The sequence below is a fragment of the Falco peregrinus genome, chromosome W (genome assembly GCF_023634155.1).
Source record: "Falco peregrinus isolate bFalPer1 chromosome W, bFalPer1.pri, whole genome shotgun sequence".
NCBI classification, from domain to species: Eukaryota; Metazoa; Chordata; class Aves; order Falconiformes; family Falconidae; genus Falco; species Falco peregrinus.
The window spans coordinates 1,675,337-1,819,515 of NC_073743.1; the positions used below are offsets into that span (position 1 = coordinate 1,675,337).

Sequence of the window (144,179 nt, forward strand, 5' to 3'; positions counted from 1 at the left end):
AAATGACATTCAGGGTGCCCCAATTTGGCTGGGACTCCTCATGTGCATGAATAAATAATTACCCTTGTAATTCTATACTTTGCATCTTAGTCTCTCTCCTTGGTCAGCACAGGCCAGTTGTGAATTTTTGTAACACCACCTCTTCTCCAAGATGAACAATCTCAGTTCCCTCAGTTCTTCCCCACAGAGAAAGTACTCCAGCCACCTTACCATAATGGTGGCCCTCCACTGAACTCACTCCAGTTTATCAATGTTTATCTTTTACTGGAGGACCCAACACTGGATGCAGTATTTTAGATGTGGTATAACAAGCACTGAGTAGAGAGGGATAATCCCTTCCCTCAGTCTGATGTTTGTATTCAGGTTAATCCAGCCCAGGATGCTGTTGGCCTTCTTTCTCCCATCCCGTGTTCCCCATCTCTATGTTTCCACATCTGTGTGTTTGTTCTCAATTGTTTCCCTCTGTATTGTCCCTCCTTGTTTTTTCCTCACTGTTGTCACCCCATGTATCCCCCCACAATGATCACTGTAATAAGTAACTAAGGGTAATTTGCTGATCAAATGGGCTTTTAACAAAAGGAATGATCTTGCTGCAACAAATTTGAGAACATTCTGTCTGTCGACAAAAGAGTTAACCATGAGGTTTTGAGATGTACTTTCTCAAGGCCAATGTTAAACCATAATCTCATGTTACTATGACAACCTTTGTCTTTGTCCAGACCTTAGTGTAAAAATAGATTAGTTTTGTAATATACAGCTTCTTGCTATGGGACTGAGAGCATAACTGTTTGCTTAAATCGGCCCTGAAGCTGAGGATAAAAGGGCTGTGTTACTTGTTGGAATTTGTGAGCCTGGATGGAACTACGACTCCCTGGCCGCCCAGCGCGCTGTTTTTGCTTTCCTGCCTTAATAAATACTTAGTGAATTTATTTTGGACTCTATTTGTTTAAATTCAACTATAACAGATTTGGTGCCGTGACTCGGATCCAGACAGCTGACTCTGAATTCAACTCTGGGAGGGCGCCCCATCTTTGGATGGTCCCGGAGAAGATTCCGACTTAGCTCACCTGGATTTTCCGAACTGAGATAGGAAAGCAAAAAGAAAGAGAAAGGAGATACTGCAGTTCCCCATAATTTTTGTGCATGAAGAGCCAGATGAAGACTTGGGAGTGAGTGAGTATATTGTGGTTCCGTTTGGTCGGGGATTGGGTACCCGGGGTGCGAGTGACTGAGACATCTACCAGACTTAGTAGTCCACCAGGCGAAGTGAGTGTGGACCTCCTAATAGTGCAGTTCCCATTGTCTGCGAGGGCGTGGGCCATGAACGGAATGAACGGAGGGAAGCGAGTGAATTTTGAGTGAAAGAAGGCACTCTTGGAAGATGGGCCAGAAGAAGAGTAAGGCTTCTGGTTCCATGCAGGAGATATGGGGTGGGTGTGGGCTCCCCGATATACCCCAGGATAGCCTGTTAGGCCTAATGATCCAATATTGGGGTACTTCCCCTTCTGGAAAGGGGAAGTCCAAGGAGAAAATGGTCCATTATTGTATGGAAGTATGGGGAGGAAAACAAATAAGAAAGGATTTATATTGGCCTATTTTTGGATCCCTTGAGGATTGGATATGTCAACAACTGAATATATGTGTTAACAATAAACAGCCATTTAATAAGGAGGAGAGTGAATATGCCTTTTTATGGATCCTGGGTACAGCCCAGACCGCTAATTTGTTCCCATTAAAAGAAAAGAAAAAGGATAGAAAGAAAAGGCGAACTTCCAGTATCTCCCCCACCCTATATTCCCCCTCCTCCATCACCACAGGGTCCTGATCCTCCAACAGCACCCCCCCAATCTGAGGAAGAGGCCCCTCCTAATCGAATAATGACTAGAAGTCAAACTAGAGAAAGGAGGGAGGAAAATCTATTATATCCATTAAGGGAGACTGCTATGGGGGGACCACAACCCAGAGTTGGATATGTATCTGTACCCCCTCAGATCCAGGGATGTGAGGGAATTTAAGAAAGAAATGGGACACTTGTTAGAAGACCCATTAGGGGTAGCAGAATGTTTTGATCAATTCCTCGGCCCCAACATTTATACTTGGGATGAGATGGAGGCTATTTTAAAGATCTTGTTTACAAATGAAGAACGAGGGATAATCAGAATGGCAGGCATGAGACACTGGGATCAGAGACACCAACATGGCCCAGCCAGAGATTTAAAATGGCCCTTACAGTGGCCCAATTGGGACAATCAAGATCCCACACATAGAAATAATATGGTCGATCCCTGGGATATGATAATTCAGGGAATTAAGGATTCTGTACCCAGAGGACAAAATATTAACAAAGCCTTCAATGAACAACAGAAAAAGGATGAAACCCCCACCGAATGGCTAGAAAGGCTGAGAAAGAGTTTCCAGCTATATTCTGGACTAGACCCTGATAGTCAAGTGGGTCAAGCCCTGCTGAAAACTCAGTTTGTGGCTAAATCTTGGATCGATATAAGGAAAATGTTAGAGAGTCAGAAGAGACAGGCTAGAATCTTGGTGGCAGCTGTAAGAGAAGGACAAAGTCAGGACAGGAGAGGAGAAAGGCCCCAGAAGGGCCCAGAAGACCCTAAAGGAAAGGGATTTGGCTCACAAGATTTAGAGTGGGTTTATTGCTACAAGAGGCGGGCATTTCCAAAGAAATTGTTGAAAAAGGATAATGGATGAAAAAGTTTTAAAAGAAGATTAGGGGGGTCAGGGGCTCTATTTGCTGGGGACCCCTAAGGTTACCGAGCCCTTGATAAAATTAAAATTGGGTCCTCAGCATGAAGTGTTCGAGTTCCTTGAGGACTCGGGTGCCAAAAAATCAACCATCCAAAAGTTACCCTCTGTGTGTGTGGAATCAAAGGATAAACTCCAAGTAATCGGTGCAAAAGGGGAACCTTTCAAAGTGCCCCTGATAAGGAATGTAACAATAGAAGCTCCAAATAAATATGGAGTAGGAACATTTTTATTGGTCCCAGAAGCTGAATATAATCTTTTGGGGCAAGATCTGATGGTGGAATTAGGAATCAATTTAGAAGTAGATCAAGAAAAATTAAAAATAAGATTATGCTTATTAACTATGGAAGATGAAGCTAAGATTAATCCAGAGACCTGGTATAGCCCGGGGTCGGTGGGAAAATCAAATATCAAACCAATCACGGTCTCCATAAAAGACCCAGATCAGCCAATTAGGATAAAACAGTATCCCATCTCTAGAGAAGGGAGAGAAGGGTTGCAGCCAGTAATTGAGAGACTTTTAACTGGTATCTCTCCCTTTGAAACGTTATATGGGATGCCTTATGACTTTGGATTATTAGTGGAACACCCGAAGGTCGAGGATAAAATTTTAACAGAATATATTTTGGAACTTACAAAAAGGAGACAGGAATTAAGAAAGAAGGGTTTGGTAGTACAAAGACCTCCCTTGGACATTTCCATATACCAAATTCAGCCTGGAGACCAGGTATTAATCAAAACCTGGAAAGAAACCTCCCTAACACCCCGTTGGGAAGGACCCTTTGTTGTTTTACTTACCACAGATACAGCTGTACGGACAGCGGAAATAGGATGGACTCACGCCAGCAGAATTAAGGGACCTATCTTCCCAGAGACGTGGACTGTGACGTCGGAACCAGGGGACCTCCGAATGAAGATAAGGAAAAACGAGGCCGGTAAATGAACCACTCCAGAAGGGAAGTAAGAAATAGTTTATATCAATGGTTCCAAATACCACCTGGAATTACCCTACGAAAGGTATATTTTGCACCCTGGAGTGAAGAACAAATACCTGACCAAATGGGGGGGAGCTGGATTATACAAACTGACAGGAACTCCTCAGATTTTTCCCTTTTGCTGTGAGACAGAGACAGATATACCCTAATCACCCGGTATAGGAGACATCTGTGGAATACCCTATTTAAAACACCCTACTGCCGGACACTTATGCTGGGTTGTTTGCCAATGTTTAAATTGTGATAAAAAGTGGTCTTGTGTTTCAATTAAGAGACAACCTTATTGTAAGAAATGTCACAATAATCTGACACCTACCAGGGAACAACGGGCTCAAGCAGAAATTTGTAAATTATTTTGTGGATGGGAACTGTCAGTACCTGAACTTTGGGAAGTATATGAAACAGACTGGTATAGAGTTTTAGGACAGTGTACTATAAGATCCGCCTGGAAACGGGCACAACAACCAAACAGGTGGAAATATATTTGAGAGATAACTAAATCTTTAAACCTTGAAATTATTGACAGGATAACAGCAAAATTCCCCTGAAGACTACCTGCTGCTGCCAAGAAGATATTGATATCCTGTTGCTCTCTGCAAAAGAGTAGACGAGGAAGGCAGAGAGGTACTAACAGTGGGGAAATGAAGGCTGTTATCCTGATAATAATATTAATTACCACAATTTTAGGAAATGAACATCAACCCTTCAATTGGACCTTAGGTCGATGGGAAGGTCCTGTTATATTGAAAACTAATGTTATGGCCGGTGCTCCAAGTTTCTTAGTATATCTCTGTGATTCAGTGCCCACACAACCATGTCTTAACCAGAGGGCTCATTACTTTTGTCCAAACTCAAACCCAGGAAAAAGTTATTGTAATTTTCCAAATAATGTTGTTATTGACTCTGACTTTTGGACCCTGTATCATCAATAAATTTGTAATTTTTGTTAAAAGCAGGTTGGAAAAAGTGCAGCTAATGGTAATGAAACAATCAGAAATGGAAATTAAAATTATACCAAATGAAAGTCCTGAATTAGTTGTGGCTTGTGAGGTATTATCTAGATTTAATCAGCAAATCACTTATAAATAAAAGAAGGGGGGAATTGTAATAAGTAACTAAGGGTAATTTGCTGATCAAATGGGCTTTTAACAAAAGGAATGATCTTGCTGCAACAGATTTGAGAACATTCTGTCTGTCGACAAAAGAGTTAACCATGAGGTTTTGAGATGTACTTTCTCAAGGCCAATGTTAAACCATAATCTCATGTTACTATGACAACCTTTGTCTTTGTCCAGACCTTAGTGTAAAAATAGATTAGTTTTGTAATATACAGCTTCTTGCTATGGGACTGAGAGCATAACTGTTTGCTTAAACCAGCCTTGAAGCTGAGGATAAAAGGGCTGTGTTACTTGTTGGAATTTGTGAGCCTGGATGGAACTACGACTCCCTGGCCGCCCAGCGCGCTGTTTTTGCTTTCCTGCCTTAATAAATACTTAGTGAATTTATTTTGGACTCTAGTTATTTCAATTCAACTATAACAATCACCACCCTTGTTTTCCCATCTGCAGCCCCGCTGTTGCTCCTCCCTCTGTGGTTTCCCCCCCATATTTCCCCATTCTGCCCCCCATTTCCCCCATTTTCCCCCTCTATTGTTCCTCCCTCTATTGTTCCCCCTCTATATTCCCCTCTCTATTGTTCCCCACTTTATGTTCCTCCCTCTATTGTTCCATCCATAATGTTCCTCCCATCTATTGTTCCCTCCTGTTTCTTCTCTATATTCTTCCTTGTTCCCTTGTGTAGTTTCATTCTCTGTTTCCTCCCTCTGCATTCCCTCTCTTTATGTTTCCCTGTCTATGGTTTTGTCCTCTACTTTTTTCTTCTGCATTGTTTCTCCCAGCTTTTTCTTCCCTCCCTCTTTGTTCCTCATTCTGGTGTTCCCCCCCTAAGTTGTGTCATATCCCATCCCCCCTCATATTGTTTACCCCTCTATTATTCCTCTGTGAAACAGTTCTTCTTTCAGGTCACTTATAGACAGGGCTCTCAAGCTCACTGTAACCCAGAATATGCATTCTCTAGTGTCATGGTTTAATCTCATCCAGCAACTGGAGTACCATGCAGCCTCTTGCTCACTCCCCCCCTCTTCCCCAGTAGGATGGGGAGGAGAATCAGAAAAAGGTAAAACCTGTGAGTTAATAACAGTTTAATAATTGAAATAAAATAAAAATAATAATAACAATAGTAATTGTAATCAGAGAGAGGGGGAGGGAGGAATAAAACCCAATGGAAAAAAACCCAAATTATGCACAATGCAATTACCACCTGCTGACCAACGCCCAGCAGTGGTCTGCTGCTCCTGGCCAACTCCCCTCAGTTTATATACTGAGCATGACATCATATTGAAAAGGGGCTGCTAAATCTTGTAAATAATATGACCTCTTAACAATCGACTTTTTTTATACCTTAATTGTTTGCAATTAATCTTTGTATACTTGTAAGCAATAAATCCAGGTTCTAACAAAGAGGTAGCCCTGGAGGATGAAGGAAAACCAGCCCAAGGCCAGTGATTCCAGGCCAAGAAAGAGACTGAGATGACCTGGTTTAAGACCATATATGGGGACTACAAAGGAGAACTCTGGCCAACTGATTAGAGAGTGGGTGGATTTGCAGACCCTCGAGACCACCAAAGACCCCCACTCTGGACAACTGGGTATGTGTGAAGGGAAGGGCAAATATTATAATTAGTATTGGGGTATTCTCATGAATATGTATGTCTTTTCCAGGAAATTTGTTGAATATGTATACACATACTGCATAAAAGAGCTACCTGAGAGAAGGAAGCTATGCACGTTAGGTGGAGCTATCATACCCTGTGCATCCAGCGCTGTTAATAAAGAATACTGCTTAACAGTAATAAACTTCCTGTTGAGTGATTTTTCTTTGTTTCAATACGTTATGGAATATCCCTTTGACTAGTTCAGGTCATCTGTCCTGGCTATGGTCCCTCCCAGCTTCTTGTGCACCTACTCACTGGCAGAGCATAGGAATCTAAAAAGTCCTTGTGTCACCAAAATCAGGAATAAGAAAACTCCTTAACACCAATGTAGCATTAAGAAGCAGGCATTCTTTATTGCAGCGCTGGATGCATGGGGGATCGATCCACCTAACATGCATGCCATATGTTTCATTCAAACAAAATTATATAGTCCACACATGCTTATGCATTACATTTCTCAGAAAAATCATACATATTCATTCAATAGGAGGTACTATGCTAATTAATCATCACGTATGCTCCTTACGGGTATCTCTGAGTCTTTTAAGGGGTCTCAAACAATAGTTGACCCTATTGTTACCGAAATCTCGGAATGAAGAACTTATCGACACCAATGTGATGTAGATAAGCAGACACTTCTTTATTGACGGCCGGGTGCGTGAGCGAGTCCTCTCACGATCAACGCACACCAGGTCTCAAAATCAGACACCATATATAGAACTTATTCATACATATTCATTAAATATTCATGCATAATCATAATATTCCCCGTAAATCATTAACATACTCTCCTCCTATATCCGATTCTGTGCAGTAGAGCTTAGAAAGGTCTAGAAATGGGTCTGGGGTACGATTTGGGTAGGTGGTGTATGAGTCGGTGGTCGCGATCTCCCCCTGCTGGAATTACCTTTTACTAAAGTTCACGGTTTCTTGGCAGGTAACTACAAGCTGTTCCAGTCGACTCTCCCCAGTTCCCATTCATCTCATATTCTGACATTTCAGTACACTTCTACATACAGAAGACTGGTTAAATACAAAGAAACCTTTCAACCCTAAAGTTATTACTTAAGTTTTAACAATGGTTCCAGCCCCTTCTTCTAGCCTTGGTACAGGATGTACAGAAGATCTCATAGCAGCTTTTACTGTGCAGCTATAAGTTTCATTTAAAATATTTCTTATCCTTCTATATTTTAATTTTATAAAATGATTTTATAAAATCAATTAATCAAATAAAGTCAATCAATCTTAACTTATTAACAAATCGATAACACTATAGTTACAGCTGATGGATCACTGAACCTTAATTTAGTTCCCTTATATGGAGACCCCCTCTCTCTGTGTTCCCTGCCCTCTGTGGGTCCCCCTATACTTCCCCACCCCATACTTACCTCCCAGTATATCCCACTCCCATAAGTATATCCCCACCCTCCAGGATTCTTCTTTCCCCAGATGCTTCCCTGCACTGATGTGCTCTCCCCTGTCCTGATGATGCTTCCCTCATCTCTGATGTTCCCATTGCTGCTCAGGGAGTGGCCAGACATGGGTCAACAGGCAGTAAGCAATTGTATTGTGCATCACTTGGGATTTGGGGGTTTTATTTCTCTCTCTCTTTTTGTTATCTCCCTTTCCGTTACAATTATTATATTATTTTTATAATATTTTATTGTATTTAAATTATGAAACTGTTCTTATCTCAACCCACAGAGTTTACCTTTTTCCAATTCTCCTCCCAATCCCACTGGGGGAGGTGTAAGGGTGTGTTGGGGCTCTTGCTGTATTGAATGATTATACTGAACTCTGAAGCAAGTGGAAAAATACTGAAGAAATAAGACGAGGTTGCGACCAGAACAGTGGAATGAAGAAAGAGGAACAAATTGCAGATGTTGGCACAAAACCAAGGCCAACGGGACGTGTTAAGAGGAGCTGGGAAACCGCAGAAAGGAGCCTACATGCCAGAACAAGCAGAAACAGAAATCTTCCCAGTAAACAATTGTTAACCAATCATATTATTATACGCTTGTAAAATAGCCAATCACATTATTGCACGCTTATAGAATGCCTTATAAAAGTCTACCTGGTTTGTACAATAAACGGATCAGATCTTGAACTCCGTGAGTATTTGAATCTGACTCCCGCTCGCCCGAAATGCCCGCAGCACAGGTTATCCACGAATGTGAAATATGCACTGCAAATAAGCAAGCAAGCAGTTAAAGCATCTCTGGTATGGAGGATAACGGCTACAATACAAATATGGGGAGGTCTGGCAGATTGACTATAATCACACTCCCACAGACCCGCCAAGACAAGTGCCATGTGCTTACAATGGTGGAAGCAACCACCGGATGGCTGGAAACATACCCTGTGCCCCACGCAACTGCCCGGATCACTATCCTGGGCAAGCAGCAAGTCTTATGGTGACATGGCACTGCAGAAAGAATTGAATCAGACAATGGGTCTCATTTCCAAAACAACCTCATAGACACCTGGGCCAAAGAGTGTGACATTGAGTGGGTATATCACATCCCCTATCATGTACCAACCTCTGGAAAAATCAAATGATACAATAGACTGTTAAAGACTACACTGAGAACAATGGGTGGTGGGATTTAGCAAAAAAAAAGTATTACGATACAGTTCAATAACAATACCTATTTGATCCCCATTTACCAATCTCTATAGTACATTCACCATCATGACTCTCGGCATCTGCAGTCGCTGGGAAGGAATATGTTGATTGAAGCTAGCTCAAGCCCATTGCTCTCTTTGAAATTCTTTTGTTAGGTTTTCAGTTTGTATAATCTATGTTGAGCTGGTTAACTCAGGGGGACATTCATGCTCTTTTAATAAGAATTTATAGTCATAATGTTGTTAAATTCTGCATTCTATAAGTATTCCAAATACTTTAGTAACTGAATTGCAAAAGGTATAAATGAAGCCCTGATATAAGCAGGGGGTCACAATGACTGTTCTGTTTATGATAGGGGTAAGCATAGCCTAAAGCTATTTATCTACTATTTATAAATACAGTGCAATAATTCCTGTGTTTAGCAATTATGCTTGCTTCTTCTATTAATCATTATAGTATGACCACATTTGTGTTTCTTCATTAGGTACCTAATTACACCGCAAGGGAAAAACAAGATTGGGAAGAAAAATCTTTCTGTACTATTAACTCATCTAAATTCTAAATTATGTTCTAATTATGATTCTGTTAACCATCATGAATGCATTTAGCTTAAAACAGGAACAACAAAGCACAAGGGGTGACAAATAGTGTGGTGGGTTGACCATGGCTGGATGCAAGGTGCCCACCAAGCTGCTCTATCACTCCATCTCCTCAGCTGGATGACAGGAGAAAAAATATGACAAAAGGTTCATGGGTTGAGATAAGGACAGGGAGATCACTCAGCAATTACCGTTTCAGCCAAAACAGACTTGACTTGGGAAAATTAATTTACTTTATTATCAACCAAATCAGAGTAGGGTAATGAGAAATAAAACCAAATCTTAAAACACCTTCCCCCCACCCCTCCCTTCTCCCCAGGCCCAGCTTCACTCCTGTTTTCTCTACCTCCTCCCCTCGAGCAGTACAGGGGGACAGAGAATAGAGATTGCAGTCAGTTCATCACACATTGTCTCTGCTGCTCCTTCCTCCTCACACTCTTCCCCTGTTCCAACATGGGTCCTTTCCACAGGCTGCAGTTCTTCATGAACTGCTCCAGCATGGGTCCTTTCTACAGGGTGCAGTACTTCAGGAACAGGCTAATCCAGCATGGGTCCCCAAGAGGTCCACTGGTCCTGCTAGGAGCCTGCTCCAGTGCAGACTTCCCACAGGGTCACAGCCTCCTTTGGGACCATCCACCTGTTCTGGCATAGGGTCCTCCATGGGCTGCAGATGGATATCTGCTCCACTGTGGACCTCCATGTGTTGCAAGGGGACAACTTGCCTCACCATTGTCTTTACCATGGACTGCAGGGGGATCTCTGCTCCGGTGCCTGGAGCACCTCCTCCCCCTTCTTCTTCACTGACCTTGGTGTCTACAGAGTTGTTGCTCTCATATAGTCTCACTCCTCACTTCCGGCTGCTGCTCACAGTTTTTTCCCCCCTTCTTAAATATGTTATCACAGAGACACTACCCCTGTTGCTGATTGGCTCAGCCTTGGCCAGCAGCAGGTTCATTTTGGAGCTGGCTGGCATTGGCTCTTTTGGACATAGGAGAAGTTTCTAGCAGCTTCTCACAGAAGCCGCCTCTGTAGCCCCCCCTGCTACCAAAACCTTGCCATGCAAATCCAATATATGTGGTTATGAAATTAATTTCATAACTAAACTCCCTTGATTCTGCAAGCAAAGATGCAAAGAGAAGAATCCATAGTGCAAATCATCCCAATTCACATTACATAATGTGGTTTAACTCATATTAGAAACCCCTAATTTATAAATATGTTCAACAAAGATGTTTTCCTGGAGCACCAAAGTTGTTTGCTTTTCCACCCTAAAGGAATCTCAGTGAACTCTAGTTTTCAAGGAATCTAAGGCTTCATATTAAGCAGAAAACATCTCTTATCATCATATTTCATATCAGTATTTTTCCAGGACAACTCTTGTCATACTTTCTTGCATGAGACAGAGAGAAGAGGTACTTCTGTTTACCTAAACATTCATTTCTCATCACCACTGCTAGGATGACCTTTACATGAAATTAAACTATTAAATGTGATGAAAAAACACTCATAGCAATCTGATCGAACTAGTAGCATTTATCTTTAGCCAAGAAAAGACTCCAGTGGTAGTTGCCTATAATGTTTTCGAAGACTAGCTAAACATATACAATATTTAAAATTGCCTAGATAGCTTAGTTTAATTTTCACTTTAAGAGGAATTACCTTTCTATGAAATACTGTAGGATATAGTAATGATATACAAAAGTCAAGCTAATTATTAATAATTAATTGGTTTTGTAGTTTCTTTTTTTTTCTCTAAAGAGAGTCAGGAATAGGATATCTATGAGTTTGCTGAGTTTAGCCTTCATTACATAAGCAGTATCCTACTGAATCTGATTTGGATGCAGAAGGATTTTAGGGTTAAGCTTTTTATGAAACACTCAAGTCCTATATGGTTTTGAAACGATTGCCTTTCCTTGATGGATACCATGCAGGAACAAATATAGACTGATGACCAATCATCAAACCCCAACCATGGAAGAAAGCTTGGGAAAGAATATAGGGACTGATCATAGAATCATAGAATCATTTAGGTTGGAAAAGACCTTTAAGATCATCAAGTCTAAACGTAAAGCTAACACTGCCAATTACACCACTAAACTATGTCCATAAGGACCACATCTACACGTCTTTTAAAATACCTCCAGGGATGGTGGGTGACTCAATCACTTCCCTGGGCAGCCTGTTCCAATGCTTGATAGCGCTGTCAGTGAATAATTTTTTCCTAAAATTCAATTTAAATCTCCCCTGGCACAACTTGAGGCAGTTTCCTCTCATCCTATCACTTGCTACTTGGGTGAAGAGACCGACACTCATGTCACTACAACCTCCTTTCAGGTAGTTTTTGAGAGCGATAAATTTTCCCCTCAGCCTCCTTTTCTCCAGACTAAACCCCAGTTCCCTCAGCCACTCCTCATAAGACCCTTCACCAGCTTCTCTGCCGTTCTCTGGACACACTCCAACACCTCTACATCCCTCTTGAAGTCAGGGGCCCAAAACCGAATGCAGCATTTGAGGTGCAGCCTCACCAGTGCCAAGTATAGGGGGAGAATCACTTCCCTTGTCCTGCTGGCCACGCTATTTCTGATACAAGCCAAGATACTATTGGCCTTCTTGGCCACCTGGGCACACTGCTGGCTCATGTTCAGTCAGTTGTTGACCAGCACCCTCAGGTCCTTTTCCAATAGGCAGTTTTCCAGCCTCTCCTTCCCAAGCCTGTAGCATTGCGTGGGGTTATTGTGACCCAAGTGCAAGACCTGGCACTTAGCCTTGTTGAATATCCTACAGTTGGCCTAGTGTCATGGTTCAACCCCAACCAGAAACTAAGTACCATGCAGCCACTCACTCACTCTGCCCCACCCCCAGAGGGATGGGGAAGAGAATCAGGAAGGAATGTAAAATTCAAGGTTTGAGATAAGAACAATTTAATACTTGAAATAAAATAGGAAGAAAAATCACAAAACACTGATATTAATAACAACAACAACAATAATAATAATAATAATAACAATTATAATTAAAAGAAGGGAGAAAGGGAGAGGAACAAAGTCCAAAGGGAAGGGAGAAAAAAGAAGTGATGCACAATACAATTGCTCATCACCTGCTGACCGATGCCCAACCAGTCCCCAAGCAGCAATCAACAGGCCTGGGCCAACTCCTGCCAGTTCATGTACTCAGCATGATGTCCTAAGTTACAGAATGACCCTTTGGCTAGTTCAGGTCAGCTGTCCTGGCTGTGACCCCTCCCAATTTCTTGTGCCCCTCCAGCATTCTCCCTAGAATGGTCTGAAAAAATGAAAAGTCCTTGGCTTAGTATAAACATTACTTAGGAACTAAAAACATCAGTGTGTTATCAGTATTATTCTTACACCAAATCCAAAACACAGCACTGCACCAGCTACTAAGAAGAAAATTAACTCTATCCCAGCTGAAACCAGGACAGTATTCACCCCTTATTCCATATCATTTACGTCAGGCTACATTTTCCAATACACCTTTTGATGGTGCAGAAGGTTTGGACACAACTTGTACAACCAATGTGATCAAGTTAGTGCCACTTTATTAAAGGATACACAGCAATTTACACACTAGCACAAAGCACACACATTGCTTCTAGTTTGCTAATAGGCTAAAGCTGCTTGTCTATTCACTCTCCTGCAGTCTATGATTGGTCACGGCGTGGTATCCATGCTCCTCGCCTACATTCTGTTTTGACATTCTATTTTCTTATTTTTCAGTCCAACTCCTTTATCTCTTTCCCACGTACAGTTCCTTAATAGTCCAACTTTCTTATCTCTCTGCCAGTACACAGTTTCTTTGTCTCTCTTGGCCTTGCATATGCCCTTCACAACAGCTGCAACTTGCTACAACTTCGGCCTGCTCGGCCTGCTATTACAACAAAGTTACTCGGTCTGGATTGCTCATAATATGTCCATTGTCTTCCAGCCACTCCACAACCTTTCCTATCTGTCACGGATGGAGTGATGCAGTTCACTCATAAGAGAGATGTAGCACTATGTTTATTGCTATAAAACAGCGATTTAACAAATTTAGTAGTAAATGTGACAGTGTATTAACAAGATTCAATGGCAAGGTATACTTGATTATTTATTGCACAGAGTACAGAGTGGAGGGAATGTATACATGGGTCATCCAGCATCCTGTAGAGTGAGCATATTATAGACACTGGCAATGGGAATCACATTGGTATCACAATTGAACTGTATATTGTGATTACCATATTATACTAAATATAACTTACACTTGTATTGTGATTTCAGTATATTGCTGGATCAGTCTGCTAAATCCGAATACTGTGTAACATCAACTCTCTCTAAATAAGAAATTTGATATTAAGCATTACACCCTCCATGCATAGAATATCTAAAGGAAGCTAGTCAGAGAGCATTGGACTCTGGGAGCTTTACAGCAAAAATAACAAGGCCTGCTTTACAAATGGATTGTCTAGAGAATGCATTTTGACCTTGGCTCCATATTTACATTTCCATGACAAAGTATTATTCATTACAAATAAAGCATGGGGGCTGGCATAGCTGGTAAGTAGACTTAAATCCTCTCACCTGAACAAAGCCTGATTAAATAGCCTCTGAAGAAAGGAGTTCTGCAGGGTTGCAATGAACAGTATCCTACTCTGAAGGTCCTGGTGTGCAGCAGTTTTTCCTTGACTATTGCTGATGTAGTCCAATCAAGCATATGTGACAGCTGAACATACATAGTTACTTACTTCTACACTAGAAAGGACAATCAGCTACCCTGTTATAAGTCAGATACCACCAGATACCAGGGAGAAGCGATCAGCACCTCCCTTTCTATTTCCCTTCCCACACACACCCAACAAGACATGTCTATAGTCATCAAAATACAACTTAAAAAATTTCTTGGTACCTCTTCTCTGGATCTATCAAAAATCACAGGAGCTGTTACACTTTTCGATTCCATTCTGGGAGATGCTTGAGATGAGTCCTGCTGTAACATCTACTAGCTCCTTCAGAACTCTGGGATGAATCTCATCAGGCCCCATGGACTTGTGAACATTCAGCTGAAACAGCTCATCCCTTACAAATTCTGTGTCCACAAATGGAAAGTCACTGTTCCCACAGTCACGGTGCTCTAACTCTGGACTGAGCAGCCCAAGGTCTATCAGTATTATTAAAGATTGAGGCAGAAAAAAGCACTGAACGCTTCCACCTTTTCTTCATCCCTATTTGTCAAATTATCATCTTCAAGTATTGGTCCAATATTTTCCTTAGACCTCCTCTTGCTATTAACATACTTTAAAAAGCCTTTTTTTGTCATCTAACACAACACTGGACAGTTTCAAGTCCAATTGAGCTTTGTCCTTTTGTTTCTTCTCCCTGCATATGCAAACCACAGCTCTGTACTCTTCTTGCAAAGACTGACCTTGCTTCCAGAGACCATATAATTTCTTATTCTGCCTGAGTTCCAAGAGGAGTTCCCTGTTCAGCCAAGCTGTTCTTCTTCCCCGCTTGCTTGAATTAGGACACAATGGCATTGCCTGCTCCTGTGCTTTTCAAAGGTGGTTCTTAAAAACTGACCAGCACTCATTGACCCCTAAGCCCTCAAAAGCAGATTCCCAGGAGACAGTGCTAACTAGTTCTCGGAGTAGCTTAAAGTTTTCTCTCTTGAAGTCTAGGATAACAACTTTGCTGACCTTTTTTCTCATTACACCAAAAATTTTAACTCAACCATTTCACGATCACTGTGGCCAAGACAGCCACCTACCATCAAATCCCCCAACAAGTCCATCTCTGTTCACAAATAGCAAGACTAGGAGAGCATTTTTCCTAGTTGTCTCCCTGAGTACTTGTGACAAGAAATTTTCTTCCACAAACTTCAGGAATTTCCCAGACGTGCTTGTCACAGCAGTATGATATTCCCAGGTGATGTCTGGGAAGTTGAAATCTCCCATAAGGACAAGAACTACTGATCCAGAAATTTCTCCTAATTGCCTATAGAATAACTCATCAGTGCTTACATCCTGGCTTGGTGATCGGTAGTAGACACCCACAACACATGCTTTGTTTTCCATCCCCCTAATCTTCACCCAGAGGCTCTCAATCACATCGTCCCTAACTGTAAGGGCTGTACAGTGAAACCTGTCCCTTACATACAATGCAAATTTGAGGAAAATTTGAGGAATAAGCATTGTCTCTTTGTTCTGTGTTTATGCAGTACCTAGAACAATAGGGTCTTGGTCAATAAAGAAAGATCTTAGGTGATACTCTGCAATGCACATAAATAACCATTATAATAGTACTGTAATAGGCTGTTCCAATTTAATTGTTAAGGAAAAAAACCACATGCTAACTAATATATATTTGTTCTAAACCAACACATTATGGACCAGACCTTAAGGGGATCTAATAATCCCATTAAGCCATTTTTTTTCTCTTCCTGCTTTTTCTGGTGTTTTTCTTTCCATATTCAGGATACTTTTTTCTCAGTCTAATAATTAGTATACAATGAGAAGTTAACTTTCTCTACAGTAGCTGAGGTTAAGAATTGCATCTTATCTGAACAGTGGCATTCAATTGGGTCACTGAATCTATAAGTAGTTTAGATTGGAAGGGATTTCTGAAGATCATTTGGTCCACCATGACCCATGCCTTCAAAGCATGGAAAGCTTGAATTAGGTTGATCAGGCCCTTGTCCATCTGTTTTCAATATCTCCAAAGACTATATCACAGTCATTTGACATTCATTTCTAGGTTTCATTTGTTAGGAACTATTGTTTGCTTTAAATTTGTATTGTTGATGACTTAAAGCTTAACAAGGTAATATTGCCATCTTTCTTGATAGTGACCTGCAAACAGAGGGAACCTGGATTAGATATTTTGTTTTATCTTATGCTGTATAAAATACTGAAAAAAATGGAAAATAATCTTAACATTTAATGCCAATGTAATTTCAAATAATACTTTCTGATTTTTTTCTTTGCAATGACACTTTGAAATAAGCTTATCTTTACTTTTTAGAGAATAAAATTCTCAGCATGAAATAAAATAATTTACAGTATTTATCTGACAAGAAATGCATTTAAAATATTTCTGAGGGTATGTTTTAGGGAATTAGCATATTAAATAAATGGATAGCTTGTTCCCTTCTCTTAAGATGTTAAAAGTCATAATAAACATGTCTTATATCTCTTAAACTTGATCATGTGAACTTTAACACTTTAGAAAAGCTATATGCTTTGTCAACATAAAGACACTGTCCTCCAAGGGCAATTTATATGGACATTTCCACTTATATTCTCTGATATATTTTAAAACATACATTTTAAACTTTCTTTTTAATGATTTAATTTGATGTTTTATAAATTAAGATTTGGTATTGCTGTGTAGCAGTTATTCCATTTCTTCTATGTACTAATGTCTGTTTTTCATTATTATCTTTTAATTTGAAAAATGTTTTTAATTCTTTTGAAACAGATTATTTTATAATCTTTTATACAAATTTCTTTACGGTCTTCTTAAATCTACTTTATCTGGACTGGGATATAGTGGTCCCAAATTGGTAGCAGTCTCCTGGTAATCCAGATCTTCTGAAAATATCATGCTCTGACACAATATTTCTTGTTTCAAGCCTTGACAAAGACTTTCCGCCATCAAAGTATGCAAAGTGTACCCATTTTGTATATTTGGAGATATAGCCCAAGATGCTGAAAAGTGGATGAGAAACTCAATGGTAAGAATTATTTCTTTAGTGATATTGGAACAAACAAAGTATAGAATTAAGACTTACCACCTCTTCAGAAAAGGAAAAGAAACTTCTACTGATAGCATTATAAACATGATATAATTTCTGCAATATTTTTCTCATCTTCATCTAATGCTAGACTTATTTCTCTTCATTTAATAATTGTGTTAGTTTAATTAATTCTAGAAACTGTTGGAATCAGAAGTTACTTCATTCTTTTCAGGTTGGGCCATGCTTTTACTGCAGTTCAACAAATGATATACATGTTTGGAGACTTAACTGATGAAAATACATACTGTAGTGATATGTATGCATTGAATTTAGGTACCTTTCCATATCACAAATTATTTCCTCCTTAACATATTTAATGTACTTATAAACCATTGGATAAAAAAGTTTTTTGAAGACTGCTACCAGCCTCCCAGGAGATGCAAAAGGTATTTTGCAGCCAACATTGATATCATACAGTATCCTATGCTCTTCTGAACTATTTATCTTTTGAAATTGATTAATAAAACATTCTTCTCTTCACCACCTTTCCTGCCCCCACCCCCTCTAACTCAGGTTTGTGTTTCAATTGGTTCACTTGGAAATTAGTAATTTTTTATGAGACCTTGGCGTTTTTATAGTAAACCAGATATGCTCTAAAATAAGTGTCTTTTGCCCCTTTGAGTGGCTATGGAAGGGTCACACCAGAGATTCCATGTGTTCCTTGCACTGTGGGATGTGCAGACAGCCTGTCTTAATCTTTCCTAGAAAGCAGGACACCGTGAAAAAAAGTAGAGGGAGATCATTCTGTTTCTGCATCATCCCTCTAGACTAGAGCCTGTACTAATTCTTATTTATGGTGATATGTAAGGGTTACAAGAATAAAAGACTGGTCAGCTTTGGTGAGTTGGCAGGGGTTCACTAACCTTTGTACAGTGTGCTAACATCTGTAGAATATAGGGAAATACTTAGTTGCTACATATTTGTGGTCTGGGGTTTAAACTAAGGGATGTAGAACCATGAGGGTATGTCATAAATAACCTTGGACAATGGTAAATAAGCTCTGCAAAATAAGACATAAGTTTTCTGTAACTAGAGAACAGGATGGTGTATTGCAGAACAATAGGATAAGAACTTTTTTAATCAGTAGAAATGAGCTGCTCATGCACAAGAGACCTTGGGTCAAAAGTTTATGCAGACAAATACTTCAAGCCTTCATCAGAAGACTCTGAGAAGACCCTCAAGGTGGCAGCACACATGTAATAGGAGGCAGAAAAATATGTAAAACATTTTGGGAAATAGTTTGAATATGTATTAGTTTTCTGGGAAATGTTATGCATATGTATTAGATCACAGCATAAAAATAGTGAGAACTGGAGCTGGGGTGTGCATACCAGGAAGAGCAATCCCCTATGCACCCAGCACTGCAAAGAATACCTGCTTAATAACAACTCTGTCATTATTGAGTTTTATCTCAGAATCCTGGCCCAGCTGCACCTAGCCTTCCGCCTTAGCAAGGAGTGCTAGAAAGCAAGGGGGCTCGGAAACTCCAATTCTTGATATCGATGATTATTTTTCTCTTGATAGCTTCATTTCAAAGACTGGTAATATGCTGGGGAAGAAGGAGAATTTTTAATACAATTTTCAGACAGCAAAAGAAACAATGCAAAATGCATACTTATTCTAAGATATTTTTCCTCAGTTAGACCAGTGTGGCAGCAATGCAAAGTCAAAGGAGAAATACCTAGTGGAAGGACACATCATATATTTATGACACACCATGACAAGGTAAAGATCAATTCCATTTCTCTGTCCAAAATTATTTTCTTGTTGTGTGTAAAAAAATATTAAAATGTTTCCTTTTTAGAATTTTATTAAAGACACTGTTAATGTCTTCCATACTATGTTTTGCTGAACAGCAGTATGCTCAAACAGTCAGAACAGAAGACCAAAAAGACAGCATCTCCTGTACTCTAATCCTGCCTCTGACATCCCTGAGCAATGTTGAAATCTTGATGTCGTGGCTTAACCCCAGCTAGTAATTAAATACCACGTAGCCGCTTGCTCACTTCACCCCACAGTGGGATGGGGGAGAGGATGAGAAGAGAAAAAAAGTGAGAAAAATCATGGGTCTGGATAAAGACAGTTTAATAGGTAAAGCAAAAGCCGCACATGCAAGCAAAGCAAAGCAAGGAATTCATTCAGCACTTCCCATGGGCAGGCAGGCGTTCAGCCATCCCCAGGAAAGCAGGGCTCCATCAGGCGTAACGGTTACTTGGGAAGACAAACACCATAACACTGAATGTCATCCCCCTTCCTTCTTCTTCCCCCAGTTTATATACTCAGTATGACATTATGTGGTATGGAATATCCCTTTGGCTAGTTTGGGTCAGCTGCCCTGGCTGTGTCCCCTCCCAATTTCCAGTGCCCCTCCAGCCTTCTCCCTGGCAGGGCCCAAGAAACTGAAAGGTCCTTGACTTAGTATAAACATTACCCAGCAACAACCAAAAACATCAGTGTGTTATCAACATTATTCTCATACTAAATCCAAACCATAGTATTGCACCAGCTACTAAGAAGAAAATTAACTCTATCCCAGCCAAAATCAGAACACTGAATAACCTCTCTTTACAATTTTACTCACCTAGAATTAATTTCATTGTGTCATTCTCTGGTGTTTTATTGCCATCTTTGGACCCATATATTTCTCCAGATATCCTGTCATAAAGTATACATGTCACCATACTCAAAGTACTATCTTATGCAAAGTCTTTCCTACATATATAGGTAGATAGATAAGTATTTATGCTACTGTAAAAACATCCCTCTTGCATACAGAGGGGGAAAAAAGTAGAGGAAAGAATGAAGGAGCTCAGCAATTACTATATTTAATTACTAAGGATATTAAATAAGTGCGAGATTTGATGAAATTTACTATGAATTCACCATGTAGATCTCATTTACTATGGAACTGCTTGGTTACTACACTGAGTGTGTCAACTTAGACATGTAGTTATTTACCAATTAAATCAGCGAGCTCTTAGTGAGATCCACAGTAAAAAAAGCTGTAAATAAACACAGTTCCAGTAAAATCTATCTTAAAATTTTAAACCATAATGAAAATAAAGTGGATTTGGCATGGACTTGTCCCCTGAAGTGCAGAGGGGTAGTGGGGATTACTTTACTTTTTTCTTTTTTTTTTTTTTTTTCATTTGCTGGGGTTAAGCATAATCTATATGCACTATAAGCATAATCCTTTTCTACTGAATGTACTGATTAGCTGCATAGCAATGGTATATTACATGTTTTGCCCTTTTCCTGTGGCCAGCTCTATTGTCTGTCATACCTTTTTACTTCCTCACAGTAAATACCATGGCTCCATGCAATTCTTAGTTTTGTACTTTACCTTACTGTGTAAAATTTCTGGTCTTGCATGAATAAGGAGATATTTCCTTCAGGTGATTCCAGGGTCCAAGGCTTTTGATGGTGGAAAGCCTGTGTGGAAGTAGAGCTGTAATACATCTCTGATTCACCTTTTTTCAGGAGATCTCAAGACAGGTAACAAGTATCGAACTATGGAGATTAGTACCAACAATTTCTTTGCTCTTTCCTTTGCTCTGCTCCATCCCCGTAACTCCATCTGGTTCTCTGGAGCAAACCTGCCTTCTCTCAGGGACAAATTGATCCAAGTCACTGTACTGCTAGAAGGGGCCAGCTTATGTTCCCTCAGTGATTGACTTTTACTAGTGGGGAAAACAATTCCTGAATACAGCTTATAAAACTTTTGGGATTAAAAGTTACTCTGTCTATATAAAAGATTTGTTCATAATATTATTACCCCTTCTAACATTACAAATAGACTTTCATATCATCCGTCATCTTTCAAACGTTTTCTTAGCAGTTTGTTTGAAATAGTTATTTCATTATAATAGCCCCCATACATTTTTAATGGGTCTGTGGCTTTAGTTTTAGGCATTTTGAGCTTCCTAAATTCAACCTTTCACTGCCTGGAAGCATGAAAGATATCTGCCTGGCAGAACCTTCTTTTCTATAATAAGAGGATTACCCAGAATCCTATATTTTCCTTTTTCTGTAGCTTTCATTATCACATTTCTTGCCTTGGCAAGTTCTATAATTATACAAATGTCCTGCACTTGCAAATGTTTCATTATTCAATTGAAATATGAACAACTAGGATGTAATCTGCTGCAGAGCTGTGTCTCCTGATGCACTAGCAGTGTATTTCTTTTATTTTGTATTTGCCTTTTTTTATTGTATATTACAGAAAAGATTAAATGGAAATGGCACTTTATGTAGGAATCTCCCCTGCTTGTAGATGCATCCATGTGGCATTTATTCTTCATGGCCACGTAAGTGAAAGTCATATTGCAATAAACTTTCTGTCAAACCTGGGTCACAACAAACAGTTGGCCTTGCTGATTTAAGTGTTCTGCATGCAATCTGTGTTTATTCAAGCAATATACAACCCAGCAGTCATATATAGTCACTTCCTACTAGCTATCTGCTGTTTGTCATTATCTGCACTTCAATTTCTAATTTCCTGTCAAACCTCATTAACTTGCATTACTGAAAAAAAAAAAGGAACCAATGGCAGTTAAACAGTATTTAACAATGAAACCCACAGTATTTCAGTAAGTTACAGAAATTGAAATAAATTCAGTTTTTTCTACTAGCAAAACAAAAAAAAAGAGTAGGAAGAGGGGTCAGTAAGGTTTCTAACTTACCAACATTATTTCCACTTCTGAAAATTGCAATCAAATTCTAAATATTTCAGTCCTTCTCACCAGCTGGCAGAGAATGAACACTTGGAAAAGTCTGCACTACAAAGGCTTTGCTTGGCCTTCTCTCCAGATCCCAGCAATATCTTTTTTTACTATCTTGTAAAAAAGACTTTTCTAACAGTCTCTGAGCTTGTATTATGTCTTCCACTTGTATCTGGTCCAGTTTTTACATTATGGAAGTATTTTCCTGGAGTATTTCTGCAGTATTTTTAATGGTGATGGGGGGGGGTTGGTTGGTTGGTTGCTTGGTTTGGTATTTTTAATGCTGCTTAAGTTTTAGTACCTTTACTTGCTTGCTGTTTTGCACTGCCCAGAGAATGTAAAACCCATTTGGTATATATGTATTCTTCACAGTGCTACCTATAATTTCTGACCAGTTTTTCATAGATGTTTGTCACTATGTCTCTGCACTTTGAACTAGCATCCATTTTGTTACTTAGAATTTCCTTCACTGTTTCACCTAGCAAGTTTGCAGATCATAGAATCATTTAGGTTGGAAAAGACCCTTAAGATCATTGAGTCTAACTGTAAACTTAACACTGCCAAGTCCACCACTAAACTATGTCCATAAGCACCACATCCTTGTCCTGAAAGTGTATCAGCCTTAAGCATTTCTGTCTGTGTTCTGAAGCTATCATATAATTAGGCATTGATTAATTTTCATATGATGCATCAAAGCAATATTACATAGAAATATAGTATGTAATACAGAAGGGTATCAGCAAACTTTAACTTGTGTTTTTATAATTAGGTACTCTTAACACATTGTGCCGATTTTCATTAGTGTCTTTTGCTTTTAGTCAAATTCCTAGCTTTATATCTTCAGTGAAGTGAATGAAGAAGTGTTCAATGTCATAATGGCAATGAAACTTATAAAGCCTTCTGACTGATAGACAATTTAGCAAGTTAACGCTTCATTTGGTAAATTCTTAACTTACTGTTAACATTGGTTGTTATCCTTTTTCTCTCTACACCCATCTTATGCTAAACTCCATGATAATATTACTTATAATTTCAGAAAGAGAACATTGTATGGCTAGGCAGCAAAATACTGATGCAGCCTCTGAGCTCAGGGCATAGTTCATATTAGAAGTGGATGCCCTTATACAGAGTGTGATTATGGATGTTATGGATGTCTGCAGCATCTCAAAACACACTCAGAAGCACACATCAACCACAAGTGTGTGTGTACATGAGCATGAAGTGAATAGAGTTCAGTTATGAAAAGATTTGGTGAGAGGGAATGGTAGCCCCCAAAGAAGTGGCTTCTGTAAAGTATGGGTAAATAGAATAAATATTCTTAATCTGTTTCACAGAAGGGCTGTTCTTAATTCATCTGGAAAGCAGCTGGGAGTTGTTTGGCTCGCTGCTCCTGTTGAGATCTAACCCTAGTGATCTTGACAGAATATAGATATAGATAAACAGGATAGCTTCCCTTCTGAAGCCCCAATTTGTTCATAGCTAGCTAAAAGAAAATGCAAAGAGAAAAGTGCATCATCAGCCAGAAACATATCCCCCCAAAAGATCCTCTGACTAGAAGGGGAAAATAAAGGCTCCAATCATGGTAGTAATGAGAAAGGCTTTTTAAGAATTGCAGAGCACAACTTGAGAGTGGTCTTGAATCCCATTATAATAAATATGATAGTCAAAAAAGGAAGAAAAACCCCAGACAAATCAGAAAATAAAACTTAAGTTTTCCAGATTTCCAGCTGAAACAGCAGAATACTCATACATTGAGCTGAATCCTAGAACAAGTCATGATTATGGACAGATGAAAGTTAGGTCCATGAGGATAATAAAATTGCCTTTATTTCTTGATTGAAAAAATAAAATGCTCTAAAGGTCTTCTAAGATCTTCACTCTCAATAACTTCCAAAAAAAATAGTGAACCAATTGCAAGTTTCACTTTATTAAGGTAGAAAGCTTAATAATGTTCCAGCAACCTGGCACAGTAAAAAGATCAACATATAGCCTTGTATTTTTTTTTCTGGCTGCAAATAGATAAAGATGCCTATCATGCCACAACAGCTAATGTAGAAGACAACTCAAAACCTCTAGTTCTGCTCTCCATACTTGGGACTCAGTTTGAAAGTGCTGGAAGAGATGGAGTAGCAGTATTAAACACCAGCCAGGCAGGCTGGCAGCAAAGCCTTGTGGCTTTTTTTTTTTTTTTAAATTGGTTGAAAACAGAAGTGCTGAGGTACTAACAGACTGGCTCCTGTTCTTACCTCTGCCATCAAGAGTGGTTCCAAAGAATGTTTATCAATATGGTGATAGGCGTTTTATACATATAAATATATATAAAACATTTACTGATTTTCTCAGTAAAAGCTTGGCAGATCCCGTTAATGAAATCTGTGAAGGTAACATTGGAAGTGCAGCTTTGGCTTGAAATACTCTACCATAAGTCAAGAGAAACTTCAGAGGGTCCCCACTTAGTCTGCAGAACATTAAAATATATTTGATAACAATATTTAAGCCTTGTAAAAAGCAACTGTTTGCATTGGTCTTCAGCCTTCTGGTGAGGTCCTGGAGATGATGTAGAAAGAGTAGATGCAGTGGACTACTTAGAAACCAACTGATCAGTATAAGAGACGCTAGGTCTAATGTGCCAGGGGCTTAATCATTTTATCCTTTTTATAACATTTTGTTCAGAAAAATAAGAAATAGGACCCCAGTTTGGTACCCTAATGAGCAAATCAATGATAAACCAACTTGAAGTGAATATTAATTCAAACTAGTGTAGGTATTAACTCCATATTAAAGCAGTGAGGCAATAGAAACTCAGAAACAGGGAAGATTTATCTGCTTATGTGAAAAGTTCTAAGTTAATCAGAGATAAAACTAAAAGCCTTCTCTACCCACTGCAGCCTATTCAGAAGTATAGAGAGTTGTGAAGCTGACTCTGGCTATTGTTTGCTCTTGCTTTCAGTGACAATGTTCTCTCAGTGACAATCTTCTCTTCAGGCAGCCTAAAGCTTAATGAGAACTCTCCTTTAATAGAATTCCCGATTCTGTAAAGTTATTAAGCACATGCTTTAACCCTATGGAATTAAATAAGACTTAAGAACATAGGTAAGTTTAGGTGTATTTTTTACATTCATAACTGTTCTGCTGCTACAGAGCCACTGCACATGAACTTACTGGATGCAGTGTGCATTCAGAGGGAGAAAATACTTCCTGCGATTGTGATATTCAGTGTACTAAAGCTTGATTAATTTCAGTGTAAAAGCCTTTAAAAATAGTACCATAGCAATTTAACAAAACAAGATTATCCTCAAATACTCAAGCAGTTCTAGTAAAGCAAAACCAGCAACAATTTCCTATTACTTCTGTAACTCTTTAACTGAGAACAAGTCTGCTTAGCTCCAGATATATAAAAGATCAAAAAAAGGTCTTCCCATATAACCTTTTAAAATCAGTAGAACTAAAAAAAGACCAAGAGTGATTATTGGAATATTTTTTCTTCCAGCTCTTCTTAGATTGCCAAGTTTTGAGTCTGTTCAAGTAGAATATGACTTTAATAAAATGTAAAGCTTTAATGAAGCAGTTTCTCCTGTCACTCCTCTAGCCATTGACTGTAATTGATCTATATAATAGAACAGGAAACAATATAATGCAAATGTAAAGTATCTTTAAAAACTACTCTCTCTTCACAATGTAGTAATGCCTGGAGTCAACACAGCAATATTAGTACTTTGGCTGTAAACACACACATATATAATCAATAGCTCTGGGTCATCAAACAATACAGTGCTCACTTTATGAATTACAGAACTTAGTCACCAACATCCCAGTAATATCTATCTACTGTATTTCTAGCCTAAAATTGCATATTAAGGAGCGAGCAATTTTCACAACTGCAATGAAATATCACCACCTTATACTGCTGTCGCAGGTAGATGGAGTAACACACTTCACTCATAAGAGAGAAGTAGCAATATGCTTATCGGTATAAAACAGCAATTTAACAAAATTTGATAGTAAATGCGACAGTGGTTTAACAAGATTTGATGGCAAGGCACACTTGATTATTTACTGCACAGAGGACAGGGTCAGACAGAGCTGTCAGGGAGACCCTTCTATTGAGTCATGAGGTTCAGAAAGGACCCCCTTGCATTCTAAACTCCTCCTCAGAGGGGAGATTAGGTGCAGGTAGATCCAGACAGTCTCAGACTTGGTCAATGGTTTATATCTAAAGGATTATATGTGCAGAATCAATCCTTTATACCACTTAGCTAAAATTCACAAAGTTTAGCATGCTATTAATCACTTAGAAGCTGTTGTGGCAAGGAATCTCTCAACCTCAAGGAGTAATCTTGAGAGGCATCCCTACGCAAGGGGCAATCCTGGTGTGCAGCCCACTGCTGTGCAGGAGAGCTCAACAGGACCTGGACTGCCCACTATTTCTGGAGTAATATAATTGCCTCATAGGTGTATTGGCATACCAACCACATAAATTAGTTTCTTTCACACTTAGCCTGAGTCAGGACCTTGACCAGCACTGTTAAGTGGACACATTGTTCAAATTAGCCCTTGGCTATGGTGTCATCTGTCTCACCTGAATTCACTTTGAGTCAGATACAGCCATCACTACCCAGATATATCCATCCATCAGGACCACCACAGATGGTTATCACTTGAGCATTGGCACAGAAACAAAGGTCAGGATGGGGGGGGGGAGCACATGGCCACAACCATCTCTTGGATATCAGCACAGAAACATGCTCCGGGCTTTCTTTGCTCTCTATATTTACAAACCATTTCACTGGCATGAACTCTACAGTCCTGCTTTACAATTTTTTAAGAATATCTTGACAGGTACAACAGCACTGTATAAGCAGATACTCTGAGTTCTAGACCATTTAGAACATAAAACTCCATACCTCTGAACAGGCCATGATTCTCCTTTTCCCTGTAGTGTAGCTCTGTCTTCCATCAGGCTCAAGCTCTTCTATCAAGATCTAACAGTTTTTTCCAGTGATGTAACCAACTCCTCTTTTTTTTGTTGAGAATGATATCTGGCCATCTGTGCCTGCACTAATGGGTGTTTCCTTTTAGGGCCTTGTTTTCAGAGGTAAACTCCTAATTTAAGGATCTTACACCCCACAGGAGGAAATAGCTAGATGGAAGGGACTTAAGCTCAACATGATCCATTTCCTAGTAGCATTTCTTTACTATTATGTGATTTCTCTTGCTTTTTTTCATCCTAGAATCTATTTCCACAAGTCTTTCTGAGGTCAGAGATCAGTTGCCATCTCACTAATGTATTCTGGGACTCAAATTGGAGTACATCATGTCAATATTATGAAGATTTAATACAGCTGCTGTTAAGAAGACTGTAAGTCCATGGTCAAGCTGTCAAGCTGGAAGTGTACAAAGAAGGCCACAACAAACTGTTTGGACCAAGAGTGATTTTCTTCCTGGCTGTCTTTGTTTTCAAACTACAGTTCAAAGCAAGAACTTGAACCAGAGAGATAGAAGCATTTAAACTTGTTTACTTATTATTAGTTCTTCATACACAAAAGAAGCTTATGTAAAAACACCAAGAATATAGTAAGCCTTAAAAGAGATGGACTAGTTCTATCATGCTAAGTACCTATGACATATTCAAAACAGATGGAAAATAACGGAAAACAAACACTTACCCAAACCAGAAGCATCAAGATTTTTCTTTGTCACAGATATCAATGCATTCACAAAAATGAGTCTTCTTGGAGGTAGAGTAGTATTGAAATAAATAAAAGTATTTAGTGCACTTTTTAATGCAGAGGGAACTATAAACTGCAGACAGAATGATATACTGCCTGATATAAAGACATCTTGATTAAGCTTAATTTACACATTGCTCAACTTTCAAATGGAATTGAGCTTTGACCATATTTGTAAGCACCATATTTCCAAATTGAACATGCACGCATATAAAATCTGGGGGAAAACTAAGTGCAGAAGCAATGTCAAACAAGAACATGAAAAAAAAGGAATATTCTTCAACTTGTGAATATAAGCAGTATCATGTGGACACTAAGTAGGTGCCCAAATAATGGGAAAATGGACTAATAAATACAAAATAATAATGACTTCCTACCTTGTAATAGTAGTTCTTGCTGCGATGGAGAGACAGGATGGGACGCTGCTTGATGCAAGCAAATGTCGATTTATTGTACACAATCATGAGTTTATATATGTTATCAGAGGCCACGCACTTTAAACAGATTGGTTCTTTAAACTAAACATTACATACTAGGCAATCCCTAGATGGTTAACTACAAACAAAGGACACTTCAAGTAAGTTTTTACAGTCATCAATTAACAGCAACATGTTACTTCTCCTTGGTGCCATCTGTTCCTTATCTTCTCTCTGCCTGACTCATCCTGTCGGTTGTTATCTGTTCACCCTCCTTATCCTCTCAAGGTTTGTGGCCTACAAGCTTGAGCACATTCCTTTCAGCTAACTGATTGTTACTTATGGTCCTGATTTCCAGGCCCCCTCCTGCATCCCCCCCTTCTTGTTTTTGAGCAATCCAAATCCTGTTTGTTTTAAACATGCGTTCTCATAGTAAGCATTGAAACAAACAAGGAACACATACTACTAAAACCAAAAATACTGTCAATACCATCAATGCTCCTTTACTATAGGCTACTCTCTACTGTACATGCTGTTTCCTTATTTTCTAGAGGTGAGATCACATTCCTCCTTTGTTTCTGTCTCACCTGGGTTTCTTCTCATACTCCCTCAAAGTTATTTAACTCTTTGCTGCAGGATCGCAACTGCACATCCTGAAAGCAAGGCCACAGCTGCATATTATCAATGTCAAAACAACCCACTGTCTGTTCTGTTCTGATGAATGATGTGCCACTTATCTATAGGATGATGTACTTATGTTTATCTAAAAGTTGGGAAATGTCCAAGGACCCTTATTGCTAACATGATGGATGCACTAATTGCTAAGTCCTTGGATTTGTCATCTTTAAAAAGCCATCTGGTCCTAAGTTCCTGTTGTTTATACAACGTGGCAAAGACAAGGACTTAAATCATGGTTGCTGCGGGCATTTCGGGCGAGCGGGAGTCAGATTCAAATACTCACGGAGTTCAAGATCTGATCCGTTTATTGTACAAACCAGGTAGACTTTTATAAGGCATTCTATAAGCGTGCAATAATGTGATTGGCTATTTTACAAGCGTATAATAATATGATTGGTTAACAATTGTTTACTGGGAAGATTTCTGTTTCTGCTTGTTCTGGCATGTAGGCTCCTTTCTGCGGTTTCCCAGCTCCTCTTATCACGTCCCGTTGGCCTTGGTTTTGAGCAAACATCTGCAATTTGCTCCTTTTTCTTCATCCCACTGTTCTGGCCATAACCTCGTCTTATTTCTTCAGTATTTTTCCACTTGCTTCAGAGTTCAGTATAATCATTCAATACAGCAAGAGCCCCAACACCTGGTCACTAGTTTATCGAGATATGTAAATGAGTTCCCAAAAATGTAATGAATATGTAAACGATTTCCTAGAAAGTTAATGAATAGGTATGAGTTGCTTGTATAAAGAGGGGGCTGAAAGGTTCCCTCGGTGTGCATGACTTTGGTGGAGCGATCCCCCATGCACCCAGCACTGCCAAATAAAGATAACCTCCGCTCACTCTAATATTGGTGACTGATTCTTTAAATCAGTACAATTTTAAAACTTCCCCTTTCTGTTTTTGAACAGCTAGTACCAGGTTTGCCATGTTCTGCAGGGCCCTTGCAAACATGACGGCAACCAAGGCAATAGCAAACAGACAATACTGCCAATTGAGTGAATGGATGCCAAAAAGGCTGACATTTTCTCAGATTTTGGTAACATGTTGCTGCAATGGGGCGCCTAAAATCCACGCAGCACATACCATCCAAATCCTCACAGCCATGTTCTTGAGCCAACAACAAAAGCCAATAGTTGCTCTGTTTTGTATGTAATAGTGGCAAATTTTGCTCACATTAACTGCCTAACAAACAAGGTGATTTAAATCTTTAACATTATACAGAGGTAATGAATTATCCCAAATATCAAGACTTTCAGTAAGACTCTTCATTCCCCACATACATTCACTTTTTTGCAACAATGTCTTTAAGTCAGTTTCAAGGAAGGGCACACCAAACAAGGACTGGTTCAGTAAGGAGGCCGCACATTAGTTGTTGGGTTGACTGGCAGCAGCAGTGCTCCCACTGTCTGGCACACTAAGCTCAGGCCGCACACAGCGAGCAGGTATCCATCACGGACCTTCATCTGTAGAAACACAAGCATAACCTCTCCCCCAAGTCAACAATTCATGTGGTCCCGACCAATGCTTGGTACGAGGGTCTTTCATGCGTACCAAGACGCCTTCGTGCTTTTGCTGCTTGTTACCAATTGACACAAAACGTTGCACAATGGGAGGCACCGCATGGTCAACAGAGATTTTCAGAAAGTTCAAAACATAGCCTCTGGAGTCATTCCCTCCTTATATATATATATATATATACGCAACCAGGACACTTTACTATAACAGAGAAGCCCATATCTACATCTCTGAGCCCGGACACAAACTGCAGCTGTATGCACCACCAGGCTCAGGGCAGGAATCATTCATGTAGTTACGTAGCTATATATCACTACAAGCATGCAGACACCTATTAAACACTAGATAACCATGTTCATCTTTCCTAGTCTCCTTCTACAATACCCAGCTGTTCTCTCATCTCTTGTTAGGTCAAATATTCTCCAGCTTCCTCTCCTGTATCTCTCTTCAGACATTCTCTGTCCTCCTCTTTTTTGCTTGTTAATTGCGACGAGGCAAAGGTTGTCTGTAGCTGGGTGACCATGACCTGATTTATGTTACGATCAACTAAACGCTGAATACAGGAAAAAAGGCATGGGAGACATAAGGCAAACATCAATAAGGTGGTTAAAGATAATTATAAATCCTGTAATACTTTTGAGTCATGGCCCAAAGTTTCCCAGCCGTGAGAAGAGACCAAAGGCATCCCGCCCCTGGCTCTGTTGCAGATCTTTGTTTTAAGGCTTTTGAGTTTTGTATACTTTTGTAAATTAATTCACAGTGGTCACTCAGATTCACGTAACACATCCTATCAAAGTCTTCACACTTGTGTCCCTGTGCTAATAATAAAAATCAATAGCAACTCGGTTCTGTAGCAACATATGATGGACAGAATCAACATCTGTTAATAAGCCAGAAAAAAAAGAACAGTATTTGTAGTATTACTTTGTTTAGCAAGCTAGCAGCCTAATTTACTAAGCAAGTTAAGAGCGTGTACTATTCTTACAGAAGAGATTAGAGAAGCAAAAATGTGTTATGCTGCATTCCAGAACTCAGCCTGAGAATTACAGTCTGCTGTGAGTTCTGCGTTACAATCATTTGACACATGTTGGGGTTGCGATTGTGAAAGTTGCCCATTTACAATTTTCATTGGCATTATCACAGCTAGTTGTTTTAAAAGCAACCCTTGAGCTTCCTGATGTTCGACTTGTTGCAAAATATTCTGAAGCCAATCAATCAAGTTAGTATTAAAGTTAGTGACTCTCTAGGACCCTGCAAGACTGTGGCGAGACTCCCGCATCCTGACTGCCTAAACAGCCATCTCCTTCATTTGCAAATAGTTGTCCGTGGGATACCTTGCCCGAGTCACAGAATCGGCACAATCATTTTCTCCAGCCAACTGCTCATAGTTGACAGCAATTCCCCGATTAAGGTTTTCAATCAAGGCCACTACACATAGCTCACAAAAATCAGATAACCACATCATATACTGTATCAGAGTTAGTACCATACAAAGCAATGGCTTCCAATCACGCAGTGCAGTGTGAGTGTATAAGGCTCTGCCATCACTTCAAGAAGGGACATAGCAAATGGATTATGAATCCTCCCTTCCCGCACTGCTTTGCTTAACTCTTTAACAGCCTCGTATTGCACAGGCTGCCACTCTGCAGGTTGATTTGTCTGACAAAATACTGAACATGCCCTAGCGACTCCCAAATCCCCTCGCTTAAGCGTTTCCCACTTGCATTCCTGCCACCAATCCCTCAGACCCCCTTTTCACCCTCCCCGAAAAATACAGTCAATGCATCGAGGGGGGGAGGAAAAAGGTCTAATTCCTTTTCCAGATCTATAGGACCTGGATCAAAAGGTTTATCAGTGTCAATGGAATCAACAAACAAATTAGGGGGGACCACTTCTATTGGCCAGTCTTCGGGGCATTTGAAGAGTGGATATGCCAGGCTTTGAATATATATGTGAATTCAGAAGACCCTTTTTGCCTGGAGGAAAGTGAGTATGCTTCCTTATGGATAGGCTCAGAAACTAGGGCCCTTTTGTTCCCGTTAAAAGAAAACAAAGGGGGGAAAAAGAAGAATAGTAGAAGTGAGGATGAGATCCCTACCTCTCCCCCTCCGAATATACCTCCACCGGCCCCCCCCCCCCCCCCCCAGCCCTTACCACCTCCCTCACTCCCCTCCCGCTGCTATCTAGACCCTGTGAAAGTGTTAAAGTGTCGGGGTGAGTTTGTACAAACCTCCGAAGGTGCGACTGAGTCATGCTGGACGCATGGCAGGGTGTTTGCTGTTTGCCTGCGAAGGCCTGATATGTAATAACACAGACTTAAAGCAACAAGTAGCAGATTTGCATTCAGGGTCAGAAAGAGTTAAAACAGAAGTGCTGCTGCAGAGGCAGGCTTGTGTAACCTGCAGAGCAGGAAGAGCATCTCCTGCCCCGAACCCTTCTGCTGGTGAGGAGGAGGGGGTTGCTGTTGCTGACAACTGAGCAGAAGGACCTGACAATGTCACCCCGATTGCTGCAGCATTTGCAGCACAACAGGACCCGTAACGGCCCCTCTAGGGCAGGCAGCGGGTCTGAGGAGAGTAAAGGTGAATCTCTGAATGGGGAAATTTAGGTGTTTGAAAGTTGGTTGTGAATAGGACTGGATAAAGGTTTGAGTTGATTTTTACTAAGGTAATCGTGATGTAGAAAAGCTGATAGATGTAGAAAAAGATGTAGAAAAGGAACAGGGGACGTGTACAGAAGTGACGTGCGGAATTAGACTCTATAACTCGAAAGTTATAAAGTAGGTATGTTTATTGCGCGCAGATGCACGGGGGATCGCTCCTCCACAAGCGTGCATGCCCGAAGTGACGAACCATCTCACATTTATACAATGAACAAATGAATATTCAATTAACGCCTATACATATTTGTTACCTAAACCCGCTTCGTATGTTGATTAGCTTATCAGTCCTTTGCCTGGGATGTGGTGGTCTTGCAGGTTTGTAGGTGATTCATGTTCTTGTGACCATCCGATCTTCTTCAGGTGATTCATGTCCTTGTGACCACCCGATCTTCTTCAGGTGATTGTGACCACCCAATCTTTTCCAGCAAGGAGACTTAGCACTCCCTCCCTCTAGATAGCATTTGAATGTCTCTCATCTTTTCTTATTCTCTTTTAAATAGCCCCTTTGTTAGAGGAAGAAGGGCAGGCGTCTCCCCTTTGTTAGAGGAAGAGGGGCAGGCATCTCCTCAAAACTGTGGTTGTCACCGCACCCATGACTAGTCACCATACCCACATTCCTTAAGCAGACACATACAATCACAATCCATGTCCATTATCCCCATTTCACATTATTTCTCCATATCAATCCCCCCTTTTCTATTAAATTAAGTAAATTCTTTTACTTAAGCAGCCTTCCCGAATGATATAAAGCATCATACATAAGTGTTACCCTTTTAAACATTCTCCAAACCCACAAATATAACACAATGGTTAGTATTAAGGAAATTCCTAAACTGATCAATAAGATCACAATGGGGTGTACCAGAGTGTTAAGAATTCCTGTTGCAGAAGGTGACCAGCCAAAGAGAGTATCCCACCAATTATGGTTTCCATCCTGTTCTACCTTTTTAAAACTTTCTTGATCCCCTCTACATCATGATGGATCATAAGAAGAGTTTCGTGTCCCTTTTCTTTGGTTTCTTCCAGTATACGTTGTAAATCTGCATGTTTTAATAGTTCTTTTATACTGCTTATATTTAGTCCTATGGGGGTAGGAATTATCATCTGTGATGGGGTAAAGTTGGATTTTAAGAATGGATGAGACACTACTGCGGCTGAGTAACTAAAATCGCATCCTGTGATAGTAGTAAAATTACAAATACAATAATTTGAATACTGTGCAGTCTCTTTTACCTCCCCATCTATGGTTATTGTGTTACACTTAGTTCTCAAACACGCACATCCCTTCCCTGCATATATAATTACTGTTTTCAAGTTTGCATTTGGTCGGGCCTCGAAATGACATATTTTCTGATCTGTATCTAAACAAGTATCCTGAGCCATTATAGTATTGCTTTCACAGAGGAAGCCCTGCTGCTCTCGCATAATGCAAGATTCTAAATCTACTGTTTGCCACTTGTTGCCTGTCTTTCTGGCCCATGTTCTATGTTCAAAAGGGTATAGGAGCACCCCATTATGGTTAATTCCAAGGGCTACAATGGGGTGTATGGTAATTATTACTGCATTACGTATGGTTAACACAAAAGCTGTGATGGTGTGTGTGTTGGGGTCGTAGGTAAAGTTCACCATATTCCACCATGACTGGAGTTTTCTTTCTACCTCCGTAGCATTGTCCCAAACCATCTTTCGAATTTCCGTAGGAAATATGCCTTCCTCTCCTTCTCTTATTATGGATGCAGCTATTGATTGCATCCACATTTGGGCTTGGATGCAACTTAGAGCCAGGGCGACGTCGTCCTGTAAACCACTTAATGCCTTAGTGATGAGTTGATGATCTTCCATGTTTATTTGTTCCCACCTGGGGAGTACCTTCGATATCAACCATTGGTGTGCCCCTAATGCCAATAATGAAGATTTTAGTGGTTGTTGTAGTTTTGATAGATCGGCCGTGGTGGCGGCTAGTTTATTCATTATCACCTCTGAGTCTATGGAATTTAATACTCCGAGTCCTGTTCCCAACATTCCAGTTACATCTCTCACTATTCTGTTTCGATAAATATTTCCCCTTTTTCTTAACCAAGTTGTCCATCCCTCATAAGAGGTTCGTAAGAAGGGGGAACAGGATGGCTTAACATCAGAAACATTGACTTGTATTTTTAACTCTATTCTTTTAAGAGACCATTCTGGGTTAAACAACATTTGTTGCTGACCTGTATTTCTGATTACATATGGTCCAATTGTATAAATCTTTGGATCTGGTTTAGTTAATTTAAGATCAAGTGTTAATGGGGTTGTTGTAACTGTGGTGGTGGTAGGAACAGTGGTTAGCAGGATTGTTATTTTGATCTTATAAGTCAGAGCTGTTCTTGGGGATTCCTTTCCTAGGCATGTTATAAAGATGGGCTCGGTTAAGGTAAAATTGTGCCAACATTCCCGTGAATTAAAGCACATGGTTGTATTTAGAAGGGTAAATTCCTTATCTACCTTTCTGACATTAATCTGGGTGTCTCCGGAAATCTTGGTGTTATCCTTTTCATTATATGTTTGACACCCTACTTTTATCTTATCTCCTAATTTTCCCCATAATCGGTCGACTTTGTGTACATCCTCCCGATCCCATTGATTCCTTTGGTACACCTCATTTTCAGAAAAAACCACCATAGCTAGTTTCGTCTTTGAGTCCACCTTTCCCATTATTCCAGTGTGTTTTTTCTGGGCATGATTCCAAGGCCAATTATCAGGCTCTTGGTTGTAGGCAAGAGAGAGGGTACAAAAAAACACAAATGGTTTAAACCCACTATTGATCATTTTAAGAATCTAAACGTTAAAATCTGTTTTGATCAAAGTATCTTTGTTTGAGTTGGGGCTTACTGATAACAAGTTGGGCAAGACTGGCCACTGGCTCAGTCCCAGACTCTTTTGTTCTATATTGTTTGTTGTGGTGCCCTTCCCATATGGTGGATCCGCAACCGCTCAGGTTCACTTACTTGCCACCCACATTGTTCCCATTTGTCCGAGTAAATTTGAGTTTCAGTTCTTTTTTATCTGGGGTTACTTTCCACGAAGTTGCAGGGGCTTTCTTAATCCGGGTATGGTGAATCCAAGAATTCTGTCCCTCAACCTTGATTGCAGTGTAGGTGGTGAGTAGGACTTGAAAAGGTCCGGTCCACTGTGGTTCCAGGGTTTTATCTGCAAAACACTTAACGTATACATAGTCTCCTGGTTGTATATCGTGAACAGGTCCATCCAGACCCCTACTGCGTGTTCCCATCACATGCTTCTCAATTCTTATTAATTGTTTGTTTAGTGCCACCATATAGGAAGTCATTGTTTCTTCACCAATCTGTGAAGACGTCCCCTTTTGTACCCCATAGGGTCGTCCATATAAAATTTCAAATGGGCTAAGCCCCTCTTTTGCTCTCGGTCTAGTTCGAATTCGTGTAAGAGCTAATGGCAAAGACTGGGGCCAAGTTAGATTTGTTTCTTGGCCTAACTTGACAATCTGTTGTTTGATTAGATGATTCATCTTTTCCACCTGGCCACTCGATTGTGGTCAGTATGGGGTATGTAATTGCCAATCTATTCCTAGATGGTGGCTAATTTGTTGCACTATTCTGGACACAAAATGTGGTCCTCTATCCGAGGACATTACCGCTGGGACTCCAAACCTAGGTATTATCTCTTGGAGTAGTATTTTGGTCACTTCCCGGGCTTTAGCAGTTCTGCACGGGAAGGCTTCTGGCCAACCTGAAAAGGTATCCATTAGTACCAATATCGATACCCCCCTTTTCTAGGAAGTTCTGAGAAATCGATCTGCCAATGTTGCCCTGGAACATTCCCTCTGCTAATGTTCCCTAGTTTTATTTTATTTGCTGTATTGGGATTATTGCGTAAACACATTTCACATTGCTGAGTCACCTGTTTTATTACAGTATACAAGTTTCGCCCTTTCAATTTCTGATTTAGACTTTTATATAAAGTATCAGCTCCCCAATGCGTCTTATTAATAATAGGGCTGTGGTCCATATTAAATTGGATGGTACCACTATACAACCATCCCTTAAATAAGTCCACTTATTTATTTTTATTTTATCATTCATGTCCTGAATTACCTTTAAGTTTTCTTTAGAATAGTTTGGCTCTTGATCTGTACTTACAGTTTGGATTTTATCATCTGGTATTAAGGATAATTCCTCCTTTCCTACCTCCTCTGTTACTCGTCTGGCCTCATGGTCGGCCAGGCAGTTTCCAATTTCCAAATCAGTGCCTCAGAGTGGGCCATGCCTCGCATCAAGGTCTGGCATGGCATATGTTCCCACCGCTCAACGCCTACTGGGTTGCAGCCAACAGCGGAGCTCAAGATTCTTCTTGGTGGCAAACACAGAGGCCAACCCAGTCTTGCCCTTGACTATGGTAGGAGGCACCTGACCAACCTTATTCCTTGTACTTCGTTGTCAATGCAGAGTTTCATCTGCACATCCCATAACAAGTCACTGTTATGGCAAACCACACAGATTTACATTAGTAGATCTACTACAGAGTGTATTTTATTTCAGTTTTTCTGCCAATATCCCCACAGCCTTACTGACCAAGGGATATTGTTTTTATCTGAACTAGGCAAGCCTCCCCCTTATCATTTTACTGTAACAGGTAAAAGCATTTTTCACCTTTCCTGGAATTTATTTTCAGATACACCTGGTTAAAAATTTCTCTTACTTCAGGGAGGTCCTCTTTTCCTCTTTTCTGCTGAATTAAAGATAAGCTCAATATTTCAATTAATTGATCATATTTAACTTTTAATTTCATTTCCCCTTCTTTAAACGTCTAGATGTTCTAATAAATCTCATCCCAACAAAGATTTTGGTGAATTTGGCATTCTTATTTGTTTTTTTTAGTTTGTACTTTAAAGGTTTCAGGATGTTTTCCTGGTGGCCAGCAGCTCCCACAACTGTAACAATTTTTTTTTTTTTTTTTACTGAAGTTTTAACAAATAAGTTGGTTTTGTATTCACTAAAATTCCATCTCATACCCATTCCCTGCCCTAAAAGGGGCCGTTACCGGTCCTGTTGTACTGCAAATGCTGCAGCAATTGGGGTGACATTGTCAGGTCCTTCTGCTCAATTGTCAGCAAGAGCAACCCCTCCTCCTCACCAGCAGAAGGGTTCGGGGCAGGAGATGCTCTTCCTGCTCTGCAGGTTACACAAGCCTGCCTCTGCAGCAGCACTTCTGTTTTAACTCTTTCTGACCCTGAATGCAAATCTGCTACTTGTTGCTTTAAGTCTGTGTTATTACATATCAGGCCTTCGCAGGCAAACAGCAAACACCCTGCCATGCGTCCCAGCATGATTCAGTCGCACCTTCGAGGGGGTACGGGGGTTTGTACAAACTCACCCCAACACTTTCACAAGGTCTTTGATTCTCCACACAGACACACACCCGCCTCAGGTTTTACATACATCAGTACAAGTTTTTAGATCTTACAACGTGTTTCATTCTGGTTGCTCCACAGAAGGAACCACAACCTGAGCTTTTTAACACAAAAATTTCAACGAGAACATCTTTCTAGTTTAGGTCTCAGTTTTTCCCATCCTTTTCTGGAGCCACAATCAAAGATCAGGTGATGTTAATCCCGCACTCTTTCTAGTGCTAGTACCATAGGAACCCGAGGGGGTACTAATCCACAGTCCTTTTGCCACTCAGGTTTGTCCTGGAGGGCGAAGAACATGTCTGCATACGATACTTCGTCCCATTTTCCTTCTCTTCTCAGACACAACATTAATCGCAGGAGAGTGTTATAATCTAACGTTCCTCCCTCCTGAGGCCATTTCGCATCACTCCCCAATTTATACAAAGGCCACCACTGATTACAATATTTAATCCATTTCCTTCTATTTTCGGTACCACCATGTCCTACGTTATCCCTCCAATGTTTTAATATACAACCCAAGGGCGATTTTTCACAGGGCTTACTCCTTCCATTTCCCATTTCGCAATTTTAATTACTTTGTTTTTCTCCGGCCGCCTTAGCCACCCAAGGTCGGAAACGCGGATAGAGCTCCTTACTCGTTTTGCACTCAAACGCCTGTCTCAAGCACTCTTGCACTCACACTCAGTCAAAATAATTAAGCTATACACGGAAAATCAAAATGCGCATCTCAGTCACACCATTCACACTCTCCGGGCAGCCCGCAGTCACACAAGCAGTATGTTATACGGTACCGTGCACTTATGTGCAACTTTTAGGAACACTAACAGTTCACAAAGTATGCATTTCAATGAACAACTGCCAAAAAACAAACAACAAACAACAAACCCAAATTTTTCCTGGTCTTAAGCAGAGTGTTAAGTTTTCCGGTATTTGCCACGAATTACCAGAATATTATTATTTTTCAACATACATTTCATAACTCCGAGTTTTGAACATGTAACAAGACAACACATAGAACAAACAAGACACAGAGCGCTATTTCAGTTGTTACATTCCAGGAATTCCCCAATTCTTAAGACAACCTAGAGGAAGTTTTTAGCTTCCTCTTTTTCCTACGCAAAAGTTTCCCTTTTACTTTTGCTGTGAGGTCCCTCTTGTTCCTGTGAGATTCCGCCTTATTCCGTCCCGCCCCCCGCTTTCCGTCACGAGGCCTCCGGGCTTTTAGGAATGGCAGGAACCTCGGGTTTGCTCGATCTGCCCTCAAGATCGCTAGCGGCCACCCCTTGGTCAGCAAACCCCCTCCCAAGGTACCTTTCCTCCTGGGGACTACGCTGCGCGCCGGACGTCTCCGTGCGTCTCACCAGCCGCCCCGTTACTAAACATACCGTTTTACCCGCGGATCCAGGGGTTTCTCTTCTGCTCCCGGGTGAACAGCTGAGAAGAGGAGGCTCCTCCGAGGAAATCTCCCGGGGCGCGCCTAGGAGCGTCCGCTCCGCAGCTGGTCCCTCAGCCGAGCAGAAATCCTCCTGCCTGGCTCGCCAAACTGACGTGCGGAATTAGACTCTATAACTCGAAAGTTATAAAGTAGGTATGTTTATTGCGCGCAGATGCACGGGGGATCGCTCCTCCACAAGCGTGCATGCCCGAAGTGACGAACCATCTCACATTTATACAATGAACAAATGAATATTCAATTAACGCCTATACATATTCGTTACCTAAACCCCGCTTCGTATGTTAATTAGCTTATCAGTCCTTTGCCTGGAATGTGGTGGTCTTGCAGGTTTGTAGGTGATTCATGTTCTTGTGACCATCCGATCTTCTTCAGGTGATTCATGTCCTTGTGACCACCCGATCTTCTTCAGGTGATTGTGACCACCCAATCTTTTCCAGCAAGGAGACTTAGCACTCCCTCCCTCTAGATAGCATTTGAATGTCTCTCATCTTTTCTTATTCTCTTTTAAATAGCCCCTTTGTTAGAGGAAGAAGGGCAGGCGTCTCCCCTTTGTTAGAGGAAGAGGGGCAGGCATCTCCTCAAAACTGTGGTTGTCACCGCACCCATGACTAGTCACCATACCCACATTCCTTAAGCAGACACATACAATCACAATCCATGTCCATTATCCCCATTTCACATTATTTCTCCATATCAGGGGTACCGATATTTATTAAATGAATGGACACCCCAACATATCATACAGTATTATGGACCTGCAACTTGGAATCCTAATGAACTCATTAGCGGTGCTCGAGAACCTATCTACAATCTGAATCGTATCATTCGGCTACAGGCTGTCTTGGAAATCATTACTAATCAAACAGCTAAAGCTCTTGACTTATTGGCAGACCAAGCAACTCAAATGTGAAATGCAATTTATCAACACAGGATGGCTCTCGATTACCTGCTAGCCGAAGAAGGAGGTGTTTGTGGTAAATTAAATGTTTCCAGTTGTTGTTTGAAAATTGATGGCAATGGTGAGGTAGTTAAACAAATCACATCAGAGATAGGGAAGTTAGCCCATGTTCCCATCCGAACTTGGAAAGACTGGAATATTGACTTGTTTTCCTGGCTTCTCGGGAGCTCCTGGGTAAAACGAATCCTATTTTATTTGTTATGTGGATTAGCCACCTTATTGTTTTTGCCATGTGCTGTTCCATGTTTTATAAGATTAATTCAACACGTTATAACTAACATGCAATTTGCTACTAGGATTTCACCCAATGGCGTTAAACAAATTCGAGTAGTACGCCGAAATGTAAAGTTGACTATACAGATTATATAGTTAACACAATAACAATTTAATAGCAAACAAGAATCTGGGAATAATTAACTATTAACAATTCATATAACAATGTAGGCTGATTAAGAATACAAATAGAATAGCAAAGAAAACAACCGTCAGGAACGCACAGACGAGGATGGGGTAACGTCTTTTATACTTTTCCACCTCCGCCATAAGTTCTTGACGTGTGACAGTTGAAAAACGCACCCTCTGCCTAAACAACGAAAAAAAAAAAAAAAAGGTTTTGATTCCCCTTTATAATGAACCATACAGGTTAGACGTTTAAAAAACACTCACCTTACGGGATGTTCAGAGGGGGAAATGCGCACTCCAGACCCTTCCTCCCTGGCAGGTGACGTGGCGGTCTGATGGTGAGAAAACATTGCATTGAAAGCAAGGACCTGCCATTTGGCCATAGTGCCATAAATGTTGCCATTAACAAACTTACCGGAGTGGTAAGCTCGGGAAACGGGTCCAGGACTTCATCTGGACACTCAGCAGACATTTTTTAACGTGTATGCCTTTGAACATGCGCAATTTTAAACCCCACAGAATGTACTGGAAAAATCTGGAAAGACCGCACATGCAAAATCCCTATAGTCTAGCCATGATAGTGATGCATATAATAATAAAAAAAAAGGAATGTTTAACGAAACTATAGTATTTATAGTTCATTTATTACTTAAGTGGAATGTATAGTTATAAGTGTTGTTTTTAGCTTTTGTTTTTGTAGGTTATTATTATATGTATTACCCAACTCTTTGGATTTATTTTGGAAACCATGTGTTTGACGCAAAGTAACTTCGATGAACCATTTGACAACCAGTAAACAACAAAAAACCATTTATTAACAAACATGAACTAGAAGTTGAATAACAGAATAACAGTCCAGCAAAGTCTCATGTGACGTGGAAAACAGGCTTCTTCACTCGTGAGTCCAGCACAGTCCTGAATAATGTCGGGGTGGTAACTCCATCTGTTCCCTCCACGATAGTCTGTCTCTGGTCCTTGGTATTTTTCTTCACGAGGTAACAAAGATGAACAGAAACCAATGACAAGTCACATGGTAACTTTGCTGGAGATCAACAGGTTTCTTTTGTTTATATAACAGTCTCTCGCACTCTGCTTTGGTATCCCATGGGTTCCACTACTCGGGGCGGACTGCGAGGAAGAGATCGCACTCTTCTGTACCGGCGTGACCAAAAACACTCACAAAAGCACATACTGATGGTTACTGTAGTCACGATGAGACAAAGGCTGAACAGCAAAACCGTACAGAGTGTGTCGTCTCCTGCTCCCATCTTTTCCAAAATGATAAGGATTGTTTGTGGCGAGACAAACAAATTGGTCCGTGACCCTCCTGGTCAAGATTCAGGCTAATGCCCTGACCAAAACTGCACAATGAAAACGCATGCGCGGCCTAACCTTAAAGGGGCATGAAAATTTACCCTTTTAAATGCCCACCTCTTGGCTCTTGATTCTTAACCCCCACAAACAAACCTTATATATGCTAAGAAATGTTTTATTTTGTTTTGTTATGTAATCCTGTTATGATAATGTTTTGAAATTAGCTTATGACATGTTTGAGTTTTGAATTGTTAGCTAACGTTTGTTAGGGATTTATAGTTATTGTTAGTCATTTGTAGTTATTGCCTGTTATTGTTTATTGATAATGGTAAATGGGTTTAATGCTTAGATAAAGATTGTTAACCTCGTTTGTATAGTTGGCAGAATCTTTTCTCTATCTCTATCTATGCCACCCACGGAGCAGCAATGTTGAGCCACGGGGCGGTGTGAAGGACGTTATTGGGACATCGCTATCTGTCTCACCATTGCTGGCTGACCGCAAAACAACACAGAGACGGAGATACCCGAATCACCCAGAATAGGAGATCTCCGGGGAATACCCTGCTTAAAACACCCTACTTCCGGACATTTACGTTAGGTTGTTTGCCGATGTCTAAATTGTGATAGGGATTGGTCCTGTGTTTCATTTAAGAGACAACCTTACTGTATGAAATGTCACAATGATTTGATACGTACCAGGGGACCAGAGGATCAAGTGGAAATTCGTAAATTATTTTGTGGATGGGAACTGTCAGTACCTGAACTTTGGGAAGTATATGAAACAGACTGGTATAGAGTTTTAAGACAGCGTACTATAAGATTCGCCTGGAAACGGGCACAACAACCAAACAGGTGGAAATATATTTGAGAGATAACTAACTCTTTAGACCTTGGAAATTATTGACAGGATAACAGTAAAATTCCCCTGAAGACTACCTGCTGCTGCCGAGAAGATATTGATATCCCGTTGTTCTCTGCAAAAGAGTAGACGAGGAAAGGCAGAGAGGTACTGAACAGTGGGGAAATGAAAGCTACTATCCTATTAATGGTATTGATTACCATGACTTTAAAAAAAAATGAACATCAACCCTTCAATTGGACCTTAGGTTGATGGGAATATTCAATAGAAGTTCGGTATAACGTGACAGCCGGATCCCCAAAATTCCAAGTTAAATTGGAAGATTTAGTCTTTTCTGAACTAGACCCACCCGGTCGACGAGAAAGAGCAATAAAACCATTTTATCTCTGCCCCAGTTCGAATCCAGGGAAAAGCTATTGCAATTTCCTTAATCACTATTACTGTGCATATTGGGGATGTGAAACCATAGCTTCAAACTGGGACGTAGCCATTAAAAATAGATTCTTAAATATAACATGGGGACCCAGAGGATGCAATCCGCCAGCTCCTAGCTGGGATAGACACGTAGAGGGCCCCCATCTTGGCAACTGTAAGCATGTTATACTAGAAATCCTACAGCCTAATGACCACGGATGGCTATTAGGACGAACCTGGGGAATAAGATATTGGGTACCTGGAGCTGATAGAAGGGTCTTAATATTTATTCAGAAACATGAACTATAAACGCCACAAGCAGTGGGACCCAACAGAGTTATTAAAGAACAAAAAGGTAAAAAGAAAAAGCTAAAGGTAAAGAATTTTACAACCACAGTCACCCTGGCTGACTACTTTAATTTCTACTTTGGCGGGACCCCTCATAATGTTGTTATTGGTTCTGACTTTCGGACCCTGTATCATTAATAAATTTGTAACTTTTGTGAAAAGCAGGTTGGAAGAAGTGCAGCTAATGGTGATGAAGCAATTGGAACTAGAGATGAAAATCATACCAAATGAAAATCCTGAATTAGATGCAGCTTGTGAGGTATTGTCTAGGTTTGATCAGCAAATTATTTATAAATAAAAGAAGGGGGGAATTGTAATAAGTAACTAAAGGTAATTTGCTGATCAACCAAGTTAAGCAAGAGGAAGGAACCCATTGTGGTGGTCTTAAGAACTTCCTGTTTAACAAGAAGAGACATGTCCACAATGTTATCTTGCTGCACCAAACATGGGAACGTCCTGTCTGACAAGAAGCCACGATAACAGAAGAAGCAGAGGGGCGTACTGAAGGTGTCAGAAGCGACCTCGGGGAAGATAAAAAAGAGCTGCTCAGCTTGCTTGAATTTGCGTGCCGTTGGTGGAGCAGGAGACTCCCCGGCCGCCCAGCGCTGTTCTGCTTACTTGTCGCTTGCTTTAATAAATCAAATTTTCTAATCGGCCAGTCTCTGTCATTTAATTGGACAGGTAAACTATAACACCTTCAGTCCCTTCTGGCCACCCTGTCTGGACTGCGCGGCCGGGCTGAGGAGGGGGGCGGCGGCATCAGCGAGGGGGGCGGCTCCCCCATCTCTCCCTCCCTCCCTCCAGCTCCCAGGCAGGACAAGCAAGCCAGCACCAGTGGGAAGTGCGAGCACCATCATGTCAAAAAAAAGAACAATTGACTCCGAGTGCGGGGTGTTCCAAGAAAAGTGGACTTCTGATTATTTTTTCACGGAGTACAAAGAGCGAGCTGTTTGTCTGATATGCCAGAATTCAGTGTCTGTGTCAAAGGAATACAATTTGCGTCGACACTACGAAACTCAACATAAAGGTAAATATGATTCTTTGGTCGGACAAGTGAGAAAAGATAAAATATTAAGACTGAAACATGGATTGACAACTCAGCAAAATACGTTTGTGAAGCAAAAGCAGCTCAATATATCATCACTTTGAGCAAGCTATCAAGTTGCCAAGCTCATAGCGCGCACTGGCAGAGCATTCACAGAGGGAGAATTTGTTAAACAATGCCTTCTTTCTGTGGCCAAAGAGGTGTGTCCAGAGAGGGCGGATTTATTTAGTACAGTGAGTCTTTCAGGACCTACAACTACATGAAGGACTGAAGAAATGGGGGAAAATTTGAATCTGCAGTTGCAAAACTCCTCAAAAAAACTTTGCTATTTCTCACTGGCACTCGACGAAAGCAATGATGTTCGTGATTCTGCACAACTTCTAATTTTCATTCGTGGGACAAATGATTCTTTCGAAGTCACAGAGGAGCTTGCTGCACTGAAAAGCACCAAAGGAACAACTACAGGAGAGGATATCCATGAGAAAGTTTGCCAAACTATGAACGATTTGGAGCTGGACTGGGGTAAACTATTCAGTGTGACAACTGATGGTGCTCCTAGCGTGGTGGGGTCCGTGAAAGGAGTGGTTGCACGCATTAACAAAGAGATGGACAAACACAGCCATTCACATCCAATAGCCATACGCCGCATCATCCACCAGCAAGCCCTGTGTTGTAAATCACTGAAGCTGGACTCTGTCATGAAAATTGTGCTTTCTTGTGTTAACTTCATTAGAGCTCACGCACTAAACCACAGACAGTGTCAGGAATTTCTGTCTGAGCTAGATGTTGCCTATGAAGATATTCTGTACCACACAGAAGTCCGTTGGCTGAGTCGAGGGAGAGTTTTGAAACGATTTTATGACTTGCTTCCACAGGTTTATGATTTTGTGCTTTCTAAAAACAAAGAAGTACCAGAGCTCAAAGGTGCAGAATGGAAATGGCACCTTGCGTTTCTGACAGATGTAACAGAGCTACTCAACAATTTCAATGTCCAACTTCAAGGAAAGGGGAAGCTCATCTGTGATATGTATTCACATGTGAAAGCATTTCAAGTCAAATTAGACCTGCTCATTAACCAAGTAAAGGAGGAAAACTTCTGCCATCTCCCCACAACTCAAAACCTGTCTGCAGAAAAACCAGCAGTTGCATTCCCAAACAAAACATGTATGGATGTACTAGAAACGTTGCAAAAGGAGTTTCAAATTAGATTTAAGGAGCTTCATCTCCACAAACAGGACAGACGGCTTTTCTGGAACCCATTTTCTGTTGACATTGAAACTGTTGATCCGATTTACCAAATGGAATTGGCTGAACTACAGACTTGTGACTCGCTGAAAGATGCATTCCAATCAAGAAGCCTTACTAATTCCTATGCATCTCTCCCCTCAGAGACATATCATAATCTCAGGAACCATGGACTCAAAATTGCAACCATCTTTGGCAGCACCTATGTCTGTGAGCAGACTTTTTCCCGAATGAAACATCTGAAATTTCCAATCAGATCCAGACTAACTGATGAACACTTGCATCACTTGCTATGACTGGCAGTGACAAATATGGAACCTAACATTGACCATCTCATTAGCCAAAAGCAGGCCCATAGTTCACATTGAAATATTATTTGGTTTTGTTGATTACAATTGTTCTTCATTTTAAATATTGCATTCTTTTCCCTGCTTTTTGTGCACTACTACAAATAAAATATGTGCAGTGTGCATAGGAATTTGTTCATTTTTTTCCAAACTATAGTCCGGCCCCTGACAGTGTCTGAGGGACAGTGAACCGGCCCCCTGTTTAAAAAGTTTGAGGACCCCTGTCCTAGACTGTTTCTTCTCTGCTGTACTGTATTTCCAGCAGACATTTGGTAAGCTGAAGTCTCCCATGAGAACAGTGGCTAGCAGTCATGGGACATCTCCCAGTGTCTTATAGAATGTTTCATCTGCTTCTTCATCCTGGTTAGATGGTCTATAACAGACTCCCACCATATCTGCCTTGTTGGCCTTTCCCCTAATTCTTACCCATAGACATTCAACCCTATCATCAAGCTCCAGTCAAAATACTCCCTAACATACAGGGCTAACCCCCACCACCTCTACTTCCTTGCCTATACCTTCTGAAGAGCTTATAGTCATCTATTGCAGCACTCCAGTTGTGTGAGTCATCCCACCATGTTTCCATGATGGCAACTATATCATAGTTTTCCTTCTGCACAATGGCTTCCAACTCCTCCTGTTTCTTGCCCATGCTGAATACATTGGTGTAAATGCACTTCAGTTGGGCCATTGATCCTATTACCTTTTTTGGGGGAGAAGCCCTAATTCTTATGTGACTTTTCTCAGGTGCATTCATGGTTTCTAATACTTCAACAACCCTTGTGTCTTTGCTGATGCATGGATCTCCATCCCCTATCTCCAATGAGACAGCGGACCAAAAGACCTTGCTAACACACTGTCCCTCAAACATTGGTGTGCAACCCCAAGCTTATCTCTAGCAAGCCTGGTTTTATCCCTTCCACCCTTCAAAACTAGTTTAAAGCTCTTTCAATGAGCCCTGCTAACTCATATAGTATGGTTTAGTCCCTTGGGTCGGCTGTCCTGGCTGTGTCCCCTACCAAGATCTTGCCCATCCCCAGCCTACTGGTGTGTGGGGGGGAAGGCTGGAGAGACAGTGTTGATATTGTGTGAGCACTGCTCAGCAGTAGCCAAAACACTGGTGTGTTATCCACCACTTTTCTAGATATTGATACAAAGTGCAGCACTATGAGGGCTGCTATGGGGCTCAGCCAGTCCCAATACAATCTCCACTCCTTATTCCATACCATTTGCATCATGCTCAGATCCCACATAATTTAATACATATATATATCTTCTAACCATCCCATTGTATTTAATTCTCATTACTGAAATCTTTTCTTACCAACACTTGCAACTTATGCTACTGTCCTGGTTTCAGCTGGGATAGAGGGTTTTTTTCATCTCAGTAGCTAGTACACTGCTGTGTTTTGGATTTAGTATGAGAACAATGTTGATAACACACTGATGTTTTTAGTTGTTGCTGGGTGATGTTTATACTAAGTCAAGGACTTTTCAGCTTTTCAGGCCCTGCCAGCCAGAGGGCTGGAGGGGCACAAGAAATTGGGAGGGGACACAGCCAGGGCAGCTGACCCAAACTAGCCAAAGAGGTATTCCATACCATGGGATGTCATGTTTGGTATATAAACTGGAAGGGTTGGCCAGGGTCTGCTGATCACTGCTCAGGAACTGGCTGGGCATCAGTCAGTAGGTGGTAAGCAATTGTATTATGCATCATTTGGGTTTTGTACCTTTCTCTTTGGATTTTATTCTGTCTCCTTTTCATTACAATTGTTGTTATTATTGTGAAGAGGGTCCCCCGTGGAGAGTCGGCCAAGTCACGACAATCAGACCAATATGGCTACATGCCGTGCTCACTTTATTAAACAAACAGGTCATATTTATAACTTAAACCAACCGCTCACAAGACTTTACACACAGGTGATTGGATAAAAGTCTCTGCCCACGCGGGCGTCCGTGTCGCTGATCGGTGAGCATGCTGCAGGCGCCTGATCAGAGTGTGCCGATGAGAGTGTGCTGATTTCGCGGTTCCCAGGACTTGCTCTGCACCTGGCTTCTTGTTTGTGCAGAGCTTGTTTTCTTTCTCACACTGCTTGTTCCCAGGACAATTTAAAGTTGCTCTGCAGCTTCAACTAACAGGCCTGGGTTGTCCAACCCGGACAATGGTAACATATGTCCTCGGTCCTTTAAAAATCCCTCTACGTTATTGTTATTTAATTTTATTTCATTTTGTTTTATTTTATTTCAGTTATTAAATTGTTCTTATCTCACCACTTGAGTTTTACCTTTTCCCAATTCTCCTGCACATCCCTCTGGGGGGCAGGGAATGAGTGAGAGGCTGCATACTTAGTTGCCGGCATTTGTTAAACCATGACAACTACATACTTAAGCCACCTTTATACCAAACATACAGATTTATACATTCTCATTAAATGCTATCCCCTGTTCCTTAACAGATAGCTATTATTCCATGGGCTTCCTCCACTCCTCCAAATGTCTATAAGAACAGACTATGACTTGGGCCCCACCTGTCAAGATGGGTACTCAGGACAGAAGCAGTATGTTCAGTTGTTGGGCACCAGTAACAGCTTGGCTTGGGTCATCGCTGCACTCATCTGGTTCCTTGCAAAACTCACTCTTTGTTGGTTCAGGTCACTCCTGCTATATTACCTCCTACAATGTACAACTCACACAACAGATTATTTTTCCCCCAAGGTTAAATCTCCTTGAGGCACACACCAGGTCTCCCCATCCTTCCGCATTACCCACCAAGTACACCCAGGTCCTTGAGCAAAGACAATCCCGTGAACAGGTTTGCCTTTTCCCATGGGAGGAGCAATCCACACTGCCTTCCCCAGCCACTTCCCTATGTGCACTATGGGGACCTTATCTCCTCCCACAGTATGTATGGGTTTTGTTTGGGCAGGACCAGGACAGCTAGCAGATCCGCTGGTGTTAACCAGCCAAGTGGCTTCTGCAAAATTTGTATCCCAATCCTTCTATGCCCCATTTCCCAATGCTCTCAACAGAGTCTTTAACAGTCCATTATATCTCTCAGTCTTTCCAGAGTCTTGTGGGTGATAAGGGATGTGATACACCCATTCAATGCCATATTTCCTTTTCCCAGGAGTTTATAAGGTTATTTCGGAAATGAGTCCCATTGTCTGATTCAATTCTTTCTGGAGTACCATGCCACCACAAAATTTGCCTTTCAAGGCCTAAGATGATGTTTGGGGCATTGTTTACAGGGTATGTTTCTAGCCACCCAGTAGTTGCTTCCACCATGGTGAGTATGTAGCACTTGCCTTTGCATGTTCGTGGCAGTGGTCCAATATAGTCAATCTGCCAGGCCTTGCCATATTGAAAACCCAGCCACCACCCTCTATTCCAGGGAGATTTTACTCGCGTGGCTCGCTTGATTGCAGCACATGTTTCGCATTCATGAGTGACCTGTGTGATGGCATCCATGGTCAGGTCCACCCCTCGATCACGAGCCCATGTGTATGTTGCATCTTTCCCTAGATGTCCTGATGTTTCACGGGCCCACATAGCTACAAATAGCTCACCCTTACATTCCCAGTCCAGGTCCACCTGAGCTACTTCAATTATGGCAGCCTTGTCTGACGTACGGAATTAGACTCTATAACTCGAAAGTTATAAAGTAGGTATGTTTATTGCGCGCAGATGCACGGGGGATCGCTCCTCCACAAGCGTGCATGCCCGAAGTGACGAACCATCTCACATTTATACAATGAACAAATGAATATTCAATTAACGCCTATACATATTCGTTACCTAAACCCGCTTACTCTCACTTCCTATGTTAATTAGCTTATCAGTCCTTTGCCTGGAATGTGGTGGTCTTGCAGGTTTGTAGGTGATTCATGTCCTTGTGACCATCTGATCTTCTCCAGCAAGGAGACTTAGCACTCCCTCCCTCTAGATAACATTGGAATGTCTCTCATCCTTTTCTCATCCTTTTTATAAATAGACCCTTTGTCAGAGGAAGAAGGGCAGGTGTCTCCTCAGAGCTGTGTGCCTATGTGACCAGACACCGCACCCATGACTAGTCACCATACCCACATTCCTTGAGCAGACATATACAATCACGATCGATGTCCATTGTCCCCATTTCACACTATTTCTCCATATCATGTCTACCTGTTGATTGTGTTGATGTTCCTCAGTGACATGGCTTTTGGGCATGTGAGCACCTATCATGACATACCTTTAAAGCCATGTTTTCTATCTGAGAAGTGATGTCCTGCCACAATGCAGCAGCCCAGATGGGTTTACCCCTGCTCTGCCAATTGGTCTTCTTCCACTGCTGTAGCCACCCCCATAGGGCATTAGCCACCATCCAGGAGTCAATATAGAGTACTGGCCACTTTTCTCGTTCAGCAATGTCTAGGGCTAGTTGGATGGCTTTCACTTCTGCAAACTGACTTGATGCATCTTCTCCTTCAGTGGCCTCAACAACTTGTCGTGTGGGACTCCACACAGCAGATCTCCACTTCAGATGCTTTCCTACCACATGATGGGATCCATCAGTAAACAAAGCATAACACTTTTCATCTTCTAACAACTCATTCTATGGTGGTGCCTCTTGGGCACGAGCTACCTCCTCAGGCAATGCTCCAAAATCTCTTCCTTCTGGCCAGTCTATGATTTCTTTCAGGATTCCTGGGCAGTTGGGTTTCCCCAGTCAATCTCGTTGTGTGATCAACACTATCCACTTACTCCGTGTAGCGCTGGTTGCATGATGTGTATAGGGGATGTTTCCTTCAAACATCCAGTGTAGCACAGGCAATCGTGGTGCCAAAAGGAGATGTGCTTCTGTACCAATGTTACCGAAATCTCGGAATGAAGAACTTATCGACACCAATGTGATGTAGATAAGCAGACACTTCTTTATTGACGGCCGGGTGCGTGAGTGAGTTCCCTCACGATCAACGCACACCATGGTTCAAAATCATACACCTTATATAAAACTCATTCATACATATTCATTAAGTGTTCATGCATAATCATAAGGTTTCCCATAAATCATTAACATACTCTCCTCCCATATCCGATTCTGCGCAATAAAGGTTAGAAAGGTCCGGAAATGGGTCTGGGGTATGATTTGGGTAGGTGGTGTATGAGTCGGTGGTCTCGATCTCCCCCTGCCGGAATTACCTTTCACTTAAGGTAACTGTTTCTTGGCCAGCAACTATGGGTTGCTTCACTCGACTCTTCCCAGTCCACATAAATTCTCATTTTGACATTTTAGTACATCCTCCTAGGTTACATATAAACAATCATCTCAAATCTTAAGTCTGTTATCTAAGTTCTAAACATTCCTACTAGGTGATTCTGACCAATTCCTCCGGCCTTGGTACGGGGCTGTACAGAGGATTTTTTATAGCAGCTTTTTACTATAACTATAAGTTTCATTAAAATATATTTCTTATCCTTCTATATTTCTATTACATGATTGATTTTATAAAATCAAATAATCAATCAAATAAAGTCAATCAATCTTAACTTATTAGGAAATCTATAACACCAACAACTTCCAAAGTAACTCAAACCCCCTCATATGCTGCTAGTATCTCTTTTTCAGTTGGGTTGTAGTGGACTTCTGATCCTCAATACCCTCAGCTCCAAAACCCTAATGGCTGAACTCAATTTTCCCCTGATGTTTTCTGCCAGAGGCTCCAGGTGAGACCATGCTCCCCAGCTGCAGTGTAGAGTACATTTTGCACAGCTGCTCCTGTCCAGACAGGCCCAAGAGCTACCGCACAAGCAATCTCCTGTTTGATCTCTTCTTTTGGGTTACTCAATAGAGAGGGCTCACAGGCTGACTATAACCTGGAATATGCATTCTCCAGAACCCCACAAGGCCTAGGAAAGCTTGTGTTTCCTTCTTGTTGGCTGGTGGAGACATAATTGCTATCTTGTTGACCACATCCATAGGCACATGATGATGTCCATCCTGCCATTTTATTCCCAAGAACTGAATCTCCTGTGCAGGTCCCTTGACCTTGCTTTTCTTTATGGAAAAACCAGCTTTCAGAAGAATCTGAATTACTCTTTTTCCTTTCTCAAATACTTCTTCTGCCTTGTTGCCCCACACGATGATATCATTTATGTATTGCAGATGTTCAGGGGCATCACCCTTTTCCAGTACAGTTTGGATTAGTCTATGACAAATGGTAGGGCTCTGCTTCCACCCCTGGGACAGCTAATTCTGTCATTGAAATCAGGAATAAGAAAACTCCTTAACACCAATGTAGCATTAAGAAGCAGGCATTCTTTATTGTGGTGCTGGATGCATGGGGGATCATTCCACCTAACGTTCATGGCTTCCTTCTCTCAGGTAGTTCTTTTTATGCAGTACATGTATACATATTGAACAAATTTCCCAGAAAAGACATAAGTATTTATTAGATTGCCCCAAACTAATCATAATATTCAACCTCCCCCTCTCACATGCCCAGTTGTCCAGTGTGGGGGTCTTCGGTGGTCTCAAGGGTCTGCAAATCTGCCCACTCCTCTATTCAGTTGGCCAGAGTTCTCCTTTGTAGTCCCCATATATGGTCTTAAACCAGGTCATCTCAGTCTCTTTCTTGGCCTGGAATCACTGGCCTTGGGCTGGTTTTCCTTCATCCTCCAGGGCTACCTCTTTGTTAGAACATGAATTTATTGCTTACAAGTATAGAAATATTAGTTTCAAACAAACAAGGTACCTTCACACTAACTATTCGAACCTGGGATGCACGACTACTTCTAAATTCTTAGGATTAAACCTTAACCCTTCTGTAACAATTCCAGGTGTATTGGACACCCCTCCACATGAAAGCACTCTGTGGGTTGCATTTTGCTACCAAAGGAATTGAAAAAAATGCATTAGCACTATCAATTGTAGCACGCCACTGTGACGGATGCACTCAACCCCTTAACCAAACTATCAGTAGTTTGGTACAGGTTCCAAAGCATATAAAGGCCTAAGCGGTTAATGGGCCAAGAACTCCTCCAGTTTTCATCTGTTCTCTGAAAACCCACAAAGGTGAAAGTCAAAAAACTAGTCAGTCTAGTGGAAAACCATTAAACACCTAGTGCTATGCTAAATTAGTATAATTGCCAGAAATTTAAAGAATATTGTATATATTATTTGATTTTCCTAATCACAGCAACTAAAATATTTCATTTTAATGGTTTAATGTCAAAGGGTACACAATTATTCCCAAAATGCTTGAATCATAACTTCTAGATAAAATGTGTATGTGCCAGTTATTTAAGAAGCTTCCAGAAACAGAATAGAAAAACATGAATACTACAAAAAATTAGAAAGGTAGTAAGAATATAACAATAGTGTCATCCACAAAAAACTTAGAGACCAGAGAAGTATGCTTCTGGATGAAAAATGTTTGTGTATTTGGAATAGTTTATTTCAGTTTCTTAGTCTACATTTTTACATCTTAAAAAGAACTCTGAAAATTATTTAGAGATGTAATAAAGAGCAATGGGTTGAGTTTAAGAATAAAAATGTGCATAGAGTATAAGTCATCTCATATCTACATAACCTAAGTGTCACTACTATTTTTATTTTGTGAAGAAAAAGGAAACATGGATATGCTGTAAAATGTCCCATACCCAGGAAACTTAAAAATACTATCAAATCTGATAAATGAGAAGCAAGCTATTATATCTTACAGTAATTGTGTCATAGCTATGTTGGTCTCAAGATGCATCTTTTATTAGAGTAGTGGACAACTTTTTCAGACCTGATGAAATACCTAAAAGTTTGCCTGTTCCTTTTCCATCTACATTTATTAGTGTAAGAAGATATATTTTCCCTTTTGTTAGAACTTCCAATGTAATAAATTTATTTTATTTGAAAACTTTTTTGTTATTTGCAATTGGTAATTCGGAGTCCCAAAGCACAAATTTAGTGAGTGGCAGATCTGTAAGGTCTTACTCAATGACCTCCTGCCAAGAAATGGGGCCTGAAACTTCCTCAGATGTCAGCAGGAATGAGAGACATTCTTTCTAAACTCAGCAGTCAGAATCTCCAAGGAGAGAATTCTTCACAACAACTTCTTACATGTCAAGCTTGAGCAGTACAGACAAAATTATGCATGAAGTTTCAATAATTTCAAGATGAGACAGATTTCTATTTATATATTTATCACTTTCTCACAATGTGATTGGAAAGAGGCTGAAAGAAAATAGACTGTATCCTTTCCTTTTAGTTCTTATTAGGCACTTTGCAAATGCTGGAGAGATGCAGCCTTTGCCCCAAGAGGTTGCAGTCTGTAGAATAAGACTCATTTTTCCTGTTCTCCATTGGACAAAGTTTAGAAATTAACTTTAATGCAGCAAATATTAATAAAGTCCTCATAAAGTGCTGAGTGGATGAATGCTGTACTTTGATAAAACTGAAACTCAAAAGATACCTTTAAAAGCTTGTCTTGAATATAACAGAAACTGTCGCGACGGAGGGAAGACACAGTCGCTCAATATGAGTGATCAGCAGACTTCGTTTATTGTCCCTTACAGTCACCTTTTATGCCTTGTTATAATTAGCTCATACATATTACAAAAGTTAAGCTCATTATTGGTTAGTTGCCTAAATACCAAGCCCGCCCCTAGTTTCTCTTCTGTAGTTATCTGTTCCCACCTGCAACATTCTTTTCCCACCAAAATCTTCCTGTTACTGTGTAACAAGGACAGCCAAAGACAGTGTATTTTGCTTTACTTCAGATAAGCTGAGAGCGATGTGCATTTTTGTCCAGCCAGCTGGACTATGTCTATGTGACCCTTTTCAGCTAGTCAGTTATCCACAAGAAACAACAATAACAGTTCAAATGAACTGTAGGTATATTAGCTAATGCTTACTATCAGACACTATTGACATCTGACTTTTTGGAAGAATTTAAGAATTTGTGAGCTAAGTCACAGGGAGAAAAAGAAGAGCAATTTAGAAATAGTAATGTAGGGAGATGGCCTGCAAATATTTTATTTACATGAGAAATACTGCTTTAGTGATTGTGAATACTACTGCACTTGGTTAAATGACTGGTCTGCAAGAACAAGACAATACTTTTAATCCTCACTCCCTGAGAAAGATCTTATTTTAAACCATGTAAGTAGCTGTGCTTTATCCATTTCAGTTCTGTTGAAAGAAATGAGATTACTCAGGATAATGTTAGGAAAACCTTATTCCCTAAATATTGTACCAATTAGTCTTTATAGTATGGAATCGTATGAACTTTCTTAAGAGATATATATATATATTTTACATTGTACACAGAACAGTCATGATTAAGTAAGCATGACTAAAGGACCCCAGGTCATTGCAAGGAGGAGGACAGCCTGAAGAATAAAGGATACCCCTGGACTACCGAAAGTTAATGCCAGCATCCTAGCTCCTCTAACACCTTTGTGAAACTCTCCCATTATCTGGCATCATAAATAAGTAACTGTAGCAAGACTGACTCCAGGGATGTCTAGATCAAGAAAGAAGCAGATGCATGATGATGCCTGTTGTGGTTTAACCCCAGACAGCAATTAAGCACCACACAGCCACTTGCTCACTTGCCCCTGGTGGGATGGGGGAGAGAATTGAAAGAGTAAACGTGAGAAAAATCATGGATTGAGATAAAGACAGTTTAATAGGTAAAGCTAAAGCTGTGCATGCAAGCAAAGCAAAACAAGAAATTCATTCGCTACTTCCCATGGGCAGGCAGATGTTCAGCCACCTCCAGGAAAGCAGGGATCCATCATGCGTAATGGTTATTTGGGAAGTAACCATCCCCTCTTCCTCCTTCTTCCCCCATGCTGAGCATGATGTCATATGATATGGAGTATCTCTATGGTCAGTTGGGGTCAGCTGTCCCAGCTGTGTCCTCTTCCAACTACTCGCTGGCAGGGTGGTGTGAGAAACAGAGAAGGCCTTGACTCTGTGTAAGTACTGCTGAGCAATAATGAAAAATATCCCTGAATTATCAACACTTGTTCACAAATCCAAAACACAGCACTGTGCTAGCTACCAAGAAGAAAATTATCCCAGCCAAAACCAGCACATGCCATAAAATTATAGTTGCTTTGCAAAACAGCAAGTGTGCATTAAGTAGTGATTGATCAAATCATGTTGTACCTGAACGGTTGAAACATATAAGAACCATATGTAAAACCACATTCAGGGTGCCTTAGTTTGGATGGGACACCTCATGCATGAATAAAGGATACTCTTGTAATTCTATACTTTGTGTCCTAGCCTTTCTCTTCAGTTGGCATTGACCAGTTTCAAAATTTTTGTGACAATAACAACCATGTATAGATGGATGAGATTCCTAAAATACAAATATTTTGGGACACAGACTTTGTGTTTTATGAGAAGGAAGACTTTGCTGGATTTAAACAAAAATGACCAGCCTTATTAAACTGTTTTATCACAGTGACGATTTCAAATCACAGCTACCAGCAAACATCCAGTTTCTCAACTTATCTAGATGCTCTAACAGTACACCTACAGCTGTCTCCTTTCATAGGATGGAGAGGGAAACCAAAAGTTCAGCAATTTGCTTGCAATGATGCACTGTTAATGATGTAACCCAATTGATGGATGAATTTATATCTATAGGTTTGCTCATACCAGGTAAGTCAATCCCAGCCAGGCCCATGCAGGTACACAGCCACCCCAGTGCTTCCATAGAGCCCACCCTGGTCAGGGTCAAAAGGTTGCTCTGCGGGCACACAGCCCCCCGCGACACGGAGCCCGCGTACCCAAGCCCAAGGGCAGGCAGCCTTCGGCGGGCGCGGACACGGGCCAGGTACACGCTAACCCTCTCCCTCTAGTTCTCCGTTCCCATCTTGCCCTACCGGAGGGGGGGGAAAGGAGGCGGGGGAAAATGGACAGACAGCGGACACACACGATCCCAACAATAGGAGAAACTAGCACCACCCCAATCCAACCGCAGTGATACCCGCCCACAGCAGCAGGAAAAAAGGGAGCCACAGAGATGCAGGCGTGCGTACTACCCCTTTTTCCCCCGCCTCCCTTCCTAGCTCTTCCAATCACGTGGTGCGAGGAGGCGGGGGTCGGGTTGTCACGTGAGAGCAGGAGGCTGGGACTGGTGACCCAGGCTGGAGGGGAAGATGGCGGCGCAGAGAGAGATTCCGCTATTGGTGGAGGTACGTCCCGCCGACTTCGAGGTGCTGGAGGATGGCAAGAACGTCTTTGCTAGCCCCGTATCCACCTTGGAGGTGAGAGCCCGCTTATCTTGCAGTCGCCCTCTCTCTTTCTCCGGCGTAGTCTATTACTGCGGGGCCCAGCCATTGCCTAGACCTCCGCGGTGGAATGTGATGGTGCCGGCGCCCATCAGGCCCTCCTTGACTACTGGGGGTCCATTCCCACCCCCATTTCGGCCTCGGGCTGTGGCCCTCGTCGTTCTCTTTGAGAGCAGCAGCTCCTTGGCTCTTGCCTTTTGGTGAGGAGAGTTGCCTCGCCAGGGGCCCTCCGGGACTCTCAGCCCCGCGTGGACTCGGTCGTTTCCCCTGAAGTCTTTCTCCTGTCAAAAAAACCCACGGAAAAGTCTCTCTCCAGGTATCACACCTGCAATTGTTCAGAGAAATCAAGAATCTGAAAGATCTAAAAATGTGTGGTGAATACATCTATAAACCAGTCTTACTTTCCATGTCAGGAGTCTAATAAAAAAAACCCAACCAATACAACTGAATGTGTAAATACTTCCTAGTTCTGAAAAATGCTCATATATTCGTTAAAGTGGGAGCCTTTTTCTAAGTTGTGGACGTGTTTCACCTGTGCTAATGACTTATGGAAAAATTTTGTTCTTTGTGTATAGTTTTTAAAAAGAAAATTGTGTTCCACATTTCCTGAAGTTTCCTTTCTCTGACCTTTACAGTAATAACATCAGTGTGTATTTCTTTGTTTTGCTCTGACTGTTGCTTGTCCTTAGAAAGGTCAATAAGTAAAGAGGCTCTTAAATGTGTTTTTTAAAGACACTTGCCTTCTCTGAAGTAGCTTAAAAATTTTGGGGTTTTTTTTTCTTTTTATAGATAATCTGTGCAATGCTACCAACAAAAAAATCTGTGGAAAAATACTGTGAAGGAATAACAAATTATATGATTTGTGAACCTGCAGTTGTCAGGATCTATTTTAATAGACTTCTTTACATCTCTGTGATACAGTGTGTATTATTGGAGAGTCTAGTTTTATACTTTCAGAAAAACTGCAATAAAACATAAATAATTTCTTTATTGATGTGCTCTTGAATTAAACTCCCAAGAGATGTGATAGAATTAATATCTAATCCACACTATAACAATGAAAATTCCTCATCTTAACAATTAAAAATAGTTACTGAAAACTATAGCTGGAAGAACTGGTGAAGAAATGCCCTTTCTCTGTATTGAGTGGTTTGGTTGACCGTTCTATTGTGCTGCTTTGTTTTTGTAGTCATTTTATTTGGAAGAAAGTAATTAAGTCGCAAAGGGAAGCCTCATTGCTTAAAGAGAAACTTTGAAGACAAAAGCTTTTTTTACTTTTAATCAACTAGAGTGCTTAGGAAAGAACCTTGCTCTTGTGAATTTCTAGCAAATTTGGAAGGAAGAGATCACGAAGATTGAGTCTGAACTTCTCCCTAGCTTAAAGCTAGATTGTTTAACTTAAGTGTACAGGGCACCTTAGTCCAGAGAAGAACGATTATTTCATGGTGTGGCTCTAATTAAATGTATATATTTTAGTATTGTTGTGGTGTTGTAGTCCTATAATATTCACGAACTAGCTGTTTCTAAATGGCAGTAGCAGCTCTATTAAAATAAAACCAGAGCTGACTTAATCCTGACCATATGTATGTTTGCTGATTAACTAGAGAGGAGAGCATGGCAGGTGACAGTGAGGTCCAAAACCAATTTATGTGAAGGTTATGGTGCTTTGAGAGGGTTCCTAACTGTTTTAATCTTGGAGCTGGCTCCTTGCTTTTTGTGTGATTAATTTCTGTTCTTGCCCCCCTCCTTCCCCCCCCCCCCTTCTTTTTGCACTTCACAGAAGATATACTGTTCTGTTTTTACCTATAATTTGGCTAAGCTAAGCAGTGAAAAAGCTGTAACATTGCTAATAATTCTATTAAAATAGCTTCAGTGTTAGCATTTGCTTTATAAGAAATTTTGTTAACTCGCCTAACTTTGTTCCGACAAAATATAAATTTCATATATATTATGAACAGTAAAAATAAATGAAACTTTGAAATTTCTTATGGCTGCAAGCAGCTGTGTATTGTTTGAATGGAGCTAACATGTTCACTTAATCTCTGAAAAACTGGTATGGAGCACTTGGAGACTTTTTTTTAACATAGAAAAAATTACTAAACGTAATCTAAATATAAGCCTTTCCAAAAGGACCTTCATAATGAAACTACATTCAGAATGCTAATATACTTATTCTAGATATTTCTGTAGTAGTTTTTCATGTAAATTATGCTCGAGGAAATGGGTATTTATTATTTTTTCTGACAGAAATGAAAAGAGCTGCTGACTAGTTTGTATCCTTTGTTTATTGTTATCCCACTAAGAATAGGGAATGGAAATAGTTGATTGGGTTTCCTTTCTGTACATCATCTTGCTTTGTTTCTTTGTAATGAAAGAATGTTTACTGCAATACTTATATACTGATATGTGACAACTGGTTCTCTGCCATTTCATTTTTTTTTCCTCTTTTTTTTTTTTTTTTTTTTTTTTTATAACAGTCAAGTTCTTCATCTCCAGAGCTAGCAAGTCTTCCTGCAGAAGACCTCAGCACAAACTCTAATGGTCCAAAGCCAGCAGAATTCATGCCAGATGATGATAGAGAAGAACTCTTTGCTGGTAACTGCTTTTTTTCTTCTAATGTAGCTTCATAGACTCTTTTCTTTTTGGACTTAAAGGGGTGTGCTTTTGTGAGGAGGAGGAGGAGGAAGAAAACCTTTTTATGCTGTAAAAGGTAATTTCCATGTCTGTAAGGAAATATGAAGCAGTACCCTTGCAATGGAAACTCTGATTTTAAGTTTAAGCAATTTAATATTGTCGTAAATCTTAACCATTGTTCAACCTGTTGAAGATATACTTTCTGGAAAATTCATTAAGTAATGTTTTCCTTTGGATATTAGGAGTATCACTGGTCTTTGTTGATCATTCTTTATTGGATTCAGTGATCACCTATTTAATTGAAGTCCTATGATCTTCTGCAATATACTGTCAAATTTATGAACTTGAAATAATTTGCAAGAAAAGTGACACACTATAAAAGGAAAAACAGCTGAAGTTCTTTGCGTAAAGTTTGTTCTACTGTTAATACAGTTGAATATTATTGTAAAACTGTTTTGAACTGTCACCTTTCTAAACTGCAAGCAGAAGACAATATTGCTTATTAGCAGAGAAGTGATATGTGACTTCTCTTTAGGGGTAGATGAGCTTTTAAAAATTTCAATAGTAAATTAAAACTGGAGATTTTTTTTCACCAAATTTGTGTGTTGTCATCTGAGCAGTAAAAACTTTGCTACGCTCTTGACAATACATATTTTTGTAATGGAACTATTAAGAATTACATACTGAAGGAATGGCACTTTGAGAAGCTTATTTGATAGAAAAGTTAAATGTCTTAAGAACTTGACAATGATGTACAGGATTTTTTCTTGTGAGACTCTAGCTTTAGTTAAGTTTCATTACTAAATATAGGTTTCTCTATGATATATACTGTCACTGCATAGTGTGACAGTGTTAGCTAGTTAATAACTTGTTCTGCTGATGGTAATATAGCATGTCTTGTTATGTAATAATATTCAACTTCATGTGTGTGTAAAAACATGAGCAAGTTAAAGCCTTGTTTTTTACTGTATAACCATTTATAGCTGTCCCAGTCCTTTTTTCCAATTACGAAGACTGATAATTCAGATCATATTGCAAGTTGAAGGGCATTTCTACTTATTAAAAGACTTTTTTATTATAATAAAAAGGTTAAGAACTGACATATGGGATCAGTCCTGGCATTTCACTAGTGTAAGATTTGGTCTCTAATATTTGACAGTACTGGACGTTTTGGAGAGAGATGTATGAAAGTTTTGATAAGTAATCAATTACACTTATTTTTAATCCTTGGTCAGTCACTACTTTGATGTTGGTTTTCTACAGTCTATTTTTTGTAACATGGATTATGGTTGCTGTCACAATTACAGGTGTAGGAGCATTTACTATTCGAGAGATGTAATGTTTAGAATATATTGCATATCAAAGGATGGTTCTAAACATTGCTTCTTAATCTAACACTTTTCCTATTAGTGAGTCAGTTGACAGTCTGCTTTGAATACACTCCTAATCTTATCTTTGTTTGTATCCTGATGTAATTATATTTAAATAAAGTTTATAGTATTTAGTTCTGGGCTGCTTTATATAAATAAGTGTATACGTGTGTCCATTACCTTTGTTCTCAATTTATCAAACTTATATTTGCATATATTTGAACTTAGATTCTAACAGTGTCATAGTTTGCAAACTCTCTTAAAACAGTCTTAAATGAAATGGAGAATAATTAAGAATTCAGTGATAATCCTAGTAGTTTTGTATTTATATTGTCTGATCTTATGACCTACAAAGACTAGGAACACTTTGCTAGTACAAGAAAGCTTTATTTTTAATTTGGTTATATAGCTTCAGTATGTAAAGTCAGCTTTTTGTAGCTGTAGGGTCACAGGCCCTTTGCCTTTTAGGAAAGCAGGTTCTCCTTTGGCTGGAAAATATTAAATTAAGAAAAAAGGTGGCTGGACTAAATATTGATGAGATCCAGACAGAAGTAACAGTTTAGCAGCCAGATTGTTGCAAGTGAATGGAACACTGAAAAAAGATAAATCATTTAATGAGTTTGAATTTTACTATGGAAGACATTTCTTCAAATGTAAGCAGCATTCAACTGTGAAAGCATCTGACGTGCTGCATGTCTAATGCAACTAAAAGTGATTTTTAAAAGGTCAGTTCATATACAAAGGCTAGTGAAAACTCTCAAATGGGGAAAAAAAGACTTATTTATAGAGCTTAACACAACTTGCAGAAACATGATATTTTTAACAGTAGCCTGTTCTAAACAGGAATTTTGCATAATACAGTTCTGTCCTAGTGATGAACTTCTAACTTTGTATCACTGTCAGCATATGTATTCTCAAAAGCAATGTCTAATTTTTGTTCCAGTGCTGTGTACTCATGAGCACTCTTTAGCACTGTTTTGCTAGACATTGATGGTCATCCAGCCTTTCTGATGCTGATTTGCTATGAACAGGAACCAATGCGAGAAGGCTACGTGAGATATCCATTTCCTTGCTTTTAGCTTGATTGTGTAAGCCTTATTTTCTATGAAAGCAAGGCTCAAGTTTTAAAAGAATAAAAATTGAATGCAACTTTTTTTTTTTTTCCCAATATGCTGAAATTCCAAAGAAATCTTATCTTGAAAGATTATAGGGACAGTTAACTGGAGGGGAAGAGAATGAAGTTCTACAACTTCCTAGCTTGTGTTGGTCCTTCACGTTGAATTATTAGACACTATAAAACCCAGGTAAAGGAAGTCCTATGAATGGCTCCTGAAAGGAGGGACTGACTTTTGTAGAGCATTAAAAAAACTGTAGTTTTGCAGACTTATTTGTAAAAATGTGATGATTTTCCTCTCTAACTACTGTAGGCTTCATAAATCTTTTTCATTGTTCGCCTAATAATGCAACCTAATGGAAAAGGAGGTGAGAGAGAACAAATTAGAAAATGTCCTGTACTGTCTTAACACAGTTCAGAATCTCGAATTTTTGTAGGCTTTTTTGACTATATTTTTAAAAACTCTTTGCTACTGTGTTTTAAGGACAGCTATAAGGTTACATCTGCAATAAACTGTTTTTAGATATTCCTATTTAAGGGAGGAAAAAAACCTGCTATGCAACAGCAGTCAGAAGAGAGGAGTGAGAATGTGAGACATACAATTATGCAGACACCAAGGCCAGTGAAGAAGCAAGGGGAGGAGGTGCTCCAGGTGCTGGAGCAGAGATTCCCCTGTAGCCTTAGTGAAGGCCATGGTGTTATGGTTTAACACCAGCTGGCAACCAAGCTCACTCACTCCTGCCCCGCAGCAGGATGTGGGGGGAAGAGAACTGGAAAGGCAAAAGTGAGAAAACTCATGGGTTGAGATAAGAACAGTTTAATAATTGAAATATAATAATAATAATGATGTAATGAAAAGGAAAATAACAAAAAAACCCCAACAACAAATAAAACCCAAGACAGACAAGTGATGCAAATGAAAAACAGTTGTTCACCACCAACTGACTGATGCCCAGCCAGTCCCCATATAGTGGCCCCCGGCCAAATTTCTCTCTAGTTTATATGCTGAGCATGATGTCATATGGTATGGAATATCCCACTAGTCAGTTGGAGTCATCTGTCCCAGCTGTCTCCTCCCAACTTTTTGTGTACCCCCAGGCTACTTGCTGGTGGGGTGGTATAAGGAGCAGAGAAGGCCTTGACTCTGTGTAAGCACTGCTCAGCAATAACTAAAACATCCCTGAATTATCAACATTGTTTTGGTCACAAATCCAAAATGTAGCCCCATACTAGCTACTGTGAAGAAAATTAACTATCCCAGCCAAAACTAGCACATTCTCCACCCCTTATTCCATACCATATATGTTATGCTCAGGTCCCACACTATCCAATACATTCTCAATAACTACCACGCCCCTTCCTATCCTTTGATATAATACACAGATATCATTTATTCCCTTAGTCTATGGATCACCCCTGTAAAATATCCATAAATGTCTACAAAATGTCCATTGAGTTAATTTAGTCCATGACTTTGGGCTCCATCTGTTATGGCGGTCACTCAGGACAGGAGAGGTGTGTTGCATGGAGTTACTGGACACCAAAGCCAACTCAGGTTGGGTCACTGCTGCACTTGCATTGCTGCTTGTAAGGTTTGTCCTCCAATGGTTCAGGTGGGTTTTGCTATAGTCATTCCTGTAACATGTAGCTCATGGGTTACAACATTTTAAAGGTATATCCATTACAATCTCCACCTCTGTTTTCTTTGGACTAGGTTATAAGGTTTAACATTGCAATGAACTCCTCCCCTTACTCTTAGCTTGGCTAACAAAGTGTTCCTGCTATAGTAATTCCTATAACATGCAACTCCAATCATGGAGTATTTTCACCCAGGATTAAATCACTTTGAGGTACACATTGGACTCCTTCATCTTTCTGCATTACCCACCAAGTGCATCCAGGTTGTTGAGCAAAACCAATACCTTGAGTAGGTTTATCCTTTCCTGAGGAAGAAATAACCCAGACTGGTTTTCCCAACAAGTTCCTTATATGTAATAAGGGGATTTCATCTCCTTCCACAGTTTGCAGGTGTTTTGATTGGGCAGGGCCAGGTTGACTGGCAGATCCTCTGGTGTTAACTAACCAAGTGGTTTCTGCTAAATGTGTATCCCAATGCTTAAATGTCTCAGCACCCATTACTCTCAGTGTAGTTTTTAACAGTCCATTGTATTATTCAGTTTTCCCGGAGGCTGGTGCATGTCAGGGGATGTGATACACCCAGTCAATGCCATGTTCCTTAGCCCAGGTGTTTATGAGGTTGTTTTGGAAATGAGTCACATTGTCTGATTCAATTCTTTCTGCAGTGCCATGTTGCCATAAGGCTTGCTTTTCAAGGCCCAGGATAGTGTTCTGAGCAGTGGCATGGGGCACAGGGTATGTTTCCAACCATCCAGTAGTCACTTCCACCATTATAAGCACATGGTGCTTGCCATGGTGGGTTCATGGTAGTGTGATATAATCAATCTGCCAGGCCTCCCTATATTGATATTTCAGCCATTGTTCTCTATACCAAAAAGGCTTTAGCCGCTTAGCTTGTTTTATTATGGTGCACGTTTGACATTCATGAATATCCTGTGCAATGGCATCAATAATCAAGTCCACCCCTTGATCATGAGCCTATTTGTATGTTGCATCCCTTCCTAGATGTCCTGATGTGGCATGAACCCATCGAGCAATAAATTGCTCTCCCTTATGTTCCCAATTCAGATCCACCTGAGCCACTTCAATTCTAGCAGCTTGCTCCACCTACTCATTGTTTTGATGTTCTTCAGTGGCCCAGCTCTTGGGTACATGAGCATCGATGTGATGTACTTTTACAACCTGGTTCTCCAACCAAGCAGCAATATCTTGCCACAATGCAGAATCCCAGATGGGTTTTCCTCTGTGTTGCCAGTTGCTCTGCTTCCATTGCTGTAGCCATCCCCACAGAGCATTTTCTTGTCCCCACAGACAATTCATGATTCAGTACAGAGGTAAAGTCTTGGCCATTTTCCTCGTCCAGCAATATCTAAAGCCATCTGGATGGCTTTCACCTCTGCAAACTGACTCAATTCTATTTGTCCTTCAGCAATTTCTTCAGCTTGCTGTGTAGGACTTCACAGAGCAGCTTTCCGCCTTCAATGTTTTCCCACAGTACGACAGGTTCCATCTGTAAACAGGGCATATTGCTTCTAATTTTCTGGTAATTTATTATACACTGGGGCCTCTTCAGCATGAGTCACCTCCTCAGGTGACACTGAAGGTTTGACCTTCTGGCCAGTCCATGACCGTTTCCAGGATTCCTGGGCAGTCGGGGTTTCCCATTCAAGCCTGTTGCGTGATCAGTGCGACCAACTTCATGTAGCATCAGTTGCATGATGTGTAGAGGGGACCCTCCCTTTAAACATCCATCCAAGCACAATCTAGGTGCCAAAAGGAACTGTGCTTCAGTATGAATTACTTCTGAATCAGCTCAAATTCCTTCATATGCTGATAATATTTCTTTTTCACTTAGAGTGTAACAGGCTTCAGATCCCTTGTATCCCCAGCTCCAAACCCCTAAAGGTTGACCTCGTGTCTTTCTAGGTGCTTTCTGCCAGAGGCTCCAAGTGAGGCCTTTATCCCTAGATGAAATGTAAAGCATGTTTTTTACATCTTGTCCTGTCTGGATTGGCCCAAGTGGTACTGCATGAACTATTTAATTTGTGCAAAGGCTTGCTGGTGCTCAGGGCCCCATTCAAAATCGTTCTTCTGGGTCACTTGATAGAGAGGGCGTACAATCAGACTGTAACCTGGAATATGCATTCTCCAAAAACCCACAACTCCTAAGAATGCTTGTGTTTCTTTTTTTAGTTGGTGGAGACATAGCTGTTATTTTATTGATCTCACCCGTTGGGATATGACGACTCTCATCTTGCCATTTTATTCTTAAAAACTGAATTTCCTGTATAGGTCCTTTGACCTTTCTTTGGTTTATGGCAAAACCAGCTTCGAAAATAATTTGGATTTTTCTTCTCCCCTTCTCAAACACTTCCTCTGCTGTGTTGCCCCACATGATGGCATCGATATACTGCAGGTGTTCAGGAGTTTCACCTTGTTCCAGTGCAGTCTGTATCAATCCATGACAAATTGTAGGACTGTGTTTCCATCCCTGGTGCAGTTGATTCCAGGTGTACTGGATACCTCCAAGTGAAAGCAAACTGTGGTCTGCACTCTGCTGCCAAAGGGATTGAGAAAAATGGATTTGTAATATCAATTGTTGTATAGCATTTGGCAGCCTTTGACTCCAGTTCATATTGGAGTTCTAGCATGTCTGGTATGGTGGTGCTCAGTGACAGTGTGACTTTGTTCAGGCCTCAATAGTCCACTGTTAGCTTCCACTCTCTGTTAGATTTTTGCACTGGCCATATGACACTTTAAAAAAGTGTGAATGAGACTTACTGATGACTCCTTGACTCTAGTTGACAGATCAGCTTATGGATAGGAACCAGGGAGTCTCAATTGGTGCGATATTGTTGCCACTGCACTGTCATGGTAGCAATTGGAACCTGTTGTTCTTTAACTTGCAGCAACCCCACCACAGACGGATCCTCTGACGGACCAGGCAAGCTAGACATCTCTTTAATCTTCTCCGTACTCAAGGCAGCAATACCAAAAGCCCACTGGTAGCCTTTTGGGTCTTTAAAGTACCTTCTCCTGAGGTAGTCTATGCCAAGGATACATGGAGCCTTTGGACCAGTCACAGTAGGATGCTTTTGCCACTCATTCTCAGTTAGGCTTACCTCAGCCTCCAACACAGACAGTTCTTGGGATCCTCCCATCACTCTGGAAGTACAGATGGATTCTGCCCCTTTGTAATCTGATGGTATTAGAGTACACTATGCACTGGTGTCCACTAGAGCTTTATAATCATGTGGGGCTGATATGCTGAGCCATCAAACCCACACAGTCCAGTAAACCCAGTTGTCCCTTTCCTCTGCCTACCCAAAGGCAGGGCCCCTCTATTCCTGGTTGGAGTCTTCATTACTTGATTTTTGTAACTGCAAAACAGAAGTCCCTTCATCAGGGTCAAAAGTATGATCAGCCCTTCTACTCTGCCCAGCAGACACTGGAGCAGTAATTTTCCTGGATGGATGCATTTTGGCTGTTGTTTCTCCTTGCAGTTCTTGTACCCGAGCTTCTAGTCTCCAGGTAGGTTCACCATCCCACTTCTTCATGTCCTCCCCCTGGTCACGCAGGAAGAACCGCAAAGTGCACATGGTGTGTGCAACCAGTACCCTTTCTCTTGAACAGTAAAAAGGCTGACAATAGCCAAGGCCTTGGTTGGAGTGTGTGAGGAAGACCTGCCCTTCTCAGTTTCCTCAGACATTTTTTGGGTCAGTCTGTGCACAGCTGAGACACAGGCCCGTATGGAGGGAGCAAGTTTATCTTTGTATACTTGGAGTTGTCGGCCAGTCTACCCATATTTGCTGCCTCTGTGACTGTCCAGCTCATTATCACTAGGGTATGGGTGTATGACATTGGTGCATTTCGTACAAACTTTTGCCACATAGACCACATGCACTGCATTTCATCCAGGTCTTGGATGTCAGGTCATTATACATCACCTCCACCATGGCTAGTTCCCTCAGATACTGGATACCTCCCTCAATGGTGGTCCATTTGCTTTGGGAATTTACAAGTTCTTCCTTGAAGGGATACGTATCTTTCACGCTTGACAGGAGTTGTCACCAAAGACTGAGGACTCCTGCTTTTTTTTCCAATCCCTTTGTCAATGGCCTTATCCTTAGCAAGGGATCCCAGCTGCTGGGCTTCCTTACCCTCTAATTCCTGACTACTGCCCCAATATCCCAGCATCAGAGTAACCAGCTGAGAATTAGCTCACCTGGTTGATGGCTAAAATCTTTTTGCATATCTTGCAGCTCACTTAGGGATAGGGATTGAGTGGTTTCTGTCTCATTTATGATTTCAGTCTCTTCCTGTTCTTGTGACTGCTCTGCTGCAGAACAGGCTGCCTCTTCTGATTCTTTCTCCTGCTCCCTCTTAGGAGAAACTTCTTCATCCTTTACTAAATGAGTTGACTTCTGCTTCCATTGTTTTTTAGTTATAGGGGCGAGTGATATAGTATCTGGTTTAGCCATAGTGTCTGTTGGTACGTTTTTCCTCTCTTCTTCCTGAGGATGCTGCATAATATCAAGCAGTGTTTGGTAGATGCTGGCCAGGGCCCAGCACAGCATGATAAGTTGTGCCTCTTTGGAATAGCCACAGCATCTTTTTCTAAGTATTCTATCACTTCATCAAGATCCTGTAGATGTGCAGGAATGAAATTCCAGACCATTGGAGGTGAGTTCTCTAGATACCTGCCCATATTCTCCTACATGCCATGCCACCCATGACCATACTGCCACAGAGCCTTGGTCATATTCCTAAATTGCTTGTTAACCTTAGACAAAACTGAAGCAATATTCCTAAGAAGTACCAATAGAAGTATTTTAACTACCCAAGGATGTTCAAGATACGGAGAAGTTATTGTAACAAGGGAGAAAACATCACAGAAGAAGGTAGCAAAGTTGCTATTCTCTATTTCCTCCACAAAAAACCTCTCAAAGGAAGAAGTATAATTGTTATTTGTCTCCATGAGATGGTACCCGAAGTACAGTAATGGATTCAATACAGAGCCCAAATACCAGATTAAGCTCAAGGCCAGTGTTTAGTAATAAACCTCCCAGGCAAAACATCATTAATCACTACAGAGCATAGCAAACTGCAAAAGCCAACCAATCTTTAACAGGTACAGCAAAAAAAAAAAAAAAAAAAAAAAGTATGGTGCAGATCAGATAAACTAATATTGAGAACAGATGAATCAATATTGTGACACACAACTGTTAACAGATATAAATAATTTCTAATATGTTCTGGTCAATCTGTTATTATCTCAAACCCTTTGAGCCCCACCTTAAGTGCCAAAAAGGACTGTTGTGGTTTAACCCCAACCGGCAATTGCGCACCACACAGACACTTGCTCACTCCCCCCTAGCAGGATGGGGAGGAAGAGAATTGCAAGGGTAAAAGTGAGAAAACTTGTGGGTTGAGATAAGAAAAGTTTAATAATTGAAATAAAGTATGACGATGATGATGGTGATAATAGTAATGAAAAGAAAAATAACAAAATAAAAGAAATAAAACTCAAGAAAGACAAGTGATGGAAATTAAAAACTGTCCTGGCTTCAGCTGGGATAGAGTTAATTTTCTTCTTAGTAGCTGGTGCAGTGCTGTGTTTTGGCTCTGATGTGAGAACAATGTTGATAGGACACTGATGGTTTTAGTTGTTGCTGGGTGATGTTTATACTAAGTCAAGGACTTTTCAGTTTCTCAGACCTTGCCAGCAAGAAGGCTGGAGGGGCACAAGAAATTGGGAGGGGACACAGCCAGGGCAGCTGACTTGAACTAGTCAAAGGGATATTCCATATCATGGGACATCATGCTCAGTATATAAACTGGGGGGGAGTTGGTCGGAGCCTGATGATCACTGCTCGGAGACTGGCTGAGCATTGGTCAGTGGGTGGTAAGCAACTGTGCATCATTTGTTTTCTTTTCTCCCTTCCTTTTGGATTTCATTCCTCTCCCCTTCACCCTCTTTTTCATTATATTTTTAATTATTATTATTGTTGTTGTTGTTTTTATTTTATTTTATTTCAATTATTATATTGTTCTTATCTTAACCCTTGAGTTTTACATTCCTTCCTGATCCTCCTCCCCATCCCTCTGGGTGGGGTGGGAAGTGAGCGAGCAGCTGTATGGTACTTAGCTGCCAGCTGGCTTTAAACCAGGACAAAAACAATTGCTCACCACCAACCGACCAATGCCCACTAATCCCTAAGCAGTGGCCCCTGGCCAGCTTTCCCCCTAGATTATATGCTGAGCATGATGTCATATGGTATGGAATATCTCTTCGGTCAGTTGGGGTCAGCTGTCCTGGCTGTGTCCCCTCCCAACTTTTTGTGCACCCCCAGGCTACTCGCTGGTGGGGCAGTGTGAGAAACAGAGAAGGCCTTGACTCTGTGTAAGCACTGCTCAACAATAACTAAAACATCCCTGAATCATCAACACTGTTTTGGTCACAAATCCAAAACAGCCCCATACTAGCTACCATGAAGAAAATTAACTCTACCCCAGCTAAAACCAGTACACATGGTGAGGCAGGTTCTCTCCCTGCAGCTCATGGAGGTTAACAGTGGAGTAGATATCCACCTGCAGTCTGTGGAGGACCCCATGCTGGAGCAGGTAGATTCACCCAAAGGAGGCTGTGACCCCATGGAAAGGATCTCCACCTGGAGCAAGCTCCTGGCAGGACCTGGGACCAGGTGGAGAGAGGAGACCATACTGGAGGACGTTTGCTGGCAAGAATTGGGACTCCATGAGGGACCCATGCTGGAGAGTCTGTTCCTGAAGGACTGCACCCCATGGAAAGGACCCACGCTGGAGACATTTGTGGAGGACTGTCTCCTGTGGGAGGGACCCCACGCTAAAGCAGGGGAAGAGTGTGTGGAGGAAGGAGTAGCAGAGACAACATATGATGTACTGACAGCAACTTCCATTCCCTGTCCCCATCACCACTTGGGGGGAGGAGGTAGAGAAAAATTGGCAAAGTTGAGCCCAGGAAGAAGAGAGGGGTGGAGAGAAGGTGTTTTAAGATTTGGTTTAATTTCTCATCACCCTATTCTGATTTTCATTGGTAATAAATTAATTTTAATTTCTTTGAATCTGTTTTGTCCATTACAGTAATTGGGGGATGATCTCTCCCTGTCCTTATCTCAACCCATGAGCCTTTCATTATATTTTTCTCCCCCTGTCCAGCTGAGGAGGGGGAGTGATAGAGCAGTTTGGTGGGCACCTGGTGTCTAGCCAGAGTTAACACACTACAAAAGTATAGTAGCCTTCAGTTTTTATTATAGAGCTATTACAGACTTCTTTTCCCCTTTAGAATCTGAGTCTTGAATGATAATATCCTACTTTTAAAATTTTTATGCTTTGATTCTAAACAAAAAATATAATGAGCTTTTCTGTCTCCCCTGGTTCCTTTCCACTGGCTATTCTGTTTCACTTATCTAGAATTATTTTGTGTGTTGGATGCATGCAAACTTGTGGGTGAGAGGTAAGAGGAGGATGGCATAAATTCCCCTTTCTTTTCTCCTCAAAGAACTGACCTGCTGCTATCAATCAGAAACAGTTAATGTTTCCCTTGCTAGTATAAACTGTCTGTTGTCATTTATCTCCTCTAGTTAGGAAACTGAAAAGGAGGGTTAGTAGGCAGCAGCTTTAAAAATTTGGTAATGCTCAAACAACCTGGGGTCACACAGCTTGAGAAATACTGGTTCAGATGAAGTCTAATGTTATGTCAGTGGTAATCCTGAAGTTGGCATTCCTGCTGAAAGGAAGCCTTCTTCCATTTTCATCTGGTTGTTCCTGCTCCTTTGTCTCTAGCAGAAGTAATGCACCAGCATAGTTTCAGCCATTTGCTGAACAGTGGCAGGTAGCTGATTCTTTTTGGAGTTCATGTCAAAAATCACCTAGATTAGTTTGTTATATTAATCCATGTGTGGATATAGGTCTGAAAAGGAGGAGTGGTGGGAGAAAGTGTGCTACTGTTTCATCTTATAGTGCTAGTTGGTTGTTTTGAATTCATGCTGTTTTTATGAGGTCATACTTTTACAGTAATGGAAATGTTTTGAAGATATTTGAAGATATAGCAAAGTGCTTAATGGTGATTAATGGTTTGTTTCCCAAACATGCATGAAGAAAAATATCTGTGACAGAAAAAAAATATTAATTAGAGTGGCTTTATATGTATTTTTTTCTTTCTGTGAAATAGCTGTATAACTTCTCTCATTTGGTGGCTGACAGCAATAAGGACTACCTCTTTTCCATATCTAGGTGTTGTTCTTCCAAGATCTCAGTCTAACGGCTTCCTTACAACTATTTTGTCATGGCTTCCCACCTGATCTGAAATTGTGAATTAAATATCTTTATTGGTCTAAGATGCAATATCCTTCCTGTGGCTTTTGAGGGTAGGAAGCCATCAGTAGGATCCTTCAAAAAGATGTAGCAGTAAAAGTAAAGCAATGGTAAGAAAATAAATCTTTTTCAGAGAAAGCTTTTGGATAATCATTGATCATATTAAAAACTGAAGAATACAAAAGGTGATTGCTTTTAAGCTGAGTTTGCAAATACTATGGAAATTTCTAATCTGAAATTAGGAAGAGCATTGTCAGCAGGTTGAGGGAGGTCATCCCCTCTACTCAGCCCTGGCAAGACACATCTGTAGCACTGAGTCTAATTTTGGGCTCCCCAGTACAAGAGAAGAGAAAGCTGGGAGGGGGGAAATCTTATCTATTTGTATAAATACCTGATAGGGGTCAGGGGGGTAAAGAAGACTAAGCCAGACTCTTCTCAGTAGTATCCAGTGACAGGATAAGAGGCAATGGACACACACTGAAATACAAGAATTTCCATGTAAACATAAGGGAAAACTTTCTTACAGTGAGGGTGGTCAGGCACTGGCAAAGATTGCCCAGTGAGGTTGTAGAGTCTCCCTCCTTAGAGATACCCAAAACCTGACTGGATATAGTCCTGAGTAACCTGTTCTAGTTGACCTTGCTCGAACATGGGGAGTTGGACTAGATAATCTCAAGAGGCCCCTTCCAACCTCAGCAATTCTGTGGTTTTATGAAATACCCCAAAACAAAGTAGTAACATGCACTGGTTTTTGCTGGGATAGAGTTAATTTTATTCATAGAAGCTCATATGATGCTATGTTTTGAATTTGTGATGAAAACGGTGTTGATAATACATTGATGTTTTAGTTGTTGTTGAACAGTGCTTACACAGAGTCAAGGTCTTTTCTGCTTTTCACACTGCCCTGCCAGCAAGTAGGCTGGGGGTGCACAAAAAGTTGGGAGGGGACACAGCCGGGACAGCTGACCCCAGCTGACCAAAGGGATATTCCATACTGTATGACACCATGCTCAGCAATAAAAACTGCAGGGAGGAAGGGGTAGATGTTTGGATTTATGGCATTTGTCTTTCCAAGTAACCATTTAACTATGATGAATCATCAAATGGTTTGGTTTGGAAGGGACCTTTAAAAATCATCTAGTCCAACCCCCCTGCCATGGACAGGGGCATCTTTCGCTAGATCAGGTTGCTCAAAGCCCTGTTCAACCTGACCTTGGACATTTCTGAAGTCCTGCTTTCCTGGAAATGGCTAAATGTCTGCCTACCAGTGGGAAGTTGCTTGCACACAGAGCTTTGCTTTATCTATTAAACTGTCTTCATCTTAACCCATGAGTTTTCTCACTTTTGCCCTTCTGATTTTCTTCCCCATCCCACTGTAGAGGGAGAGTGAGCAAGCGCTGACGTACGGAATTAGACTCTATAACTCGAAAGTTATAAAGTAGGTATGTTTATTGCGCGCAGATGCACGGGGGATCGCTCCTCCACAAGCGTGCATGCCCGAAGTGACGAACCATCTCACATTTATACAATGAAACAAATGAATATTCAATTAACGCCTATACATATTCGTTACCTAAACCCCGCTTTGTATGTTAATTAGCTTATCAGTCCGTTTCCTGGAATGTGGTGGTCTTGCAGGTTTGTAGGTGATTCATGTCCTTGTGACCATCCAATCTTCTCCAGCAAGGAGACTTAGCACTCCCTCCCTCTAGATAACATTGGAATATCTCTCATCCTTTTCTCATTCTTTTTTAAATAGCCCCTTTGTTAGAGGAAGAAGGGCAGGCATCTCCTCAAAACTGTAGTCGTTTCCTCAAAGCTGTGTGCCTATGTGACCAGACACCGCACCCATGACTAGTCACCATACCCACATTCCTGAGCAGACACATACAATCACAGTCGGTGTCCATTGTCCCCATTTCACACTATTTCTCCATATCAGCACTGTGTGGTGCTGAGCTGCCTACCAGGGTTAACCCACAACATGACAGTAAGCTTGCAAATGCTTGCAGTCTTTTTCATCCCTGAAGCAGAGAAGGGTGGTTTTGTTCATTTATGAAAAATAATTAAGTATTGGCAAAAAGTGTTAGGGAAGAATGGAAAACAGAATTGACTAGCAGAATGTCTTTAAAGTAGCAGCAGGGGTGAAGTTGAGTTATTTTGATTGATTATGAAAGAACATAATATCACTTTTTTGTGGTAATGATTGGATTCACTTGCTCAGGAGGCTTTATCCAGTTCTGATTTTTAGATTGCTTATAGTGATTCAAAGAATCTATCACCAATATTAGAGTGAGCGGAGGTTATCTTTATTCGGCAGCGCTGGGTGCATGGGGGATCGCTCCACCAAAGTCATGCACACCGAGGGAACCTTTCAGCCCCCTCTTTATACAAGTCACTCATGTCTATTCATTAACTTTCTGGAAACTCATTAACATATCTCCAACCTGGACAATTAGCACATTCCCATTCAAGGACCTAATATATCTTCAAGTTAACAATATTAACATATCTTGTGCCTGGACAATTAGCACACTCCCTATGTCACCCATTCAAGGATTTAGTACATCCTCAAGTCAACAATAAGGGTCTCCTCAGATAAACATGAGCACACCGTTCTTTAAATAAATCATATATGGCCCATTATTCATTCCCCCCTTTTCTAACAACTATTGTAAATTCTTTTACACCTATAAAAAATCACTATGCTCTAGGATCATTATTTGACAGCACCAAACAAGACATTGAAGTAATACACATATTGGTATTCCTAAAATTATAAAATCTGAAACCTGTTCCATATCTTATGGATATCTGTTTCAATTTGATTACTTTGGTCTACATATACATCCAGTAATCATTCCACCCATCAGATTGGGAACAAGTATTTTGCCCTGGGTTTCCAGGAAATGCTCCCCCTTGCGGCGAATGAAGAGACGGGACGCAGCTTGATGCAAGCAAGTTGTCCATTTATTAGTGATTTTCTTACAATTATATATGTTTCTACCTTCTACATATTACACACTGATTGGTTAAATCTTAAGCGTAAAAAACACTGATTGGTTAATATTTAAGGCACACCGTTAGAACAATAGGAACTTACTAGTTTATCTTGACCTAGCAATAATTTCTATTCCAAGGTTAGGGAGTTTCTTTCTATGCGGCTTTCTTGATTACATATTGGCGCCATCCGTTCCCTTATCTGGCTACTTGTTTCTCTGTCCGTCTGGTTGCCTCCTCAGCTGTGACGGCTCAGGGGTCTGCAGTTAGCTTGTTCCTTGGTTCCCAGGGCTTGTGCCCTACAAGTTCTAACAAGTCTCTATTCATCAGGCTATCAGTACTTGGACTCTTGTCCTTGAGGCCTTGTCCTACACCCCCTGTCCTGCTTCGAGCTTTCCAATGACAGTTATTATCACATTTCATAAATATTGTGGTTGTTAGGTTTAATATTTGTAAATCAAATCTGGGACCCAACTCATATGTTTTATCATCAAATAGGCAATATCCTCCACCATCGCCTGGCTTTTTCCAAAAGTCTGGCCAGGTAGGCCATTTGTCATCGAGATAATTCCAGTTTTGAGAGGCCACCCCATACAGGGATGTTACCAGGCCTCCTTTAGGAAGAGAGGTACATCTCCAGCATTCCTTGGCTTTCGTAGCATTAGCAACCATTTGCAATGTTTAAGACAGGTATTGTTTACCCATGCTTCAGTTTCTAAAATACTGACAACTGTTACAATCAAGATCAGAATAACTTTATACAAATATCCCCGATCCTTTTGACAGTCCATTGTGTCTCCAGAGATTTCTTTACCCGTCAATATCAGGTTCCTCCTTTATCTTGATTGCAGTAAATATGGCCAACAATACTCAATAGGGTCCATTCCACTTGTCTTGTAGAGGATCACCCTATTATGATTACAATCTAAAGAACCTAGTCCCATGGGTCCTGCTGAGGTGACGGCCCATGATTTCTTAGGAGCCTTCTTTATGGCAAGTAGTGAATCCAGGCTGGTTGTTCTCTTATCTTGAAGGCGTGAAGGTTGTCAGCAGCACCTGATAGGGTCCTTCCCACTTTTCTTCCAAAGGTTTCCCTGAAAAAGTCTTTATCACCAGATTTAAAGGAACTGACTGGTTGATCTAATCCTCTGGCCCTTGTTAATTGTCTCTGGAGGGCCTTCACATATTCCCACAAATATCCCTCCCCAAATTGTAACTGGTACGGTCTCCCATATAATATTTCAAAAGGGCTCAAATTCTCCTTTGTTCTCGGTTTAGTTCGTATTCTTAATAACGCCAAGGGAAGAGACTGTGGCCAAGTTAGATTTGTCTCTTGTCCTATTTCTGCTATCTGTTGTTTAATTAAATGGTTCATTTTTTTCACTTGCCCGTCAGGGTCACTAAATGTGGTGACGCAAGTCGAGGTGGACTGAAAAGAAACACTATGTCTGCGTGGCTGGGTTCAGACAAAATGGCCTTTATTGTTTATACAAACTATTTATATATCTTAGACAGTACAGGTGTCAGACCCTGATAGGTTTTTGTGTCCTTCTTGCTCGCTATTTGCTGTTGCTGTAGGTGCCCGTATGCTGCGGTTCTAAGTTCCGGTTCTTCACACCCTGTTTACAGACCTGACAATTTGTGGCTGTCGTAAAGGTACATGGCTAAGTCTTTGAAGTCAGCTAACTTGTCTGCAGACCCGCTGCAGACCCCAACACTTGCCCACTTGCTTGAGGCCTATAAGGAGTATGTCATTGCCAATCTATTCTTTATACTGTACTCACTTGTATTATTTTGGCACAAAAGTGTGAGCCTCTATTGGAAGAGATTGTTGCCAGAACCCCAAAGCAGGGGATAATTTCATTCAACAATCCTTTTGTTACCTCTCTTGCTTTATTTGTTCAACAAGGGAAAGTTTCTGGCCAACCTGAAAATGTATCAGTCATAACTAATAAATATCGGTACCCCCCTTTTCTTGGGAGTTTGGAAAAATCAACTTGCCACTGTTGTCCTGGATAATTTCCTCTATTAATGTTCCCTAGTTTTATTCTATTTGCTACATTGGGATTATTACGTAAACGCATTTTGCATTGCTGAGTCACCTGTTTTATTACAGTATACAAGTTTCGCCCTATCAATTTCTGATTTAGACTTTTATAATGTATCAGCTCCCCAATGAGTCTTATTATGTTCTATTAGGGCTGTGGTCCATATTAAATTGGATGGTACCGCTATACGGCCATTTGCCAAATAAGCCCTCTTATTTAATTTTATTTTACCATTCATGTCCTGAATTAGCTTTAGGTCTTCTTTAGAATAATTTGGCTCCTGATCTGTACTTACAGTTTGGATTTTACCGTCTGGTATTAAGGATAAATCCTCCTTTCCCACCTCCTCTGCTACTCGTCAGGCCTCGTGGTCGGCCAGGTGGTTTCCAATTTCCAAATCAGTGCCTCAATGGGCCATCTTATGTTCTTCCTTCCTGGATGACCCTCTTATAACAGCGGGGGCCGTTCCTCACATCAAGGTCTGGCATGGCACATGTTCCCACCGCTCAACGCCTACTGGGTTGCAACCAACAGCGGAGCTCAAGATTCTTCTTGGTGGCAAACACAGAGGCCAACCCAGTCTTGCCCTTGACTATGGTAGGAGGCACCTGACCAACCTTATTCCTTGTACTTTGTTGTCAATGCAGAGTTTCACCTGCGCATCCCATAACAAGTCACTGTCATGGCAAAACACACAGATTTACATGAGTAGAACTACTACAGAGTGTATTTTATTTCAGTTTTTCTGCCAATATCCCCCACAGCCTTGGTGACCAAGGGATATTGTTTTACCTGAGCTCGCAGGCCTCCTGCTTATCATTTTACTGTAACAGGTAACGCATTTTTCACCTTTCCTGGAATTTATTTTCAGATACACCTGGTTAAAAATTTCTTTTACTTCAGGGAGGTCCTCTTTTCCACTTTTCTGTTGAATTAAAGATAAGCTCAAGATTTCAATTAATTGATTATATTTAACTTTTGGTTTCATTTCACCTTCTTTAAACGTCTAGATGTTCTAATAAATCTCATCCCAACAAAGATTTTGGTGAACTTGGCATTCTTATTTGTTTTCTTAGTTTGTACTTTAAAGGTTTCAGGATGTGTCTTTGGGCATAAGGTGGCAGGACTGCTTGAGAGAGCTTTAAACTGGAATCGAATGGGGAAAGGGATACCAACAGGATTGCCAAAGGAAAACCAAGGGTTGGCATGTCATCACCAGAGGGTGGCTATGCTAGTGGGAATGTTTACACTGCTCCTGGGAGCATCGAGTGCTCAGGAGTGTATCTGAAATCCTTATACAGCAACACACACAGTATGAGAAACAAACAGGATGAACTGGAAGCATTGTTAACCTCCCAGAACCATGATGTCTTTGGTATTAGTGAGACTTAGTGGAATGAGTCCCACGATAGGAGTGCTGGGATGGAAGACTACAGGCTGTTCAGGAGGGATAGGCAGGGCAGGCAAAGTGGAGTTGTTGCACTGTATGTAAGGGAGAGGTTTGATTGTACAGCCCTTACAGTTAGTGATTATGTGGTTGAGAGCTTCTGGGTGAGGATTAGGGGGATGGAAAACAAAGGAGATGTTGTAGTGGGTGTCTTCTACCAATCGCTCAGCCAGGATGTAAGCACTGATGAGTTATTCTATAGGCAATTAGGAGAAATTTGAGGATTGCCCTTATTGGAGACATCACCCATGAAATGGTTGAGTTTAAAATTTTCAGTGTAATGAGAAAAAAGGACAGAAGAGTTGCTACCCTAGACTTCAGGAGAGCAAACTTTAAGCTATTCAGGAAGCTATTTATCAGAGTTCCCTGGGAATCTGCTTTTGAGGGCTTAGGAGTCCATGAGTGCTGGTCAGTTTTAAGAACCACCTTTTAGAAGCACAGGAACAGGTAATGCCATTGTGCCAAAAGTCAAACAAGCAGGGCAGAAGAGCAGCTTTGCTGAACAGGGAACTCCTTTTGGAGCTCGAGAGGAAAAATAAATTGTATGATCTCTGGAAGCAAGGTCAGGCTTCACAGGAAGATTATAGAGCTGTGGTTTGTACATGCAGGGAGAACACACAAAGCAAGCCAAAGCTCAATTGGAGTTGAAATGGGCCAGTGTTGTGCTGGACAACAAGAAAGTCTTTTTAAAGTATGTTAATAACAAGAGGGGGTCCGAAGAAAACATTGGGCTGATACTTGTTGAAGATGGTCACCTGACTAATAGGGATGAAGAAAAAGCAGAAGCATTCAATGCATTTTTTGCCTCAGTCTTTAATAATATTGATAAACTTGGGCTGCCCAGTCATCTGAGTCAGAGGGCCACAAGTGCAAGAACAGTGACTTTGCATTTGTGGACACAGAATTTGTAAGGGATCAGCTGAATGTTCATAATTCCGTGGGGCCTGATGGAATTCATCCCAGTGTTCTGAAAGAGCTAGCAGATATTATGGCAGGACCCCTCTTGATCATTTACCAAAGGTCATGGGAGACGTCCCCGTTGACTGGAAGCTGGTAAATGTTATTCCACTTTACAAGAAGGGCATGAGGGAAGACCCAGGAAACTACAGACCTGTTAGTGTAACCTCAGTACCTGGGAAAATTATGGAGAAGATTATACTGGGTACTATTAAAAGGCAATTAAAGAATAAGACAATTACCAGGCACAGCCAACATGGGTTCACAAAGGGAAAGTCCTGTTTAACTAATCTGATATCCTTCTACGTTAAGGTTACCCACCTAGTGGATGAAGGGAAGGCAGTGGATGTAGATTTTCTGGATTTTAGTAAGGCTTGTGATACTGTCCATCACACCATCCTTCTGGACAAGTTGTCCAACTGTGGGATGAGCAGGTTCATGGTGTGCTGGGTGAAGATCTGGCTGAAGGGCAGAGCTCAAAGGGTTGTACTGAATGTGGCTACATCTGGCTGGTGACTGGTCACCAGTGGTGTTCCTCAGGGCTCAATTCTAGGGCCAGCTCTGTTCAATATTTTTATCAGTGATTTGGGTGCAGGAGTTGAATGCACCATTAGCAAGTTTGCTGAGGATACTAAACTGGGAGGTGCTGTTGACTCTCTCTAGGGACAAGATGCCTTGCAGAGGGATCTAGATAGATTGGAGCATTGGGTAATGATTAATGGGATGATATTTAACAAGTCCAAATGCTGGATTCTGCACCTAGGACAGAGTAATGCCGGGCACAAGTATAAATTGGGAGAGGAGTGGCTGGAGAGCAGCCCTGCAGAAAGGGATCTGGGGGTGCTGGTCAACAGCAGGCTCAATAGGAGTCAGCAGTGCCCTGGCAGCCAAGAGGGCAAACTGCACCCTGGGGGGCATTAAGCACAGCATAACCAGCTGGTCTAAAGAGGTGATTATCCCTCTGTATCTAACATTGGTGAGGCCTCACCTTGTGTGTTGTGTGCAGTTCTGGCACCACAACTGAAAAAGGATGTGAAGATCCTTGATTGCATCCAGAGGAGGGCAACAAAGCTGGTGGAAGGGCTGGAAGGCATGTCCTATGAGGTGCAGACAAGGACTTTGGGTTTGTCTAGTTTGGAGAGAAGAGGGCTGAGGGGCGACCTCATTGCTCTCTACAGCTTCCTGAGGAGAGGGAGTGGAGAGGGAGGTGCTGAGCTCTTCTCCCTGGGATCCAGTGACAGAATGTGTGGGAATGGGTCAAAGCTGAGCCAGGGGAGGTTCAGACTTGACATGAGGAAGCATTTCTTTACCAAGAGGGTGGTCAAACACTGGAACAGGCTGCCTAGAGAGGTGGTAGTTGCCCCATGCCTGTCAGTGTTTAAGAGGCATTTGGACAATGCTTTAACTTTTCTGTCAGCCCCTGAATTGGTCAGGCAGTTGGACTAGATGGTCGTTGTAGGTCCCTTCCAACTGAAATAGTCTGTTTTAAATGTATGGTTTGCTGATGGTCAAAATCAATTAGTGGAGGAAAGAAGGCATGAAGGGTTTGCAAAGCAGAGATATACATCCTCTTTAAATATGGATGAACTATTTACAGTCTGAAGAAAGTAAAATTAAGTAGTCTTACTGGTCAGAATACCTCATCTACTGATATTTGTTTTTTATGAGTTGTTGGCTTTTGGTAGGAGGTGTACATACATAACTTCTCTTGGTATGCTCAGTTATTAGCCTATATGACTTAATCAGCTGTTCAGAGTGGAAAAACTACATTTGCCATAGGCGCTGAAAAAGAGTGGTCTGTGGTGGAAAAAAGTCATCAGTTTTCATGATATATCATATAGAATGAATAATTTAGCAGGTTTGTGACTACTTTAAAAGACTTTACCTGGCAGCATATAAAATAAAAAATTGCATAGTTAATTTTACTTTAACCTGTTATTCACTAGAAACTCAGATGTCATCTCTAGTTTTACTGACATATTTAGAGAAGTTATCTGAGAGATAAATGGATGTTATTTATAAATGATCTTATTAAACCTGTGTATTATTACTTTTTAATGTGCATGCTTGGTATCTTTTGTGGTGTACATCTCTCTCTATTGTACAAAAACTTTTGTGAACTCAAAATCTTTATCTAGAAGCCACAGAAGAAGTTTCGTTGGACAGTCCAGTGAGGGATCCAGTACTTTCACCAGAACCTATTCCTGCAAGCACTCGTGTAACACCTATTACATTAGGAGCTCCCAGAATGGAATCGAAAAGTGTAACAGCTCCTGTGATTTTTGATAGATCCAGAGAAGAGGTACCAAGAAATTTTTTAAGTTGTATTTTGATGACTATAGACATGTCTTGTTGGGTGTGTGTGGTGTGTGTTTGATATTTGATGGTTTTGTGGTGGTTTTTTTTGTTGTTTTTTTTTAATGCAGTTCCTAAATTACTCACAGGATCATTCTTTGGTAAAGGGAAGTATGCAAGAGAACAACTATTTTGTTTATTTTGTGTTTAATATGTATTTGACTCAATGTCATGAGTATTCATTGCTTAGATGATGAGAGATCTGTAGTGTGAGGAGTAACACGCTCCATTCGTACAGGATAGGTATTGTAAAAGTGTGTGAATGGAGCTGAGCTAGATGGAGGAGAAATGTTAAAGATGTGTATTAATTCACACTAGCATGTTACAGGTTTTAAGTTGGATTTCTGAAGCTGTTGTTAATGAGGAAATGGAGGAAACAGCTGTTTGCATTATTCTGCATACTAACAAACAGCTGAGACTGGTCATTAGTTGTATCACTTAATTTGCTATTTACATTTGGCATTCCATTCAAAGTCTGTGCATTGGCAACTGCTGTTCATTCTAGAATATGCTCCATCACTGATGAATGAGGTTTGGCATACAAGACTTGCCTGGGACTCAATGATGGCTGCTTCCCCAGATGCCCTAAGCTGATACTTCATTCTGATTTTCTTCCACTTCAACCTTGGCACACTGTCTGTTCTGCCATGGTGTTTCTTAACTACTTCTGTTCTATCAAACTTATGTATATTGCATGAAAGATTAGGAAATTCTGTGATCACACAGCTCAGGCAAGTATCTGAAAATTCTGTAGTTGTTTCTTTCCTCATCCCCAACTCCTGAACTACAGATACCGTTAATAATTAGTAATATATTTGTCTTTTGATTAGAAGCTTATAGAAACATTGCAAGTGAGAGCACTTTTGAACCTTTGTGCCTGCTGGAATTGGAGGAGATAAAATGAGCATTTCCCCAAGATAAATGTTTACTAAAATTCTGAGGCAAACAAGTCTGAAGAAGAGGTTGCCACACTAAAAAAAAAAAAATCAGGAAGGTTCAAAATTAAAAACCAAGATGTGAAATTATGTTCACTTAAAATTGTATGGTGGGTCTACAGGAGCTTTTTAGTTACTGAGACATACTGACTCTTCCTTCCCCTATATCCTTATCTTTGTACCAATATGTAGTATGAATGCACATTAACTTGGTAAATATGGCATACATTTTTTTCTAGATTGAAGAGGAAGCAAGTGGAGATTTGCTTGATATAGAAATCAGTGTATCAGACCCAGAGAAAGTTGGTAAGCTACTTGAACCTAGTAAGTCATATGTTAGGCTGTTTTACCTCTTAGAAACTATTCTGAGATTTTAGCATAATTCTTTATTCAGTTATCTTTTGATGGGTTTTAGTATGTAAATAAAAAGCTATTTAATGTGTATTTTGGTGGGAAAAAAAGTGTGTGGAGGGATTAAAGTAACTTGCTTTAGGATAAGTATTTTAATTTTCTTACAGGGGATGGCATGAATGCTTATATGGCATACAGAGTAACAACAAAGGTAACGTGCAACAAATATATTTGCAAATAACTTTATATCACAGATGAGTAGATGCATCAGTAAGTCATAACTAAAATTACTTTTTTTAGACATCCCTTTCCATGTTTCACAAAAATGAATTATCTGTTAAAAGAAGATTCAGTGATTTCCTTGGCTTGCACAGCAAATTAGAAACAAAGTACATGCATATTGGTTACATTGTGCCTCCTGCTCCAGAAAAAAGTATTGTAGGTAAGTCTGTTTTCTGTAAGGTCGGATGTATGCATGTTATTTCAGTACTATAATACAAGTGAAATCTTTTAATACCAATTCTGCTTGTAAAATAAATATACATGGAACTTGGTAAAATGGTGGGACTTACTGTTATGTAAGCAAGCTCTGGGTGTGACTTAAGGTCTTAGTGTGGAGACTTTGTTTGGCTATGATTAAATTGGGAAAACTCCCAGACTCTGTAGGCTCTTTCGCCAAAGAGCACAAAACTCCCACTTTAAACTTGAACTGCCTACCCTTTAGTGCTTGGGTGGTATTTGGTCCCATCTAAAAGTGTATACTCCACATCCTTATAATTTTGGAGAGAATAAGGAAAAATATAGTTTTCTAGGATGATTTAAAATGAGACATCTTAAAGCAGAGAGCTGTCGAAACAGCTGAAAGTAGATGACATGCATTTACACTACACACACATTTATTTTATTTTACTTTTTAAGTCTGAAGTCTTAATATGAAAAGTCCTACTGTTGTGGTTTAACCCTGGTAGGCATCTAAACACCACACAGCTGCTTGCTTGTTCCCCTGCTGAGAGAATTGGAAGGGTAAGAGTGAGAAAACTTGTAAGTTGAGAGGATAAAAACAATAAGAAAAAAAGGAAGGAAAAGAAAAACCAACACATAAATAAAACCAAACCCAAGATAAACAAGTGATGCAAAATCCCAATGCCCAGCCAGTCCCCATGAGCAACAGCAGCCCTGGCAACACAAACTTCCACCCCTGCACCACTTTTTATTGCTGAGCATGACCTTGTATGGTATGGAATATCCCTTTGGTCAGTTGGGGTCAGCTGTCCCAGCTGTGTCCCACTCCCAACTTCTCGTGCATCTCCAGCCTACTCATTGGTGGGGTGGGGTGAGGAGCAGAGAAGGCCTTGACTCCATATAAGCAATAACGAAAAACATCCCTGTATTATCAACACTGTTTTGGTCACAAATCAAAAACATAGCCCCATACTAGCTACCATACAGAAAATTAACTCTACTCCAGCCAAACCAGCACATTCTCCACCCCTTATTCCATACCATTTACATCATGCTCAGGTCCTACACTATCCCATCCATCATTAACTACCACCACCCTTCCCATCCTTTGATATATACACAGATATCATTCCCTCAGTCTATGGGCCATCCCTGTGAAATGTCCGTAAAATGCCAATAAAAACGTTCATTGAATTCATTTACTCATGACTTTGGGGTCCATCTGTTATGGTGGTCACTCAGGACAGGAAGGATGGTGTGTTGTGTTGTATTGTTGTCTAACAAATCCAGCTTAGGTTGTATCACCACTGTGCTTGCCTGGTTCCTCATGAGATTCATTCTTCATTGGTTTGGGTGACTCCTGCTGTAATACCTTTGACATATGGCAGCCCCAGCTGTGGCGGCACAACATCATAAAACACTGGCATCATACAGCAAGCCCACAACGGAGGGATCTTCTGAGATGCCAAGCAGGGTAGAGAGCTGTTTAATCTTCTCTGTACTCAAGGCAACTATGTCAATAGCCCACCCCGAAGTAATCTCTCTTGAGGTAGTCTATGCCAAGGATGCATGTACCCTCCTGGCCAGTCACAATAGGATGCTTTTGCCACTCATTCCCAGTTAGGTTTACTTTAGCCTCCAACACAGACAGCTCTTTGGATCCCCCTATCACTCCAGAAATACAGATGGGTTGTACTGCTTTGTAACCTGATGGCATTAGGGTACACTGTGCACTGGTGTCAACCACAGCCTTATACTACTTTGGGTCTGGTGTGCCAGGCCATTGAACCCACACAGTCCAGTAAACCCGGTTATTACTTTCCTCTGCCTGGCCAGAGACAGGGACAGGGCCCATTTATTTCTGGTTGGAGTCTTCATTACTTGATTTTTGTAACTGCAAAACACAAGTCCCTTCATCAGGGTCAAAAGTACAATCAGCCCTTCTACTCTGCCCAGCAGACGCTGCAGTGGTGATTTTCCTGGATGGATGCCTTTTGGATGTTGTGGGCAAAACAGACTTGACTCGATGAATTTGACTTAATTTAAAACATTTAGTTACTTATTTGGGTACTGGGGAAAAGAAAGAAGAAAAACACTGAAGGAAAACACTTTTCCTCCCCCTTTCCCAGGCTCAACTTCAGTCCAGACACCTGTTGTCCCCCCTTCATAGCCTATACTCCCCTTGTTATCAGCGCATCTTACACTCAGTCCCTTCACAGTGAGGCCACAGGTGGTGCAGGAGGCTGGGGTCAGGACATAGTGGTTTCTTTCTTCCACTCCTTGTTCTTTACCTTTATCTTCCACTGCTCGCTCTTTCCACTTGTTTCCTCTGCTCTGGCATGGGTTCCTCCACAGACAGCAGTCCCTTCAGGGGTGTACCTGCTCTGGGATGGAGTTCCCCCTACTGCTCTGGCCTTGTTTCTTTTTTTCCCTTGATATTTACTGCCCTTTCTTAAATATGTTTTCATAGATGCACAAAAAACTTCTCTGGCTCAACTTTGGCCTGTGGTGGGTCCATTGTTAAGCCAGCTGTAACCAGCTGTGACCAGCATAGGGTAGCCTCTGACCTCCTGCCACAGAGATCACCCCTGCACACACACCCCAACCTTGCCATTTATATCCAATACATTAATTTAAAAGAAACCCTAAAAACCAACACAAACAAAAAAAATATCCCACACACTGATTTTTAGAAATTAGAAAGTACTAGAATAAAAGTATTTGTTATGAGCATACCAATCAAGACTTAAAAACTAAGATTTAATTTCTTGTTCTGCTTTATTAGAGTAACTGTTTTCTTCTGAACACAAGACTGATCTGTGTTTAGATTGTCTTCATAAATGCAAATTCAACTAGTTTTTAATAACTTTAATCACAATAAATATATTACAGAAAATTGCATATTTCATAGATCTGTTTTCCTCAAAAGTGTGCAGTATGTGGTATTTGTTCTTTGTATTCTTCTGTGGTGCTTTTCATTGTAATTTGGCTTAAACTTAGCTGAGCTTAATCTTCTAATCATATTAGTTATATTAATGATTTCTTTATGATAATGTAAAATCAATATGATGCAATTTTCTTCAAAGGCATGACCAAAGTTAAAGTAGGCAAGGAAGATTCTTCATCTGCTGAATTCGTAGAAAAAAGAAGAGCAGCCTTAGAAAGGTAATGTATGTATCTAACTAAAACTTGTTTAGAGTCAAAATGAATTTTAATATACTACATGGGCTCTGTAACTGGGATCTGGACTGTCTGTACTTAGGTGGATTCTGGAGTCTGTATGCAGCTGCCCAATTTTGTGTGGAAATGTAATAATTCCCATTAATAATAGGAAATGTAGACTTATTCATAGGGAGAATTATAGTTACCTCTTTTCAAACAGGTCACTTCTTAAAATTGAGGTTGCAGAGATCCAGTAAGCAAAACTTTCTTCATCAGCTTACTTACACATTGTGATTTTAAGGCAATAAACCACTTCAGTGCAACTGTTTCATATAAAATTGACTCTTGGGCAGGGGGAAGGATGAAAGAAACCTTTAGTCAGTTGAAACTATAACAGCCTTCTGATGACTTATAATGCATTAGTGTGACTAGATGTATTTTGATGTAAGAAATAGCAAATCTTTTTCACCCAGCACTGGCATACAACTAGTATTGTTCAAATACCTTTGCTATGGAAGGGTGTCACAAGAGAAGAGTCAGAGATCACTCAGACATATCTGATCTAGTAGTTAATTGAGTTCTAATCAGTAAATTTAAGTATGTAAAATATTTAATAAGTACAGATGGATTGGAAGTCAATATTATTTATAACACTTAAAGTTAGTATGGGATACAAAGATGATTACATAAGCTTACTATACCTATCTAAATGTTACATGCATGCAAAAAATGACACTTACTAACCCACTGATGCCTGGTGTCAGGTAAGGGATCTCAGCCTCGAGGGGTAACCTTGAGAGGTGTCCCTACTCAAGGGACACCTATCAAGCCAGCTGCTATGGAGGGAGAGCTCAATGGACCCTGATGGCTGCAGATATTTATAGGGTAAAGTGGTTGGCTTGTAGTCAGGTTTTCTGTTTTGTTCATGCAGATTCTTCCACTTATTAGCCCAGTCTCCAGCCAGACTGTTTTTGTGGGTTTGGTGCTGGGTTCTCACTGATAGCCTTGCACAATAGGATTAACTTTGGTTAGGCCTACTTGCTGAGCATCTGCCTGGACCAAAGTTCAGTTAGTTCAAACAGAAAGAATGCACCCATCACAAAGGGTACTGTCACTGATGTGCTGCATCATCCCTTCCTGTTGACATAGCTGGTAAAGCCTTTTGAAAACAACTAGTAAAACTTCTATAACTTATGGTCACATACAGCTGAGTCAAGTATACAGACTTAATTTTGGTATGATTTTATAATATGCTTATTGCTGTGATGTAATTCTATGTGATTATTACATCATATGAAAACAATATACCATTTAACAGTTTCAGTTAAACTAGAAAATTAGTAGAAATCAAAGGTTTTTGATTTTATGTCAAAGAGCATATCTAACAGATAACATATGAAGCTTTTGAGCTTTTGGAATTCCAGAAACAATCTGAATTGGAAAAATATCTCTTCAGAATGTTGTTGCTATCATCCTTCCATTTCCTAACTAATAGAAGAGCATCTGAACAGATGTTGACTCTTAAAATACTGATATTGTCCTATCTTACAGCTGTCACTAAAGATTGGTATACAACTTAATGTTTGCTACTTAAAATTGCTCCCTGAAGTTACTGAAGTAGTTCTGTCACTTTGAGCAGAACTCTGAAACACATCCTGGCTATACGACAAGCCTTTTGCTGAAAGAGTGGGATTATAAAATATGAAGACTTGGAATAACAGCTGGGATTAGAGTAATTAGACTTAAGACAACCGAACAACCACTTCCAGACAACTTTAGGTCTCTGTCTCTGATAGAGATGACTGGTTTCCTCCTCGGTTGGTCACTTGAACAACAGAACTCAGATTAGGAAAAGTTTAATTCACAAATTTCTGTGCATGCTTGAAGTATTGCCTTTTCATTTGTTAAACGAGTTAAACTAGTATACCGCTTTCAGTGGATGTTAAGCATTCTTCCCATACAGGGGAAGGGACTCCTCAGTACTTTTGACAGTGTTGGGAAGGCTTCATGGTATATTCAGTTTCTTTTTTCAGGAAGACCATGAAAGTCTTATCTAGCAATGAGCAACTTTTTCATCATGTTCCTAAGCCAATTTTAGCTAGCTTTTCCATTCAGAACCAAAAAGTCTCCTACTGTGATTTTCAAAATGTATTTAGAGGCAGTGGTTATGTTGCTGTTTCTTAAAGCCAAGGAAAATATATTTATGTGTGTGCCCCATAAAAAACAAAGGAATCTGTTCTATATTGCTCTTTCTAGATTGTCCAGAGCTATGGGGAAAATGGGCAGGAAAGCAATGTGCCTTTTTTATTGAATTCACTAAAGTTTATGCCTTAGAATCATGAACTTAAGTACTACAAGTCTGACAGGTGTCTTCAAGCATACCTCTAGTTGTCTCCAGTTAAAATGTTAGTTATCTCCCTTGGAGTAAGTGCTATTCTCTAGCGGCAAAGTTCTACAGAAAAAGCTCTTTGCTGCATCTTGTACTTGCTATTGACTGTCAGAACAAACAAGGAAAAGATGAACAATCTAATATATGAAATAGTTTCACTGCAGCTCTTAGCTTCTTTAGGAAGAAAAATAAGGGTCTGGTGGTGTCGTGGTTTAACCCCGGCCGGCAACCAAGCACCACGCAGCTGCTTGCTCACTCCCCCTCACCCAGAGGGATGGGAAGGAGAATCAGAAAGGAATGTAAAACTCGAGGGTTGAGATAAAAACAATTTAATAGGTAAAGCAAAAGCCGCACATGCAAGCAAAGCAAAGCAAGGAATTCATTCAGCACTTCCCATGGGCAGGCAGGTGTTCAGCCATCCCCAGGAAAGCAGGGCTCCATCAGGCGTAACGGTTACTTGGGAAGACTAATGCCAGATGTCCCCCCCTTCCTTCTTCTTCCTCCAGTTTATATACTCAGCATGATGTCATATGGTATGGAATACCTCTTTGGCTAGCTTGGGTCACCTGTCCTGGCTGTGTCCCCTCCCAATTTCTTGTGCCCCCCCAGCCCTCTGGCTGGCAGGGCCCAAGGAACTGAAAAGTCCTTGATTTAGTATAAACATCACCCAGCAACAACTAAAAAAAAGCCATCAGTGTCCTATCAGCATTGTTCTCACATCAGAGCCAAAACACAGCACTGTACTAAGTACTAAGAAGAAAATTAACTCTATCCCAGCCGAAACCAGGACAGGTGGCCATATCTAACAGAGGATGGAAAAAATACATTGTGTTTACAATATCCATGTACTCAAGCTTTCAGTTAAGTCCCGGTCTATATAACTCTAGGACAGTTTCCAAGTAATTTGTGACTGTAATGGGGTAGTTCTGGTACTTTACAGCTGAGGCTTAAACAAAACTAAAGCTTTGCAAACAGTACAAATATTATTAATGGTGTTCTGTTAGTACATCTTAATTGGCAATATTGCATAGTTTCTTATGCTCCTGTGATCTTTTGAAATATTAAGTTTCTGTAAAACATTCTTGTAAATATCAGACAGTTTCCATTAACACATAATATTAAAATCAGTTATGACACTTGCAGCAGTTTTTAGTGAATGAACACTGTTGAAATTTCCCTCTTCAAGTCATATTTGTGTAATCAATAGTTTTTAGATCCAATCAGAAGTGCAAAAAATTGTAAAAGGAAGGAGTTGTACTAATTTAACTTCTGGGTTGATGAGTCCTATAGAACTAATATAGATTGAAGGTTGTGTAGCCAGCAAATAGAGAGTTCATACCTGTAGAGGAATTATAGAGGAATGAAGGCAGGTTAATTAGCATTGATAATATACAGCTGTGGGCTGGCTTCAGGGGTGGTGGGTTGGATGACCTGGATAATGTGCAGCTGTGGCTGGTTCCTGCTAAGTAGTTAAATAGCTCTAAGCCAGGGGTCCTCAAACTATGGTCTGGGGGCTGGATACAGCTCACCAGGGGTGGGGAGGGGGAGAAGACCAAGCAGCCACAGATGACTGCTTGTCTCTTCATCTGCGCCAGCCCCCCTGGTTAAAATGTTGAGGACCCCTGCTAAGAGGTATGGGAGAGGGGTAGCTAATGAAGAGAGACTTAGAAAAAAGAGGAGAGAGGGTGTGTCCTAGAGGTAGGTGAGACAAGAAGAAGGATGCAGCAAAGGCAAAAAGCAGGGTGGACTGGTCTGAAGAGGATGAAGAAACAGCATGGACAGTAGATGAGCTGTTGAAACCTTGTGGGGGATTGGTGGCTGTGCAGGGGCAAGGTGTGGGAACTACTTACTGAAGTTAACCTGGTATGGGATGGTAAAGGCCTTGTTGCAGCCTACTAGTTTGTTTGTGTTGCAACACATACTTGGAACAAGATCAACTTGCTTCTCCAAGACTTCCTTTAATTCTAAAACATGCCAGAATTAGCTGTAACAAAAAGCCTGCTCACTGTGTTGTATGAGAATATGTTTAAACAAGCCCATCTATTTTCTGGCTTAGATTGGTTGTTGTTAGAGCAGGAAGCCTTCACCGAGGTGTTAAAAATATCAAGTATATTATTTTAATACTATGCATCATAGGTTTATGGCGAATTCTGATGCCTTAAGAAGTTTGATGTAAACAAACTAGGTTAGAAACTATTGCCAACAACTTGTCTTCAAACCCCATTATCTAATGAAGGTTACATGCTGCCTGCATTGTACCAATTTTTTAGCTAAAGAACACTTTCCAATGCTGTCAGGCACATGAAATCTGTTTTGTTATCTAATATTTTAACTTTGTTTTAACTTTGTTAAATCATAGGTATCTACAAAGAACAGTAAAACATCCTACCTTGTTGCAGGATCCAGATTTAAGGCAGTTCTTGGAAAGTTCTGAGGTATTTAGATTCTTTTAAGTTCCTTATTTGTTTCCAGATATGGTAATGTACTCTTTATATTGAGACCTAATCTCCTAAATTTATGTGACATTAAATTGGATTGTACCCTTCATGGGATAAAGTAACAAAAGGCTACTTAGGTGATTGTGTACAAAGTCTATTGCCTCTACCTCTGATAAATCTTAGGTTGTTAGTGACCAAAAGCTATCTGCAGTTCAATGACTTCTGCTAAATGAGTTGATCTGTCCAGTTCTGAGTGAAGCTCATCATACACAGGTGAAAATCCATAATCAGTGCTACTGAGGGTTAATTAAGACCATAAATCAAACTGGCTTGGAAACAGTTCTTGCCTCTAGGAGTCAGGTTTGAAGTTTATTGACATGATAATGTGAACAAGCATGCAGTGCTGGCCATGCTAGATGTTTTGTGGATAGAGGACTTCGGTCACCAATGCTATCAATCTGGCACCTTTCACAAAATGAAATATATTGCAGAACAGATTGTCTGTTATGTCTCTAAAACCATGTCTATAAATGTGCATAGTGGATTTGCTGTAATAGTGGATTGTCTTTTGGCCAATGTCAATATCTTAGCTATGGTAATAAGTCACAGAGGCCTCAATACTGACAAAAGCATCATTGGTAGATAGTGTCAATGCTGCTGACGCAAAGTATCAGATACGAAGGGTAAATGGCCTGACATCAGGGCCACTTTGTACAGCATATTTAGACTAATGTTAACAAAGAATAATATCACTTTAAAGTTTGTTAACTTACTCCTGAGGATTTTTAAGTACCTCACAAATGCACAGCTCTCGCAGTACTCATGAGGCAGGTTTTGAAACCTGGCCTATATTTAAAAGCAAAAAGACATGCAATTTTTATGAGTTGTACACAGTGTGAATCTTGCATTATAATGAAGTGTTTTACAGAATTTCTGTATCTTATTGTAAATCTAAGCTTTTCTGTTTCTGTAGTGGCAGTTTATTCTCTGTAGTATATAGGTGCCAGAAGTTATGAACTAGCCAAGTAGATTGTTTGTTCCATTTAAATGTAAAGGTGTAGGAGAAAAGTAAATAGTCTGTATTGTTATTTTCCTCTGAGAATGTAAAAATAGAAAAACTGAAAAATTAGATTCCACTATACTTTAACACATAGGAGTAAAGAAAATAATTTATCCTTTTCTTTCCCCCTTGTACCTAGTTAAACCTCCAGCCTCTTAACCAGTCTGTTTGCCCTTATTTGTCATTCATTTCCAGCTGCCAAGAGCAGTTAACACCCAGGCTCTGAGTGGAGCAGGAATATTGAGGATGGTAAACAAGGCTGCTGATGCTGTCAACAAAATGACAATCAAGATGAATGAATCAGATGCAGTAAGAGCTGATTTTTTTTTTTTATTTGAATAATGAGTCTAATCAGGCTCAACAATTGCGTTTTAAAGCTGTAGAAGTAGAAAATGAGATAGTAATTTATTGGCTGGATTCTTAGCTCAGTTGACCATCCTAACGATAAATGGATGATTTGCTGCTTTGAAACAAGAAATGCTGTTGGTAATCTAAATTATAATGCTAGACTCTCCTCTTTGGTCAGTGGTTTGAAGAAAAACAGCAGCAATTTGAGAATCTGGATCAGCAACTTAGGAAACTTCATGCCAGTGTTGAAGCATTAGTCTGCCACAGGAAAGGTAAATTTACTTTTATGTGACTGCATGAGCTTAAGTGCTTAGAGCTTTAGAAAATGTTAATGAAACAGGAACTTAGTATGTCAGAGCTCTTAACAAAGTTTTACAGTAAATTTTGATGCTAAAGTCTTCTAACTACCTTTTAAACTGCTCTAGTATATCTGGTTTTAATCTTAATTTTATCCAGAATATATATAATTCCTTCTGTTGAACCTGAAAGTTACTATATTGATTAGCATTATTTTTTTCTTGCAGAGATTAATGCCATAACTAGCAAGTGATACACTATAGTGGTCTGACTATAAATGTATCTAGATCTCATGGTGTCACCTGACACCAAGAGGACAGACAGGTTCTTTTAGGGATCCTTGGCAGAATAATGACAGCACTAAGTTGTAGTTACAAATAAAGCTTTCTTTTTTGTAACAGAATTTTATGGTGGTTATAGCATAGAATTTATAATCAGAATAGCACAGGATTTCTATAAGCAGAATCAGCATAGTACAATTTTATAAGTAGCATAGTACAGAATCTTATAGCACCACTTATGCTTTCTATTCACCTGGACTCTCTGCAGATCGGGTCAAATCTTAATACTTGGTTTGCTGTATCAGCATAAAAATCATAAACTAAACTCAAAGAACATATAAAAAAGAGTCACTTAATCTTCAGAGGAAGCAGATGACAGTGGAGGCATCCCTGGCCACTGGGAGGTCATAGGTCTCACTGTCCAGCAGCAGTTCTGGTCCAAGTTCCCACTTAGGACCTGTAACTGCTTGATTTTTATATACAGTGCTCTGTATGCTGTTACACTTCCCTGTTCTGTGATGGGGTCATCACCACCACCTGATTGGCTGGGTGCCTGGGACCTTCAAGGCCAGTAAGGAAGGGAGTAGTCAGCCTGGCACCCAGGAATCTTGAGGCCGACAGGGAGGGGAAGAAGAAATCTGGTTGTTCTACTTGGTTCACAGGACCTTCAGGGCCTGATAATGAGGGAAAAGGGGACTAATGCGTGACCAGCTTGGTCACAGAGAATGGTCATTTGCCTTATAAAATGGTAATAGTTATGCTAACCATATTACCAGGGGTTGGGAGCAGGAGTTACCAGTCACACCTCACCCCCTGACACTGTCACAAACAGGGAAGAACACCAGTTTTGGTGGAACCATCACCTCTTGTCCATGGCCTACAATTTAGTAATGGGGTCATAAGGAGGACTCCATGGCAATAATGGGCTGCTTGCTGTCTGAAGGCTGCTCATCCAAGGAGGGAGGAGAGTATAAAACATTGATTTTTAGTAACTGATATGCATAAAGATTTAAAGCAAGATATAACACAAAATAGCGTAATTCTAACAGCCATAATAAGAGCTAATATTAACAGAACGTGACAGGCCCATGCTCTGAAGTCAGGTAACCAATACCACAGCCAAAACCAGGCAGTTGGTAGACCTTCTGACAAGGGTTGCTCAAGTTACTTGGTGAAAGATATGAACTGGTCTTTGAGTGATGTTTATATGGTATTTGATTTATTTAGATTTTTTAGCATAAAAACAAGTGGTGTTTGACAGTACAAATACACCTCCTTGTGATGCTAGAAGATTATCTATGGCCCAATGGTTTTGAATAGCTAATTGTGAAAGTGATTTCCAATTGCAAACTCTTTAAAGCATCTACAGTAGCATTTTGGACAATGTCAAATGTAGTAGAAATATTTATGACAGCTTTTTCTAACTCAATAATACCTAAACTTGGAAATAATGCACACATAAATTGATGGAATTTCATTGATCTTTTTACCAGGGGATTGGTCACAAAATGCTTATGGCATACATGGTAACGGTTGTGTAAAAAGGTAGTAGTTCAATTTTTGGTTTAAAATGCACAGGGAGCAAAATGTGCTATGGTACAAGTACTTCCCATTGTGGTGGAAGACTTTTATATGCATTTGTGCTACAGAGCTAGAATGGTAGGTCAACAATTTGATTTCATAAGATTTCTAGGGAAATATCCTCATGCCACTGATAAGTTTCTTTTTCACTGTCAGGATGATCAAATTTGAGTAGGAAAGTGTGGCTCATTCAAATAGTGTGAAAAGGATATATGCAGCTGGTCATGCTATGCTAGTTACAGATGGTCCAACTGTTGTTAGTACTTTAACCAACTATTATTCTGTAGAATTAGGAACAGTGAACTTATAGTATCTTTGGCAAAATGTGCCATTAATGTTCTGTGTGAGATTCCAGAGTGGTGAAAGATTTAAAACAGCAATTTTTGTATATTGGGTCTGGCTGAGCCCCATAGCAGCCCTCACATTGCTGTGCTTGAACTGGTAGCTAGAAAGGTGGTGATAATGTACCAGTGTCTTGGCTACTGCTGAGCAGTGCTCACACAGCATCAAGGCTGTCGCACCAACATTCCTCCCTCCTCACCAGTAGGCTGGGGGTGGGCAAGATCTTGGGAGGGGACATAGCCAGGACAGCTGACCCAAAGTGACCAATGGGATATTCCATACCATGTGATGTCTGCTCAGATATAAAAGCTAAGAGAAAGGAGGAGGAAGGGGGGCCTTCACTATTTACAATGTTTGTCTTGCGGAGCAACTGCTATGTGTACTGAAGCCCTGCTTCCTGGGAAGTGGCTGAACATCACCTGCTGATGGGAAGTAGAGAATAACATCTTTTGGTTTCCTTTGCTTCTGCATGTGCAACCTTTGCTAGTTCTTCATTAAACTGCCTTTATCTTGACCCACAAAGTTTTTCTCATCTTATTTTCTCCCCCCTCTTTTGCTGAGGAGGGGAGTAATAGAGTGGCGTGGTAGGCATCTGGCATCCAGCCAAGGTCAACCCACCACAGTTTGTAATCACTGATTTGTTTTTACAGATCCATGTGGTTCTTAAATTGGATTAATTATAAACTCTGGTTTGTGTCTGGTTGTAGACCAGAGTATAGTCACAATGGCTTGTTTCTCCCACCCATGTTGAATTTGTATGTTCAGGCATTGTAATGCACCATGGGCTTTTAACATATGAATGTGCCTTAAAAGGTTGGGTTTGATAAGTTGGAGGGTTGGGAAGTGAGTTTGTCAATTTAGGTTGGTACCAAGGCATTTTAGGAACAGGTTCAGCTAACCACCCAGAATTAGTATCTGAAGACTGAGGATGGTGTAAATAATACCAGCAGTTTGATTCATTACCCATTTGAGAGACTATGCTAATGAACTGAATGACATGATTATTGTTCCAGTCATGAAATAAGGAGAAGCAGGGTACAAATAAGGATAAGTACAGTGGGTGCTATGATCATAATTTTCCTGCAGTTGGAATTTCCACAAAGGTAAAGTGATGATTCCTTAGGTATATTCCAGGTTTATTCAGGCCAAAGAATCCATCCAAGTATAGTTCATTACCTGAAGTGATAAGAAATTATCTGGCCTTGGAAATTATTCAAGCCTCAGTGATAGTTAAAGGGAGTCCCCATTTAGAAATGGTTTTCCATATGCCCTTTTCTCAGGGAGTTAGTAAAATGTCAGATATTTTAACCATTGAAAGGTAGTTAATAAGAACAGTATATCACCCTGAGAAAAGTGACAGGCTTACAGTGGGGGTTTTAAAGGTTTTGTTGGCTGGAGAGCAGAAAAATGAACCCATTCCACCAGGCATCTGGTGGGTGTCTGTTGGTTATTTAAGCGTTGGACAGCTTCAGGTAGGGCTTTACCCCATTTTCCTGTATATAAATTTTACTCTAGAGTTTTAGTAGACCATTCCATTATATTAGGGTCTGTAGGGCAGGTGGAACACCCAGGCAACTCCATTATGTTCATGCCATTCTTGTACAATTTTATTTTTGAAATGAGAGCTGATGTCAGACTGCACAGCAGAAGGCATGGGAGTGTCAACAAACCATCTGTTAAGTCTTGCCACAGTGGTAAGACCATCAGCTTTCCTGCAAGGAAAAACTTTCCCTAAACCTGATATTATTTCAACTCCAGTAATGATATAATGCCACCCCTCAGATGTTTGAGGGAGAGGCCTGACATAATCAATTTGCCAAGTGGACCAGGGGACTTATTTTCTATCCCCTATCCATTTGGTCCTGAAAAAGGTAACCTCCTGACTGGGCCCCTGGCATTGTTTCTTCATCAGTTGTTTACAAAAGCCCATTTAGTGTTGCCCTGTATCCAGCTTTTGCCTAACAGAATATCCATGCACAATATATATATTTAGGTTCCCTAGTAGCATTTAGTATTTGGGGTGGGGTATGGGGGGGTGGCAGGCACAAAAGGGAAGTTCCAATTTTACTTTAACAATTGAATAAGGAACCACTACTCCACTTAATCCGCATACTTATATTTTCTGATGTTTCAGAGGGATGGCTCCAGGACATGATTCTGCTTTAATCATGGATAATTGTGCTCCAGTATCTATGAGAAAATAAGTTTTTAACTTATTTACTATGGCCTCTGTCAGCCCAAGTCCCTGGTCTAGTTTCCCCAATACTGCTTTCTGATAGGAGACAAATCAGGATATTTTTGAAGTTTGAAGGGATTTCCCTGTATGGGAGGAGCACTAGGCAAAGGTGTAGATAACTTTTCCTCCTGTTCTCTTTTGTTTGCTAGCAATTTTAGTTTCTGAGAGAAGAAATGTCCATAAGCTTAATATTTTAATCACCTATGTAGCTGTTTTATCAATACTGCTTTCCATCAGATGATTTACTTTTTTTGTATAAATTAAATACAATTTTGATTTGTAGTACATGAAAGACCATAAATGTACCTTCTGACACAGATGCATTATGTTTAAGTATGGGTTCACCTTTCAACTCTGCCCTTTTAAAAGTATATGAACGTGTCGTAAGTTGCTTTCTTATACCTCTACCAGGAATTACTCTCTGTAGAGGCAGATGTCTCTGAGATCAGATGTCCTCAAGGTTAGAGAGTATTTTAAGAAGTAATGAAAATGGGAATGTATCTGATTACTGCTGATTTGACACCTGCTCTTAGATTTCAAGAAATGCTTTTTTTTAAAGAGTGGTATTTAAATTGTGATAGTTTTAAATATCTGAAGACTTTTCTTCTACAAATTTCTGGTGTTCTGATGATTCTACAAAAGCAGCAGTTATAAACAAATCTGTGCCTTCAATCCTTAACTAAGTTGGATTGAGATTTTGTTCAAAGATCCTTCATAGCAGTCCACATTGTACACGATGACTTAACGTGAGGCTTGATAAGAGAGTTGTGAAAGTTTGTTAATGAATAAGCTCAAAACTTCGGCTTTGTGGATGGCAGCCACACAATCACGTGCTTTTTTTTTTTTCTTCTTAAGGCCTGTCAAAACATTACAATATATTGCAGTATACACAGTTTTGTTAGATACTTTAGCCAATACAACAGTGTAATGGAAGCAAATTCCACTCTGGTGTTGATGTTCTCATTGAATAATATTTTTCTTCTTCCCCCTCCTCTACAACTGCATGGAATAACTTCACTACAGACCAATTAAGATTGCCTTGAATTTGCTGTATAGGTGACTTGACTTTTGTTTTGTGGGCTTGGACTTTTTTCTGAACTAAGCAGTTGGATAATACTGTAGTGACAGCTTCTTCCATGTATTTTGCAAGACACAATAGGCATCATGTAACAGGCTGAGAAAATAATTTACTGATGATGGAGAATTTTGGGTGCACTATGTTCTCCTAAATGTGGCTTCATTATGATCTCCTTGTGTATTGTGAGCTTAGGAAGTATAGTTTATATTTTTTGGTTGGTAAAGTTAGGGTTGCTGTAGGGCAGAGGTCTGCTTGGTTGATCTATCTTGAAGAATAACATAACAAATTAACTTTGTTATACTGGATGTCACTCCTGTATTTCAGAGCTTTCAGCCAACACAGCTGCCTTTGCTAAAAGTGCTGCTATGTTAGGTAATTCTGAGGACCACACTGCTCTATCTAGAGCTTTGTCTCAGCTTGCAGAGGTTGAGGAGAAGATAGATCATTTGCATCAAGAACAAGCTTTTTCTGATTTTTATGTGTTCTCAGAACTGCTTGGTGACTACATTCGTCTTATTGCTGCAGTAAAAGTAAGTACTGCTATTGGGGAAAAATACTTAATTTCTGTTTAGGATCACACTTTTCAGGTTGTATATTTAAGGTAAATGGCCAGGTTGGATGGAGTTTTGAGCAATCTGGTCTAGTGGAAGGTGTCCCTGCCCATGGCAGGGGGGTTGGAACTAAATGATCTTTAAGGTCCCTTCCAACCCAAACCATTCTATGATTCTATGAATGTTTATGTGCATTTGCACACTTTATTACACAGTTAAGACTTGCTGAGTTTTTGCCTGAAGTTCCAATAGAGTAAAATGAATGAATCAATGATAAATTGTTGTGACAGAAAATGGGTATGGATTAATAGGATCCAGACAAAATCTGAATGGTGAATATCTTCTAATTAGATCAATATTAATTGTGCAGAGTATTTAGGGACACCATACTAGTTAGTATGATGTACATGTTTCTTTCAGGTAACTGATTTTTACAGTATACTCATAAAATGTGTTCAAGAACATAATTTGGCCATAGTAGATAATCAACAGTAAATAAGTAAATTTCAGTAAATAAGGAACAAATATCACTTGTGGATCTACATCTCATTAAAGAAAGTATTCAAATTTTGGTGTACAGCATGATTTTTGACATGGGGAGGGGTTGTATTGGGTTTATGTGGCAAGGTTTTGGTAGCAGGGGGGCTGCCAGGGGTGGCCTCTGTGAAGAGGCCAGGGGCTGCCCTGTGCCAGACACAGCTGGTTCCAGACAGCTCCCCAATGGACTCACCACTGGTCAAAGCTGAGCCAATCAGCAAAGCTGGTGGTACCTCTGTGATAACATATATAAGAACGGACAAATTGCTGCTCAGCAGAGTGTAGGTGTGAGGGGGAAGTGTAAGAAACAATCCTGCAGACACCAAGGTCAGAGGAGAAGAAGGAGGAGGCACTCCGGGTGCTGGAACAGGTGTTTATTTCCCTGCAGCCTGTGGAGAGGACCATGCCTGAGCAAGTAGATATGCTCTGAAGGAAGCTGCAGTCCCGGAGAGCCCACATAGGAGCAGGCTCCTGACAGGAACTGTGGCTTGTGGGGAGGAGTCTGTGCAGGAGCAGTTCTTGAAGGACTGCAGGTCCAGGGGAAAGACTCCTGCTGGAGCAGGGGAAAAGTGTGAGGAGGAAGAAGTGGCATGGAGAAACTGTTATGAACTGACTGCACACACACACACCCATCCCTCCTGTGGTGCTCAAGCAGGGGGGAGGTAGAGGAGTTGAGAATGAAGGAGTGAAGTTGAGCCTGGGAAGGAGTGAGTGGGGGGTTTAGGTTTTGTCTTTCTCACCATCCTACTCTGTTTTTAATTGTCAATAAAATAATCTTCCCCAAATTGAGTCAGTTTTGCCTGTGATAATTGGTAAGTAATCTCCCTGTCTTTATCCTGATCCACAAGCTTTTCTCATTTCATTTTTCCCCCTGTCCTGTTGAGGAGGGGGAATGAGAGAACAGCTGTGGGTGGGGGTCTGGCAGCCAGACAAGGGTCAACCCATCACAGGGGTATCTAAGAATTTTATCCAGAAATATCTTTGAACTTGTCAGGCTGGGAATATATTTTTACATACATATATATACACATAATATATATAGTTATAGTCTATATGTTATTATATATAATATATATAATACATACTGTATGAAAATGTATACTTTAATTCTACTACCTACATCCATTACTAACAAAAATTACTGCCAGTTATGTGTATAGTCAATGAAAAAATTTACTAGAATCTGTATTTAGAGAAGTACTTGTGCATTATAGTGCTTTGCAGTGGTCACTTTGGTAGTATTGTGATGGGACAAGGAACACAAAATAATTTGGAGCACCAAGATGTCTGCTCTAAAGAGGCTTCTTGAATGCCCTCTGTTAGTTTTAGATGGTATTTAGCTGTGCAAGCATACTGCCAAATAAGTCCAAGACAGTGAAGTTTCTTTTGAGTACACTTGTTCCAGTTTTGTCTAGAAATATCTTTTCCTAATAGGAATTTAGGTAGCTTTAACAATTTAAATTGCTTAACAAATACCCATACTTACAGGGTGTGTTTGATCATCGAATGAAATGCTGGCAGAAATGGCAAGATGCTCAGATCATTTTACAAAAAAAATGTGAAGCTGAAGCAAAGCTCCAACTTGCCAACAGACTTGATAAACTGCAACAAGCTAAAGATGATATAAAAGAGGTAACGTTGTCAAGTCTTTATATTATTCTGGAGGCCAGGCTTTTTGTACAGATTCATTCAGTTTCCATTAATGCACTATTTTATACAATTTTTGTTTATAAATCATGTATTTGCTATTTTCCATATTTACTGAAATTGCTAAAAGGAATTTATTTAAAATGAGATGTGCACAATTGTTACCCATTATGAGATATGTAAGGCAGTCAAATATTGTCTCTAGAGTCTAGGAGATGGGAGGAGGGGGACATGAAAAAGTTTAAAAATGCTTTAACTGTTGCAGATTACTTGGGTAGTCAGAAGAACATCTCTTGGCTTCTAAAGCTAAAATCTAGCTAAAAAGACTGAGGAGCGTTGTCATGTTTTGCTTAATAATCTAGCATATCTACTTACTTTTTTAAAAAACCAACATATTAGATTTTTATTGAAAATATGTTTAAGTTGCATAAATTATATACTTTTTCTAACATGCTTCACTAAGGAAATAGAAGAGGTAGGACAGATTAATTATTTAACATTAATGCATTCTAGTTATGCACCACTATTTTCTCATGAAATAATGGAGAACGTTGCAGATTTCAATTTCTTATGTACTTTATTTCATTTGGCTGCTTCACTGGTCCCTAACCCAAGCTGCTTTGATCTTTCTGCACTTCAATATATTTTTACATACAGTGTTGAAGTTGCTCATTAACATGGCTTTCTTTTTTTCTTTAAAAAGGCCCTTGTTGACTGGGGAAAAAAGCGTCACACTTGTGACCACACTCTTGCTGGTTGGCTCTCTTGATGTCATCCATTCACCATGCAACAAGTGAGCTGGAACTCATTGACAAAACTAATTCCTGAGTGTTTGGAGTAGTAGGAAATCCTCAATAACCCTTTTTCATTCTTAATATAAAAAGAATTAATGATGTTGTTCCTGAAGGATTTATTTTTCCTGCTTTATCATGTGTTTAGAGAAGGTTGTTAGTAAACCCAGAGTTTGAATATGCTGGCAGAAGATTATTGCTTCCACTGAAATATATTCAGAATCACTGAATTCTTTAATAGTAGTCCTTTTGACAGAGAGATCAAAAAGTGGAAGCTTATGTAGCTTGAACTTCATCTATGACTCTGTTCCTTTGTGCAGATAAAATGTAAAAGAGTAGTCCTCAAAACAGCATATTAAACAAGGGGAAGATTTTTTTCCTTGTCAGAAACTGTAAGATGGCAAACTTATCCAGTGATAATTCCTATGAACCCTGGTGTTTAGATATGATGAAACTGGGATGTAAGTCCATAGGCCTATAGAGGCTTTTTCTGAAGTTTCGGGCATGTCTTGGCTGTTGTAATAGGAAGGCATAAGTTATTTCAAAGCAGTCTTAATCTTTTTTCCTGGACTGAATTTTATATTGTTTTAATTATTGGCTAATTTTCCAGGCTGTGCACATATATTAGTGTTTCCCTGAAGCACATCTGGTTATGACTTATTGCATATCTCCATAAGCGTACATCTAAAAAGACAGTAAGGGAACTTTGAATAAATACAGACTAAATCCATAAATATCTCAAGATATTTATTTGAATAGATGTTCATTACATATCATGACAGTAAGATGACACTGCACCACAAAATGCTCTTGGGATTAAATAGCACCACTAGATTGCTAGCAAGAATATACTATATTAATGTATGTTGCTTCCTGGCTGCTTTTTTCTGAGGAAGATAACTGTTACCAGATCTATTGGCTCCCATAATTCAGTTATTATGTTGGGATTAACAGATATAGTTGCATTTTAGAATGTCTGTTAGCATGCATATTCCTGAAGTGTCAGGATGATAGCTTTTTTCATAATATACTTACACAGATGGTTTAAATTTAGCAATATAATAGTTGCATAAAAGCAGGTGCAAAGGAAAGTCTAGTAATGATAAGGTAACATAGCTGGTGATGCTTTCTTAATTGTGTAGCTGGATGTCTTTTGACATAAAATAAGGATAAACATGACCAAGTGTTTTGTAGTATTGATATTAATGTCTTGTTCCCAGTATGACAAAACCCTTCAAGCACCTTTACTTCCTCTCAGTTTTTCTTCTGTTCTTACCTGCATTTTTTTATTTTCATTATTCTTCCTGCTGTCTTTTAAAACGGTCCCCACTGAGCAAGAGAGCTTGTGCTTTGGCTTGCCTAAATAACATACATTCTGACCAATAAACACATCCTTGTTAGCTTGTCATCTGCAGCAGAAATATGACAAAGATAAGCATTTACTTGACCATAGGCAGATATGAAGATTTAATAATCTCTTCTGTGAATAGGAAAGTACAGGCAACTATTTTTTAAGACTTTTTCACATTTGAACAGGTAAGAAAACTTAAAGGTTTAAGTTCCTTTTATAGCAATGTTTGTAAAGGAAATAACTAATAAAGCTTTAGAGGTACTTTTCTTTGCTAAAAATCTTTAAATTTTTTGTTACTAAATATTCATTAATAACAATGTAAAGATATTTTTATATGTGGTATACAGATAACATTACCTTAGATATATCATTGTTTTAACTGACCTGATTACATCCTTCTCTATAAATTGTTGTTTTGAAATTACTGAGACTTCCCTTTATGTCAAAAAACAAATAGGTGCTTTTCAACTCTTGATGACTATCACTAATATACAAAAAAAAGTTCAGATACCAATAGACTGAACAGAGAATGCAGTTTTAGCTCTGCATGTTTTTCCTTTGCCAGTGGAAGACAAAAGTTCAGCAAGGGGAAAAAGATTTTGAACATATCTCCAAAACCATCCGTGAGGAAGTGCAAAGATTTGAGGCACGTATAATTTTGTCCAAATAAATGACAGTTTTGCTTTAGATATATTGATGTTCCAAGCAAACTTGGTTAAGAGGTTAATCTGCCATAATTATTTACTTTATTAACAGAGGGAACGAGTGAAAGACTTTAAAACTGTTATTATCAAGTACTTAGAATCATTAGTGCAAACACAACAGCAGGTAAGAAACTTTAAATTTTTTTGTACAAGTTAATAATTTATATGTTCCATATTATGTTAGTTTAAAAAGGCAGTTTCTAAAACAGAGAACTAACTCTAGTCTGTAATATATTGCAGGAGAACATAGTCATTCCTGTTTTCCAGCTATTAATGTTCTCACTTGCATAGCCCTAATTCAGGGGAGCAAGAGAGAAGCTTTGTCAGGGAAGTGGGAGGGGAGTGGAGGGTCTTGTCTATTCAGGTAATACTTTTACTTGTAGATTGGAGTAAAATGCATTAAATACGTGCTTAGGCTTACTGAAGAGACTTGAATACCCAAATGCTTATCTGCTTTTAAAAAAAATTATTTAATATTATACAGCAGTAAAACAGCTTTCAGTGACTCAGAAGTAGGCCTGGTTCATAGAATCATTTACGTTGGAAAAGACCTTTAAGATCATCCAGTCCAATTGTTAAACCCCAAATGAGTGTCTGGAATCTTTCCTTTTTTCAATCTGGGGATATAACCATCCAGCTTTTGTTTTAAATAAAAATAAAATAATTTAAAAACAAAACACCTTTAGAGGTAAGAATGGCAAATTCACTGTGCAAACAAATTCTGTATAACTATATCCTGCGGCAATGTGCTCAGTGTGTTAAAAATAACTGTTTGCGTGAGCAAATTTGTGTATTTATTACTTGTTGGGTTTTTTGCATCATGTAACAATGTGGGTGGATAATTAATGAATGGATAATGTGAATGGCAGCATCTGTGTTCTTACTTTGTCCAGTGGAGACAAATTGAGTACAAGAGAAGGAAAGTGTATGTGTGTTCTTTTCCGTTGTTCTGTACTTAAAGTAAGGTGTGGGGTTTTTTTTTCCTTCTCTACAAGCTAATAAAATATTGGGAGGCATTCCTACCTGAAGCCAAATCAATCGCCTAAAAGAAGACTATTCCAAATAACAAGAGACTCTGGATGTTTGTCCTGGATAAAAACTAAATTCCACACTGAAATCACTTCAAAATCATCCAAATAAGCCAATATATATTTTATGAATTAACACGTAGTAGGTTTATATATCACATTTTATTAACAAGCTGCATGTCATGACCCTCTTTGAAGTGGACTGTGGCATGATATTCTGCAATACATTGCTGAATTGAGCACTATTGTGTCTTAATACTTGTGCCAATATGTGCACTGTAAGGCCAGAAAGAAGATATTTTTGGTTTTTGCAATAGTGTTCTGTAGTATATTTACCTGATCTTTGAAATGAATCTGATTCCACTGATTATTGTTCACTTACACATTTCTGTACAAAATCATGTTTCTGTGATCATGATAATAAAGAAATGTATCTTGTGAAACATTAAACTCTTATTTTTGTTTCTCTAGATATTTACTGGTGTTCTTAAAAGTAGCATTTATAACAGATTGAGATTATATCAAAGACAGTAACAGACAGAATCATAGAATGGTTTGGGTTGGAAGGGATCTTTTAGAGATTATCTACTCCAGCTTCCTTGTAGTGCATCAGTTATCATGTGTTGAGTATGCCAGTTTCACACAATATCATTTGCTTGCAAATGGGCCTGGCCTCGGTACCCTGAGGCATGTTCTTTGGTATCTGATTCTTGGCCTGTGATTTGTCCTGTCTCTAGTGCTATCAGCATAAGGTAATTTTAATAGATTCTGATAGCTTGCGTTGCACAACAGATTGTGTCAGGTAGCTTTCTATGGCATGTAACATGGTATGGACCCTCATCATGTTGACAGCCAAACAAAGAGTATGGAAAAATAAGAACCCTGTTTAGAGTGGTATTTAATTGCCCCCCCCCCCCCCCCCCCTTCTTGACACCCTGCTGTGGAGAACTTTGCTAACTCAACAGGTTCAAAAACTTAGCTGTTTAACAAAGCAATGTTATATGTGCTTAATAATTGTTCACAGGTAGAATATATAGTAAAAAAAAAAAAGCCAGGGGCATTGTTTATCCCTATTCAAAAAGAAAAATGCTCAAGAGATGTAAAAAAAGTTATCTCCAGGGAATAAACTATGTATTTTATTATTTTTACACCCACCCCTCAGTATTTAAGTTGGTGTATGAGGCAACGATTTCATAGCAGGCAGGAGGGCTGCAGGGGTGGCCTCTGTGGGAAGAGACCAGGGGCTGCCCCTGTGCTGGACACAGCTGGTTCCAGACAGCTCTGTAACAGACCCGCCACAGGCCAAAGCTGAGCCCATCAGCAAAGCTTGTGGTGCCTCTGAAAAGAAACTGTAGAAAAGGCCAGACAGTGAGAGGAGGAGGGAACACCAAGGTCAGAGGAGGAGGATGCAGTGTTCAATGGCAGAGTAGATATTTCCTGCAGCACGTGGAGGACTTGTGACTGATCTGTTCTGTATTCTGGAAGGAACTGCAGCCCATGGAGGGCCTATGCTGGAGCAGAACAAAAGTGTGAGAAGAAAGGAATGGCGGAAAGAAACCATTATATACTGAGCAGAACCCCCTTATTCCCCCTGCACTACTCAGAGGTAGTCTGGAGTGAAGTTGGGATGGGGAAAGGGGGGAGGAAAAAGCGTTGTTTTAATGTTTGTCTTTTTGTTTCTGACTACTCAAATCAGTAATTAAATATCTATTTTAATTGGCAATAAATTAAGTTAATTTTCCCTAAGTTGAGTCTGGTTTGTTTGTGATGATAATTGGCAAGCAATCTCCCCATCTTTTTCTTGGCCCAAGAGCTTTCTTGTTCCAGTTCTTCTTATTTTCTTTCCCCCCTGTTTGGCACTGCTGAAGGAGGCATGAGCAAGTTGCTGGGTGGGAGTCTGACTGTTAGCCAAATCTAACCCACCACAGTTGGGTGTTAATTATTTGAAGATAAACCTTTCCCTAAATTATGTTCTTTAACACTATAAAAAAGAAAAAAGCTTGTATAATTCATACAGAAATTTATTTATATGCTCTAGACCAGGGGTCCTCAAACTTTTTAACCAGGGGGCCGGCGCGGATGCAGTGGCAGGCAGTCATCTGCAGCTGCTTGGTTCCCCCCCCAGCCCCTGGCCGGGGGGTCTGTAAATACCGGGGGCCGGATTGAGGACCCTGGGGGGCCGTATCCGGCCTGTGGCTGTAGTTTGAGGACCCCTGCTGTAGAATATAGATTTGTGAAGTTCTTGATAAATTTTGATTACATTAGTTATTTGGGAATTGTTAGATAACTAAATCTTTTGACCGTTTAGAATATTTACTTGCATTATGAAATAAGTATATGGCATAATTTTTATTCTTCCATTGATACCACTGAGGTGAGATTATTTTGCCATTGACAGCTCTGATCTTTGCATCATTTCTTCTCATCTGACTTTCTTAATTGATTACTGTTTTATGTTGGAGCCTACAGAATAGCTCTTGAGAATTCTGCTGACACTAATTGATTAATGTGAAGTTGTTAATGTTAGTGATTTCATCTAAGAAACATTCAAAACCATGTCAGCAATCTGTTCTTAAAAACTGCCAGATCATTGAACCTTGTTATTTTGAACATGTTAGTTTGAATTAACAAGGATTTCTCTGGAAAGCAAAAAATGTTTTAGTGAGTCCTGTGCAAAGATCAGATTTTTATTCAACTGTTGTACATTAGTATGGCATACATGACCATGCTTTAAATATTTTATTTTTAAAACTGTTCTTATTACTATTCATGGTTGTTGTGCTTTAACCCTGGCCAGCAAGCAATCCCCATGCAGCCACTTGCTCACTCCCCACCACCCAGAGGGATGGGAAGGAGAATCGGAAAGGAATGTAAAACTCAAGGGTTGAGATAAGAACAATTTAATAGGTAAAGCAAAAGCCATGCAAGCAAAGCAAAGCAAGGAATTCATTCAGCACTTCCCATGGGCAGGCAGGTGTTCAGCCATCCCCAGGAAAGCAGGGCTCCATCAGGCGTAACGGTTACTTGGGAAGACAAACACCATAAATGCCAGATGTCCCCTTCCTTCTTCCCCCAGTTTATATACCCAGCATGACACCATATGGTATGGAATACCTCTTTGGCTAGTTCATGTCACCTGTCCTGGCTGTGTCCCCTCCCAATTTCTTGTGCTGGCAGGGCCCAAGAAACTGAAAAGTCCTTGACTTAGTATAAACATCACCCAGTAACAACCCAAACCGTCAGTGTCCTATCAACATTGTTCTCACATCAGAACCAAAACACAGCACTGCACCATGACGTGCGGAATTAGACTCTATAACTCGAAAGTTATAAAGTAGGTATGTTTATTGCCCATAGGGTCGTCCATATAAAATTTCAAATGGGCTAAGCCCCTCTTTTGCTCTCGGTCTAGTTCGAATTCGTGTAAGAGCTAATGGCAAAGACTGGGGCCAAGTTAGATTTGTTTCTTGGCCTAACTTGACAATCTGTTGTTTGATTAGATGATTCATCTTTTCCACCTGGCCACTCGATTGTGGTCGGTATGGGGTATGTAATTGCCAATCTATTCCTAGATGGTGGCTGATCTGTTGCACTATTCTGGACACAAAATGCGGTCCTCTATCCGAGGACATTACCGCTGGGACTCCAAACCTAGGTATTATCTCTTGGAGTAGTATTTTGGTCACTTCCCGGGCTTTAGCAGTTCTGCACGGGAAGGCTTCTGGCCAACCTGAAAAGGTATCTGTTAGTACCAACAAATATCGATACCCCCCTTTTCTAGGAAGTTCCCAGAAATCGATCTGCCAATGTTGCCCTGGAACATTTCCTCTGCTAATGTTCCCTAGTTTTATTTTATTTGCTGTATTGGGATTATTGCGTAAACACATTTCACATTGCTGAGTCACCTGTTTTATTACAGTATACAAGTTTCACCCTATCGATTTCTGATTTAGACTTTTATATAAAGTATCAGCTCCCCAATGCGTCTTATTAATAATAGGGCTGTGGTCCATATTAAATTGGATGGTACCACTATACGACCATCCCTTAAATAAATCCACTTATTTATTTTTATTTTATCATTCATGTCCTGAATTACCTTTAAGTTTTCTTTAGAATAGTTTGGCTCTTGATCTGTACTTACAGTTTGGATTTTATCGTCTGGTATTAAGGATAATTCCTCCTTTCCTACCTCCTCTGTTACTCGTCTGGCCTCATGGTCGGCCAGGCAGTTTCCAATTTCCAAATCAGTGCCTCAATGGGCCATCTTATGTTCTTCCTTCCTGGATGACCCTCTTATAACAGCGGGGGCCATTCCTCACATCAAGGTCTGGCATGGCACATGTTCCCACCGCTCAACGCCTACTGGGTTGCAGCCAACAGTGGAGCTCAAGATTCTTCTTGGTGGCAAACACAGAGGCCAACCCAGTCTTGCCCTTGACTATGGTAGGAGGCACCTGACCAACCTTATTCCTTGTACTTCGTTGTCAATGCAGTTTCATCTGCACATCCCATAACAAGTCACTGTTATGGCAAAACACACAGATTTACATTAGTAGATCTACTACAGAGTGTATTTTATTTCAGTTTTTCTGCCAATATCCCCACAGCCTTGCTGACCAAGGGATATTGTTTTTATCTGAACTAGGCAAGCCTCCCCCTTATCATTTTACTGTAACAGGTAAAGCATTTTTCACCTTTCCTGGAATTTATTTTCAGATACACCTGGTTAAAAATTTCTCTTACTTCAGGGAGGTCCTCTTTTCCTCTTTTCTGCTGAATTAAAGATAAGCTCAATATTTCAATTAATTGATCATATTTAACTTTTAATTTCATTTCCCCTTCTTTAAACGTCTAGATGTTCTAATAAATCTCATCCCAACAAAGATTTTGGTGAATTTGGCATTCTTATTTGTTTTCTTAGTTTGTACTTTAAAGGTTTCAGGATGTTTTCCTGGTGGCCAGCAGCTCCCACAACTGTAACAATTTTTATTTATTTTTTTTTTTTACTGAAGTTTTAACAAATAAGTTGGTTTTGTATTCACTAAAATTCCACCTCATACCCATTGCCTGCCCTAGAGGGGCCGTTACGGGCCCTGTTGTACTGCAAATGCTGCAGCAATCGGGGTGACATTGTCAGGTCCTTCTGCTCAGTTGTCAGCAACAGCAACCCCCTCCTCCTCACCAGCAGAAGGGTTCGGGGCAGGAGATGCTCTTCCTGCTCTGCAGGTTACACAAGCCTGCCTCTGCAGCAGCACGCACGCGCGCGCACACACACACACACACGCGCGCGCGCACCCCCCCACACACACACACCCCCTCAGGTTTTACATACATTAGTACAAGTTTTTAGATCTTACAACGTGTTTCATTCTGGTTGCTCCACAGAAGGAACCGCAACCTGAGCTTTTTAACACAAAAATTTCAACGAGAACATCTTTCTAGTTTAGGTCTCAGTTTTTTCCTATCCTTTTCTAGAGCCACAATCAAAGATCAGGTGATGTTAATCCCGCACTCTTTCTAGTGCTAGTACCATAGGATCCCGAGGGGGTACTAATCCACAGTCCTTTTGCCACTCAGGTTTGTCCTGGAGGGCGAAGAACATGTCTGCATACGATACTTCGTCCCATTTTCCCTCTCTCCTCAGAAACAACATTAATTGCAGGAGAGTGTTATAATCTAACGTTCCTCCCTCCTGAGGCCATTTCGCATCACTCCCCAATTTATACAAAGGCCACCACTGATTACAATATTTAACCAATGTGAGAAACTATGGACTAGGGTATTGTTTATAAAGATTTATGTTAGGCCCAATGTAAAGGTCAGACAGCAAAAGATATAAACAGCCACAAGATACCGCTTGTGCAAGATAAGATAACCACCAGATGTCCAGGAACCGACAGAAACAGGACAAACTACCCCATATAAGGACATATGAGTGAGGGGTCAGCTATGGGACAAAGGAGGAAGACTTCTTACTTCGGCCTCAACGACCACCAGAAGGCAGAAAACGACCCCCTAACAACAACTGAAGCATGCGCAGAGTACCTCCACTACCTCATGAACACGGGAGTAAAGATGTATAAAAAGGGACTGTTTGAACTGCTCAGGACGGCAGTTGGCGGAGCGCAGACTCCCCTGCCGTCCAGCGCTGTCTTTGCTCATATTCTACTTGCTATAATTAATAAAAATTTTAATTGGATTATGATCTATTGTGGTCTCAATTTATAACAATTTCTGGTGCCGTGACTCGGATAAGGAACGGTGGGCTTCCGTCCTCCAGGGAGGCGCCCTGCGACAATCCACGGCCCCGCGACCGACAGCCTACCTCAACCTTACCGACGAACCTAAATTCTAGAATAATGAGCAACGGAGAAACCGGTAAAATCCCATAAAAATTCTGTGCACGGGAGTCCGGACGAAGACGCAGGACGCGTAAGTATATTGCGAATTTGTTCGCGGGTTTGCCGTTCGGGCGGGATTGGGTTTCCTGGAATATAACGAGTGAGAGGTTCGATATACTGAACCAAGCGAGTGCGGACTCTTAAGTACTGCGTTTCCCATCTCCCGCGAGGGACTGGGCCAGGAACAAGGGGAGCGAGTGAGTGTATGTTTGTGGATATTCCAGAAGATGGGGGCGAAGGGCAGCAAGCCTTCGACTCCCATGGGAAGGGTACCCATTGTACCTAAGAATACCCCTCTGGCATATATCTTAGACAATTGGAGATATTTCCCTGGAACCCTAGGGAAAGATAAGCAGAAGATGATAGAATATTGTACTAAGATATGGGGAGGGAAGAAGATTTCTAAAAATGTCTTTTGGCCAGTCTATGGGTCAGAAGAAGATTGGGTAAGACAGCAATTAAACCTCTGGGTTAATAATAAAAAACCCCTTAACCCGGAGGAGAGTCGATATGCGGAAGTGTGGCTAGAAAGACCGGGAGCTAGACTTTACCCACTGAATGAAATGAAAACTAAACAAAAGAAAAAGCAGGAAGAGTTAGACGAAACCCTTCTAACCCCCCCTCCTTACATTCCTCCTCCTGCTCCCGCAGAGGTCCCCAGAGCGCCCACTCCCCCACCAGAGTCGGAACAAGGGTCTCCCCCTCTTCCTAGACGCATAACTAGAAGTCAGAAAGGGGCAGCTCAGATGTACCCCCTAAGGGAAATACCCATGGGGGGACCTCAACCTGTGATCGGATATATTTCCGTACCCCTAAACTCGGCTGACCTACGAGATTTTAAAAGAACCGAGATGGGAAACTTAATTGAAGACCCACTCGGAGTGGCAGAAAGATTAAATCAATTTTTGGGACCAAACCTTTATACTTGGGATGAGATGCAATCTATCCTTGGTCAATTATTTACTACCGAGGAAAGAGATATGATTAGACGAGCAGGAATGAGACTGTGGGATGCTCAGCATGCCCAGGGACCCCAAGCAGATATTAAATGGCCACTCCAAAGACCTAATTGGGATAATCAGGATCCAGTGCATAGAACTCATATGCAGGACCTGAGAACTATAGTAATTCAGGGGATTAGGGAAGCAGTACCCCGTGGCCAGAATATCAATAAAGCATTTAATGAAATGCAAAAGAAAGATGAAAGCCCTACTGAGTGGCTGGAACGACTGAGGAAAGCCCTTCAGCTGTACTCTGGGGTAAATCCAGACGACCCTTTAGGGTAAGCACTCCTCAAAACTCAGTTTGTGGCAAAATCATGGGAAGATATCAGAAAGAAGATTGAAAAGTTAGAAGACTGGCAGAATAGAGGGTTGGATGAATTATTGAGGGAAGCTCAGAAAGTCTACGTAAGGCCGGAAGAAGAGAGCAGCAAGCGACAAGTAAAAATGATGGTAGCAGCGGTCAGAGAGGATCGCAAAGGGCGGACTGGTGAACACAGGTCTGCTGGAACGAAACAAGGGAACGTAGTAGTAAAGAAGGAACAGAGATGTTGTTTTTACTGTGGAAAGAAGGGACATATAAAGAAGAATTGCAGAGAAAGGATCAGGGATGAGGAAATGATGAAAACGGAATAGGAGAGTCAGGGGCTCTATATCTTAGGGGACCGGAGTCATCATGAGCCCTTGATAAAATTAAAAATAGGTCCCCATAAACAAGGGTTCACCCTTTTAGTAGACACTGGGGCTGAGAAATCGACTATTAGGCAAATACCTGAGGGATGTAAAGTTTCCCCTGAAAAAAAAAAGTACAAGTAATTGGGGCAAAAGGAGAACCCTTTAAAGTAAGCAAAATCAAAAATGTGGTATTCGAAACTGAAAATAAATTTGGAATGGGTGAACTCTTGCTCGTCCCTGAAGCAGAATTTAATCTGTTAGGACGAGATTTAATTGTTGAATTGCAATTAGAAATTAAAGTGAAAAATCAAGAGCTAACAGTGTCTGCTTATCCTTTGACCGTGGATGATCAAAAACAAATTAACCCCGATGTCTGGTACTCTCCGGACACAATTAGTAGACTGGAAATCCCACCAATTAAAATCCAAATTTCCGAACCCCACATACCTGTGAGGGTAAGGCAATATCCCATATCCCTAGAAGGACGGAGAGGATTAAAACCAGAAATTGATCGATTGTTAGCACAAGGAATCTTAGAGCCTTGTATGTCACCCTTTAACACCCCCATTCTGCCTGTAAAGAAACCAAATGGGAAATATCGGCTCGTACATGATTTAAGGGAAATAAACAAAAGAACTATCACCCGGTTCCCTGTAGTAGCAAATCCATACACACTGCTAAGCAAGCTAGGACCCCATAACTCCTGGTATAGTGTGGCTGATTTAAAGGATGCCTTTTGGGCCTGTCCACTGGCAGAAGAATGCCGTGATTATTTTGCCTTTGAATGGGAAGACATAGAGACAGGCCGTAGACAGCAATTGAGATGGACCGTGCTCCCCTAAGGGTTCACTGAGTCCCCTAATCTGTTTGGACAGGCCCTGGAAGAGCTCTTAAAAGAATACCAGGTACAAACGGGAAACGTACTGTTACAGTATGTAGATGATCTGCTCATAGCAGGAAATAATAAGGAGGATGTAAGGAAAGAAAGCATTCGACTCCTAAACTTTCTTGCACAAAAGGGCCTACGGGTATCACAAGAAAAGTTACAATTTGTGGAGGAAAAAGTGAAATACTTGGGGCATTATTTGTTTAACGGCAAGAAGATATTGGATCCAGAGCGCATTAAAGGAATTCTGGAATTACCTGTGCCTGTCACTAAGAGGCAAATTCGGCAGGCATTAGGGCTATTTGGGTATTGTAGGCAATGGATAGAGAACTACAGCTTTAAAGTTAAATTCTTATATGAACAACTGTCTAAAGACAAAATGCCCAAGTGGACCCCTCAGGATCAAGAGCAGTTTGCCAGTCTCAAAAGGGAGCTAAGCCAAGCACCGGTTTTAAGCCTCCCAGATTTAAAGCGGCCATTCCATTTATTCGTTAACATACATGAAGGAACAGCATTCGGAGTATTAACTCAGGAATGGGCCGGACAAAAGAAACCGGTGGCATACTTATCAAAGCTGTTGGACCCTGTGAGCAGGGGTTGGCCGAGTTGTTTACAAATCATTGTTGCTGCTGCCTTATTACTTGAGAAAACGAATCGCATTACCTTTAATGGAGAAGTTGTCTTATATGCGCCTCATAATATCAGGGGAGTGTTACAACAAAAAGCAGAAAAATGGCTTACCGATAGCCGACTACTAAAGTATGAGGGAATACTTATAGAATCCCCTAAACTATCTTTGAAAACTATTGGAGCGGTTAACCCCACTGAATTTTTGTACCCAGGAGAAGGTAATGAACTATTGCACAATTGTTTTCAAACAATTGAACAGCAGACACGCATTAGGCCAGACTTAGAAGAAGAAGAACTACAATGTGGAGAAGTATTATTTATAGATGGGTCATCACGAATAGTGGAAGGTAAACGATTGTCCGGATATGCCATCCTTAAGTTGGAAAAAGGAGAATTTAAGACAATAGAATCGGGCCCCCTGAGTGCCAGCTGGTCGGCTCAAGCCTGTGAGCTGTATGCATTGTGGAAAGCATTAGTGTCACTGAAGGGAAAGGATGGAACTATATATACAGACTCACGCTATGCGTTCGGAGTAGTGCACACTTTTGGGAAAATATGGGAAGAAAGAGGATTCGTTAACTCACAGGGAAAAGAACTGATACACCCGGAATTAATTTGGTGAGTTCTGGAGGCATTAAAAATGCCGAATAAAATAGCAGTTGTACATATAAAGGGACACCAGCGAGGTACAAGTTACCAAGTTAGGGGAAATAATGCAGCTGATACAGAAGCAAAACGAGTGGCAGGCAATTATAGTATGATTTTAACTATACAACAAATACCTGCTAGTAAAAATGTGAGTTTTGAGTCTGCAGAAAAGGAAAAACTAGAACAAATGGGAGCTAAGGAACAGGATGGTAAGTACATATTGCCAGATGGGAGAGAAGTTTTGCCGAAGGGCATAGCACTTGAAATATTTTCAAAAATACATAGTAAAACACACTGGGGAACCCAGGCGTTAGTTGATCATTTCAATCAACAGTTTGCCTGTATAGGCGTATATAACATAGCAAAGACAGTCACGGCAGCCTGCGAGACCTGTCAAAAGGTTAATCGAAACAACATGAGACAAAAGCCTCTTGGAGGACGTTCCCCAGCATACAGACCTTTCTCACACATACAAGTGGATTTTACTGAACTACCCAGGGTAGGGCGTTACAAATATTTATTAGTAATGGTGGATCATTTAACACATTATGTTGAGGCTTTTCCTACCTCCAAGGCAACTGCTAACCAAGTTACTAAAGTGTTACTTGAACACATTATACCTCGATATGGAGTACCTGAAGTAATCGACTCAGACAGAGGAACACACTTTGTGTCAAAAATTGTTAGAGATCTAACAGAAAGCTTGGGTATTAAGTGGGAATACCATACGCCATGGCATCCACAGAGTTCGGGAAAAGTTGAAAGGATGAATGGAGAAATCAAAACTATTTTGACTAAATTAATGATAGAAACCAAATTATCATGGATTAAGTGCCTACCCATGGCACTATTAATTCTCAGAACCAGACCCCGAGCAGATGTAGGAATATCAGCGTTTGAAATGGTGTATGGAATGTCCTATAGAATTGAAAGTACACAAACAAATGTTTTAATTCGAGACCGTGTGATTAATGAATATGTTTCACAATTAGCAGAACATCGTAACAAGCTTTGGGAACATGGACTGATTGTACAACGACCACCGTTGGACTTAAAAATTCATAATCTTAAACCTGGGGACTGGGTATTGGTTAAAACGTGGAAAGAAGAAACCCTAAAACCCAATTGGGAGGGACCTTATCTTGTTCTGCTTACAACAGAAACGGCTGTCCGGACTGCTGAGCGTGGATGGACTCATGCTAGTCGCATTAAAGGCCCAGTGACGAGACCCCACTGGGAAGTAATCAGTACTCCAGGTGACACCAAGATAACCCTGAAAAGATAACGTAATGATAGAGACTTTATTTGATTATTTTGCCGCATTACCTTTTGGTATAAAGTGTGTATTGTTGTTTATATTTGCTATAATTATTTCTTTTTTTATCTATTATATATGGAAGCGTACAAAGTGTGTTGAAGGAAATTGCTAAACTTATGCAACCACACAATATCAAGTATAAGAAGATATGCTGATGCAAATAATGTATGCACTCTAGATATATGAATTAGATGTAATAATTTGAACTGCAATTGTTATCCATTTGCTTGTTTCAGGTGTAAGGTATGCCAGAATAAATGGTGGACACACTGTGAATGTGGATACCCTCCAATAGGAGTTTGCACACAGTGTTGGAAAATCCAAAGAACTCTTACGGAGTGGAAATTAAAACAATTAGAGTCTAAACAAGAAATTATTCGAGAATCCCATGAGTGGTGGGAAATTTTTGCCAAAGGAATAAACCCTCAATATTATTGTTACCACTCCACCGAACCAGTCCCCTTTGTAGCTGAAATCTTGGCTATAAAGTGCAGGAGGGAAGTACTAACCGTGTCTTGCTTGGCCCCATTAATTAAAGCTGCGAAGTAGGAAGCCTATGTAAACAGGCAAAAAGCCCGAAACAGCTATTCTCCTGAAGAATTCCCTTGCTGCCGAGAAGATGGTACACCCCGTGGCTCGAAGCAACCGAGTCGACGGGCGAGGCAGAGGAGAAACAAACCGTGGAGAAAAGAGCCAGAAAAATGGGATGCAAAAGCAGCCATGGCCGAACTTCCCCAGGACTGGTAAGAATATACTTAAATTAACAAAATTAACAAACACCCTTTTTCCTGGTATACCATTAATTGTGCTATTGATAATAACCCAAGCAAAAGGGGGAAACCCACATGAACCATTTAAGTGGGAACTAATATCTTGGGAAGGAATGAAAACAATAGCCACTTTTATCAACCCAGGGCCACCTGAATTTGTAGTGAAACTTTGTAATTTAGTACCAATACCTTGTGAAAAAGGACCTCCATTTTATTTATGCCCGGCCTCTGGACAGCCTTACTGTAATTATCCCGGACACTATTATTGTGGTTATTGGGGATGTGAGACAATAGCCTCGGGCTGGACAGTAAAGGCTCCTGATAAATATATAAAAGCAACCTGGACTCCTAACGGATGTGTACCTGAACAAACGGGTGTAGATCTTACAGGTCTGCGCGACGTGGATTATGTAGCTCCACATAACAAGAAAGTCTGTACCCACATCAAATTTCAAGTATTGCATCCCCTAGAAGACGAGTGGTTAGTAGGACGAACATGGGGAATACGTGTCTATGCAGGAATTCCTAAAGATTGGGGAGGGCACTTTCTCATAAGAAAAATTAAAATACCATATGATTCACTCCCTGTTGGGCCGAATAAAGTATTGAATTCACCCACTTTCCCTAAGAAAAAGATTGTCCCCACAAGTGTTACAACCACTCGTCCAAACTCCCTATCAGTAACAGATAAAACAACTAATGACACGGTGACTGAGTCCTCTTTAGTTAGGGATTCAGGAGTGTCAGAGTCTAAAGACCCCTTATGGGATTTAATGCAAGCCTCTTATCATACCCTTAATGAAAGCAAACCAAATTTAACTAAGGAATGCTGGTTATGTTACAATGTTAGACCACCATATTTTGAGGCAATCGGAATACCAGATAGGATTCAATGGTCTAGTGCTTCAAACCCACAAGAATGCCCATGGGATGACCAGAGGAACCGTACGCAAGGAATTACTATTCAATTGGTAACAGGTCAAGGAAAATGTATAGGTACAGTGCCCGAACAATATCAGCCCTTGTGTAATCAAACAATCACTAAAGCTAACATAAAGAAACACAAGAATCAAAATGACAAATGGGCTATCCCGACACCAGGAGCTAAATGGGTTTGTTCAGACTTCGGAGTAACGCCTTGCCTATCCCTAAACGTGTTTAATCAATCTCAGTTTTGTGTACAGGTGATTATTGTTCCTCGTCTGATCTATCACACCTCTGAGGAGGTGTTATGCCACTTTGAAGGAGACCTGAATAGGCAAAAACGAGAGCCAATTACAGTGGTAACCCTAGCTACACTGCTGATAGCGGGCGGAGTTGGAGCAGGTACAGGCATAGCCTCCCTAGTAAAAGGTCAGGAATTACAAAGTTTGCAGATGGCTGTAAATGAGGATTTAATAAGAATAGAACAATCTATTAAAAATTTAGCCACTTCAGTAAAGTCTTTATCAGAAGTAGTGCTGCAAAATAGAAGAGGATTAGATCTATTGTTCTTAAAGGAAGGAGGGTTATGTGTAGCTCTCAAAGAGGAACGTTGTTCTTTTGCTGACCATACGGGAGTAGTCCTGGATGCCATGTCTGAACTCCGGAAAAGGTTAGATCAACGTAAGAAAGATCGTGAGGCGGGCAGGTCATGGTATGAAAACTGGTTTAATATCTCACCTTGGCTAACCACTTTGTTGTCTGCTTTAGCAGGACCGCTTATCATGTTGATTCTAGGACTGATATTTGGGCCTTGTATATTACGCTATATTTTACATTTTATTAAAGAACGGTTTGGTCTAATAAACAATAATAGGATAAAAAGAAAAAGGGGGGATTGTGAGAAGCTATGGACAAGGGTATTGTTTATAAAGATTTATGTTAGGCCCAATGTAAAGGTCAGACAGCAAAAGATATAAACAGCCACAAGATACCGCTTGTGCAAGATAAGATAACCGCCAGATGTCCAGGAACCGACAGAAACAGGACAAACTACCCCATATAAGGACATATGAGTGAGGGGTCAGCTATGGGACAAAGGAGGAAGACTTCTTACTTCGGCCTCAACGACCACCAGAAGGCAGAAAACGACCCCCTAACAACAACTGAAGCATGCGCAGAGTACCTCCACTACCTCATGAACACGGGAGTAAAGATGTATAAAAAGGGACTGTTTGAACTGCTCAGGACGGCAGTTGGCGGAGCGCAGACTCCCCTGCCGTCCAGCGCTGTCTTTGCTCATATTCTACTTGCTATAATTAATAAAATTTTAATTGGATTATGATCCATTGTGGTCTCAATTTATAACAATTCCTGGTGCCGTGACTCGGATAAGGAACGGTGGGCTTCCGTCCTCCAGGGAGGCGCCCTGCGACAATCCACGGCCCCGCGACCGACAGCCTACCTCAACCTTACCGACGAACCTAAATTCTAGAATAATGAGCAACGGAGAAACCGGTAAAATCCCATAAAAATTCTGTGCACGGGAGTCCGGACGAAGACGCAGGACGCGTAAGTATATTGCGAATTTGTTCGCGGGTTTGCCGTTCGGGCGGGATTGGGTTTCCTGGAATATAACGAGTGAGAGGTTCGATATACTGAACCAAGCGAGTGCGGACTCTTAAGTACTGCGTTTCCCATCTCCCGCGAGGGACTGGGCCAGGAACAAGGGGAGCGAGTGAGTGTATGTTTGTGGATATTCCAGAAGATGGGGGCGAAGGGCAGCAAGCCTTCGACTCCCATGGGAAGGGTACCCATTGTACCTAAGAATACCCCTCTGGCATATATCTTAGACAATTGGAGATATTTCCCTGGAACCCTAGGGAAAGATAAGCAGAAGATGATAGAATATTGTACTAAGATATGGGGAGGGAAGAAGATTTCTAAAAATGTCTTTTGGCCAGTCTATGGGTCAGAAGAAGATTGGGTAAGACAGCAATTAAACCTCTGGGTTAATAATAAAAAACCCCTTAACCCGGAGGAGAGTCGATATGCGGAAGTGTGGCTAGAAAGACCGGGAGCTAGACTTTACCCACTGAATGAAATGAAAACTAAACAAAAGAAAAAGCAGGAAGAGTTAGACGAAACCCTTCTAACCCCCCCTCCTTACATTCCTCCTCCTGCTCCCGCAGAGGTCCCCAGAGCGCCCACTCCCCCACCAGAGTCGGAACAAGGGTCTCCCCCTCTTCCTAGACGCATAACTAGAAGTCAAAAAGGGGCAGCTCAGATGTACCCCCTAAGGGAAATACCCATGGGGGGACCTCAACCTGTGATCGGATATATTTCCGTACCCCTAAACTCGGCTGACCTACGAGATTTTAAAAGAACCGAGATGGGAAACTTAATTGAAGACCCACTCGGAGTGGCAGAAAGATTAAATCAATTTTTGGGACCAAACCTTTATACTTGGGATGAGATGCAATCTATCCTTGGTCAATTATTTACTACCGAGGAAAGAGATATGATTAGACGAGCAGGAATGAGACTGTGGGATGCTCAGCATGCCCAGGGACCCCAAGCAGATATTAAATGGCCACTCCAAAGACCTAATTGGGATAATCAGGATCCAGTGCATAGAACTCATATGCAGGACCTGAGAACTATAGTAATTCAGGGGATTAGGGAAGCAGTACCCCGTGGCCAGAATATCAATAAAGCATTTAATGAAATGCAAAAGAAAGATGAAAGCCCTACTGAGTGGCTGGAACGACTGAGGAAAGCCCTTCAGCTGTACTCTGGGGTAAATCCAGACGACCCTTTAGGGCAAGCGCTCCTCAAAACTCAGTTTGTGGCAAAATCATGGGAAGATATCAGAAAGAAGATTGAAAAGTTAGAAGACTGGCAGAATAGAGGGTTGGATGAATTATTGAGGGAAGCTCAGAAAGTCTACGTAAGGCCGGAAGAAGAGAGCAGCAAGCGACAAGTAAAAATGATGGTAGCAGCGGTCAGAGAGGATCGCAAAGGGCGGACTGGTGAACACAGGTCTGCTGGAACGAAACAAGGGAACGTAGTAGTAAAGAAGGAACAGAGATGTTGTTTTTACTGTGGAAAGAAGGGACATATAAAGAAGAATTGCAGAGAAAGGATCAGGGATGAGGAAATGATGAAAACGGAATAGGAGAGTCAGGGGCTCTATATCTTAGGGGACCGGAGTCATCATGAGCCCTTGATAAAATTAAAAATAGGTCCCCATAAACAAGGGTTCACCCTTTTAGTAGACACTGGGGCTGAGAAATCGACTATTAGGCAAATACCTGAGGGATGTAAAGTTTCCCCTGAAAAAAAAAAGTACAAGTAATTGGGGCAAAAGGAGAACCCTTTAAAGTAAGCAAAATCAAAAATGTGGTATTCGAAACTGAAAATAAATTTGGAATGGGTGAACTCTTGCTCGTCCCTGAAGCAGAATTTAATCTGTTAGGACGAGATTTAATTGTTGAATTGCAATTAGAAATTAAAGTGAAAAATCAAGAGCTAACAGTGTCTGCTTATCCTTTGACCGTGGATGATCAAAAACAAATTAACCCCGATGTCTGGTACTCTCCGGACACAATTAGTAGACTGGAAATCCCACCAATTAAAATCCAAATTTCCGAACCCCACATACCTGTGAGGGTAAGGCAATATCCCATATCCCTAGAAGGACGGAGAGGATTAAAACCAGAAATTGATCGATTGTTAGCACAAGGAATCTTAGAGCCTTGTATGTCACCCTTTAACACCCCCATTCTGCCTGTAAAGAAACCAAATGGGAAATATCGGCTCGTACATGATTTAAGGGAAATAAACAAAAGAACTATCACCCGGTTCCCTGTAGTAGCAAATCCATACACACTGCTAAGCAAGCTAGGACCCCATAACTCCTGGTATAGTGTGGCTGATTTAAAGGATGCCTTTTGGGCCTGTCCACTGGCAGAAGAATGCCGTGATTATTTTGCCTTTGAATGGGAAGACATAGAGACAGGCCGTAGACAGCAATTGAGATGGACCGTGCTCCCCTAAGGGTTCACTGAGTCCCCTAATCTGTTTGGACAGGCCCTGGAAGAGCTCTTAAAAGAATACCAGGTACAAACGGGAAACGTACTGTTACAGTATGTAGATGATCTGCTCATAGCAGGAAATAATAAGGAGGATGTAAGGAAAGAAAGCATTCGACTCCTAAACTTTCTTGCACAAAAGGGCCTACGGGTATCACAAGAAAAGTTACAATTTGTGGAGGAAAAAGTGAAATACTTGGGGCATTATTTGTTTAACGGCAAGAAGATATTGGATCCAGAGCGCATTAAAGGAATTCTGGAATTACCTGTGCCTGTCACTAAGAGGCAAATTCGGCAGGCATTAGGGCTATTTGGGTATTGTAGGCAATGGATAGAGAACTACAGCTTTAAAGTTAAATTCTTATATGAACAACTGTCTAAAGACAAAATGCCCAAGTGGACCCCTCAGGATCAAGAGCAGTTTGCCAGTCTCAAAAGGGAGCTAAGCCAAGCACCGGTTTTAAGCCTCCCAGATTTAAAGCGGCCATTCCATTTATTCGTTAACATACATGAAGGAACAGCATTCGGAGTATTAACTCAGGAATGGGCCGGACAAAAGAAACCGGTGGCATACTTATCAAAGCTGTTGGACCCTGTGAGCAGGGGTTGGCCGAGTTGTTTACAAATCATTGTTGCTGCTGCCTTATTACTTGAGAAAACGAATCGCATTACCTTTAATGGAGAAGTTGTCTTATATGCGCCTCATAATATCAGGGGAGTGTTACAACAAAAAGCAGAAAAATGGCTTACCGATAGCCGACTACTAAAGTATGAGGGAATACTTATAGAATCCCCTAAACTATCTTTGAAAACTATTGGAGCGGTTAACCCCACTGAATTTTTGTACCCAGGAGAAGGTAATGAACTATTGCACAATTGTTTTCAAACAATTGAACAGCAGACACGCATTAGGCCAGACTTAGAAGAAGAAGAACTACAATGTGGAGAAGTATTATTTATAGATGGGTCATCACGAATAGTGGAAGGTAAACGATTGTCCGGATATGCCATCCTTAAGTTGGAAAAAGGAGAATTTAAGACAATAGAATCGGGCCCCCTGAGTGCCAGCTGGTCGGCTCAAGCCTGTGAGCTGTATGCATTGTGGAAAGCATTAGTGTCACTGAAGGGAAAGGATGGAACTATATATACAGACTCACGCTATGCGTTCGGAGTAGTGCACACTTTTGGGAAAATATGGGAAGAAAGAGGATTCGTTAACTCACAGGGAAAAGAACTGATACACCCGGAATTAATTTGGTGAGTTCTGGAGGCATTAAAAATGCCGAATAAAATAGCAGTTGTACATATAAAGGGACACCAGCGAGGTACAAGTTACCAAGTTAGGGGAAATAATGCAGCTGATACAGAAGCAAAACGAGTGGCAGGCAATTATAGTATGATTTTAACTATACAACAAATACCTGCTAGTAAAAATGTGAGTTTTGAGTCTGCAGAAAAGGAAAAACTAGAACAAATGGGAGCTAAGGAACAGGATGGTAAGTACATATTGCCAGATGGGAGAGAAGTTTTGCCGAAGGGCATAGCACTTGAAATATTTTCAAAAATACATAGTAAAACACACTGGGGAACCCAGGCGTTAGTTGATCATTTCAATCAACAGTTTGCCTGTATAGGCGTATATAACATAGCAAAGACAGTCACGGCAGCCTGCGAGACCTGTCAAAAGGTTAATCGAAACAACATGAGACAAAAGCCTCTTGGAGGACGTTCCCCAGCATACAGACCTTTCTCACACATACAAGTGGATTTTACTGAACTACCCAGGGTAGGGCGTTACAAATATTTATTAGTAATGGTGGATCATTTAACACATTATGTTGAGGCTTTTCCTACCTCCAAGGCAACTGCTAACCAAGTTACTAAAGTGTTACTTGAACACATTATACCTCGATATGGAGTACCTGAAGTAATCGACTCAGACAGAGGAACACACTTTGTGTCAAAAATTGTTAGAGATCTAACAGAAAGCTTGGGTATTAAGTGGGAATACCATACGCCATGGCATCCACAGAGTTCGGGAAAAGTTGAAAGGATGAATGGAGAAATCAAAACTATTTTGACTAAATTAATGATAGAAACCAAATTATCATGGATTAAGTGCCTACCCATGGCACTATTAATTCTCAGAACCAGACCCCGAGCAGATGTAGGAATATCAGCGTTTGAAATGGTGTATGGAATGTCCTATAGAATTGAAAGTACACAAACAAATGTTTTAATTCGAGACCGTGTGATTAATGAATATGTTTCACAATTAGCAGAACATCGTAACAAGCTTTGGGAACATGGACTGATTGTACAACGACCACCGTTGGACTTAAAAATTCATAATCTTAAACCTGGGGACTGGGTATTGGTTAAAACGTGGAAAGAAGAAACCCTAAAACCCAATTGGGAGGGACCTTATCTTGTTCTGCTTACAACAGAAACGGCTGTCCGGACTGCTGAGCGTGGATGGACTCATGCTAGTCGCATTAAAGGCCCAGTGACGAGACCCCACTGGGAAGTAATCAGTACTCCAGGTGACACCAAGATAACCCTGAAAAGATAACGTAATGATAGAGACTTTATTTGATTATTTTGCCGCATTACCTTTTGGTATAAAGTGTGTATTGTTGTTTATATTTGCTATAATTATTTCTTTTTTTATCTATTATATATGGAAGCGTACAAAGTGTGTTGAAGGAAATTGCTAAACTTATGCAACCACACAATATCAAGTATAAGAAGATATGCTGATGCAAATAATGTATGCACTCTAGATATATGAATTAGATGTAATAATTTGAACTGCAATTGTTATCCATTTGCTTGTTTCAGGTGTAAGGTATGCCAGAATAAATGGTGGACACACTGTGAATGTGGATACCCTCCAATAGGAGTTTGCACACAGTGTTGGAAAATCCAAAGAACTCTTACGGAGTGGAAATTAAAACAATTAGAGTCTAAACAAGAAATTATTCGAGAATCCCATGAGTGGTGGGAAATTTTTGCCAAAGGAATAAACCCTCAATATTATTGTTACCACTCCACCGAACCAGTCCCCTTTGTAGCTGAAATCTTGGCTATAAAGTGCAGGAGGGAAGTACTAACCGTGTCTTGCTTGGCCCCATTAATTAAAGCTGCGAAGTAGGAAGCCTATGTAAACAGGCAAAAAGCCCGAAACAGCTATTCTCCTGAAGAATTCCCTTGCTGCCGAGAAGATGGTACACCCCGTGGCTCGAAGCAACCGAGTCGACGGGCGAGGCAGAGGAGAAACAAACCGTGGAGAAAAGAGCCAGAAAAATGGGATGCAAAAGCAGCCATGGCCGAACTTCCCCAGGACTGGTAAGAATATACTTAAATTAACAAAATTAACAAACACCCTTTTTCCTGGTATACCATTAATTGTGCTATTGATAATAACCCAAGCAAAAGGGGGAAACCCACATGAACCATTTAAGTGGGAACTAATATCTTGGGAAGGAATGAAAACAATAGCCACTTTTATCAACCCAGGGCCACCTGAATTTGTAGTGAAACTTTGTAATTTAGTACCAATACCTTGTGAAAAAGGACCTCCATTTTATTTATGCCCGGCCTCTGGACAGCCTTACTGTAATTATCCCGGACACTATTATTGTGGTTATTGGGGATGTGAGACAATAGCCTCGGGCTGGACAGTAAAGGCTCCTGATAAATATATAAAAGCAACCTGGACTCCTAACGGATGTGTACCTGAACAAACGGGTGTAGATCTTACAGGTCTGCGCGACGTGGATTATGTAGCTCCACATAACAAGAAAGTCTGTACCCACATCAAATTTCAAGTATTGCATCCCCTAGAAGACGAGTGGTTAGTAGGACGAACATGGGGAATACGTGTCTATGCAGGAATTCCTAAAGATTGGGGAGGGCACTTTCTCATAAGAAAAATTAAAATACCATATGATTCACTCCCTGTTGGGCCGAATAAAGTATTGAATTCACCCACTTTCCCTAAGAAAAAGATTGTCCCCACAAGTGTTACAACCACTCGTCCAAACTCCCTATCAGTAACAGATAGAACAACTAATGACACGGTGACTGAGTCCTCTTTAGTTAGGGATTCAGGAGTGTCAGAGTCTAAAGACCCCTTATGGGATTTAATGCAAGCCTCTTATCATACCCTTAATGAAAGCAAACCAAATTTAACTAAGGAATGCTGGTTATGTTACAATGTTAGACCACCATATTTTGAGGCAATCGGAATACCAGATAGGATTCAATGGTCTAGTGCTTCAAACCCACAAGAATGCCCATGGGATGACCAGAGGAACCGTACGCAAGGAATTACTATTCAATTGGTAACAGGTCAAGGAAAATGTATAGGTACAGTGCCCGAACAATATCAGCCCTTGTGTAATCAAACAATCACTAAAGCTAACATAAAGAAACACAAGAATCAAAATGACAAATGGGCTATCCCGACACCAGGAGCTAAATGGGTTTGTTCAGACTTCGGAGTAACGCCTTGCCTATCCCTAAACGTGTTTAATCAATCTCAGTTTTGTGTACAGGTGATTATTGTTCCTCGTCTGATCTATCACACCTCTGAGGAGGTGTTATGCCACTTTGAAGGAGACCTGAATAGGCAAAAACGAGAGCCAATTACAGTGGTAACCCTAGCTACACTGCTGATAGCGGGCGGAGTTGGAGCAGGTACAGGCATAGCCTCCCTAGTAAAAGGTCAGGAATTACAAAGTTTGCAGATGGCTGTAAATGAGGATTTAATAAGAATAGAACAATCTATTAAAAATTTAGCCACTTCAGTAAAGTCTTTATCAGAAGTAGTGCTGCAAAATAGAAGAGGATTAGATCTATTGTTCTTAAAGGAAGGAGGGTTATGTGTAGCTCTCAAAGAGGAACGTTGTTCTTTTGCTGACCATACGGGAGTAGTCCTGGATGCCATGTCTGAACTCCGGAAAAGGTTAGATCAACGTAAGAAAGATCGTGAGGCGGGCAGGTCATGGTATGAAAACTGGTTTAATATCTCACCTTGGCTAACCACTTTGTTGTCTGCTTTAGCAGGACCGCTTATCATGTTGATTCTAGGACTGATATTTGGGCCTTGTATATTACGCTATATTTTACATTTTATTAAAGAACGGTTTGGTCTAATAAACAATAATAGGATAAAAAGAAAAAGGGGGGATTGTGAGAAGCTATGGACAAGGGTATTGTTTATAAAGATTTATGTTAGGCCCAATGTAAAGGTCAGACAGCAAAAGATATAAACAGCCACAAGATACCGCTTGTGCAAGATAAGATAACCACCAGATGTCCAGGAACCGACAGAAACAGGACAAACTACCCCATATAAGGACATATGAGTGAGGGGTCAGCTATGGGACAAAGGAGGAAGACTTCTTACTTCGGCCTCAACGACCACCAGAAGGCAGAAAACGACCCCCTAACAACAACTGAAGCATGCGCAGAGTACCTCCACTACCTCATGAACACGGGAGTAAAGATGTATAAAAAGGGACTGTTTGAACTGCTCAGGACGGCAGTTGGCGGAGCGCAGACTCCCCTGCCGTCCAGCGCTGTCTTTGCTCATATTCTACTTGCTATAATTAATAAAATTTTAATTGGATTATGATCCATTGTGGTCTCAATTTATAACAATTCCTGGTGCCGTGACTCGGATAAGGAACGGTGGGCTTCCGTCCTCCAGGGAGGCGCCCTGCGACAATCCACGGCCCCGCGACCGACAGCCTACCTCAACCTTACCGACGAACCTAAATTCTAGAATAATGAGCAACGGAGAAACCGGTAAAATCCCATAAAAATTCTGTGCACGGGAGTCCGGACGAAGACGCAGGACGCGTAAGTATATTGCGAATTTGTTCGCGGGTTTGCCGTTCGGGCGGGATTGGGTTTCCTGGAATATAACGAGTGAGAGGTTCGATATACTGAACCAAGCGAGTGCGGACTCTTAAGTACTGCGTTTCCCATCTCCCGCGAGGGACTGGGCCAGGAACAAGGGGAGCGAGTGAGTGTATGTTTGTGGATATTCCAGAAGATGGGGGCGAAGGGCAGCAAGCCTTCGACTCCCATGGGAAGGGTACCCATTGTACCTAAGAATACCCCTCTGGCATATATCTTAGACAATTGGAGATATTTCCCTGGAACCCTAGGGAAAGATAAGCAGAAGATGATAGAATATTGTACTAAGATATGGGGAGGGAAGAAGATTTCTAAAAATGTCTTTTGGCCAGTCTATGGGTCAGAAGAAGATTGGGTAAGACAGCAATTAAACCTCTGGGTTAATAATAAAAAACCCCTTAACCCGGAGGAGAGTCGATATGCGGAAGTGTGGCTAGAAAGACCGGGAGCTAGACTTTACCCACTGAATGAAATGAAAACTAAACAAAAGAAAAAGCAGGAAGAGTTAGACGAAACCCTTCTAACCCCCCCTCCTTACATTCCTCCTCCTGCTCCCGCAGAGGTCCCCAGAGCGCCCACTCCCCCACCAGAGTCGGAACAAGGGTCTCCCCCTCTTCCTAGACGCATAACTAGAAGTCAAAAAGGGGCAGCTCAGATGTACCCCCTAAGGGAAATACCCATGGGGGGACCTCAACCTGTGATCGGATATATTTCCGTACCCCTAAACTCGGCTGACCTACGAGATTTTAAAAGAACCGAGATGGGAAACTTAATTGAAGACCCACTCGGAGTGGCAGAAAGATTAAATCAATTTTTGGGACCAAACCTTTATACTTGGGATGAGATGCAATCTATCCTTGGTCAATTATTTACTACCGAGGAAAGAGATATGATTAGACGAGCAGGAATGAGACTGTGGGATGCTCAGCATGCCCAGGGACCCCAAGCAGATATTAAATGGCCACTCCAAAGACCTAATTGGGATAATCAGGATCCAGTGCATAGAACTCATATGCAGGACCTGAGAACTATAGTAATTCAGGGGATTAGGGAAGCAGTACCCCGTGGCCAGAATATCAATAAAGCATTTAATGAAATGCAAAAGAAAGATGAAAGCCCTACTGAGTGGCTGGAACGACTGAGGAAAGCCCTTCAGCTGTACTCTGGGGTAAATCCAGACGACCCTTTAGGGTAAGCACTCCTCAAAACTCAGTTTGTGGCAAAATCATGGGAAGATATCAGAAAGAAGATTGAAAAGTTAGAAGACTGGCAGAATAGAGGGTTGGATGAATTATTGAGGGAAGCTCAGAAAGTCTACGTAAGGCCGGAAGAAGAGAGCAGCAAGCGACAAGTAAAAATGATGGTAGCAGCGGTCAGAGAGGATCGCAAAGGGCGGACTGGTGAACACAGGTCTGCTGGAACGAAACAAGGGAACGTAGTAGTAAAGAAGGAACAGAGATGTTGTTTTTACTGTGGAAAGAAGGGACATATAAAGAAGAATTGCAGAGAAAGGATCAGGGATGAGGAAATGATGAAAACGGAATAGGAGAGTCAGGGGCTCTATATCTTAGGGGACCGGAGTCATCATGAGCCCTTGATAAAATTAAAAATAGGTCCCCATAAACAAGGGTTCACCCTTTTAGTAGACACTGGAGCTGAGAAATCGACTATTAGGCAAATACCTGAGGGATGTAAAGTTTCCCCTGAAAAAAAAAAGTACAAGTAATTGGGGCAAAAGGAGAACCCTTTAAAGTAAGCAAAATCAAAAATGTGGTATTCGAAACTGAAAATAAATTTGGAATGGGTGAACTCTTGCTCGTCCCTGAAGCAGAATTTAATCTGTTAGGACGAGATTTAATTGTTGAATTGCAATTAGAAATTAAAGTGAAAAATCAAGAGCTAACAGTGTCTGCTTATCCTTTGACCGTGGATGATCAAAAACAAATTAACCCCGATGTCTGGTACTCTCCGGACACAATTAGTAGACTGGAAATCCCACCAATTAAAATCCAAATTTCCGAACCCCACATACCTGTGAGGGTAAGGCAATATCCCATATCCCTAGAAGGACGGAGAGGATTAAAACCAGAAATTGATCGATTGTTAGCACAAGGAATCTTAGAGCCTTGTATGTCACCCTTTAACACCCCCATTCTGCCTGTAAAGAAACCAAATGGGAAATATCGGCTCGTACATGATTTAAGGGAAATAAACAAAAGAACTATCACCCGGTTCCCTGTAGTAGCAAATCCATACACACTGCTAAGCAAGCTAGGACCCCATAACTCCTGGTATAGTGTGGCTGATTTAAAGGATGCCTTTTGGGCCTGTCCACTGGCAGAAGAATGCCGTGATTATTTTGCCTTTGAATGGGAAGACATAGAGACAGGCCGTAGACAGCAATTGAGATGGACCGTGCTCCCCTAAGGGTTCACTGAGTCCCCTAATCTGTTTGGACAGGCCCTGGAAGAGCTCTTAAAAGAATACCAGGTACAAACGGGAAACGTACTGTTACAGTATGTAGATGATCTGCTCATAGCAGGAAATAATAAGGAGGATGTAAGGAAAGAAAGCATTCGACTCCTAAACTTTCTTGCACAAAAGGGCCTACGGGTATCACAAGAAAAGTTACAATTTGTGGAGGAAAAAGTGAAATACTTGGAGCATTATTTGTTTAACGGCAAGAAGATATTGGATCCAGAGCGCATTAAAGGAATTCTGGAATTACCTATGCCTGTCACTAAGAGGCAAATTCGGCAGGCATTAGGGCTATTTGGGTATTGTAGGCAATGGATAGAGAACTACAGCTTTAAAGTTAAATTCTTATATGAACAACTGTCTAAAGACAAAATGCCCAAGTGGACCCCTCAGGATCAAGAGCAGTTTGCCAGTCTCAAAAGGGAGCTAAGCCAAGCACCGGTTTTAAGCCTCCCAGATTTAAAGCGGCCATTCCATTTATTCGTTAACATACATGAAGGAACAGCATTCGGAGTATTAACTCAGGAATGGGCCGGACAAAAGAAACCGGTGGCATACTTATCAAAGCTGTTGGACCCTGTGAGCAGGGGTTGGCCGAGTTGTTTACAAATCATTGTTGCTGCTGCCTTATTACTTGAGAAAACGAATCGCATTACCTTTAATGGAGAAGTTGTCTTATATGCGCCTCATAATATCAGGGGAGTGTTACAACAAAAAGCAGAAAAATGGCTTACCGATAGCCGACTACTAAAGTATGAGGGAATACTCATAGAATCTCCAAAACTATCCCTAAGGACTATCGGACCGGTTAACCCTGCAGAATTTCTACACCCAGGGGAAAGTACTGAGTTAGTACATGATTGTCTTCAAACAATTGAACAACAAACACGAATTCAACCAGACCTAGAAGAAGAGGAATTACAACATGGAGAAATATTTTTCATAGATGGGTCATCTCGAATAGTGGAAGAAACAGCTGTCCGGACTGCTGAGCGTGGATGGACTCATGCCAGTCGCATTAAAGGCCCAGTGACGAGACCCCACTGGGAAGTAATCAGTACTCCAGGTGACACCAAGATAACCCTGAAAAGATAACGTAATGATAGAGACTTTATTTGATTATTTTGCCGCATTACCTTTTGGTATAAAGTGTGTATTGTTGTTTATATTTGCTATAATTATTTCTTTTTTTATCTATTATATATGGAAGCGTACAAAGTGTGTTGAAGGAAATTGCTAAACTTATGCAACCACACAATATCAAGTATAAGAAGATATGCTGATGCAAATAATGTATGCACTCTAGATATATGAATTAGATGTAATAATTTGAACTGCAATTGTTATCCATTTGCTTGTTTCAGGTGTAAGGTATGCCAGAATAAATGGTGGACACACTGTGAATGTGGATACCCTCCAATAGGAGTTTGCACACAGTGTTGGAAAATCCAAAGAACTCTTACGGAGTGGAAATTAAAACAATTAGAGTCTAAACAAGAAATTATTCGAGAATCCCATGAGTGGTGGGAAATTTTTGCCAAAGGAATAAACCCTCAATATTATTGTTACCACTCCACCGAACCAGTCCCCTTTGTAGCTGAAATCTTGGCTATAAAGTGCAGGAGGGAAGTACTAACCGTGTCTTGCTTGGCCCCATTAGTTAAAGCTGCAAAGTGGGAAGCCTATGTAAACAGGCAGAAAGCCCGAAGCAGCCGTTCTCCTGAAGAATTCCCTTGCTGCCGAGAAGATGGTACACCCCGTGGCTCGAAGCAACCGAGTCGACGGGCAAGGCAGAGGAGGAACAAACTGTGGAGAACAGAACCAGAACAATGGGACACTAAAGCAACAATGGCTGAACTTCCCCAGAACTGGTAAAAATATACTTAAATTAGCAAAATTGACAGACACCCTTTTTCCTGGTATACCGTTAGTTTTGTTATTGATAATAACCCAAGCAAATGGAAACCCTCATGAACCTATGAACTGGACAATAACAAACATAAAATATCCAAGTAATCCAATCCAAGCACGAACTACACCGGGCACAGTTAGTTTCAATGTGAGTTTGCATGATCTAATTACTGAAGAAGATCGTAGAGATGAAGCGGATATATGTAAACCAATTTATATATGTCCAGCATCAAACCCTGGTAAAGGATACTGTAATTCTCCAGGTCATTATTACTGTGCATATTGGGGGTGCGAAACATGGGCCTCTGAGTGGTCCGCACCTGGAGACCAATATCTAGAAATAAAGTGGTCACCGGAAGGATGCGAGAGACCTAAATTACACGGAGACCGGTGGGGTCATTGCTTAAGTAAACCGATTCCTTGTGTGGGCATCAATATAACTATAAAAAATCCTGCTCAGGACTTTTGGCTGGCAGGGAAATATTGGGGAATTAGATATTGGGAAACAGGTGTAGACAGAGGAGGAATTTTTCAAATAATGAAGAGACCGATGCCCCACGATCCTTTACCAGTAGGACCAAACCTGGTCCTGAATCCATCCACTTTCTCTGAAGAAAAGGTTGCCCCCGTAATTGTTGTAACCCCTTCTCCAGACTCCCTTTCGGAAACAGCTAATGACATTGTGACTGAATTCTCCTTATCCAGGGATCTAGAGTTGTCAGAATCCAAGGACCCCTTATGGAATCTAATGCAAGCCTCTTATTGTGCCCTTAATGAAAGCAAACCAAATTTAACTGAGGAATGCTGGTTATGTTATAATGTTAGACCACCATATTTTGAGGCAATTGGAAAACCAGGTAGGATTTGATGGTCTAATGGTTCAAACCCACGAGAATGCCCATGGAATGACCAGAGGAACCATACGCAAGGAATTACTATTCAATTAGTAACAGGTCAAGGAAAATGTATAGGTACAGTGCCCAAAAAGTATCAGCCTTTGTGCAACCGAACAGTCACTAACACCAATATAGAGAGACACAAGAATCAATCTGACAAACGGGCTATCCCGACACCAGGAGCTAAATGGGTTTGTTCAGACTTCGGAGTAACGCCTTGCCTATCCCTAAACGTGTTTAATCAATCTCAGTTTTGTGTACAGGTGATTATTGTTCCTCGTCTGATCTATCACACCTCTGAGGAGGTGTTATGCCACTTTGAAGGAGACCTGAATAGGCAAAAACGAGAGCCAATTACAGTGGTAACCCTAGCTACACTGCTGATAGCGGGTGGAGTTGGAGCAGGTACAGGCATAGCCTCCCTAGTAAAAGGTCAGGAATTACAAAGTTTGCAGATGGCTGTAGATGAGGATTTAGCAAAAATAGAACAATCTATCCAAAATTTAGCCACTTCAGTAAAGTCCTTATCAGAAGTAGTGCTGCAAAATAGAAGAGGATTAGATCTATTGTTCTTAAAGGACGGAGGGTTATGTGTAGCTCTCAATGAAGAATGTTGCTCTTTTGCTGACCATACGGGAGTAGTCCAGGACACCATGTCTGAACTCCGGAAAAGGTTAGATCAACGTAAGAAAGATCGTGAGGCGGGCAGGTCATGGTATGAAAACTGGTTTAATGTTTCACCTTGGCTAACCACTTTGTTGTCTGCTTTAGCAGGACCGCTTATCATGTTGATTTTGGGACTTATATTTGGGCCTTGTATATTACGCTATATTTTACACTTTATTAAAGAACGGTTTGACATAGCTGAACTGCTTATTTTAACTACGAGGTCTGGGACAAAATATAAGAGTGTATCTATTAATGAGGATGAAGATTGTTGTGAATGCGTTATGTCACGTGAGAACTATGCCTATTGTAATTGTGAGGTATTACCTTGTGAGTGTTATGATAAATGTTGGGATTGTGGAAAAAGGTTTGCTTGCAGTGCCGAGAATGAAAGTAGCGTCTAATAAACAATAATAGGATAAAAAGAAAAAGGGGGGATTGTGAGAAACTATGGACTAGGGTATTGTTTATTAAGATTTATGTTAGGCCCAATGTAAAGGTCAGACATAAAGGATATGAAATCGCTTATGCAAACAGCCACCAGACACCGCTTGTGTGTGCAAGATAAGATAACCACCAGATATCCAGGAACCGACAGAAACAGGAAAAACAACCCCATATAAGGACATATGAGTGAGGGGTCAACTATGGGATGAAGGAGGAAGACTTCTTACTTCGGCCTCAACGACCACCAGGAGGCAGAAAACGACCCCCTAACAACAACTGAAGCATGCGCAGAGTACCTCCACTACCTCATGAACACGGGAGTAAAGATGTATAAAAAGGGACTGTTTGAACTGCTCAGGACGGCAGTTGGCGGAGCGCAGACTCCCCTGTCGTCCAGCGCTGGTTTTGCTCATATTCTACTTGCTATAATTAATAAAATTTTAATTGGATTATGATCCGTTGTGGTCTCAATTTATAACAGAAGGCAAGTGGCATTCCTGGCCAGAAGGGTCTGTCTCCAGAAATATAGGATATTGGTTAGGATATAATGATAAGACATTAGATACTGTGGCTTTCCACAGGTTGGAGAATATGACTTTATTTTGTATATAAAATTTAATCAGTTGAAAAGAGAATAGGCTGGTATCTGGATCTGCCAATGTCAGGCATCAAGACTTTATTTCTGCTCAGTGGGGAGCGAGAGGCCTTTCCAGCAAGCAGTCTACTTAAAAATCGAGCTCCAGCTTGAACATATCTAGTGATAAGTCTGTACCTCCTGCTGGAATAGAGAGGGAGCTCTAGCTAAACTTAGCCTTTGAAAATATGCATCTAAGTCTCACTGAAATAGTTCTGATATTGAATTGGGAAATATCAAATTGCATGCAAATAAGACAAACTCTCTTTCCTGGCAGTTTCTTGTCTGTTCCCCTATCATATCAGGTCTGTGTTGCAAATGCATAATGGAGGGGGAGGATCAGGAGAGATGTCCTCTTATATTGTGTCCCACATACATGTTCCAGCTTGTGTCTTGGACTTGTAGGAAGTAAATCAGGTGTTACTTTCTTGAAGCCAAATGATCAGACTACTCAATGTCAGTATCCACAAATGTTCCATTCCCAGCTTTACTGGAGTTTTCTCATTTTCTTGTCATGATTTCATTGTCGGTTTGTCTGTAGATATAGATCCCTAAATTTAGAAATTTCATACTCTCCTTTGCATTCAGAAATTAATTCCTCTCTTAATCACTGATAAGCATCCCTAATACATTCCTTTTTAAAGCCTCCTCCTTGACTGTTTTTTTTTTTAATATGAAGAAATATCTAAGACAATTTTTTTCTGGGTCACTTTGTAATAAAGATTTGTACGCATTAAAGAAAAAATAAAAGTATGAGTTAAAAAATCCTGTACAGTAACAAATAGTGAAACTTTTCCTACATATAAAATCACCCTTAAGTGTCAGGATATGAAGAGGGACATGTTTGGACAGTGTTCCCAAACCTTGTGTAGTGCCAAATTGTGATAGATTTGCCCTAGTTTTAATGAGTAGGGGATTTTTGTGAGACCTAGTAGTCATTTATTTACATTGTGAACATTTCTGTTCAGTATTCTACATGTATTACTATATATTAAGTGAGATTCCAGCAGCCTTTTCTAGGCAGCTTATCTCCACTGCAATTGCCAGGCTTTGACAGTTCTCACTGGAGGAAAGAAAATGGTTTTGATAAATTGCTTGCAAGACCAGTTGGTTTATATTAAAAATTATTTAGCTATGTATTTTTAATATATTATATAATAAGTTCTACTGAGGCTTCTCAGTTCTGAAAATTGGAGGCTTCTGTTTAACAAGTTGTCTTGGTTTCAGCTGAGATAGTTAATTCTCTTCTTAGTAGCTGGTCCAGTGCTATGTTTGGGATTTGGTGTGAGAACAATGTTGATAGCACACTGATGGTTTTAGTTGTTGCTGGGTAATGTTTATACTAAGTCAAGAATTTTTCAGTTTCTCAGGAAGGCAAGAAGGCTGGAGGGGCACAAGAAATTGGGAGGGGACACAGCCAGGACAGGTGACCCAAGCTAGCCAAGGAGGTATTCCATACCATGGGATGTCTGTCATGCTGAGTATATAAAATGGGGGAAGAAGAAAGAATGCATTGTATCTCCTGGAAAATACAACATGTATATGCAACAAGTTTAGCTGCAATCATTGCTTGTTTACCTTGTGTTTTTTTCTGAGAAAGCTCTACAGCTTTGTGTTTCGTAGTAAAACAAGGATGACTTTTCTAAATTCAGAAAAGGTTAAACAATCTGTAGAGCTGACAGCTTTATGGATGTACTGGGTCCAGCAGTGGACTGAGTGGACTAAATAAATAGCTGTTTGTCTCTAGAGCCTGAGAATCATAAATGAGTCATAATTCCCAGTAGTTTTGCCTTCATAAAAGGTTTATTCTCTTACAAAATTGCCTCATACTTTAGTGTGAGTCACAGTTTATGCTAAACAAAAAGGTCTGGCCCTCAAAGAGCAAGAGCACTGCAGAAGTTTTCTGTGATAGAGCTGGATGGGTAAAAGGAATGCATTCAGTGTTCGCTGTCCCTGCATAATACAGGGATGGTGTGAGAGTAGTGACCTTTATTTGGTCCATTTTCATTCAGTCAACTGTAGTCTGTATTTTTAACAAAGATGCATCTCGGAGCTGGGACTGGTACAGGACTTACCTTTTTTAGTTACTGGAAAGAGTATTTTGAATTTATTTTTAGGAGATAGTAATTAATTGGAAATAGGAAGTGTGTTTTCATACCCAGAGCTGTAGGTATTTCAGTTTCTTCAGGTCCTTTCCCACCTAGTAGTCCTGTTGCATGTGCAGATGAGTATCACAATCCAATCTGAGTGGCATATGTTGTTTTATTTTAGCGACAGGGAAGAACCACCTGAGACCTTGAGTGACAACAGAGGACATGTTACAATTCCAGTAAAATATGAAGTAGGATTAATATTTGTAAGGTATCGATTCTTCTCTGTACTTCTATTTACTAGCACAGTAAATAGCAGGTGTTCAAAGAGAATAAAGTATATTTTTGTTGTTGAGCTGTGCTGTTAGGATCTACAAATGACAGCTTCTAGTCTCATGAATAGGAAGCACAGGCTGCATTGAAAAGAGCAGTTATATGAAATAATGGTGCAGTCACTGTCCCTATCTTGCTGTAGCTCCTTTTTATCTATTTATAGTTGATCTGCAGTTTGCAAGTACAACAGCAGCTTTTTCAAGGAAATGAGTAATGCACTTCACTCAAGAGAGAAGCAGCAGAGTGTTTATTGATATAAACCAGCAATTTAACAACATTTGATAGTAAATGCGACAGTGGTTTAACAAGATTTGATGGCAAGGCACACTTGATTATTTACTGCATTGAGGACAGGGTCAGACAGAGCTGTCAGGGAGACCCTCCCTTGAGTCATGCGGTTCAGAAAGGGCCCCCTTGCATTCTAGACTCCTTCTCAGAGGGGAGTTTAGGTGCAGCTAGATCCAGACTTAGTCCCGTACTTGGTCAACGCTTTATATCTAAAGGATTATATATGCACAATCAATCTTATATCACTTAGCTAAGATTTCAAAGTTTAGCATGCTACTAATCACTTACTGAGAATCTGTTTTAGCAAGGAATCTCTCAGTTTGGAGGAGTAACCTTGAGAGGTGTCCCTACTCAAGGGGAAATCCTGGCTTGCAGCCCAGTGAGCAGGAGAGCTCAATGGGCCCTGGGCTGTCCACTATTTATGGAGTAAGATAATGGATCATAGTCATATTTGCATACCGACTACAGAAGTTAGATTCTTTCAAACTTGTCTTGAGTAGGACCTTGACCAGCACTGTGGTTAGGTGAGTGCATAGTTCAAATTAGCCCTTGACTATTGTGTTATCTGTCTCCCCCAAATTCACTTTGAGTCTGATGCAACCATCACGACCAGATGCATACATTACAACCACCACAGGTGGTTATCAGTTGGTCAGTGTTATGGAAATAAAGGTCAGGATGGAGGGGGGGGGAACACACCACCACAAGCTTTTGATGATTCCTGTATTTTGCTCTAGTCATTCAAAGGCTTTTCAGGTACATAAGAAAGAAAACACTTCCAGCTTCCTGATGGCCATAAGTCTGTATCACTATAATATTGCATGATGTAGGGTTTGATTTCCACCTTAAAAAATTAGCCTTAATTTTAGATTCTCAGGTGTTTGGTTTTATCGGTTCAGACATAAACATTAATGCAGGTCTTGTAGTATATTTTATTTTCAGAAATAGCTAGTATTCAGTTAAATTCCATCCCTGAAAACCATTATAAATATTATCAGTAAATTGCATGGTGTGCAAGTGTAAATAATTAAGTCAAATTCATTTTGGATGCATTTCATGACTCAAATCTAGCCTTTGTTTGTCCCATAGGGAACAAGGTTGAATTTAGAACATGCTGGTTTTGTTCTCTTTTTACTTTGTTCTCTCTTTTATAGGACACATTATTATTGCCTGTTTTTATTGCCTGTTTCACATGGCAATACTCTTAGGACAAGGAATTACGCAGCTAGAACAAGAACAGCACAATCAGGCCCTGATGTATTATTTTAGGGAACAATATTTGCTCATTTTGTAGTTTTATCTGAACAAAACATTTGAAATGTACATAATAAAAAGTGAGCACCACTCAGAAAATGGATGAGTTGTACTTTAGTGGAAATAGCAGTGCACTCTTAATTGCAAGGCTAGTCCTGGAGGATTAATGAAGTAATGAAAAGACATATATTGTTAACTGCTAGAGTTTTTATGAAATTTTTGTGCTTATTGTGTTTTGTTTGGTTTTTTTAACCTGCAGGGTCTTCAAAGAGCACCATGTTATGATTGCAGCAAATTATACTGTCCCTACTGTTATTAAAACAACAGAGCAGATTTGGGATGAAGTTACTCAGCATTATAGAGTAAGAAACAATTAAAGCTGCATGGTATAGGTACTGGTTTCATCACTTTTTTTTTTTTAATCACTTAATGTGATAGCCTATTACTTAAATAGCAGCTATGCAATATGTTAAACCTTCTACATGAGAATGTTGTGTTTAACACTTTGGGTTTTTCCTTGCTTGCCAGAGGTTCTCAGAGCAGTCCACCTCCTGTGAAGTAGTTCTGGTGGGTTTTAGAGCTGCTACCCTCAGCAGGAGAAAGAGAGCATGCTCTGGTAAATGAGAACTTGACCTACATTCATTGCAGTTTAGAACAGATATTTCCAAAGTCTGGTCAGCTTTGAAAAAAGCAAATGCCTTACTCTAAGAATGTTGTCTTCCTAATGGAACAAACACTGCAAACTGAAATCACTTGGAAAAGGTATTTAATGTACTAGAAGTCCAGCCTCAAGTTGCAGGAGAACTGAATTCAGTTATCTTGAGAACATCTTTGTTTCCCAGTGTCAAATCCAAAGCTGAACAATGGTCCCATATACAAAGGATAAAAGTCTCTGAATCACTTTCTGTCTATAAAAAATGGGCATGGAAAAGGTCTCGCTCTCACTAAACAGCAATGATAAAGTGGTTTATCTATTTTTTAGCCTACAGTGTTTTGCTCAGCCACTTTTTTTAGTCTAAGAGTTCGAATCCAATAATCCCAAGGCTTTTTTGTGAACATTTAAGACTTAGAATTATAGAATCATAGAATGGTTTGGGTTGGAAGGGACCTTAAAGATCATCTAGTTCCGACCTCCCGTCATGGGCAGGGACACCTTCCACTAGACCAGGTTGCTCATAGCCCCATCCAACCCGGCCTTCAACACTGCCAGGGAGGGGGCATCCACAGCTTCTCTGGGCAACCTGTGCCAGTGCCTTGCCACCCTCGCAGTAAAGAATTTCTTCCTAATATCTAATCTGAATCTACTCTCTTTCAGTTTAAAGCCTGTTCTATCACTACATGCCCTTGTAAATGTCCCTCTCCAGCTTTCTTATAGGCCCCCTTTAGGTACTGGAAGGCTGCTGCTATAAGGTCTCCCTTTATCCACCTCATTTTATTCATATCATTCATCTCTCCCATTATTCATCTCATTTCAGAATCTTTGCTTTCTGAATATAAAAACTGTTGGACTGCAGAGCTTATCATTTATGATCTTGCGAGTGCAACTCATCTCTGTAAGCAGCTTATCACAAATGAGTAGCCAGAAGAAAAAAGTTAAACAGGATCTTGAGTACTTATTAAGCTCATCCACTTCTGAGACAGGATAGCCAATTCCCTCAACACCAATTCCACTGATGTATTTTCTCTATCCTTGGCTACAGCAAGCCTGTTCAGAAGGAGCAGCAGCTTAGATAAGTCCTGTGATCTTCTCAAGAAAAAAAGAGGGGAGAGGAGCAGGTGAGCAGGAGGATTGTTGCCTCAGCACACCTGAGGAGGAGCCACTGTACTCAACATTGGCTCCTCTCCCATGTTAAAGCATTTTGGGGTCTTTATTAAAAATTGCAATGAAATTATCTTAACTAGAAGTCCTGGATGGTAAGAGGATGCAGTAAACAAGATAAAAAGGAGGAATTTATGTCAAAATGCCCCCTTTCATCCTGTTCATTTGATTTACTTCAATAGAGCATTCCATTACCAAAGACCACAGAACATATCTGCTAATTCACAACAGATTGTTCTGGGGGGGGGGGGGGAAGGAACTAAGAGTTCATCACACCAATTTTTGCATAAATGACTATGCAAACATTAAAACCCAAAAAAACCAAAACAAAAGAAACCAACCAACCAAAACAAAACAAAAAAAACCCCAACCAACCAACCAACCAACCAACCAAAAACCAGAAGAAAAGAAAAAACATAAATAGGGAAAAAATCCACAATAAAATAAGGAAAGTACTGATCAAATTATTTTTTTTCTTACTGATTGAAAATGATGAATACTTTCCAATGCCAAACCTCATACTGCAGATCTTATTTCCCAATGTAGCAGCAGACTAGAATACTCTTCTCTACCTTACTGCATTGTCACATTCCCAAGCAAGCTAGGAATTTGTATTTTTATTGTTATTTTAAATGTGAAACTTTTCTTGGTGTGAGGAACTTCAAAGTGCAAACATTTGGGTTTATGCCTTGCTTCAAGGTAGATCTTGCTTTTAGTCTAAAAGACAAGATGCTGGTGTGTGGGAGAGGAGGATAGAGAACGTCTGAAGTGAGATATACGAGAGGAGGATGGAGAATGTCTAACCTGGCAGGAGATGAGAGAACAGCTGGGTATTGTGAAGGAGAGTAAGAAACATAAACATGGTTATCTAGTAGCAAATAGGTGTCTGCATGCTTGTAGTGATATATAGCTATGTAACTGCATGGATGGTTTCTGCCCTGAGCCTGGTGGTACATATAGCTGGAATTTGTATCCGGGCTCAGAGATATAAATATGAGCTTCTCTGTACAATAAAGGGTCTCTGGTTGCACCACAACTGGAGTCTGTGCCTTCATACGCCACAATGGTGTTTTAAGAGTATGTAAAGATGTGCATAAGAAGACAGAGATATAAATTTTCTTAAAAGGAAACAAGAAAATTTAACATGGTGTTGGACAATAATTGGACTATAACAAGGTTAATTTGATATATTGCCAAGTGATGAGTGGTCCAGACTGAGATATGAGGGACAAGAGTTCCTTTCT

The 144,179-nt window shown here is 40.6% G+C and overlaps 1 protein-coding gene and 1 long non-coding RNA gene across 5 annotated transcripts in view; both read left to right on the forward strand.

Moving 5' to 3' along the window:
* The window catches only part of LOC129783102 (uncharacterized), a 6,770-nt gene extending 1,455 nt beyond the window's left edge, over window positions 1–5,315 (forward strand). Inside the window, exons 2-3 of the long non-coding RNA XR_008745084.1 lie at window positions 1–1,173; window positions 3,570–5,315. The exon at window positions 1–1,173 is cut by the window's left edge and continues 641 nt beyond it. This is a non-coding gene — a long non-coding RNA (uncharacterized LOC129783102). The remainder of the gene's footprint in view (window positions 1,174–3,569) is intronic.
* Window positions 5,316–57,990: 52,675 nt separating this feature from the next.
* LOC129783092 (sorting nexin-2-like) lies at window positions 57,991–107,316 on the forward strand. Of its 4 annotated transcripts, none has more exons than XM_055792777.1 (15): window positions 57,991–58,261; window positions 60,835–60,952; window positions 83,059–83,222; window positions 84,450–84,516; window positions 84,729–84,772; window positions 84,862–85,003; window positions 88,110–88,188; window positions 92,934–93,009; window positions 94,268–94,381; window positions 94,599–94,692; window positions 100,560–100,765; window positions 102,812–102,955; window positions 105,678–105,758; window positions 105,869–105,940; window positions 106,812–107,316. In XM_055792777.1, exons 1-15 carry the CDS (start codon window positions 58,226–58,228, stop codon window positions 106,860–106,862), a joined length of 1,488 nt encoding a protein of 495 aa, XP_055648752.1. In that variant the 5' UTR covers window positions 57,991–58,225; the 3' UTR covers window positions 106,863–107,316. The 4 variants fall into 4 exon arrangements, with proteins under 4 accessions (XP_055648752.1, XP_055648754.1, XP_055648753.1 ...); XM_055792776.1 differs by having other exon boundaries at window positions 57,999–58,333; XM_055792779.1 differs by lacking the exons at window positions 105,869–105,940; window positions 106,812–107,316 and adding an exon at window positions 103,674–103,763 and having other exon boundaries at window positions 57,997–58,333.
* Window positions 107,317–144,179: the final 36,863 nt, after the last annotated feature.

What these genes read in the sequence shown, in the direction of transcription:
- LOC129783092 (XM_055792776.1), top strand. Translation starts at nt 58,226, where the DNA reads ATGGCGGCGCAGAGAGAGATTCCGCTATTGGTGGAGGTACGTCCCGCC. An exon ending in TTGATAGATCCAGAGAAGAG is followed by an intron (nt 83,223 to 84,449) that starts GTACCAAGAAAT and finishes ATTTTTTTCTAG; the next exon opens with ATTGAAGAGGAAGCAAGTGG. An exon ending in TAGTGCAAACACAACAGCAG is followed by an intron (nt 105,941 to 106,811) that starts GTAAGAAACTTT and finishes CTTCTCTACAAG; the next exon opens with CTAATAAAATATTGGGAGGC.